The 144,179-nt window shown below is 42.5% G+C and overlaps 6 protein-coding genes across 13 annotated transcripts in view; 2 read left to right on the top strand and 4 right to left on the bottom strand.

Annotated features, from left to right (window-relative positions):
• Positions 1–7,833: 7,833 nt before the first annotated feature.
• LOC110528573 (protein-glutamine gamma-glutamyltransferase 2-like) lies at positions 7,834–18,528 on the bottom strand. Its single transcript, XM_090241981.1, has 13 exons — positions 18,133–18,528; positions 17,037–17,207; positions 15,814–16,065; positions 14,686–14,804; positions 14,099–14,227; positions 12,917–13,094; positions 12,502–12,637; positions 12,306–12,415; positions 11,895–12,137; positions 11,324–11,614; positions 10,094–10,257; positions 9,545–9,678; positions 7,834–8,614 (listed from the first exon to the last, which is right to left on the bottom strand). The coding sequence occupies exons 1-13, from the start codon at positions 18,140–18,142 to the stop codon at positions 8,437–8,439; spliced, it is 2,115 nt and encodes a 704-aa protein (XP_090098107.1). The 5' UTR covers positions 18,143–18,528; the 3' UTR covers positions 7,834–8,436.
• A 1,689-nt stretch (positions 18,529–20,217) lies between these two features.
• LOC110528572 (uncharacterized) lies at positions 20,218–24,852 on the bottom strand. The gene is made up of 4 exons (XM_021610704.3): positions 24,380–24,852; positions 23,981–24,111; positions 23,259–23,424; positions 20,218–21,224 (listed from the first exon to the last, which is right to left on the bottom strand). Exons 1-4 carry the CDS (start codon positions 24,684–24,686, stop codon positions 20,779–20,781), a joined length of 1,050 nt encoding a protein of 349 aa, XP_021466379.3. The 5' UTR covers positions 24,687–24,852; the 3' UTR covers positions 20,218–20,778.
• Positions 24,853–30,807: 5,955 nt separating this feature from the next.
• LOC110528569 (serine/threonine-protein phosphatase 4 regulatory subunit 1) lies at positions 30,808–57,981 on the bottom strand. 7 transcript variants are annotated; one of them, XM_036984175.2, is made up of 20 exons: positions 57,659–57,981; positions 55,237–55,281; positions 52,826–52,955; positions 52,084–52,190; positions 51,664–51,806; positions 51,210–51,356; positions 48,986–49,090; positions 48,480–48,545; positions 45,749–45,907; positions 45,413–45,537; positions 43,203–43,642; positions 42,179–42,540; positions 40,704–40,757; positions 39,611–39,796; positions 38,906–39,067; positions 37,794–37,894; positions 36,920–37,040; positions 35,178–35,312; positions 34,723–34,864; positions 30,808–33,082 (listed from the first exon to the last, which is right to left on the bottom strand). In XM_036984175.2, exons 1-20 carry the CDS (start codon positions 57,663–57,665, stop codon positions 32,937–32,939), a joined length of 2,883 nt encoding a protein of 960 aa, XP_036840070.2. In that variant the 5' UTR covers positions 57,666–57,981; the 3' UTR covers positions 30,808–32,936. The 7 variants fall into 7 exon arrangements, 5 of the variants coding, with proteins under 5 accessions (XP_036840070.2, XP_036840069.2, XP_090098103.1 ...); XM_036984174.2 differs by having other exon boundaries at positions 40,677–40,757; positions 57,659–57,979; XM_090241977.1 differs by having other exon boundaries at positions 40,677–40,757; positions 56,806–57,672.
• Positions 57,982–57,988: 7 nt separating this feature from the next.
• Positions 57,989–79,683, top strand: rab22a (RAB22A, member RAS oncogene family). 2 transcript variants are annotated; one of them, XM_090241980.1, is made up of 7 exons: positions 57,989–58,382; positions 60,081–60,160; positions 62,361–62,442; positions 69,550–69,621; positions 70,110–70,216; positions 71,830–71,939; positions 72,181–79,683. In XM_090241980.1, the coding sequence occupies exons 3-7, from the start codon at positions 62,371–62,373 to the stop codon at positions 72,279–72,281; spliced, it is 462 nt and encodes a 153-aa protein (XP_090098106.1). In that variant the 5' UTR covers positions 57,989–58,382; positions 60,081–60,160; positions 62,361–62,370; the 3' UTR covers positions 72,282–79,683. The 2 variants fall into 2 exon arrangements, with proteins under 2 accessions (XP_090098106.1, XP_021466378.2); XM_021610703.3 differs by lacking the exon at positions 57,989–58,382 and adding an exon at positions 58,999–59,572.
• A 777-nt stretch (positions 79,684–80,460) lies between these two features.
• LOC110528568 (vesicle-associated membrane protein-associated protein B) lies at positions 80,461–115,146 on the top strand. Its single transcript, XM_021610701.3, has 6 exons — positions 80,461–80,798; positions 91,546–91,698; positions 103,718–103,821; positions 107,689–107,769; positions 111,463–111,645; positions 112,841–115,146. Exons 1-6 carry the CDS (start codon positions 80,741–80,743, stop codon positions 112,997–112,999), a joined length of 738 nt encoding a protein of 245 aa, XP_021466376.1. The 5' UTR covers positions 80,461–80,740; the 3' UTR covers positions 113,000–115,146.
• Positions 115,147–125,093: 9,947 nt separating this feature from the next.
• Positions 125,094–144,179, bottom strand: part of apcdd1l (APC down-regulated 1 like) — a 28,322-nt gene continuing 9,236 nt past the window's right edge. Inside the window, exons 2-4 of the mRNA XM_021610700.3 lie at positions 131,820–131,997; positions 129,211–129,730; positions 125,094–127,188 (exon numbers count right to left, since the gene is read on the bottom strand). Coding sequence (XP_021466375.2) covers positions 126,406–127,188; positions 129,211–129,730; positions 131,820–131,997 — 1,481 coding nt within the window. The 3' untranslated portion in view covers positions 125,094–126,405. The remainder of the gene's footprint in view (positions 127,189–129,210; positions 129,731–131,819; positions 131,998–144,179) is intronic.

The following is a 144,179-nucleotide window of genomic DNA, read 5'->3' as shown; positions in this document are numbered from 1 at the left end:
ACACAGTAGGAAGAAAAATCTATTTCTTGAACTGCATTGTTGGTTAAGGGCTTGTAAGTAAGAATTTCACAGTTGTATTTGGTGCATATAAAGAATTTCACAGTTGTATTTGGTGCATAGAAAGCTTAAATTCTTGTTAATCTAACTGCACTGTCCAATTTACAGTAGCTATTACAATGAAATAATACCATGCTATTGTTTGAGGAGAGTGCACAGTTATAAACTTGAAAATGTATTAATAAACCAATTAGGCACATTTGGGCAGTCTTGATACAACATTTTGAACAGAAATACAATGGTTCATTGGATCAGTCTACAACTTTGCACATACACTGCTGCCATCTAGTGGCCAAAGTCTAATTTGCGCCTAGATTCCTCATATACTGGTCTTTCTCTTGCATATCAAAGATGATGGAACAAAACCACAAAAAAACATGTTTTTTCTTTGTATTATCTTTTACCAGATCTAATGTGTTATATTCTCCTACATTCATTTCACATTTCCACAAATGTCAAAGTGTTTCCTTTCAAATGGTATCAAGAATATGCATATCCTTTCTTCGGGTCCTGAGCTACAGGCAGTTAGATTTGGGTATGTCATTTAGATATGTAATTTCAAGCATCATTTTTTTTTTATTGGGAGAATGTCATATGGTCAGATGAAACCAAAATATAACTTTTTGGTAAAAACTCAACTCGTCGTGTTTGGAGGACAAAGAATGCTGAGTTGCATCCAAAGAACACCATACCTACTGTGAAGCATGGGGGTGGAAACATCATGCTTTGGGGCTGTTTTTCTGCAAAGGGACCAGGACGACTGATCCGTGTAAAGGAAAGAATGAATGGGGCCATGTATCATGAGATTTTGAGTGAAAACCTCCTTCCATCAGCAAGGGCATTGAAGATGAAACGTGGCTGGGTCTTTAAGCATGACAATGATTCCAAACACACCACCCGGGCAACAAAGGAGTGGCTTCGTAAGAAGCATTTCAGAAAACATTTGACCTCTGTCATTGCCAACAAAGGGTATATAACAAAGTATTGAGATAAACTTTTGTTATTGACCAAATATTCATTTTCCACCATAATTTGCAAATAAATTCATTGAAAATCCTACAATGTGATTTTCTGGATTTTGTTTTCTCATTTTGTCTGTCATAGTTGAAGTGTACCTATGATGAAAGTTACAGGCCTCTCTCATCTTTTTTAAGTGGGAGAACTTGCACAATTGGTGGCTGACTAAATACTTTTTTGCCCCACTGTATATATGTCTGGTCACCCCCAAAACCAATTCTTCCTTTGGCCGCCTCTACTTCCAGTTCTCTGCTGCCAATGACTGGAACGAACTACAAAAATCTCTTTAACTGGAAACACTTATCTCCCTCACTAGCTTTAAGCACCAGCTGTCAGAGCAGCTCACATATTACTGCACCTGTACATCTATAATTTAGCCCAAACAACTACCTCTTTCCCTACTGTATTTATTTATTTTGCTCTTTTGTACCCCATTATTTCTATCTCTACTTTGCACATTCTTCCACTGCAAATCAGCCATTCCCAATGTTTTACTTGCTATATTGTATTTACTTTGCCACCATGGCCTTTTTTTGCCTTTACCTCCCTTATCTCACCTCACTTGCTCACATTGTATGTAGACATATTTTTCTACTGTATTATTGACTGTATGTTTGTTTTACTCCATGTGTAACTCTGTGTTGTTGTATGTGTCGAACTGCTTTGCTTTATCTTGGCCAGGTCGCAATTGTAAATTAGAACTTTATTCAACCAGAATTTGCCCATCTGGTTGAATAAAGGTGAAAAAAAAGTAGAGTTATTAAAGTAACTATGATAAAGTAACTATGATAACAACAGAGAGTAGCAGCAGTGTAAAAGAGGTGAGGGGAGGGTGCAATGCAAAAAGTCTGGCTAGACATTTGATTAGGTGTTCAGAAGCCTCTTGGACCTCTTGCCGTGCGGTAGCAAAGAGAGCAGTCTATGACTAGGGTGGCAGGAGTCTTTCACATTTTTTAGGGCCTTCCTCTGACACTGCCTGGTATAATGGTCCTGGATGGCAGGAAGCTTGGCCCAATGATGTACTGGGCGGTTCACACTACCCTCTGTAGTGCCTTGCGGTCGGAGGCCGGGCAGTTGCCATACCAGGCAGTGATGCAACCAGACATGCTCTTAATGTTGCAGCTGTAGAACCTTTTGAGAATCTGAGGACCCATGCCAAATCTTTTCAGTCTCCTGAGGGGGGATAGGTTTTGTCGTGCCCTCTTCACGGCTGTCTTGGTGTGCTTGGACCATGTTAGTTTGTTGATGATGTGGACGCCAAGGAACTTCAAGCTCTCAACCTGATCCACTGCGATGAGAATGGGGGCGTGCTCGGTCCTCCTTTTCCTGTTGTCCACAATCATCTCCTTTGGCTTGATCACGTTGAGGGAGAAGTCGTTGTTCTGGCACCAAACGGCCAGGTCTCTGATCTCCTCCCTATCGGCTGTCTCATCGTTGTCGTTGATCAGGCCTACCACTGTTGTGTCATTGGCAAATTTAATGATGGTGTTAGAGTCCTGCCTGGCCATGCAGTCACGAGTAAACATGGAGTACAGGAGGGGACTGAGCACGCAGTCCTGAGGGGGCCTCGTGTTGAGGATCAGTGTGGCAGATGTGTTGTTACCTACCCTTTCCACCTAGGGGTGGCCCGTCAGGAAGTCCAGGATCCAGTTGCAGAGGGAGGTGTTTAGTCCCAAGATCCTTCGCTTATTGATGAGCTTTGAGGGCACTATGGCATTGAACACTGAGCTGTAGTAAATTAATAGCATTCTCACATAGGTGTTCCTTTTGTCCAGGTGTGAAAGGACATTGTGAAGTGCAATAGAGATTGCATCATCTGTGGATCTGTTGGGGTGATATGCAAATTTGTGTGGATCTAGGGTTTCTGGGATGATGGTGTTGATGTGAGCCATGACCATCCTTTCAAAGCACTTCATGGCTACAGATGTGAGTGCTACGGGACAGTAGTCATTTAAGCAGGTAACCTTAGTGTTCTTGGGCACAAGGACGATGGTGGTCTGCTTGAAACATGTTGGTATTACAGACTCAGACAGGGAGAGGTGAAAATGTCAGTGAAGACACTTGCCGGTTGGTCAGCACATGCCCGGAGTACAGGTCCTGGTAATCCGTCTGGCCCGGAAGCCTTGACCTGTATAAAGGTCTTACTCACATTGGCTGCGGAGAGTGAGATCACACAGTCATCCGGAACAGCTGATGCTCTCATGTATGTTTCAGTGTTACTTACCTCGAAGCCAGCATAGAAGTAATTTAGCTTGTCTGTTAGGCTCGTGTCACTGGGCAACTCTCGGCTTTGCGTCTCTTTGTAGTCTGTAATAGTTTGCAAGCCCTGCCACATCCGCTTCCTGAAAGCCGCAGCTCTACCCTTTAGCTCAGTGCGGATGTTGTCTTTAATCCATGGCTTCTCTTTGGGGTATGTACGTACAGTCACTGTGGGGACGAGGTCATTAATGCACTTAATGATGAAGCCAGTGACTGATGTGGTGTACTCCTCAATGCCATCAGAAGAATCCCAGAACATATTCCAGTTTGTGTTAGCATAACAGTCCTGTAGCTTGGTATCTGCTTCATCTGACCACTTTTTTATTGACCGAATCACTGGTGCTTCCTGCTTTAATTTTTGCTTGTAAGCAAGGATCAGGAGGATAGAATTATGATCAGATTTGCCAAATGGAGGGTGAGGGAAAGCTTTGTATGGGTCTCTGTGTGTGGAGTAAAGCTGGTCTAGAGGTTTTTTCCCTCTGGTTGCACATTTAACATGCTGATAGAAATTAGGTCAAACGGATTTAAGTTACCCTGCATTAAAGTCCCTGGCCACTATACACAACCTCTGGATGTGCGTTTTCCTGTTTGCTTACGGCGGTATACAGCTCATTGAGTGTGGTTTTAGTGCCATCACTGTTCTGTGGTGGTATGCAGACAGCTATGGAAAATACAGATGAAAACTCTCTGTGTCATTACATACAGCCAAGAAAAACGATTGGAAATTAGAGCGACGGTAACTCATCAGAACTTCCAGCATTACAACCAGGACTTCCCTGGAGCAGATCCTTTGTTTGCTCTCCCCAGAGAAATGTAACTTATTCCAGAGGCTGACCCAAGACAACGCCGGCGTAGGAGAGGTACTCGGGGTGGTATTCTGGTCCGACTTAGGAAGGGTGCATACCACCCACCGCTCCCGGAAATTTTACTCGCTAATGTCCAATCTCTGGAAAATAAAGTTGATGAGCTCAAGGCGAGAGTTGCTTTTCAGAGAGACACCAGGGATATTGTAACACACTCTGCTTCACAGAACCATGGCTCTCTCTTGAGATATACTGTCTAACTCTGTAAAGCCAGTTGGGTGCTCAGTACATCGCACCAACAGCAACAAACATGTCTCTGGGAAGCAGAAGGGTGGAGGTATGTTTTAAGACTAACAACTTATGGTGTAACTGTGATAACATACAGGAACTCAAGTCCTTCTGTTCACCCAACATAGAATATCTCACAATCAAATGCCGACTGTACTATCTCCAGAGAGTATTTTCGGCAATAATTACCAAGGCGGTCTATATCCCCCTCAAGCTGATACCACAACGGCCCTCAAAGAACTTCACTGGACTTTATGCAATCTGGAAACCACATATCCTGAGGCTGCATTTACAGTGGCTTGTGAAAGTATTCACCCCCCTTGGCATTTTTCCTATTTTGTTGCATTACAACCTGGAATTAAAATTGATTTTTTTGGAGGTTTGCATCATTTGATTTACACAACATGCCTACCACTTTGAAGATGCAAATGATTTTTTTATTGAGAAACAAACAACAAATAAGACAAAAAAACAGACAACTTGAGAGTGCATAACTATTCACCCCCCTAAAGTCAATACTTTGTTAGAGACACCTTTTGCAGAAATTACAGCTGCAATTCTCTTGAGATATGTCTCTATAAGCTTGGCACATCTAGCCACTGGGATTTTTGCCCATTCTTCAAGGCAAAACTGCTCCAGCTCCTTCAAGTTGTATGGGTTCTGCTTCTGTACAGCAATTTTTAAGTCAAACCACAGATTCTCAATTTGGATTGAGGTCTGGGCTTTGACTACACCATTCCAAGATATTTAAATGTTTCCCCTTAAACCACTCGAGGGTTGCTTTAGCAGTATGCTTAGGGTCATTGTCCTGCTGGACGGTGAACCTCTGTCCCAGTCTCAAATCTCTGGAAGACTGAAACAGGTTTCCCTCAAGAATTTCCCTGGATTTAGCCCCATCCATCATTCCTTCAATTCTGACCAGTTTCCCAGTCCCTGCCACCACCATGCTTCACTGTGGGGATGTTGTTCTCGGGGTGATGAGAGGTGTTGGGTTTGCGTCAGACATAGCTTTTCCCTTGATGGACAAAAAGCTACATTTTAGTCTCATATGACCAGAGTACCTTCTTCCATATGTTTGGGGAGTCTCCCACATGCCTTTTGGCGAACACCAAACGTGTTTGCTTATTCTTTTCTTTAAGCAATGGCTTTTTTTCTGGTTACTCTTCTGTAAAGCCCAGCTCTGTCGTGTGTACAGCTTAAAGTGGTCCTATGGACAGATACTCCAATCTCCGTTGTGGAGCTTTGCAGCTCCTTCAGGGTTATCTTTGGTCTCTTTGTTGCCTCTCTGATTAATAATGCCCTCTTTGCCTGGTTTGTGAGTTTTGGTGGGTGGCCCTCTCTTGGCATGTTTGTCTTCCGCTACTAGTACACAGCCCTCTCTCTCTCTCTCTCTTCTCATTCCTCTACTGGTACACAGCCCTCTCCCTCTCTTCTCCTTCCTCTACTGGTACACAGCCCTCTCCCTCTCTTCTCCTTCCTCTACTGGTACACAGCCCTCTCCCTCTCCTCTCCTTCCTCTACTGGTACACAGCCCTCTCTCTCTCTTCTCCTTCCTCTACTGGTACACAGCCCTCTCCCTCTCTCTTCTCCTCCTCCTTCCTCCTCAGGGCCTGTCACGTGTGTTTAGAAGCAGACCTGAACTGGGTGCAGTTTTTGGACGTTGCTGTGGATCACAACCTACAGAAGATCAAAGCTCTGATTCAAGGGTCCAGCTAGACGATGAGTGGCAGTGTGGGTACGTGTGTATGAGGTGAATGAAAACAAAGAGGTGTGTGAAGAGGACTGGGGGTCTTTTCTCTGACCCTGAGCTCAATGGACTGGGACTTTGTTGAATGTTACTGAAGTGTGTGTTCTTCCCTCTTGTGTACACACACACATGCTCTATATTATTTTAACAGCAGATATATTACATTACTGCAAGACAAATATTTGACAAACATACATTTTGTTTCATGAGTGTATGAATATTTACAGATTCATTTGGGCTTCATCACTTTTATTTTGTATTTTAGTGGCACATACAGTCAGATGCTTTGTATTTTAGTGGGACATACAGCCAGATGCTTTGGATTTTAGTGGCACATACAGTCAGATGCTTTGTATTTTAGTGGGACATTTTTATTGAATTAAAATTGTATTTATTTCACCTTTATTTAACCAGGTAAAACTACAACCTGACCAGTGTGACAAAAACAACACAGAGTTACACATGGGATAAACAAACGTACAGTCAATAATACAATAGAAAAATATGTGTACACTGCTTGCAAATTAAGTAAGGAGGTAAGGCAATAAATAGGCCAATAGTGGCAAAGTAATTACAATTTAGAAATTTACACGAGTGATATATGTGCAGATTAGGAAGTAAGTAGAAATACTGGTGTGCAAAAGAGCAGAAAAACAAAAAACAATTATGGGGACGCGTTAGGTAGCTGGTTGGATGGGCTATTTACATATTGGCTGTGTACAGCTGCAGCGATCGGTAAGCTGCTCTGACAACTGACGCTTAAAGTTAGTGAACTGGAAGGAAAGGCGGCCAAAGGAGGTGTTGGCTTTGGCGATGACCAGTGAAATATACCTGCTGGAGCACGTGCTACGGGTGGGTGTTGCTATGGTGACCAGTGAGCTGAGATAAGGCTGAGCTTTACCTAGAAAAGACTTATAGATGACCTGGAGCCAGTGGGTTTGGCGACGAATTTGTAGCGAGGACCAGCCAACGAGAGTATACAGGTCGCAGTGGTGGGTAGTATATGGGGCTTTTGTGACAAAACGGGTGGCACTGTGATATACTGTATCCAATTTGCTGAGTAGAGTGTTGGAGGCTATTTTGTAAATGACATCGCCAAAGTCAAGGATCGGTAGGATAGTCAGTTTTACTAGGGTATGTTTGGCAGCATGAAAGTCTTTGATGTGAAATAGGAAGCTGATTCTAGATTTAACTATGGATTGGAGATGCTTAATGTGAGTCTGGAAGGAGATTTTAAAGTCTAGCCAGACACCTAGGTATTTATAGTAGTCCACATATTCTAAGTCAGAACCGTCCAGAGTAGTGATGCTAGTCGGGTGGGCGGGTGCAGGCAGCGATCGGTTGAAGAGCATGCATTTAGTTTTACTAGCATTTAAGAGCAATTGGAGGCCACAGAAGGAGTGTTGTATTGCGTTGAAGCTCGTCTGGAGGTTTGTTAACACAGTGACCAAAGAAGGGCCAGATGTATACAGAATGGTGTCATCTGCGTAGAGGTGGATCAAAGAATCACCCGCAGCAAGAGCGACATCATTGATACAGTGCCTTGCGAAAGTATTCGGCCCCCTTGAACTTTGCGACCTTTTGCCACATTTCAGGCTTCAAACATAAATATATAAAATTGTATTTGTTTGTGAAGAATCAACAACAAGTGGGACACAATCATGAAGTGGAACGACATTTATTGGATATTTCAAACTTTTTTAACAAGTCAAAAACTGAAAAATTGGGCGTGCATACTCTAATTCCACCGGGCATTCCACTGATATCAAAACTCGTTCCTCTAGAAAGTGGAAAGCAACACATACTGACCAGCTCATGTTATAGACAGAAGCGTGCTACATGGCAGACCAATTCGAACTCATGTCTCGGCATATCCAGCCATTACATTATCTCAGCCAATCATGACTAGCGGGAAGGTTCCTGCCTTTTTCAGTGGCTAAACCAACTAGGCTGGTAATTTCACAATTTTATTCATATTTACGGATGGCATACATGTTTGTTATTAAGGTACATGAAAGTTCACATGTTCCAGAAGGCATTTCAGCCCCCCAAAAAACACATGTTGAGAAAAAAAAGCTGTGAAGTATTGACACGTGACATATATGAAATATTGATACATTTACTCTGACACGTCACGACCCACCATTAACAGGTCAGGCTCGCGACCCCTACTTTAAGAAAGGCTGATACAGGATATAACAGGAAAATATGGTATAAATTGATTAACTTATTTGAGTTATTAGAGTAATTCTCACGAGGGCTTTACTATCTACGGCAGTGGGGGGACAACACTGGTGACGGTTTGATGTAGACATTGCAGCTTGCCTTTATGTCCCTGAATTGATCACAGTTGAAGCCGGCCACTAGCTTCTTAGGACCGGGTCTGTATGGGGTGAAGGGAATCTTCACACATAGTCGTTGCCCTTGTTTTATCAAAGGCGTTCTGAGGAGACACGTGAAAAAAAATTAGACCTCAAGGAAGCTTTATAGATCTCTAAACTTCAACACACAAGGTAGTGTAAAATATTTCAGATGGAAAATCCCTAAGCTTTAACCACATGAACAGCCCATGAATGCATGTACTTTCTAGTTTAGCCAAGAGCTAAATAATCTCTGGACAGACTACGTAACATAAATTGTATTGAATCATCTGTCAAAAGACTGTGATGCCATAACTAACAAGGAACCGTAGTTCCGGTGCTTTGGTGTCCTCACTAGATATCTGGACATATCAGGATTGGGTGGAGGTGGTGCTGAAAGTGTGTGTGTGTGTGTGTGGGGGGGGGGGGGTTCAAGCAATGATTTCAGACAATGATTTCATTCTGAAAGTTTTCAGAAGGGGGGCTTGGCTGAGAGTTTCTGTTTAGGGGACTGGTGACTTCACTAGTATCATTAGTATCTTTGGTCAAACATTTTCCTCCGGAACCTAATCAAGCATCTTACACAATTACCTGAGATTTTAGGCCTGGGATTCTGAGATTAAGAGCTAAATTGCCAACTTGATGAGCAAAGATTCGGTTTGTCATAAAATCTGAATCCATCCCACTTGGCAAAAACTGGGTGCACATCCAGGATTCAAATCTGGACACATTTCACAGGGCACAGACGTCAGTTCAACGTCTAGTTCTGATTTACATTTGGTTGAGTTATCAACTAATGTGAATTAAAAACCAACAAAAAAGGTTAAAAGTTGACTTTTTGTAAATCCAATCAGTTTTCCATGTTGATTCAACATCATCACACTGATTTTTTGGGTTGAAATTGCATGGAAATAATGTTGATTCAACCAGTTTTTGCACAGTGGGATGGATTCAGGTTTTATGACAAACTGAAACCTTGCTAGTAAAGACATCAGAGAAATGTCAGGGCCTACCTGGCTTCCATTGTTTCAGTCAGCAAGCCACTGCCGGTCACTGTTATGAAGCAGTCTCTTAGACCTTCGGATAGAGGGTTCTCAAACACAACCTCTGCCATCATGTCACTATACTGCAATTCAGATCCAATGGCCTAAAAGAGAACACACATTCGAATAAAAGCATTTGCTAAATAGTATATTATATCGGAACTATCACACTGAATAAACCCCATCTCCAGTTTAATGGCTGTTACTGATATTGGCGTTGTATTTAATAGATCAACTGTTCAGATGACAATTTAACACTTTAGATTTTCATCTTCACAACACGTTTATTCACAGGTCAACCGTTAATATCCTTGCAAATTGCTATTCTCGCTACTAGTGTGTTTGCCACCTATAAATTAAAATGGTAACCCAAGAGTATGTAAAGACAATCGGGGCTTGTTCACTAATGACCCCAAAGAATGTCACTCAGAGAAAGAGCTGTTCTAAGTGGGTTTTTGGAGTGGCTTAAGGATCTGACAGACTGCGAAATGACAATGTTTGGGAATATGCAGTACTCACTTTGATGGTGAGCGAAGGGCTCTGTGACACAAAGTCTTTCTCTGTGATGTACACTGCCCCACTCTTGTCCTTGTCTGTGACCACAGCCGAAACCTTGATGCTGTTGCTCTCCCGCATTTTCTCACCATACACAGAGAAGGGGATGTGGATGGGTATAATCAGATCTGCCAACAGAGTCAATGCATTTGATTGTCAAGGTATCACAAATGCTAACATTCTGTGGTGTCCACAGTACAACAGTAGCAACCCTAACATTCTGTATCATCCTCAGTACAACGTTAGCAACCCTAACATTCTGTATCATCCTCCGTACAACGTTAGCAACCCTAACATTCTGTGTCATCCTCAGTACAACGTTAGCAACCCTAACATTCTGTATCATCCTCAGTACCACGTTAGCAACCCTAACATTCTGTATCATCCTCAGTACAACGTTAGCAACCCTAACATTCTGTAGCGTCCTCAGTACCACGTTAGCAACACTAACATTCTGTATCATCCTCAGTACCACGTTAGCAACCCTAACATTCTGTATCATCCTCAGTACAACATTAGCAACCCTAACATTCTGTATCATCCTCAGTACCACGTTAGCAACCCTAACATTCTGTATCATCCTCAGTACAACGTTAGCAACCCTAACATTCTGTATCATCCTCAGTACCACGTTAGCAACCCTAACATTCTGTATCATCCTCAGTACAACATTAGCAACCCTAACATTCTGTATCATCCTCAGTACAACGTTAGCAACCCTAACATTCTGTATCATCCTCAGTACAACGTTAGCAACCCTAACATTCTGTATCATCCTCAGTACCACGTTAGCAACCCTAACATTCTGTATCATCCTCAGTACCACGTTAGCAACCCTTACATTCTGTAGCGTCCTCAGTATAACATTTGCAACCTGACAGCCATAAGAGTAAGTGTCAGTCGATTTGCTACAACGCTATGGCAGCTATACATGAGACTTTACAGCTTTGTTAAATTGACCAGTTAAACTCTAACTATATGCACTCCTGAAACACAACACCATCATTGAGATTGATATATGTGTCATACCAAGGATGTTGACAAAGAATCATGAAGGTGAAGAGCTGCAATGTGATCTTGGTTTTGTTAAGTGTTTCAGTTCTCTTTGTTCTGTAATGGAAATGCCTCCCTGTGTGCACTACTGTGTTACTTAAACATTGTAGGTCTACTCATGGAAATACTTTTTCACTCTACCTTGGTTGGGAAGGAGCTTCTGTTCTTTCAATTCGGTCTGTATCTGGGAGGATGGGATCCCGTTGTATCTCATGGCCTGAACATTGACATTGATCACTAATTTCCGAGTCACACTGTCGTTGCTGTTCAGTACAAGCTTGAGCTCGATGTCTTTGCCGCTGATCGGCTTGGTCAGCTCCACGATCTTCATGGAAACGCCAGGTTTGTCGTCATGGATCCCATTTGAATTCTCTTCGGGTATGTTGACTCTTTTCACAGCTTGATTGTACACAGCCCTCTCCTTTTCCGTGCCTGTTTGAAATGTGACATTTTGGATGAGTACCTGGTGACTCAAGCAGTTGCTCTCACTCACCTGGGAGAATTATCGTGACAGGTGGACACAGCACCTTTCTGACTCATCTCTTTAAAAAGTACAGAACTTTTCCCCAGACAAACCGTAGTTCTCAAATATATAAAATACAGTTATACCCTTATGATAGGCATAACCCTTGTAACGCTGCATTATTTCTGAAATCAACTGATAACAGTTCAATCTTGATATAGTCAGACTCTCGGTTCATTCAATACCAACCCTCTGCATGTTTATAGTTGGCCGTGATGTCCACTCTCTTGTCGCTGCCCACTGCCTTGGTGCTGATGTTCTGGCCTACGGACACAGTGTCCGTGGAGATCTTTTTCTTGGAGCCGTCAGCGAACACCATCCAGGTTACACGGTCGGCGTTGACTTCGGCGAAGACAAAGGGCACATCGTATTTGAGGTCAACGTGACCCTGCAGTATGGCCTTGACTGGAGCAGGGCCGCAGCAGTAAACACCTGGGGGAGGGGAAGACAGCGTAATACAGGGAGTTCCCTTCATGTCTCCCAGACCCAGGACACAAACTCAGAACCATCTGCACAATAACACAACATACAGTACATACAACCTCCAGAAGTGTGTTATTATGTAAGATGGTGTGAGATGAGATGGAAGTTGGACCGTACCAGTGCTTTTCTCCTGGGGGGTGGGGTCCACAGCCTGCCAGCCATCGTATAAGGAGTCTGCTGAGAGATCGGGCCGTCTCATCCAAGCCTCCACCCACACATGGTAGTTCCTGAGCAGAAAAAACAGTCTTCAAAACTTCATGCTATTGGCATCACTCTTCATACTGTAGCCACAATGACCTCATGTTACACTTACCACACACTGTCGGGGCTCTGTTTGAGTCTGACTCCATCCTTGGAGAAGAATTCATCAATTGTCAGGTTTTTGTCGGTGTCGTGGGCTGACTGGAAGTTGGTAACCACTCGACATGGGATTCCCAAACACCTCAGTACTGACATGGAAATACATTTCAGGAATACTGGTTGACTAAAACAGCATGTTCAAAGCATACTGGTTAACTAAAATAAACACATCAAAGGCATTGACACCAGCCTCTCTCCTCTGGTCAGAGGTGAATCGGACACAAATGGTGGGTAATCTTGCCATCCCTCAAAAACCAATCACAGCCCTGGGTCTGAGTGCATGCAATAGTCAGTGCTATTTAAATAACATGGTATTGATTGATTGACTAAAATAATAATTGAAGGGAGATTGGACAGTGATAGCCTACCTGTGCACATTACAGCGGCGAACACCCAACACTGGCCATACTTGACTGGATTGCCACCATATTTGAGCCACCTCCTTAGTACCTCCACACTGCCGTTCCAGTGAGTGGGGGACACGCCACCATCGTATTGACCATCCCACCGCCCCATCAGGACACCTCCGTCATCGTTAGCGTTGATCTGGGCAAGGAAAATAATGTTACAATTAGATTCCAGAACTCTCATTTGGCTGAGTGAATGTGTTTTTGTACAATCTAAAATGTAGTTGCTTTCCTGGATCTAGATTGAGCATAGCCTTGGACTAAAAAGCATGTTCAGTGTGGAAAGTTACTTTTAGTCCAGGACTAGATTTAATCTGGGTCTGGGAAACCAGTCCTATATGTGTAACAACACCTTAATTAGTGGCACTGGACCCATTTATAGTGAACAGGGCCAGAAATAAACCAATGGATTTTCTTGTGCTGTTTAAACAGAACTATGAGCTGATGATGATTTAAAGAATGTCACTGTTACTAGTGGGGTTCAATAATGTTGTCTCTGTTACTAGTGGGGTTCAATAATGTTGTCACTGTTACTAGTGGGGTTCAATAATGTTGTCACGGTTACTAGTGGGGTTCAATAATGTTGTCACTGTTACTAGTGGGGTTCAATAATGTTGTCACTGTTACTAGTGGGGTTCAATAATGTTGCCACGGCTACTAGTGGAGTTCAATAATGTTGTCTCTGTTACTAGTGGGGTTCAATAATCTTGTCGCTGTTACTAGTGGGGTTCAATAATGTTGTCACTGTTACTGGTGTTGTTTAATAATGTTGTCACTTACTACTTTGGTTCAATAATGTTGTCACTGTTACTAGTGGGGTTTAATAATGTTGTCACTTACTACTTTGGTTCAATAATGTTGTCACGGTTACTAGTGGGGTTCATTAATGTCACTGTTACTAGTGAGGTTTAATAATGTTGTGACTGTTACTACTGGGGTTCAATAATGTTGTGACTGTTACTAGTGGGGTTCAATAATGATGTCACTGTTACTAGTGGGGTTCAATAATGTTGTCGCTGTTACTAGTGGGGTTCAATAATGATGCCACTGTTACTAGTGGGGTTCAATAATGTTGTCACTGTTACTAGTGGGGTTCAATAATGTTGTCACTGTTACTAGTGTGGGTCAGATCTCCAATCTTACCATGGCACTGACCACCCTACTGACATAGATGGGGTTGCAACGAGCAGAGAAGTCCTTGGCGGGGTCACTCAGACACTTGGAATTCACATCAAGCAGCTTCAGGCAAATGTCCACTATATCGTCTTCAAACTGGAGAAACAATACATTAGGGCAGGTTAGCTAGCAAGCCTACAACAATTTCTAAAATGTCTTGTCTATACTAACTTACAATTTAGTCACTTAACAGACGCTCTTATCCAGAGTGACTTACAGTATTGAGTGGATAAATGTTCGCATTGGTCTCCCGCGGTAATCGAAACCCACAACCCTTGAGTTGCAAGAGCCATGCTTTACCAATGGAGCCACACAGGACTCTAGCCAATCATGTAGACTAAGATAACGTGTGACACTTGGTCGGTTTCCTGGACAACAGATTAGTCCTGGACTTCTCCAGAGTAAAAATACTTTTGGATGGAGATTCTCCCATTGAGTTTGCTTTTTAGTTGAGGAATATATTTAATCTGTATCCAGGAAACAAACCCTATATGTTATGAGCAGCTAGCTAGTACTTTTCAACGGTACAATACTGTTTTGTTTGTTCTGTGTACCTGTCCGAAGTTCCACGCCATAGAGCTGATGTATTTGTCAGAACCTTTGTACACCAGGCCTTGTTCTCTCATCACATACTCCTGCCTCTCCTCCTCCTCAGGTAGATGCACCCAGTCCTCTACAGCCCGCAACAAAATACAGACGTTTTAAAACATCAATTATAAGAATTTGTTCCACTGACTTGAATGGTTAAATAAAGGATAAATAAAAAATACATTGTTATTTGTTATTATTAAATGAAAGGGTATCTGGACAATGTTTTAATTGCGAGTAACTTTAACATGTTATCATGCTGTTACTGTGTTATGACCACTGTCTCCCATGCTAGAATGTAGTGTTACCAAGCTGTGTTACCAGTATGTTACCAGGGTGTTACCAGGCTGTTACCAGTATGTTACCAGACTGTGTTATCAGGCTGTGTTACCAGAATGTTACGAAGCCGTTACCAAGCCTTGGTACCAAGCTGTGCTACCAGGCTGCACTACCAATCCATGCTAATAGGCTGTGCTACCAATCTGTGCTGCCAGGATGTGCTGCAAGGCTGTGCTACCAAGCTGTGCTACCAGGCTGTGTGACCAAACTGTGCTAATTGGCTGTGCTACCAATGAACTCATCACATGGTTTCAACAGCAATGCAACCATTTTGATATTAGAGAACAGCATTCATAACCACATATTGTCATTCATATAATGTGGCTCTGGATGTTGTGGCCCATTGTTTGTATCTGTGTGTCTATTATGTCCCAAAACAGTTATGAGGCGTCTTTCCAACCCATACAGAGACATGGGTTACAACAATCTCTGTAAAGTTAGCCATTTCCAGCTGTTAAACTGATAAGAACATTCAGGAATGCAGCATTTGACACCCTCTGGATACTGTATCAAATAATGACTGTGTGTTACCATGGCTGTATTGATGCATTCACCACATTTGTTGTCCTTTGTGTGATTAAAAATATTAATTTATCACAGTTCTTGTTAACATTTTTAGGAATGCTTTATATTCCATTCTAAAGTATAACATATGCTTTACCATACTCTCAAATCTCGTTCGCAGGAAGTGAATTAATTGTCCCAGAATTCCCCATGAGGGATAATGAAGTTGTTTTGAATTGAATTGTCTTTACCTTGGCACCAGGGATTAAACAGCAGAAGGAGCTTGCCCAGACTGCTGCCCACTGAGGCGGTGGCGCTGGTCTTTACAGACAGGCTGTACTCTCCCACTGGGGCGTCTGCTGGGCTGGTGATGTCCAGGGTGATTGAACCCGCCGGGAGCACTGAGCCCTGGTGAACCTTGACCTTCCAGGATGAACGCTTCCAACGGCCTTCAGGTAGCCCGAACACTGACCTGGTCCCCAGTGCCTCTGAAGGCTGGGGTCCTGGATGGAGAAGGGAGGATGTTGTGGGTTGTTTTCAGTAAGAATTAAATTGATGAAATCTTTCAGAAACAGTGATATACACTGGGAGTACTGGGAGTACAAAAAATTAGGAACACCTTCCTAATATTGAGTTGTCCCCATTTGCCCTCAGAACAGCCTCAATTCGTCGGGGCATGAACACTACATGGTGTCGAAAGCGTTCCTCAGGGATTCTGGTCCATGTTAACGCCAATGCTTCTCACTGTTGTGTCAAGTTAGCTGGATGTCTTTTGGGTGGTGAACCATTCTTGATACACATGGGAAACTGTTTAGTGTGAAAAACCCAGAAGCATTGCAGTTCTTGACACACTCAAACTGGTGCGCTTGGCACCTACTACCATTCCCTGTTCAAAGGCACTTAAATCTATTGTCTTACCCATTCACCCTCTGAATGGCACACATACACAATCCATGTCTCAGTTGTCTCAAGGCTTAAAAATCCTTCTTTAACCTGTCTCCTCCCTTTCATCTACACTGATTGAAGTGGATTCAATAAGGGATCATCACTTTCATCTGGATTCACCTGGTCAGTCTATGTCATGGAAAGAGCAGGTGTTCCTAATGTTTTGTACACTGTGTATTTGATTCAATATTTTCTGACAGCGTAACTTTGATGTCAGGAGTACAGTACATATACCTCCACTTGTACTGTATCTCAAATCCTGTCAGTGGTGCAATTCAGTCTTTATATAAGATTGAATTGACCCCAACTCAGCTATCTGCAACACATACAAGGATTTAATATCTTTATTACTGCATGTGTCTGTCTTGTCAAAGGGGACTAACATAGGGCCGGTTTCCCTGCCCTAGCCTAGATTCATCCTAGTGTGTTTTAGTCCAGGGCTAACATAAATTGTCTGGGAAACTAATACAAACAGCACTAATAAATAGCAGAGATAAATAAAGTTATTATATTTTCTATTCTAACTCACCTGTCTCCACCATCAGCTCCAGTAAGTCTGTTGTGGATCTGAAGGGGCCATGGAAGTCAAAGGTGACCAGGAAGGACTGGCCTCTCCTGACTATCAGTCTGTTCACTGAGATGTCATTGGTTTTGTGGGCTTTGTTGTTCTTCTCACAGTGGAGCTCTAATTTTCCAACGTCTTCAAGAAAGAAAGAAATTAATAAGTATATAGATACTTTATACATTTTTAATTTGAAACTGAATTATCCCAAAATTCAGATTTAAATTTTTTCCTGATAATACAACTTTTTTGTTTTCTAGTGTGGGTGTCTGTTTCTGCATTTGCCGTTGTATTTCCCAATGTTTGTTTGTCACATTTTTTCCTGACAGCAACATAGCAGAAACAGAACGTCAGTTGGGCTAGTTTAGACCACTGGATAGAGAAAACACTTGTGACCTTGCAAAAAAAATAAAAAATAGGTTAAAGACCATACATAGACTTAGAAATTAGAATGTAATATGTTCTCTATGTAAAAGACAGCCTTGGGCCAGTATGAAATGGTATGAGGAACCTATGACAATAATTCAAGTGAAATATGGCAGAAGATTAGTGATGAAAACAGCCCCTTAAAGGCAGGGAGAATCCCCCCCCCCCCCCAAAAAAAAAAAAGTAAGCCTGTATATTGCACAGGTAACACATTATAGTACTACAGTACACTACAGTATACCTGTATTCAAATACTGTATGTACAAAGACAGCAGCAGATCTTCAAGTCCAGCTGTAACATTTGCTGATCTGCCCCTATCTGTAAATGTTTATATAATTTGCTGACGTGTTATCTTTGCAATACACAACAGGCCAACTTTGCATATTTTCTCTAATGGCTCATAAATAATAAAAGCTGTCAGAAATCATATTAATTTAACAGAAGAACAAACAACAACAAGGATGATCTTCCTTTGTAAGAAAATGTTCCATTCTACAAGTCAAGTTACCCAATTACCCATTCACTCTACTAAATTACCCTCTGTCACTAAACATGACATAGGCTACCTTGACAATGCAATATCCACATTTTTCAGCATCTAAAAAATCTTGCAACGAGCAGTGTTAGTTGACTTACCAAAACCCATTGAAGCTGTATCTCATGTGGTTGTGTTGGTAAGTGGATTGAGTTGCTTGTTGTAGTACTGCAGTAGTGTAAGTAATGCAAGGATGCCAGGGCTTTTAAAGGGAGCCCAACCCAGGTCATAAGAATGTCTCAAAAATTACACTGAAAAATACACACCCTTTCACTAGAATGGTCTTTCTGATTCCTCCCCTGTGTATAGGTGAAAATAACTACTTTACATTTTTAGGCAAGTGATCATAATCTCTGTGCCTTTCAGACCTTAATGTCATTCCCCTTCCATGATTCTGGCTCAAATGGACATTTAGACCTTCTACTGGCCAAATTGGCAACTATTTCAGATCGAATCAGAGTGTATCTGTCAGTTGCACAGACTACAGCAGGTGTAAACAGTATAGTAAAATGCTTGCTTGCTTGCATGCTCTTCCTCAACGTTGCAGTAATACTATGTCATATAAAATAAATACACACAAGAAATGAAAAAAGGTACACAAGAATGAAGGAAATACACAGGAAAATATTGACAAGTAGAATATAATGACATGGATAACATATTGATATGGATAATATATTGATATGGATAATATATTGACATATAGAATACAATGACATGGATAATATATTGATATGGATAATATATTGATATGGATAATATATTGACATATAGAATACAATGACATGGATAATATATTGATATGGATAATATATTGACATATAGAATATAATGACATGGAGAATGTATTGATATGTATACAAAATAAAAAGTAGACACTATTGAAATCTATATACATCTTGATTTCTATGCAGGGCAAATGACACATCAAATATGAATACTCCCATCACTCCCCTGTATTCAGTGCATTTGGAAAGTATTCACTTTCTCCAGAGATGTTTGATCGGGTTCAAGTCCGGGCTCTGGCTCAGCCACTAAAGGACATTCAGACTTGTACCCGAAGCCACTCCTACGTTGTCTTGACTATGCGCTTATGGTTGTTGTCCTGTTGGAAGGTGAACCTCCGGCCAGGTCTGAGCGCTCTAGGAGCAGGTTTTCATCAACCATCACTCTATACTTTGCTCCGTTCATCTTTACCTTGATCCTGACTAGTCTCCCAGTCCCTACCGCTGAAAAACATCCCCACAGCATGATGCTGCCACCACCATGCTTCACCGTAGGGATGGTGCCAGGTTTCCTCCAGAAGTGACGCTTTGCATTCAGGCCAAAGAGTTCAATCTTGGTTTCATCACACCAGAAAATCTTGGCTTCGGTCTAGCCACTCTATCATAAAGGCCTGATTGGTGGAGAGCTCTGTGAGAGTGACCATCGGGTTCTTGGTCACCTCCTTGACCAAGGCCCTTCTACCTCGATTGGGCAGTTTGGCCGGGCGGCTAGTCTTGGTGGTTCCAAACTTCTTCCATTTAAGAATTATGGAGGCCACTGTGTTCTTGGGGACCTTCAATGATGCAGAAATGTTTTGGTACCCTTACCCAGATCTGTGCCTTGACACAATCCTGTCTCGGAGCTCTACGGACAATTCCTTCAACCTCATAGCTTGGTTTTTGCTCTGACATGCACTGTCAACTGTGGAACCATATATAGACGTGTTTGCCTTTCCAAATAATTTCCAATCAATTGAATTTACAACAGGTGGACTCAAATCAAGTTGGAAAAACATATCAAGGATGATCAATGGAAACAGGATGCACCTGAGTTCAATTTCGAGTCTCATAGCAAAGGGTCTGAATACTTATGTAAAAAAAGGTATTTCTGTTCTTAATTGGTTTTCGCTTTGGTATTGTGTCTAGGTTAGGGCTGACCCCATTTAGTTTAATTTTTTTTTTTTCTGTTTTTAATTTTCATTTGCAAAAAATTCTAAAAACCTGTTTTCACTTTGTCATATATGGGGTATTGTGTGTAGATTGATGTGAGAAAAAAATGATGTAATACATTTTTTAGAATAAACAGTAAAGTAATAAAATGTGGAAAGGTCAAGGGGTCTGAATACTTTCTGAAGGCACAGTATGCTGCCATGGTGCAACGGCAATGAATTTGTTTGATAGAACAGTTCACGACTACAATCATTTAAACGTTAAAGGTACTTTATTCCCCATTTAACAGTTGTCAACTCCCTTTGAATTGGCTTTTATCATACAGTATTTATATATTTAGTTTTTCTCTGGTTTCTACTTTCATTCACCAATAAGCAGTGTCACATTCTGTCGTCCAGGTTGCTCAAGACATCTTATTTCCCCATCTCTGACTAATGTGATTACACCTTTTAGCTGCACCTTTTTTTCACTGGTTTATCTTGATTATAAACGTCAGTTCATCTACTTTTCTGCTTCTTGATGATTTCATGAAGGCAGTTTTGCTGCTCGGAACCATTGCGAAAGTGCTTACTCAACGTCCGATGTGGGAGAGGTAGGCAAACTTCTGACTAAATGACTAAAGGGGGAAACATTGTCTGTTATCAGTTATCTGTTATAACACATCTGATTCAAATGATCCGACTGCTCATGCGATTCAATCCAGAGTAGTTAGGAACTGGTGTGTTAGTGCTGGGCTGGAATAAAATGCTGTGTACACGGCTCTCCAGGACCAGGCTCTTGGCCATCTGCCCTGTTCTTGACATGCAGCTCTGGTCACGCATCCCCCATCCACGCCCTCCTTGCCTGGGCCCTCATGGCCGTGTTCTGCGGCGGCCCCAGCTGCCTCACTTCCACCCTGCCCTCCACCCCACGGCTACAGCGACCCAGGTGGGCCATGTATCTCTGAGCGTGGGCACCGCGGTGCCAGGTGCGTAGCTGGGAGTCATGTTTCTGGTGGGCGAACAGCTCTGTCTCATCCAGGTGAGGCTTGAGGCGCACGCCCTGCGCACGCTCCTGCCAGTGGAAGAGGAAGAGCTGCCGGGTGCTCTTCCTCTGGCCCCAGCGCATGGCGGTTCTCAGAGCTGTCATGCCCTCAGCGTCCTCCAGTTGGTGTGGGGCGCCGCGCACCAGTAGCTCCTGGATGGACTGCAACTGGCCCTGGGCGGCTGACGCGTGGAGGGCCCCGCGCCCCAGGGGAGTCTGGCCCTTAACGTTGGCCCCTAGATAACAGGGTCAAGTTTGTTAGGCATACAGAAAGAAAACGGACTAAAACAACAAACTGGCTTGAATTTTGCTTTCTTCTGCCAAACGTTTTCTGTTGCATGGCCTAATTAACATAACCCAGATATTGCCAGCGTACCAGAAAAACCCTGTATCTCCAAAAAGTGAAATGTTCAGGAATTAAAAATAATAAATCATTTTTTTCAGACGTATTGTTATTTACTAATCGAAGTTCACAAGGCATTTTTTATTATTATTTATATTAGTCCTACAGAAATATTGTTTTCTTTCACAGAGCATGGAGGGGAATCAGGGGCGTCATGCACACACAAATCTGAGGGGGAACAAAGTATGTGAGGATGGCTGGGGGTGGTAATGGTAGCAAAATTACAAGATTATGTTATAATATTGTTTATGCAACGAATGGTTGTTTTATGCAATATTTGAGAGTTTTTAGATAGTTCTCATCTATGTCTGTGTAAACTGAGAGGAGCCTAAAAACCTACAGCTGGCATTCCAGAGATAAGATGTGGTCAGTGTAAGCCAGATAGCCTGGAAGAGTTTAGAACCATCCCTTATTTTTCTAATCATCCTGGAATCTGGGAAACTAAGCCAAGGTGGGGTTAAAACAACACCCCCGTGCAGATGACCACAGGTTAAACCCAAAGTGGCTTATGGTGCCCCCCAATCTGCAATCGAGGGGTGAAACCACCCATGACTAAGCATTCTTTGTGTCAGCTATATAAAGATCTCTGCATTTCTGTGAAGGTTAGGTTGCTCGGCCCAACAGTCAAGAGTGTTGGGTTGACTAGTCTCATTATTCCAATAATTAATCGATATTGAATGAAGACGATTGTTTGAAGAAATGACAGTCTCTCTCACTTGATTAGAATATTCCACGACTGTAGTCTGGAGGGGGGCTAGCTCCCTCGTTCATAAATTGGAGAGCTTAGCTTTTTCAAACACTTGAAACAGCTTTTTTCTGCAATCTACAGCCATAATCATTATGCCTAATTCCATGTAAAAAAAATAGCAACTCAATATATTTCTGCATATCTAAGCATAACTCTTGAGCTGGTGGTTCTTTCATTTTAATGAAGTAAATATGCTTTTCTGAATTTCTTCCTAAAATCTGGGTAAAAGATTGAAATGAATACGAGTCTTAGTCAGTACATTTAGTGCTTGCGTTTCTAATGTCTACCAACCTTGCCAGCAGGCATGCCAGCTAAGATAGTTACAGTACACAAGCCAGATAGGCTGAATTGGCTTCTTGGTAGTTGGGAGATCGGAAACCAATCTGTGCTAGTTAAAGCCAACTTCATAAAATTGCTAAGTGGCTAGTAGTATAACAGAGAGTCTTACATGTTTTTTAGTTAAATATCTGAGGGGGGGCCTCCCCGGGTGGCGCAGTGGCCAAGGGCCAAGGGTCTCTGTGCCATCAGAGACTCTGGGTTTGCGCCCAGGCTCTGTCGTAACCGGCCGCGACCGGGAGGTCCGTGGGTTGACGCACAATTGGCCTAGCGTCGTCCGGGTTAGGGAGGGCCTGGCTGGTAGGGATATCCTTGTCTCATCGCGCACCAGCGACTCCTGTGGCAGGCAGTGCGCGCTAACCTAGCTTCGTCCGGGTTAGGGAGGGCCTGGCCTTTAGGGATATCCTTGCACGGTGTTTCCTCCGACACATCGGTGCGGCTGGCTTCCGGGTTGGATGCGCGCTGTGTTAAGAAGCAGTGCGGCTTGGTTGGGTTGTGTATCGGAGGACGCATGACTTTCAACCTTCTACTAAAAACAATTGGATACCACGAAATTGGGGAGAAAAAGGAGTAAAACTTCAACAACAAAAAACAACAACAAAAAAATATATATCTGAGGGGGCACCTGCCCCTGTGCCCCCTATGGGCATCATGCCTCTATGAGGGATGTCTACATTCAATTTATGTCAAAATTATATTTATCAAAATCACCCCAAGTGAGATACAAGGTTTTTCCAGTGTGCCGGTGATATCCAGATGTTTTGCCTCTGCGGTGGTGGGTACCTTGTTGGAGCAGGAAGCGGACAGCGGGCATGTGTCCACGGTGGGCACTGATGAACAGAGCAGAGAAGAGACGGTGAGAGAGCCAGGAGGGAGCTCCACTCATAGAACTCATAGCACTGAGATGGGAGGAACGTGGCGGTGCTGGTTTGGACATCACACTCTTGAGCTACATGAAATAAAGAGAAAATAGTCATTTTTATGTGTGAAAAGTCGATGGAAATTTTCATCCTAAAAAAAGGGAAGAGTGAAGTAAATAAGGTCTACAGTTTGTAATAACAGCTGTGAGATGCAGTTTTGATGTGCAGTAATTACAGGCTAGCCACATTAGATCAAATAAGGAGGTGGATCTTTCAGCAAGTCTGGTAAAGAAATGCAGTATTGCTATTAGGTGATGATGGTTTTTAACCTTTATTTAACTAGGCAAGACAGTTAAGAACCAATTCTTATTTACAATGACGGCCTACCCCGACCAAACCCCTAACCCGGACGACGCTGGGTCAATTGTGCGCCGCCCTATGGGACTCCCAAACACGGCCAGTTGTGATATAGCCTGGAATCGAACCAGGGTCTGTAGTGACACCTCTTGCACTGTGCCTTAGACCACTGAACCACTCGGAAGCCTACTTTTTTTTTTACTATGATCAATAATGACCTGAGACATAGAGAGTCTCTGTGTAGGACTGCTGTAGACTATTCTAGGTTCTTCTTTCAAGCCACATCACCTTGAATACATCCCCAGTAGCTGCAGCTATCACAAGCTCAGACCATCCATCATAAGGCCAGATCATCAGGGTGACAGTAGTTCCAGGGATGATGTCATTACAGTGGATAGTGGTGTCATCACATAGGTCACCTGTTGGGTGGAGAGAGTATACATTAGGTCTGGTCAGAGAAGCACATCATTAGATAATTAGTCTGACTGGAAAACACCCTCAATAAAATGTTCACCATGACGGGCCTGTCACTGCTAGCCTACGTCTGAGATTTATAAGGTCCGTGATTCTAACTTCATTAAACCCAATAAAAATCTATGAATAAATATCTAATCAATGAATCAACAACATCTTTTAACATATGTCAACAGTTAAACCAGCATATGACATCAAAGGTATTTATTTTACCATTATCCAGGTAGCATACTCTCTGGAAGTCTGTGGGAATCCCAACCACTAATTCCATTGTGTTTTTTAGCTCTCTGATTCTCATATTGTGGTGGCAGTCGGGCACAACGAACATCTCTCCCGTTTCACGCAGCCTGACACCAAGACTGAACTTGACTTTCGTCAACGGGTCACGGTAAACTGCACTTTTGGGTCTCCGTACACTCTTCGAGTCGATGTCGCGGTTAATCATCGCACTTTTGGGTCTCGGTACCTGAAGTGAAATCCTCTTCGTTGTGGTGTAAAAATATGCCATTGGATTGCTCATGGAAACGCGCTCAATAATTTTTGCAGATTGCAAAGGGTTTAGAATTCTAAAAGAATGAATTAATGAATTCTCTTCAGTTTGGAATGTTGTCTGACTATTACTGTTGCTATGGTGATAGACGTTAGAGTCCCATTGTTGCGCTTTCGGCTCATGTGCGACAGTAACATACACACAGTTGAAAAAATGCCTATGTTTTTGACATGAAAGATATAATATGTTACTATTGCAATGATGATAAGACAACTAAAATGATTGTTCATTTTTTAAATTCTTGTTGCCAAATACTTTATACACAAACAAAAATTCCAAAATTCTATACCAAAATTACACATTTTTCTGATTGAATTTAATGATCTTATTAAAACATTAACCCTAGTGAACAACAACAAGAATAACATCTTCCTGAATCATTATAATAATATATTTTCAGAGTGAATACAATTGCACTAAAATTGTAAATGTTTTGTATTATTTTATTTATATTTTGTGTATTTTTGAGTATTTTCTTGTTAATACCTGTGTTATGTTTTGTTAGACATGTTTGATGTAGCAATGTAAGTTGATTTTTGAATTGTGAAAAAAAAATAAAAATACACACAGTTGAAAATATCTAATGTTTCATGATCAACTGATACTTAGTATCAGTTTAGTTATATTATCTTGGAAGTACCTGGTATATTATGGTCAAGAGGTAGGCCCACTTTTTAATGGATTTGCGACAGCAGTCCCACTTTAAATTCTGTACAACTTATTTCTGACTTTGTAACGTGATTGTCTCAGCAGTGACAATTGAAATCGGCTATATAGTCAGTGGTGAAATGGGGATATTTATGTGAGGGAGCAGAACAGTTTGATCTCATCATTTTCTCAATCGAAGCTTTACCCACCAGTGGTTTTGAGCCACACCTACTAAATAAAAATAATAGTAATAATCTGAAATATTTTTTGGTGTCACATATAGGTTTGCAAACAATGTAAAAAAGAATATATATATATATATATATATATATATTGAGTTAATAAAGCCACATACACACATACACCTCTTTCTGCTTTCTTGAGTAAATTTAAATAGGCATGTCCCTTAAGAACAAATTCTTATCAACAATGACTAGGAACAGTGTGTTAACTGCCTTGTTCAGGGGCAGAACACAGATTTTTATTAACTTGTCAGCTCAGGGATTCAATCAGCAACCTTTCGGCTTCTGGCCCAATGGTCTAACCACTAGGCTACCTCCCTAGTGGCTAGGCTACCTGCCTAGTGGTTAGAGCTAGAACGTTCAAGCCCATTTGGGTGCTGCCATAGATTTACAGTAGAAGTGCCTGTCAAAGAAGGCTGAAGGTCATTGGCTAAAGATAAAATTACATCAAATCACATTTTTTTCTACCGTAGCTTTGATTGGACTGATCATGTCAACATCATACTTTCAAAATCTTAGCAAGCAAGCTAGACAAGCAGTCATCATCATGAATCACGTTGACAATCTACTGGCAAATCCTTTTCCATGCTTATCATATGAAGAGAAATTAGAGATAAAACGTCTCTGTGCTCATTTGCCATAAACATTACACAACAAGTCGGAAATCACAAACTCAACTATGAGTGGTTTGGAAGGAAGCAGTGGCTAACTGCAAGGATCTCAAAGCAATCACTATTTGATTCCTCTGCCTGCTATTCAATGGAGAGTGTGTGTGTGGTCCAAGTCTGGGTTTAACCTCTTAGAGCTCTAGGGGCGCTATTTCATTTTTGGATAAAAAACGTTCCCGTTTTAAGCGCGATATTTTGTCACGAAAAGATGCTCGACTATGCATATTCTTGACAGTTTTGGAAAGAAAACACTCTGAAGTTTCAGAATCTGCAAAGATTTTGTCTGTAAGTGCCCCAGAACTCATTCTACAGGCGAAACCAAGATGATGCATCACCCAGGAATTAGCAGAATTTCTGAAGCTCTGTTTTCCATTCTCTCCTTATATGGCTGTGATTGCGCAAGGAATGAGCCTACACTTTCTGTCGTTCGCCCAAGGTCTTAGCAGCATTGTGACGTATTTGTAGGCATATCATTGGAAGATTGGCCATAAGAGACTACATTTTCCAGAGGTCCGCCCGGTGTCCTTTGTCTAAATTTGTGCGTAATCTTCAGGTGCAGGCATTTTCTCCTGGGATTCAGGAGAGAAAGCATGTTTCCAAGAACGATGTATCAATGAAGAGATATGTGAAAAACACCTTGAGGATTGATTCTAAACAACGTTTGCCATGTTTTCAGTCGATATTATGGAGTTAATTTGGAAAAAAGTTTGCGTTTTGAGGACTGAATTTATGGATTTTTTTTGGTAGCCAAATGTGATGTATAAAACGGAGCTATTTCTAATACACAAGGAATCTTTTTGGAAAAACTGAGCATCTGCTATCTAACTGAGAGTATCCTCATTGAAAACATCAGAAGTTCTTCAAAGGTAAATGATTTTATTTGAAGGCTTTTATGTTTTTGTTAATGTTGCGTGCTGGATGCTAACGCTAATGCTAACGCTAAATGCTAACGCGAAATGCTAACTCTAGCTAGCTACTTTTACACAAATGATTGTTTTCCTATGGTTGAGAAGCATATTTTGAAAATCTGAGATGACAGTGTTGTTTACAAAAGGCTAAGCTTGAGAGATGGCATATTTATTTCATTTCATTTGCGATTTTCATAAATAGTTAACGTTGTGTTATGCTAATGAGCTTGCTGATAGATTTACACAATCCTGGATACAGGGGTTTTTTCATAGCTAAACGTGACGCAGAAAACGGAGCGATTTGTCCTAAACAAATAATCTTTCAGGAAAAACTGAACATTTGCTATCTGAGAGTCTCCTCATTGAAAACATCTGAAGTTCTTCAAAGGTAAATGATTTTTTTGAATGCTTTTCTGTTTTTTTGTGTAAATGTTGCCAGCTGAATGCTAATGCTAAATGCTACGTTAGCCATCAATACTGTTACACAAATGCTTGTTTTGCAATGGTTGAGAAGCATATTTTGAAAATCTGAGATGACAGTGTTGTTAACAAAAGGCTAAGCTTGAGAGCTAGCATATTTATTTCATTTCATTTGCGATTTTCATGAATAGTTAACGTTGCGTTATGGTAATGAGCTTGAGTCTGTATTCACGAACCCGGATCCGGGATGGGGAGATCAGAAAGGTTAAGGATTTAAAACATCTGTCTGAAAGGGTCTCTAAACATGTGAATTGTACATCACATATAGACAACGCTGTTAAACTTAAACGTAGATCCCGCTCCGCTCGCGGATCCCTCCGCTTCCGTGGAACCGGACCGTGGATCGTCGCCGGAGGCTCCGGACTGTAGATCGTCGCCGAAGGAACCGGATCGTGGATCGTCGCCGGAGGAACCGGACCGTAGATCGTCACCGGGGACTCCAGACCGTGGATCGTCACCGGAGTTCCTGACCCTTGGATCATCGCCGGGGACTACGGACCGTAGATCATCGCAGATCATCCAGACTGTCGCTGGAGACTCCAGACCTTGGATCGTCTCTGGAGGATCTGGGCCATGGATCATCACTGGAGGCTACGGGCCATGGATCATCAATGGAGGCTCCGGGCCATGGATCATCACTGGAGGCTCCGGGCCATGGATCATCACTGGAGGCTTCGTGCCATGGATCATCACTGGAGGCTCCGGGCCATGCATCATCACTTACTGTCACGCCCTGACCTTAGAGATCCTTTTAATTCTCTATTTTGGTTAGGTCAGGGTGTGACTATTTCTTTGTTTGGCCTGGTATGGTTCCCAATCAGAGGCAGCTGTTTATTGTTGTCTCTGATTGAGGATCATACTTAGGCAGCCTTTTTCCCACCTTAGTTTGCTTATTTTCCACCATAATTTGCAAATAAATTCATTAAAAATCCTACAATGTGATTTTCTGGATTTCTTTCCCTCATTTTGTCTGTCATAGTTGAAGTGTACCTATGATGAAAATTACAGGCCTCTCTCATCTTTTTAAGTGGGAGAACTTGCACAATTGGTGGCTGACTAAATACTTTTTTGCCCCACTGTATATGGACGGAATTAATCGAACAAAAGGACCAATTGTGATGTTTATGGGACATATTGGAGTGCCAACAAAAGAAGCTCGTCAAAGGTAAGGCATGTTTTATATTTTATGTCTGCGTTTTGTGTAGCGCCTGCAGGGTTGAAATATGCTACCCTCTTTGTTTACTGTTGTGCTGTCATCAGATAATAGCTTCTTATGCTTTCGCCGAAAAGCTTTTTAAAAATCTGACATGTTGCCTGGATTCACAACGAGTGTAGCTTTAATTGAGTATCTTACATGTGTGATTTAATGACAGTTTGATTTTTATATCATTTATTTGAATTTGCTGCGCTGCATTTTCCCTGGTTATTGGCAGAGTGGGACGCAAGCGTCCCCTATACCATAAGAAGTTAAGTCAAACAGCAGTTACATCAGTCAAATACAGAGTAGCCAGTTTCTGCTCTGCTTGCTTTTACAACTTGGAGAAAAAGCACAACACACAGACAACAGCTGCCTCTGTTCGCAGGCCCTTTGGCGTCCGCACCGTCCTAAAGCACACCGATATTGTTTCAAAAAATGTATAACAGTGCAATGATAAAACTGGGGTGGTGGTACAAAAATGCAATATCAGAATGTGTGTGTGTGTGTGTGGGGGGGGGGGGGTCATGTCCCCCCATCCCCAGTGAAAGTTGCACCCCTGCATAAAACAGTCCCTCCCTCTACCACAATGGCATCAATTCTTCAACACTAACAAACTTCTAAACTTCTTCCACTATGCACCATCATATTTCTCTCCCCAAATAATAGCCTAAAATGTTTGTTATTCCTTATGAGTAAAAGTGTAGTAGTCTGAGTGTAGTTACTTGTGATGAAATATGTGATCTAAGTGCCCCACACACCAACGTAATAAGGTTGATATTTGAACTGAACACAAATATAAAACGCAACATGCAACAATTTTAAAGATGTTGCTGAGTTACAGTTCAAATAAGGGAATTAGTCAATTGAAATAAATTCATTAGGCCCTAATCTATGGATTTCACATGACTGGGCAGGGGCGCAGCCATGGGTGGGCCTGGGAGGGCATAGGCCGAACCACTGGGGAGCCAAACCCAGCCAATCAGAATGAGGACTTGATTGACAATGTGTATGGGAATGTTCTTAAACAAATTATAACCTGGGTGGTTCGAGCCCTGAATACTGATTGACTGACAGCCGTCACCATGAACTCCTGAAGCTGGTACAGGTACTCTCTCCTGTTCTCTGCATGGAGCAGCTGCCACAAGACAAGACAGAAGACAGAAAGCTTTAACACCACAGCAACAGATCCAAGTTATGGGTTGTTACACGAAAAGAGTGCCTTTTGTATTGCTTTGATATTTTCAGTAGAACTTGTGCACCGATATTGAATTTTTAAAAGCCTGTTATATTAAATGAAGTGCCCCTTAATATACACCAAATAGAGAATTAAAGAAATCACCTAAAAAATTATGCATTTTTACATGTCGCTCTGTGCACACTCTGTGACTTCTAGGAAGATTTGAATCCACATAACCTCAATGTTTCTCTAAGTTTCCACCATCATTGTAAAGCCCTAGTTATTTTGTTGCACTGTAAAGTCACCCATGGCTGCAACCCAGCCATGGGTGGGCCTGGTAGAGCATAGGCCCACCCACTTGGGAGCCAGGCTGACCCACTGAGGAGCGAAGCTCAGCCAATCAGAATGAGTTTTTCTCCACAAAAAGGCTCTATTACAAAGATAAATACACTTCACCCCCTCTGACGATCCTGCAGGGAAAGAAGCCGGATGTGGAGGCCCTGGGTTGGCATGGTTACACGTGGTCTGTGGATGTGAGGCTGGTTGGACGTACTGCCAAATTCTCCAAAATGACGTTATGGTAGAGGAATTAACATTGAATTATCAGCTCTGGTGGACATTCCTGCATGGCAATTGCACACTCCCTCAAAACTTGAGACATCTGTGGCATTCTGTTGTGTGACTAAACTGGATTAATTATCTTGACAAAGGATGAAATGCTCACTAACAGGGATGTAAACAAATGTGCACAAAATTTGAGAGAAATAAGCTTTTGGTGCGTATGACACATTTCTTGAATCTTTTATTTCAGCTCATAAATCATGAGACCAGCACTTTAAATGTTGCGTTTATATTATTGTTCAGTGTAAGTAGTCTGTCGGTAGTAATCAGAACATAGATTTTACTGACTATATTTCACCGCTTCGCTTTACGTTTTCAAACTTCAAGTGTCACACAAAATACTTTTAAAGAAGCAAGTAACAATTCTTCTTCATGGAAAAAAATAAATAAAAATCACCTAGCTGAGTTTTATATTTATCAAAAATTTGTGCTGCAGGTCTTTTGAACCTTTGTGACAATGATATGACACTCATTTGCACAATTCATTTGTTGGTTAAACAAGGTAGTTTGGAGACAGGCTACACATGTCTTGATTTTTCTGATTTATATTATAAATTTAATTACAGAATGCTAAAAATAACATTACATAAAAAATATTTTAAAGGAATTATTTGAATGTTACAAAGGTTGTGAAATGCAAAGTTCGGATATAAAATCTTTGAACAACGGTACATATTTGAAAAGGAAAATACATTTCAGAAAATGCATATATATTAACAGCTCTACCATAAAGAAAAAGAAGATGGGGAAAATTGCTGACAGATGTGATGCGTTAGGTAGTCTACAGCAGTGAACATTTCCATAAGATGGAAGACAGACTTGAGACGCACGCCCCACCGCAATCAGTTTAGGATCTCAAGTCGTGTTTATGGTCAACAATGGGTTGCCATGTGAACAGGTGAGAAGAAAAAAAAAAGGACGACAAAAGTGACAGCTCTCATTATATCCACATTCATGTCTCTACAGAAAACCCTAAAACTGGCCTTGGATCCCCTGGCTATACAGGTTAAGCTATACAATGCTTGGAAGTTATTTATTCTCCAACATACTTATTTCACTACTAATGAGATTTACTAGTCAGAGCGTCTTGGAACACAAACCCAGGCCACACAACCATTCCTATACTGTACAATTGATTGTGGTCAGTGCAGTGGTCTGACTGAAAAGCCAAAATGGGATTGGAATCCACAATGTTGAAGTGGATTTACATTTTTTTTAAATTAATTTAACCTTTGTTTAACTAGGCAAGTCAGTTAATTCTTATTTACAATGACGGACTACACGGTGGATAAGGGGGAGTGCTTCACAGGTCTTTATCAAACTATCAATCTGTTTTTCTGCTTCGTCTTTCTACAGGTTTACAACAAACTCTGTCACTTTATCATAAGCCCTTGAGTCGTGAACACCCCAAATAACCCCAAAACACAATTGAAGGGCTGCATCCAATATGGCACCCTGTTCCCTATACAGTGCACTTTTTTTGACCATAGCCCTATGGGCCCTGGTCAAAAGTAGTGCACTATAAAGGGAATAGGGTGCCATTTGGGGTAGAAAATTGACTGTCACCAGAGGTCCCGCTGACACCCGAGGTTTATTCAGGGGAGAGCAGCGTTACAGAATGTACAGATGCATTGTATATAGAAGAATCACAATTCTAGTGCGTCTATCTATACATTCCATTTCTATCTGTGATGTTCTAAAGCGCTGTACCTCATTCTATGAGCTAAATGCCCCTATGGCGAAACTGGCCTGAGTTATGTCCAATCAGAGGTATTTCATTGGTCTCTGGGAGACTTGGAACACATTATTGACATAGTAAACACACAGAGTGAAGATGCCACGAGTTCATTAACATATTTTTGTTTCGTGCCAAGTGGTGCGGTTGTTCCTTCTCCTAAGCAGTAGTGGTTATGGAGGTCATTGAAGACAAGATGAAAAGAGAGAGAGAAACCGTGATGAAACCAGAGGACCTGAGAGAACCAGCTGGATACAGATGGGTTGAGGTGACTCGACGACGGGACGCGAGCCGAGCCGCATGGTGGGTTGTTTTCCCACCTGGAATCCGATGCCATTTTGCGGTGGCTGTTTTAGCTTAGCGAGGTGCGGTTTTCAGATCGTGTGTGTGTGTGTGTGTGTGTGTGTGAGACAGAGAGAGAGCACATGACTGATTCTATGTATGTTTATGTATCAGTGCCTTTATTTCCTGCAGGCGAGTGTTCTGGTCAGGTCTGATGCTGGTGATAGTTATTGGCTGTGTGTTGGAGCAGGCCGGAAGGTTCTAGATTAAAGCAGAAGTGTCCATAAGCACCATGTCGGGGTCCAGGCTGGCGAAGAAGCGTACGTCTCTGTCCTTGTCCGCCTGCAGGGTCATCACCGTCTCCTCCAGCTCTTCTAAGTAGGCACTGCCCGGCTCTTTGAAGTACGCTGCAAGTACAAGTCAAGTCAGTATTTATTTAAAGTGCATTTTACATGGGTCACAACTATAGAAATATAATTACTAGAATGGGTGTCCCAATTCAAGTCAAGTCAGTATTTATTTAAAGTGCATTTTACATGGGTCACAACTATAGAAATATAATTACTAGAATGGGTGTCCCAATTCAAGTCAAGTCAGTATTTATTTAAAGTGCATTTTACATGGGTCACAACTATAGAAATATAATTACTAGAATGGGTGTCCCAATTCAAGTCAATGTGAGGCCCTAATGGGTGGACCGGTGGGCAGTACTTAACATAATTAAATATAAGAATGTAGGAAACTGGGGAAATATGGAGAACGATAGGGAACAATGAGGAAGAGAGGGCAAAACATTAACGACAAAATGAAGGGAGAAAATAGTCCACAGAAGAGAGAGGAAAAAAACAATATTCTAAGTGGTATGCTCGTTTGGATATCAGAAACATACGGCACAACACATTTTGGGAGGATCAAAAACAACAACATGCAATGGAGAGAGAAAATCTGTTGGAACTGGGAAAGACTCACTAACAGGAAGTCGCTCTGGGTAAGAGCTAAATGACGCAAATGTAAATGTACCAAGACCAGTCACCATTTATTATCATGTACTGTGATGGACTTGCCCATTGCTATTGCTCTATTCAATATAATTAGTAGTTATGCTCTTCTTCTGCTATTTATTCATTTCATGTGTATTGCATCATACGTCTATTTCTGTTTCTATTTAAGCAATAAAGGCACGAGGGGGTGTGGTATATGGCCAATATACCACGGCTAAGGACTGTTCTTAAGCATGACGCAACGCGGAGTGACTGGATACAGACCTTAGCCGTGGTATAATGGCCATATATCACAAACCCCAGAGCTGCCTTACTGCTATTATAAACTGGTTACCATGGTAATAAGAGCAGTAAAAATACATGTTTTGTCATACCCGTGGTATATGGTCTGATTACAGTACCACGGTTCAGCCAATCGGTAATCAGGGTTCGAACCACCCAGGTTATAATCTGTTTAAGAACATTCCCATACACATTATGTCAATCAAGCCCTCTGTTTGAAACACTTTGGAGGTTGCCTCATATCACTAACAGGAGATAGCTCACACCCTATTTTAACATGCTCCATGGCTTAGGACAAAAGGATGATTTAGCTCAGCTCATTTGCTAACAGGAAGAACTTTGCAGCTGTTTCTGATTAATAAACAATGTCATGCTGGTGGGTGGTAACATTTAAATAAAACCCAGCCCTGAAAAGAAATGTAGTCTGAAAAGAATTTGCACGTTATCTCATAGGAAAAGACATGGCATTGACACAGATTTCCGCAAATGTCCCACCTTGGATTTCCCACTTCAAGGCCAAATATATGACACTTTCACTAAAATGATGACCTATGGATGTAAATCATTTACAACACCATGGGTAAGCTCTGACCATCATCTTGCATCTCGAAAAAGTGGATTTCTGGTGTGGGCTTTTAAATGTGTGAGACATATTCCCTCTCGAAGACAAATTATGTTCTATTCCATTCTCGACTTTCTCAATAGCATAAAGCATCTCATGCATGAAACATATTCTTGGGTTGATAAGAGGGCCCAGTCTTTACCTTTCTCCATGACACTCTGCCGCAGTGCTTTGGCCACCAGCACGCGGACGTTGGCCACGGGGTCCAACGACAGGCTGAGGAGACTGGGGAGGAGGTGCTGGGCAAACTGGTCCATGGGCATACAGTCCTCCTCCACGATGGCCTGGGGAACACAGCGGAGAGTGAGTTAATAGAAAAACAGATTAAGATAGAAAGACAGATGGTAAGCAGGGCCGTTCGTGTTCATTAGGGAATGCAACAGAAAATGTTTCAAAAATCAGTTTCCCTTCTGTTTGGTGCCTAATGAACATGACCAAGCAGTCAGGCATTCAATTCTCACTTCCGCCTTCTTTCTGAATAGTTCTATGGCAAGCATGGCTGATGCAATTTCACACTAAACATTATTTTGAAGGCAGCAGCTATTGGGATTAGTGTTTGTAAGGATTTATTTTCAGAAATACTATGCGTGTCCTGACCTGGCAAATGAAGGCAAAGGCCTGGCGGCCCACCCATTTTGGACAGTGGCAGAAGCGGATGATGAGCTCGTTGCTGAAGTTCAGGCCCAGCTCGTGGGCTCCACAAGCATACATCTTCTGTAAGATCTCCACCACCTGGGACAGACAAGATGATATTTGATGACATTTCCACAATATGAGGTCGAAATAACAGTATGAAATTGTGTATGAGCCGTTTGATGAAAATGCCTGGAATTTCAGCCTGCTCAGGAAGGATGGCTCTTTTGACCCACAGCATGACGTCACAATGTGATCTGATCATAATAAACCAATGGCTGTTCATCTGGGTAATGGGGTGGGCTGGAGATCATCCTATCAGGGCTGTGTATGTAAATACAATACATGACCAAAAGTATGTGGACACCAGCTCGTCGAACGTCTTATTCCAAAATCATCAGCATTAACATGGAGGTGGTCCCCCCTTTGCTGTTATAACAGCCTCCACTCTTCTGGGAAGGCTTTCCACTTGATGGTGGAACATTGTTGCGGAGACTTCATTGTCATGCTGAAACAGGAAAAGGCCCCCAAACTGTTGTCACAAAATCTCCTAGAAATTCCTTGAATGTTGTAGCATTAAGATTTTGAATGTTGCGACTGAGGACAGATTATTACACGCTACAACACTCGGCGGTGTGACCTACCACTTCGCGGCTGAGCCGGTGTTGACGCTAGACGTTTCCACTCCACATAACAGCATTTACAGTTGATCGGGACAAACTGACTTGTAGGAAATGTGGCATCCTATGACGGTGCCACGTTGAATGTCACTGAGCCTTTCAGTAAGGCCATTCTACTGCCAATGTTTGTCTATGGAGATTGCATGGCTGTGTGCTGAAATGGTGTGGCTGAAATAGCCAAATCCACTCATTTGAAGTGGTGTCCACATACTTTTGTATATATAGTGTATGTGGGATGCTGGGCTGAAGGGAGATGTAGTTTTCATGAAGCAAATATTCAAACTAGTTCAGCGCATAAACGTGGTAATTAAATACAATGACCACAATCCATTGCGCCTGTTCTTCCTGGCTCGGACAGAGCCCGCACAATAGACTGCATGAGAGGAATGTACACAACATGACGAGAGGGATAGAGACAGTACGTGAAGTAGCTCTACCCGACTGATAGTTATTGGAGCTGGATATAAGCAGTCTTGAAATTATGCCACGTCTTCTTTAAAGAACTAGTCAAATGGTTTTGTCAGACAGCTCTGCAGCATACTTAGGCAGCTACCAGCTAGCCACTAGCCTAGCTAAGTAGGAGGACTAAAAGACTGTTGAGTATGGGAAGCACAGAGATACCGTTAGATGGTTGGCTGGCTACTATCGCCTGAGCAGAGATGAGATGATCAAATAAAAAGAAGTAATATACACAACTGAAATATTTTGTTATTTCATAGTCATTTCCTGTTTTTCTATTGATGTCTACCTAATGTGGACCTGACACAGACAATGGAATATTTTCAGCCATTTGTGAGGCAAACCATGTTTGAGTGCTTCCCATTCTTAAGAAAGGCAGGTCACTGCATGAAGATGAGATGACTGTCACTTCCACAGAAGTTTGTCACAATACAGACATGCGCACACGAGCACACCTCATATCATCGAGGACAATATGAGCACTTGAGGCTGTCAAACAATAATAAAGAAAACATTGTTACATCATTTCACCCCCCCATAAAATTCAAGTACAAATGGCATGCCTACCAGCTGGTAAGAGATCCACCGGACCTCTGACACTTTGTCTGAGCAGAGGGTCAGTGCTATTTGTCTGAGGTAGTTATACACATCGTCGTGGCTGTACAACTCCATGATCAAGATCAGCTGCCTGTGGACACACACATGAAGACGTTCTGTTCAACACACACTGGCTCTTCAGGGGGGGGGGGGTCATCCTAAAAATAAACATTTTCTTTCTCTGATATCTTCACTCCATAAAGAAGTCCAACAATACTTCTATATACATTGGGAGAGCAGAGTAAATAAAACCAAGAGGGTGACTGCTTTTGTGACAGCATGGAGCGCCATGTTTACCTGAGTGACAGTCTGTTTGTGCCATCTTGCCAAGTCCCTGTCACTCATTGGTGTGTTTGGCTTGATGGAGTAGACAAGAGCACAAATAGATACGGGGCCAGGACCTGAATCCACAAACTGTCTCAGAGTAGGAGTGCTGATCTAGGATCTGTCCATATAATCTTATTACGATCTAAAAGGCAAAACTGGTTCTAGTTCAGCACTCCTACGCCGAGATACTGAGGATACGGGCCCAATGTCAGTGATTTACTGCCATATGCCGTCCTGCTCAGGAGCATCATTCATTGGCTGATCCACCCTGCTGACCTGGATGAAACCCTGTGATCATTGGAAGGCCCATCCAAGTGGAATACTAAAATTGTGCATGACATCACAGTCTGGGGGCAAGTGCGCCCTCTATTGGGAGAAATCTGGAGGCCTCGATCCTAGATGAATGAGAAAGACTAGCCCTGATCTAAATGAATGGGAGACTCACCCGGCCAGCTGGTATCTAAATGAATGGGAAACTCACCCGGCCAGCTGGTATCTAAATGAATGGGAAACTCACTCGGCCAGCTGGTATCTGAACCTCCAGTTGCGGCTGTTGTCCGTCACCATGAACTCCTGAAGCTGGTACAGGTACTCTCTCCTGTTCTCTGCATGGAGCAGCTGCCACAAGACAAGACAGAAGACAGAAAGCTTTAGCACCACAGCAACAGATCCAAGTTATGGGTCGTTCCACGAAAAGAGTGCCTTTTGTATTGCTTTGATATTTTTGGTAGAAATTGTGCACCGATATTGAATTTTAAAAGCCTGTTCAATTAAAGTGCCCCTTAATATAGAACAAATAGAGAATTCAAGAAGTCAAAATGTTTACATAAATAAAGACTTACTAAAGTAAGTCCCATGTCGCTCTGTGCACCCTCTGTGACTTCTGGGAAGATTTCAATCCACATAACCCCAAGTTTAAACCACCATTGTAAAGCCCTAGTTATTGTGTTGCTTTGACAAAGTCATTTGTGAAGATTACTAAGATGAAATCATCAACCCTGTTATGTACAACCCAGTTACTTTATTCAACACTTACTTGAGATGGGAAAATGAGTTCATTATGACAGAATGCTAAAATTGGGTGAAACCAAAAGTTACGCGTCTCAAAAGGCACCGAATTGGTGGAAACACCCTCATCATGTTTCCCCAAAGTTACCATTATTCATCATTACAAAACCCCTGGACAACAAATTATCATTTATTAGTGACGCAAGGCACAAGTATTAAAAGAAGTGGAGACAAACGAAATAAGAGTAAAAGGAGTCAACCTGTAAACTAAACATGTTGTTATTGAGAAAGAGAAATTGGTTCTATGACAACCATATGAACTCAGTACACAGGTCAAGTCAGTCAGACATCCACATTTAAAATCCACTCTAGATTTACCATGTGATACGTATTATGGTAGCCTAAGTTCCAGTCTGTTTGTGCTCTTATGACAACTCCTTGTCAATGTTTGGCTTGACAATGAGCAATGGAGTTGGTAAGAAGAGCACGAACAGATCTGCGACCAGGCTAGTAAAAGAGCACAGCAGGTGGACCAAATGTTTTCATATTAATGTGTAGCCTATGTAGATGGCCGATTTAGAATCGCTACACAGTTGCTCGTTACACGTATGGTGGTCTCACCTTGAGGAAGTCATAGAGGTGTTTGAGCACGCCGATGCGCACCTCGTCCAGGTCCTTAAGGAAGCCGTTGAAGATGGGCACCAGGTCGGCCGCCGTCAGCTGGTCCCCCAGGATCAGGGCCAGATCGTGGATGGAGAACGCCAGCGTCCGGCGCACTTTCCACTGTAGGGGTAATGAGTACAGCCAGGGGGTTAGCTTGGCTCGTCACAAAACAAAACATTTCCATGTTAGAGAGAATTAGGAGGAGTAAAGTCAACATGACCTTTGTCAGGTCAGAGGTGGTAATTGAGAGTAGAGTAGAGCCACTGCTACTTCAGCACACTCTCTCCTCTCGACCGCTGTCCCATTTAATTTGTCCAGAAATAAGCAAACATTTGAGGTAACTGAGGTTCCGTACAGCCTCCAAGTCAAAATGACAAGCTGTATTGCTTTTGGTTGCAAACTAACACGCCAATATTACGTCATGAGACCTGTGACCAAGCAGTCACTGGACTGGCCATTAGCATAGCAACGTGCATAGGATTTCAAACACAAATGTAACGGTTGTTTTCTGACGTGTCCATCTCCAGTGATGAGATGATGTCAATACATAGTGTGTTGTTCACTTTTCGTTCCAAACCAAGCTCTTATCATTGAAGACCCCGACTTTTCTCTGTCGTGTTCTTGGGCACACAACGGAAAACTTTTGAATCCAAAAGCACCCACCTGTACGTCGGTGGCGAGGGTCTCGTACGTGTCCTTTAGGCAGTGCCAGTTCTGTCGGCCCAGGGTGAGGGCCACGCCAGGTAGGCTGAACGCACAGTGCTTGGCGATCTCAGTGTCCACCGTCTGGGCCTGCGCCGGGTCCGTCATGGAAAGATACTGGTCCAACAGCTGCTGGGGAATCACATTCTGGAGGAGGGGGGGGCAAGAGTGGTTCAAACTTGTTACTATCATAGCCATGGCAGCAGCACTCAGTAGAAGGGACAAGAGGAGCTGGTTTCCCCAGACACGGACGAAAGCCCGATTCACATTCAACAGCTGAGACGAGAATGGACTGCTTTACGTGTTCGTGATCTGAATGGTGTAGTTTCAGAACGTCTCATGTCGGATGCTGGAGTTTCCAAAATTCCACACGTCAAATCTTAGCGAAAGACTAGATGTGTCCGTTTAGCCAATACGATAACAGTGCGCTAACCTTCCGTGTTTAGCCAGCCAAGGTTACAGCCAGATATCCATTTCTGTGGGGATAGCTGCAGTTAGCTAGCCTGGCTTGCTAATATTTCGTTGTCAAGTCACAAAGTGAGCTGGTGAGCTAGCCAGTGGCTGCATGTATTTCATGAAACTTGTTTGCTAAATACCTTGCTACAAGTAGCTAGCAACTTTGTAGCAAAGTTTCAGCACTGTGCTCAACCTTTTGTATTTAAATTCCCCAGTCAGCTGTTTTACAACATAAAATTCCAATTATATCTTGTTTTGTCTCGTCTTTCCTTTTGTTGGCTGCTGGATCTGTACCAGGCTTAAGCCCGTCCTGGACTCAAAGGCACCATCAATGGAGATATGCATTTTAGACCAGGACTAGACCAGGACTAGGCTGAATCTGGTTCTGGAACACTGGCCCTAGATCTTGTCAATCGCAATTCCTTGGACACTGGATCATTTTACTATTCTCAGACAAAACAAATTCAAGATGTACCTCAGACTTGACTGGAACATAAATGTCCCTCTATGTGCACAGTAAGGTTTATTAGAAATTCAGAAATTCAGTGTTTGACAGAACTGACTAACTGACCTGGACCTTGGACTTCTCCTCACACACCTGGTTGAAAGCAGAGTCCTCTTTCCCCTCCAGGCTCTCCATCAGCTCTGGCTCCTGACCAACAACAGGAGTAGATACATAGACAAATATACCAGTCAGCTAGCACAGACAAATATACCAGTCAGCTAGCACAGACAAATATACCAGTCAGCTAGCACAGACAAATATACCAGTCAGCTAGCACAGACAAATATACCAGTCAGCTCGCACAGACAAATATACCAGTCAGCTCGCACAGACAAACATACCAGTCAGCTAGCACAGGCAAATATACCAGTCAGCTAGCACAGACAAATATACCAGTCAGCTAGCACAGACAAATATACCAGTCAGCTAGCACAGACAAATATACCAGTCAGCTAGCACAGACAAATATACCAGTCAGCTAGCACAGACAAACATACCAGTCAGCTAGCACAGACAAATATACCAGTCAGCTAGCAGACAAATATACCAGTCAGCTAGCACAGACAAATATACCAGTCAGCTAGCACAGACAAATATACCAGGCAGCTAGCACTGGCAAATATACCAGTCAGCTAGCAGACAAATATACCAGTCAGCTAGCACAGACAAATATACCAGTCAGCTAGCACAGACAAATATACCAGTCAGCTAGCACAGGCAAATATACCAGTCAGCTAGCACAGACAAATATACCAGTCAGCTAGCACAGGCAAATATACCAGTCAGCTAGCAGACAAATATACCAGTCAGCTAGCACAGACAAATATACCAGTCAGCTAGCACAGACAAATATACCAGTCAGCTAGCACAGACAAACATACCAGTCAGCTAGCACAGACAAATATACCAGTCAGCTAGCACAGACAAATATACCAGTCAGCTAGCACAGACAAATATACCAGTCAGCTAGCACAGACAAATATACCAGTCAGCTAGCACAGGCAAATATACCAGTCAGCTAGCACAGGCAAATATACCAGTCAGCTAGCACAGGCAAATATACCAGTCAGCTAGCACAGGCAAATATACCAGTCAGCTAGCACAGGCAAATATACCAGTCAGCTAGCACAGGCAAATATACCAGTCAGCTAGCACAGACAAATATACCAGTCTGAGGTCCGATTTGACACACTTAACTCTATCTGAGAAGTAGTTGGTGAACCAGGCGAGGCAGTCATTAGAGAAACCAAGGCTGTTGTGTCTGCTGATAAGAATACAGTGATTGACAGAGTCGAAAGCCTTGGCTAGGTCGATGAAGACGGCTGCACAGTACTGTTTTTTAATCGATGGTAGTTATGATATCGTTTAGGACCTTGAGTGTGACCTTGAGTGTAGCTCGGAAACCGGATTGCATAGCGGAGAAGGTACAGTGCGATTCAGGATGGTCGATGATCTGTTTGTTCACTAGGCTTTTGTGTCAAAGTTCAATATATTCTCATTAACAGTGTCAAAGTTCCATTTAGTCTCTCAGTGTCAAAAAGCAATTAATCAAAGTAATTTTGACTCACCACGCTGTTGTGGTCCGAGTCATCCCGTACTAGGACAGGCGAGTTGGGGGGTGACTCATAAGGCTCTGGCTCCTTCTCAGTCTCAGCTTCTGCCTCTTTCTGCTCCTCTGTGGGTGCTGGGTCCTTGGCCTGCTGGGTTGGTGGCTCAGGTGTCTGTGTCTCCTCTGTGGTCACTCTGTTCTGGGAGGACTCCTCATCTGGTTCTCCACCCTCTGGTGTCTGGCTTTCTGACTCGCCCTCCTCCTCAGACTGGCTCTCTGACTGACCCTCCTCCTCAGACTGGCTCTTTGACTCGCCCTCCTCCTCAGACTGGCTCTCCAGCTGGGCAGCCTTTAGGGCGGCTGAGAGCACCTGTACTTGGGCTGAGGGACACATGCGGGGAAAGACACACACACACACACACACACACAGTTGTAATGTGACATAAAGAAGGTGCCGGAGCTCCAAGTCTAGGACCAAAAAGCCCCTCAACAGCTTTTACCCCAAAGCCATAAGATTACTGAACAATTAATAAAATCGCCACCAATTAATAAAAATGTTGTACACTGATGCTACTCGCTGTTTATTATCTCTGCGTAGTCACTACACCCCCACCTACATGTACAAATGACCTCAACTAACCTGTACCACCGCACACTGACTCGGTACCGGTGCCCCCTGTATATAGCCTCGTTGTTGTTTTTCTTATTGTGTACTTTTTCTTATTACTTTTTCTTTTAGTCTACTTGGTAAATATAAATCTTAACTCTTCTTGAACTGCACTGTTGGTTAAGGGCTTTCACAGTAAAGTCTACACTTGTTGTATACGGCACATGTGACAAATAAAGTTTGATTTGATTTGAATACACAGGTCACGCTCAAACTCCTAAATGTCCAGACTATTAAGTTCACTGTGTGTTAAATAATGTTGTGAAGGTTGGATGATATCCAGCGCATTGTGTCACCATAAAACACAACTTGTCCAAAACCAATTTCTTTACTTAATTAACAACCTTTGACGAGACATGTTTCCCTCAATCCTCACCTTGTACATCAGGGTCGTCCATGTGGGGCTGGAGGCAGTCCAATACCTTCTGGATCTGAGAGCAGGTGGCTGGATCCAGACTGGACACCACCACCTCCTCCTCCTTTTCTCCCTCTGTCCGAGTCCGAGGACCCTGGCCCTTCAGCATCTCCAGCTCCTGGCTGATATCCACTAACGGAGGCCTCCAGTAGAGGAAAGAGTTAAAATTCTGGTCTGTTTGTTCCGTCTCCTTGTTTTTATTATTTGTGGGAGGAAGGTTGTTGTTGTTGCGTGCCTGGCCTGCGTGTTGGTTTTGGGGATGAGTGTGTGTGGAGTCGCTGCCGCTGTTCCCCCTGGACATGGATTCTAGGAATGGGGTGGAGCGGCCATCTTGGTTAATGGGTGTGTGTGAGGGTCTCACTGTGGGGCCGTTGGAGGACTCTATGCAGAGGGGGGAATTGCTGCAACAGAGAACCAACAAATATCAGAGAGCCCCATTATCTCCCTCTAACTATATCAACATCATTTATTCCAAATGCATTTGTTTTTAAATAATCACAACACAACTTTAATTCAAACCCATTTAACACTAGTCATTTTGACTGCTCATGAATTGTATTAATTTATTACTCCATTTTTTTTCTCATGCAGGCCTCTGTCCTCGACTTTTCCAAAATAAGTCTATATAACACACTGTCGTTGTTAGAATCTTAATATCAGGTACTGGAGTTACAACCAGTTGAATGAGGTAATGTCATTCATTGAATGGTTTTCCCCCATTGCTTCTCCTTCTCCCAACAGTAGGGCCTGCTCCGCTCCTCCTTCTCCCAACAGTAGGGCCTGCTCCTTTCTTCCTCCTTCTCCCAACAGTAGGGCCTGCTCCTTTCTTCCTCCTTCTCCCAACAGTAGGGCCTGCTCCTTTCTTCCTCCTTCTCCCAACAGTAGGGCCTGCTCCTTTCTTCCTCCTTCTCCCAACAGTAGGGCCTGCTCCGCTCCTCCCAACAGTAGGGCCTGCTCCACTCCTCCCAACAGTAGGGCCTGCTCCACTCCTCCCAACAGTAGGGCCTGCTCCACTCCTCCCAACAGTTGAAAGTGTAGTGCCCAGCTGATAATCACCCCGATAATGAAACTGAACCGAAACTAATTTCACAAATATAACAGATGAAATAAATTAAGTAAAGTATGTTGGGGAGAAAGGGGGAGAATGGGTGAGTTGATGAGCGGTTGATGAGCGGTCTTATCAGTCTACTCTGGCCTACAGGGAATAGGCTAGACAGTGAGAGCGTGTGTAAATGTACATGCTGAACTGCTTTCAATATCTGGGAAGATATCCACATGAGGCAGCAGGTGAGAGAGTGTGGGAGAATGTGGTGATGAGGCTTATGGAACCTTATGCTGGCAAGGGGACGAATGTCACAATGGACAATTTCTTCACTTCACTGCCATTGGCAAATAAATTGGCTTGTAAAGAAAACAAGTCTGGTCGCACCATGAACAAAGTGAAACAGGAGCTCTCTCCCGCTGCGCAAAATTCAGCACCTACACAGCCATGGTGGAGTACAAGAGTGCTGAAGAATGTCAAGAAGATGGGAACAAAAAGAGAACCGTAGACTGTTACGCACTACAACCAAACAAAGGTATGCCAAAGTGTCAAGCAAGTGAACGTTACCAAATATGTGTCAACTGTTAGGACAAGGAATAACAGCTGCTAAAACTCTCAACCATTGTTATTCTACCTTCCGGAATGCATATAATGCCCTCCCCCGCCCTCCATTCAGCAAATCAGACCACGATTCCATCTTGCTCCTCCCCTCCTATTGGCAGAAACTCAAACAGGAAGCACCTGGGGTGAGGACTATTCAACGGTGGTCTGACCAATCGGAAATCACGCTTCAAGATTGTTTTGATCACTGGGATATGTTCAGTGTAGCTTCAGAATATAATAGACACATACAGTGAATTAATAAACAGCTAAATGAAATCCAACTGATGCCATCGCTTGAAGATGCACACAAGATGATATTAATTGACTGATGTCCTATCGACACTTACATTCATTATAATTATAATAAAATCACAACACTCAAAACTCTAAATTCAAAAGTGAAAACAAGAAAAGGCTAATGGTTCATTTTACTAGTATGGTACATTTCAAATAGTGTTTTTTTGGACCCAGAGTGGTGCGGTGACAATGTGTGTGTTTTGCTGTTGGTTTGTGTTTGTGTCCTAACCTGTCAGAGGGACACGTGGGGACCTCCAGCAGCGTGCCGTCCTCTTTGAAGTAGAGGCCCATGCTGGAAGGATTGGCAAAGGTGGAGATGAAGCGTCCCAAAGACTGGAAGGCAGCCTGGCGCACCTGGAGGGTCAAGAGAGCATGTTGACCACGTCATTAAATACAACAACGTAGTAACACACATAATAATATATGCATCTCTATGATGTTCACCGTCAATCTATCATCACTGTTATTATTGTAATACGTGGTCATTCATGCGGAAAAACATCTCATACAAACAACACCAGAATAGAATGAGGTTTATACTGTGTGTGTGTGTGTAGTCTCTTACCCAGCGAGACTGGTCACTGATGAGGCTACTGAAAAGGGGGGACAGTTTAGTGCGTCGCACCTCAGGGGAGGTGGAGTTGGAGACGATCATGAAGCAGTCGGCGCACGCCTTCCGGATGCCCCACAGGCTGTCAGAGCACAGGTCAAAGAACTTGGACATCTGGGCAGTGACAGAAGATAATCATTACAAGGGATTTATTCATTAGTGGAGATCGTTGCAAACTGTAGAAAAACATTTTTCAATGAAAAACGAGAATATCTTATTAGACAAAGGTAGGTTGCACTTAAGGAAACCACAAATATCATGGATATATGGAGGATTAAATGTCCTGACCTAGTGAGATATACATGGTGGAGGCTCCATTAGGCTAGTCACCTTGACTACTTTCTTATGTCATTCTCGCTGGCACCAAAAGTTTGAAAAGTGTTGATACGGGACAGAATGCAGTAGGACCATAAAATAATTGGCATATACATAGATCATCAAGGACAACAACCACCCGAGCCACTGCCTGTTCACCCCGCTATCATCCAGAAGGCGAGGTCAGTACAGGTGCATTAAAGCAGGGACCGAGAGACTGAAAAACAGCTTCTATCTCAAGGCCATCAGACTGTTAAACAGCCACCACTAACATTGAGTGGCTGCTGCCAACACACTGACTCAACTCCGGCCACTTTTATAATGGGAATTGATGGAAATTGATGTAAAATATATCACTAGCCACTTTAAACAATGCTACTTAATATAATGTTTACATACCCTACATTACTCATCTCATATGTATATGTATATACTGTACCCTATATCATGTACTGCATCTTTATGTAATACATGCATCACTAGCCACTTTAAAACTATGCCACTTTGTTTACATACCCTACATTACTCATCTCATATGTATATACTGTACTCGATACCATCTACTGCATCTTGCCTATGCCGTTCTGTACCATCACTCATTCATATATTTTTATGTACATATTATTTACACTTGTGCGTATAAGGTAGTAGTTTTGGAATTGTTAGGTTAGATTACTCGTTGGTTATTACTGCATTGTCAGAACTAGAAGCACAAGCATTTCGCTACACTCGCATTAACACCTGCTAACCATGTGTATGTGACAAATACATTTGATTTGATTACATTACTCTTACATAATGTCCACGTGGGCGAGGATATTGGAAACTTGTGACAGAGTGTGCAAAGCTGTCATCAAGGCAAAAGGTGGTTTCTTAGAAGAATCTCAAATATATTTTGATTTGTTTAACACTTTTTGGTTACTACAGGATTCCACGTGTTATTTCATAGTTTTGATGTCTTCACTATTATTCTACAATGTAGAAAATAGTAAAAGTAAAGAAAAACCCTTGAATGAGTAGGTGTCCAAACTTTTGACTGGTACTGTGCTTCTACACCTGCATTACTTTCTGTTTGGGGTTTTAGGCTGGGATTCTGTACAGCACTCTGTGAGCTGTGGGCTTTATAAATACAGTGCCTTGCGAAAGTATTCGGCCCCCTTGAACTCTGCGACCTTTTGCCACATTTCAGGCTTCAAACATAAAGATATAAAACTGTATTTTTTTGTGAAGAATCAACAACAAGTGGGACACAATCATGAAGTGGAACAACATTTATTGGATATTTCAAACTTTTTTAACAAATCAAAAACTGAAAAATTGGGCGTGCAAAATTACAACAACAACAATCAGTCATAAATTGCACAAATCTGGCCTTTATGGAAGAGTGGCAAGAAGAAAGCCATTTCTTAAAGATATCCATAAAAAGTGTTGTTTAAAGTTTGCCACAAGCCACCTGGGAGACACACCAAACATGTGGAAGAAGGTGCTCTGGTCAGATGAAACCAAAATGTAACTTTTTGGCAACAATGCAAAATGTTATGTTTGGCATAAAAGCAACACAGCTCATCACCCTGAACACACCATCCCCACTGTCAAACATGGTGGTGGCAGCATCATGGTTTGGGCCCGCTTTTCTTCAGCAGGGACAGGGAAGATGGTTAAAATTGATGGGAAGATGGATGGAGCCAAATACAGGACCATTCTGGAAGAAAACCTGATGGAGTCTGCAAAAGACCTGAGACTGGGACGGAGATTTGTCTTCCAACAAGACAATGATCCAAAACATAAAGCAAAATCTACAATGGAATGGTTCAATAATAAACATATCCAGGTGTTAGAATGGCCAAGTCAAAGTCCAGACCTGAATCCAATCGAGAATCTGTGGAAAGAACTGAAAACTGCTGTTCACAAATGCTCTCCATCCAACCTCACTGAGCTCGAGCTGTTTTGCAAGGAGGAATGGGAAAAAAATTCAGTCTCTCGATGTGCAAAACTGATAGAGACATACCCCAAGCGACTTACAGCTGTAATCGCAGCAAAAGATGGCGCTACAAAGTATTAACTTAAGGGGGCTGAATAATTTTGCACGCCCAATTTTTCAGTTTTTGATTTGTTAAAAAAGTTTGAAATATCCAATAAATGTCGTTCCACTTCATGATTGTGTCCCACTTGTTGTTGATTCTTCACAAAAAAAATACAGTTTTATATCTTTATGTTTGAAGCCTGAAATGTGGCAAAAGGTCGCAAAGTTCAAGGGGGCCGAATACTTTCGCAAGGCACTGTACATTTATTTGATTGATTGACAGATTGATAGATTGATACTCTATTTTTGAGTGTGAGGATGAAATAAAGCAACATCCTAGTGACTCACCAGTAGTTTCTCTGTGGCATCCCGGCCCACAATGGAACAGAACTCTCCGAAATTGGCTGCACACACCTGAAGGAAAACAGTGTCAAAAACCTGTTCAAACTGGCTTGTTCAGTAAAACTGGAGAAAAAAAACAACAAAAAACCTTTATTCCAAAACGTATTTACCCATGTCGGCCTTATAGACTTAATACGGTTGGTTCTGAATAATAAGGGGCAACATTGGGACACACCAAGGCACATTACAGTCATTACAAGCTCAGGAAAATCTCCAAAATAAATACCCCTCCCCAACTGGCACTAAGTTCCCAAGGGGATTGCAATTCCAAACAGATAGTTTAGGCCGTCATACTGAATCACAAAACACACTGCATTCATTCAGTTTGTGAACATTTTGGAAGATTCAAGATGGGAAACACAATACTTGAGCGACTACCATAAACAGTGTGTCATGTTTATTGTCAAAACTGCGCTCTAGTTGGATCCGGAGAACTGTGTGTTTGAGTTTACCTTGCGGACTTGGAAGAGCCTGGCGTCGCTGCACAACTCACAGAAACGCTGCAACAGCTGCTCCACGGTCTCTTTGCTCAGCATGGTTACCAGCTTACACATGATCTACAGAGCAGGGAGAGAGGATCACAATCAATGTAATTCTAACGGAATCCACAGGGGCTCCAGAGTACAGATTTGGGATCAGCTTCCCCTCCCCCAATCTTAAAAAATGTTTGCTGGGGAAAATGCTAAACTGACCCAAGATCTGCGTCTAGGGGCACCCTTACACCTCCACATGGATCAGAGCACAAAGGAAGCACAGTGCTTGATTCTCAAACAGCACTGTTGGACTTGGTGGAGGATTCAGCTGGGCATTCCACACAGCCTTACCATTCCACAGCTAACCGTATTAGAGAAAGCATCATCAAGGTTACAAAAATAAACCCTTTTTATAAACACAGTACTGGTGGTAGTGACCTTGCATTTATGCTGACTTGTCTACCCACTGCAAATTCCTCTGAAGCTGCATCTCATATTGACTTCAATATTGTGGCTAGGGTCCACTAACAACCATCCTCATTATTCCCATCCAGGGATCAGTCTGAGCCGATATCCTCATTATTCCCATCCAGGGATCAGTCTTAGCCAATATCCTCATTATTCCCATCCAGGGATCAGTCTTAGCCGATATCATCTTTGTCTGACGTGTTTTTGGTAGAATGCCTCAGAACCACTACTCTTGCATCTGTGTCCTGTATGTCTCTGTGATCTATACAGTGCTTTCGGGAAGTATTCAGACCCCTTGCCTTTTTCCCCCACATTTTGTTACGTTACAGCTTTATTCTAAAAATGATTTTATTGTTTTTTTTTCACAATAGCAAAGCAAATGTTTGTTTTTTTGTGCATATTTATTCAAAATGAAACCCATAAATATCACATAAGTATTCAGATCATTTACTCTGTACTTTGTTGAAGCCCCTTTCGGAGTGATTACAGCCTCAAGTCTTCTGGGGTATGACGCCACAAGCTTGGCACACCTGTATGTGAGTTTCTCCCATTGTTCTCTGCAGATCCTCTCAAGCTCTGTCATGTTGGATGGGGTGCGTCGCTGCACAGCTATTTTCAGGTCTCTCCAGAGATGTTTGATGGGGTTAAAATCAGAGATCTGGCTGGGCCACTCAAAGACATTCAGAGACTTGTCCCAAAGCCACTCCTGCGTTGTCTTGGCTGTGCTTAGGGTCGTTGTCCTGTTGGAAGGTGAACCTTCGCCCCCAGTCTGAGGTTCTGAGTGCTCTGGAGCAGGTTTTTATCAAGGATCTCTCTGTACTTTGTTCCATTCATTTTTCCCTCGATCCTGACAAGTCTCCCAGTCCCTACCACTGAAAAACACCCCCACAGCATGATGTTTCCACCACCATGCATCACCGTAGAGATGGTGCCAGGTTTCCTCCAGACATGCCGCTTGGCATTCAGGCCAAAGAGTTCAATCTCGGTTTTGTTTGACCAGAGAATCTTGTTTCTCATGGTCTGAGGGTCCTTTAGGCAAACTCCAAGCGGGCTGTCATGTGCCTTTTACTGAGGAGTGGCTTCGGTCTGGCCACTCTACCGTAAAGGTCTGATTGTTGGAGTGCTGCAGAGATGGTTGTCCTTCTGGAAGTTTCTCCAATCTCCACAGAGGAACTCTGGCACTCTGTCAGAGTGACCATCAGGTTCTTGGTCACCTCCCTGACCAAGGCCCTTCTTCCCCAATTGCTCAGTTTGGCCAGGTGGCCAGCTCTAGGAAGAGTATTGGTGGTTCCAAACTTCTTCCATTTAACAATGATGGAGGCCATTTTGTTCTTGGGGACCTTCAATGCTGCAGGTATTTTTTGGTACCCTTCCCCAGATTTGTCAATCGATACAATCCTGCCTCGGAGCTCTACGGACAATTGTTTTGACCTCATGGCTTGGTTTTTGCTCTGACATCCACTGTCAACTGTGGGACCTTATATAGACAGGTGTGTGCCTTTCCAAATCATGTACAATCAATTTAATTTACCACATGTGTACTCCAATCAAGTTGTTGAAACATCTCAGGGTCTGAATACTTATGTAAATAAGGTATCTGTTTTCATTTAGTCATTATGGGGTATTGTGTGTAGATTGATGAGGCTTTAAAAAAAAATCAATTTTAGAATAAGGCTGAAACGTAACTAAATGTGAGCTTGAATCATCAATAAACCCAAAGCCAAAGTCATATTACCGCGACGGCCTCTATCTTGTAGTCGTCGTCGCTGCTGGGCTCGGTGAGGTCCAGTAGAACAGGACACACCTTGGTCTCCATGTCGCCTTTGCAGATGAGGCCCTGCTCTAACAGCACCAACAGGGCCGCCTGACTGGTCTTCCTGACCTGGGGAAAAATACCATCTCTGTAAGTACTGACGGCTTTACTTCAAAATATGCTATACAATATATAGTGTTTACTTAGCCTGGAAATGCACACTGATTGTGCGCTGCACGTGTTCTGTTCAGTTCACTATGGTAGCCTTTTTTCCTAGAATGTGTTTAATGTATTACGAGCTCGTTGAATTTCCAATAACAATTAACATTTACAATTCATAGGCACAAATGACAAGCAAGGGGTGTCAGTAATCACAATTGCTTAAGATAATGTCACGGTTTTGTTGTGGTCTGTTGGGAGTCCTATGTGTTCCTACCTGGTTATTGGGGTCTGTGAGATAATGAACCACGATGGGCACCAGATATCTGGAGAAGGCTGCTGGGAAGTTGGGCTGGCTCTCGTGTAGGAACATTGCGATGTTGGGCACCTGCTCCATCAGCTCAGCGCGCACTGTGGGCTCTGAGGACACACACAAAGAGGACGCAGACACACACATAGGGAGATGGTCACAAACATGCGTACAAAAACAAGTTCTAACAAAACAATACATTTTTATTTGGGGTTAATTGCATGTAAAAGTTAGTCAATTAATTTACTCAATTTTACTCCAGTGGATCGTTAACCTTCCATGTCCAATTCAAGTGACAGGAATTAAAAATGGAATTGACCCCAACATCACAAACAATTGACAGATTTGTCAAATAATATGAGACAGATAAAAACAAACAACATCTACCTCCATCTTCAGACATTCGGGCAACTGTCTCCATGACACTGATAAAGTCATTCTCATTGTCACTGAACTCTCGAAGCACATCAAGCAACCCGCGTGCCACGATCTGCCTAGAAAGCAACACAAGCCCCAAGTTAGTGCCTGTGCCAACATCTAGCCCAAGTAGCACAACACAGCGCTACCGGCCCGTAGCTGACGAGAAAATTACACACATGCACTTGGAAATCACCCCAATGAGGACTTGTACTCAACAAGCAGACCATGAAAAATTAATTCCCATGAGTGGAGTTCAACTGGGGGGCAATGGAGGTGTTTGGAGAGGTGATGTGCATGCTAACGTCTTTAAAACCACTGAGGGCATCAGGCAGGCTTTTATCGTTGATTGAGCAGAAAGCAAGAAGAGACCAAATCAGAAAATAATAGGTCAAACCATGCCTGTCCTAACAATCGTGGCGCCTCGTGAGTTCATGTCTTGAAGCACAGGGTGAAAAGACCTGGTAGTATGGAATGCCCAGCCTACACTCAACCCATTCACTGATGCCCAACATTTGTTATATTACAGCCATGCCATGCCATGAGCCCAGGTTTGGCGAATTCACAAGAACCAGAACTTTTAAATCCACAATGTGTACTGTGGTCATACATTGGAAAAAAACAAATGGCAGTCATCATGAGCATCACATTATGTCTAAACTTTTGCTTCCCTGTGCCATGTTTGCAAGTGCATCATCATTTTCGTTCCTACCTGTTGAAGACATTTTCGCTGAAAGCGTATTTCTCTAGTCTCCCCAAGGGGGTGAGATTGTCCCGCCCTGCATCCAGAAAAGCTGTGATCCGAATCCCGTCGCACTCTGATCCGTAGTCATCAAACCCAACTTTCCGGGAAAGAAAAAAAAATGACAACTTCACAAACATGTTTGGTTCACGCTGAGGTGAGTGAGTGTGGAGACAAGGTACGGTGCAGTACGGGAAAGTGACTTTTTCCACTTTGTTACATTTCAGCCTTATTCTAAAATTGATTAAATAAAATGTTTTTCTCATCAAACTACACACAATACCCCATAACGACAAAGCAAAAACAGGTTTTTAGAATTTTTTGCAAATGTATGATATCTTATTTACATAAGTATTCAGACCCTTTGCAAAGAGACTCGAAATTAAGCTCAGGTGCGTCCTGTTTCCATTGATCATCCTTGAGATGATTCTACAACTTAATTGGAGTTCACCTGTGGTAAATTCAATTGATTGGACATGATTTGGAAAAGGCACACACCTGTCTATATAAAAGGTCCCACAGTTGATAGCGCATGTCAGAGCAAAAAACAAGCCATGAGGTTGAAGGAATTGTTCGTGGAGCTCCCACACAGGATTGTGTCGAGGCACAACGCTGGGGAAGGATACCCAAAAAACATTTCTGCAACATTGAAGGTCCCCAAGAACACAGCAGCCTCCATCATTCTTAAATGGAAGAGAACCACCAAGACTCTTCCTAGAACTGGCCACCCGGCCAAACGGAGCAATCGGGGGAGAAGGGCCTTGGTCAGGAAGGTGACCAAGAACCCGATGACCACTGACAGAGCTCCAGAGTTCCTCTGTGGAGATTGGAGAACCTTCCAGAAGGACAACCATCTCTGCAGCCCTCCACCAATCATTCCTTTATGGTAGAGTGGCCAGACCGAAGCAACTCCTCGGTAAAAGGCACATGACAGCCCGCTTGGAGTTTGCCTAAAACAAGATTCTCTGGTCTGATGAAACCTAGATTGAAGTCTTTGGCCTGAATGCCAAGCGTCACGTCTGGAGGAAACCTGGCACCATCCCTACGGGGGAAGCATGGTGGTGGCAGCATGCTGTGGGGATGTTTGTCAGCTGCAGGCCCTGGAAGACTAGTCAGGATCGAGGGAAAGATGAAGAGAACAAAGTACAGAGGGATCCTTGATGAAAACCTGCTCCAGAGCACTCAGGACCTCAGACTGGGGCAAAGGTTCACCCTCCAACAGGACAACAACCCTAATGACACAGCCAAGACAACGCAGGAGTGGCTTCGGGACAAGTCTCTGAATGTCTTTTGAGTGGTCCAGCCAGAACCCAGATTTGAACCCGATCAAAGATCTCTGGAGAGACCTGAAAATAGCTGTGCAGCGACGCTCCCCATCCAACCTGACAGAGCATGAGAGGATCTGCAGTGAAAAATGGGAGAAACTACCAAATACAGGTATGCCAAGCTTGTAGCATCATAACCAAGAAGAATCTCAGCTGTAATCGCTGTCAAATGTGCTTTAACAAAATATTGAGTAAATGATCTGAATACTTATGTAAATGTGATATTTCCAGGTTATTTTTTTATACATTTGCAAAAAAATTCTAAAAAACTGTTTTTGCTTCATCATTATGGGGTTTTGTGTGTTGATAGATGTTTTTTAAATGTATGTCATCAATTTTAGAATAAGGCTGTAATGTAACAACATGTGGAAAAAGTCAAGGGGTCTGAATACTTTCCGAATGCACTGCAAGTAAGCACTTTCACCTGGACAAGGAACCACTGCTGTCAGATTAGGCTCAGTGTTAGAATTATAATGTTGATATAAGTGTGCTTTGGGTTAACCCTGGCGCAAGTAGTAAGACACCACATTTAACCTCAATATACATAGTAAGCAAAGTGAAAAAGTGACAGCTATTGCACTGCCTGTATCAGTTACAAAATGAGTAGCCTATGACAAGAGGGATAGTGGGATATTGGTAATAATAGCTTGCCTGAACCCAGAGGGGGCGGGATCTGACACAAAGTTAGGGGGTAGCCTAGCGGTAAAGAGCGTTGGGCCAGTAACCGAAAGGTCGCTGGTTTGAATCCCCGAGCTGACTAAGTGAAGAAAACAATGTTGATGTGCCCTTGAGCAAGGCACTTAACCGTAATTGTTCCTGTAAGTGGCTGTGGATAACAGCATCTGCTAAATGACTACAATGTCAATGTAAAATGTAACAGCCTTACATTTCATGTGGACCAACACGGTCAACCAGAAACTACAGGCTTCCCTCACCACACTTTGGAAGGTGTCAGTAAAATCCTGCATTGTATGTGCCTCAGTAAATCTTTCTACATGAACTTCACAAGAATTCAACATGGCATTTGAAACATATTGGTGAGGGGGAAATACTCACAGTCATCCAAATCATCATGGCTATCTTCAAAATATAAAGACAGACCTGCAAAATGGAATGGCGATGAGGACAGATTTTACAAACATAAAATCATTAATACCGTCAGCCAAATGCTAGCTATACAACGACCTGGGGATTAGCAAATACATCAACTGTTACTATGTTACGTAAGAGAGAAAAGGGGCAAGCTAGCAAAAAAAATTGCAGTCATTCAATCTTGTCTGTAACAGTTGACATAATGGGAAAATTCGGAGTACAACGCATTTCTCATCCTTGGATTGAGGTATGTTTTCCACGCCATATCGTGCACCAGAAGATTTGAGGCTGTAATCACTCCCAAAGCTGCTTCAACAAAGTACAAAGTATTTTTTTTATACATTTCTAAAACCCTGGTTTTGCTTTGTCATGGGTTGTTTGTAGATTATGAGGAAAAAAATCAAATGTAATCCATTTTAGAATAAGGCTGTAATGTAGGAAATGGGAGGGGAAAAGTCAAGGGGTCTGAATACTATCCGAAAGCACTGTACTTTTATAATTTTTAAAAAAAACTGGTACCCAGCTACATTCAGACTGGTCTTGTGAGTGTCCTGGAGCTAAACAACCAATATGTACACTACCTTTCAAAAGATGATCATAAAATTGATCAGAAATACAGTGTAGACATTGTTAATGTTGTAAATGACTATTGTAGCTGGAAACGGCAACAACAAAACATTTATGTAATATCTACAAGAGGCCCATTATCAGCAACCATCACTCCTGTTTTCCAATGGCATGTTGTGTTAGCTAACCCAAGTTTATCATTTTAAAGAGCTAATTGATCATTAGAAAACCATTTAGCAATTATGTTAGCACAGCTGAAAACGGTTGTTCTGATTAAAGAAGGAATACAACTGTCTTTCTTTAGACTAGTTGAGTATCTGGAGCATCAGCATTTGTGAGTTCGATTACAGGCTCAAAATGGCCAGAAACAAAGACCTTTGATCTGAAACTCGTTAGTCTATTCTTGTTCTGGCCTGTGTGACATAGGATGTCAAATCTGAAAACACTTGAACCCTACGTCACAGCCACTGAGTTCCCTGCAATCCTTACATCGTAACTCAGCAGGAGAGACTGGTTTCATCACTGTAGCACATTCAGAGCTTGATTTATAGCCATTTGTCTAAAATAATTCAGATTTTAAACAAGATTAAAGGTGAGATCCTAATGAGTTTAGGAAGCCAAACTATAGCTCTGTGATATGTTCACAGTGATGGGGGCAGATGTTTTGAACAAGAGAGACCTTTAGAAAATATGCACATTTTCTCTAACACTAAGCATACAAATATGTATTTTACAGTTAAGGTAAAATATTAGTCATTTTATAGTTTGATTAAACAATATTTACAAAGCATAAGTAATTTCAAGCCGTATTCATACAGTTTTGTTGAATTGGAAAAATATTTCATGGTTTCATAATTATCTTATTTGTACTGTGTACTTGAGCTTGTATCCTCAAGTGACTACATGTCAGCAATTGTATAACTATAAATAATTACATTTGAGATTACATTTTTAATACAACCTCACATTTGTTTTGAGCCAACTTCGCTGTCGGACAGAGAGGGGCACCTGGATCACAGCTGGGAGGCAGCCAGGTTCCAAATCATATTCAAGGGCGTGATTAATCGGACCCCTCAATACACACAGGAATGCTGTCTGACCCTAGTACAGCTGTAAACAAGCGGTTCGGATCTGCTGGCTAGTGGGGCATTTAGCCTAATCCAGTGGTAACAAGTAAAACCAAGAGAGCAGTGGCCAGCCAATGTTAATAAAACCCAGAACTAGGAAATGTTCCTCCAACTCAAAAACAAACCTTTCCCATAACAATTTAACGCATGCTGTTTCAGCCAATGAAAATAACTAACTAACATGAGCCACGTACCTAATTTGCGCTAGTACTGGAAAGTTATATACGGTTGCCAAATCACAAGGTAGCTTGCTTGCTGCATACCATTGTTTTAAGATGGATTTGGAATGCCAAGATATCGATGTAGAGGCTAGCAAGCTAGCTAGCAAGATACAGTAGTTTAGGCATGAAAGCAAGTCGACCTGACATATTTAACTAACATGACATTTTAAATTGACCTAACACACAATACATTATAGCTACAACCCATACCTAGAAACATGTGCAGTGTTCGTGTTGTCAACAAGCAGATATAAAACACTAGAACTTGCTAGCTAAGATATCCCTTTCGCTTGAAAACACAGCTTGCTGCCCATGTAACGATAGCTAGCTATCCTTATTGCTTGAAAACACACAAATCTAGAAATTGTGTCAATGTAGGCTACTTTTCACAAGACACCCTAAACAGTATTTGGACAAACACGATTTCGTTAAAGTCTCGAATAAACGTTATTATCATAGCTAGCCACATACCTGCCATCTTGATTATATGCTCGGTGATCGATTGTTTGGGCTGTCACCATAGAGATTGATAGAGGCCTCTAGTGGCCAGAATACTATCGTAGCAGGGGCAATGCCCGTGAGGGCTTCCACCATTTTAACAAAGACAGTATAGCTGCAGTCCAAACAACATTTTTTTTTGTTTATCTCCTCTGCCCTCACACTAGCCACTTTGATTGCCATCTTAAGTGAAGGTCCAATTCACTAACGTTATCCCCTCACCCTCGTTTTAGCTCAAGGGAGCGAGTGAAGAACTTTGATCACTTGTGGGGTTGATATGACCCACAATTCAATGCAAATTGTAGTCACGAGTCATACTCCGGAGGCCACACAGTGTGAAAATGAATCAACACGGACATGTCAGACAAAATTATGACACTAGCTTGCTAAAAAAAAATGTATATGACATAGATTTTTGCGTTGGCAAATTGGCTTAGTCTTGTAGTGAGAAGCCTATAAACCGTAGCTAGCTTCATAAACATATTTTGGGGAATTCTGAAATGTATTGGAATAAATTACCAAACTATAAAACTAGCTAGCCAGCTATGAGTAACTGTAGCTAGCTACTTGACTGCTAACTAGCTAGGTACATTAATAGCTTTAGGTTGGTTGTTTTTAAGCTCAATTTCAAGATTTCCACCAAGGATGTTGCCTCTCCGATCATCACTCTCCCTCGCTTGGGCAAGGGACATTTAAGGTAAAACATTTTATTTATTTAACTTTCATATAACTCGGAGAGTCAGTTAAGAACACATTTTTATTTACAATGACTGCCTACCGGGGAACAGTGGGTTAACTGCCTTGTTCAGGGGCAGAACATTTTTAATTTTTTTTTACCTTGTCAGCTTTGGGATTTGATTGAACAGCCTTTCAATTACTGGCCCAACGCTCTAACCACTAGGCTACCTGCCGCCCCGGGTGTGACGATGTAAAATGTTATTTAAGGGTTTAGGGTCGAGGATTGTCTACTTTGAATTTGGACTGCAGCCTTTGAAGATAGGCTAAAACTACTTCTCCAATAGAAATCCCCAATCACACTTGTAGGCAATGGCATGGCAATATTGGCTTGCTAACAGTGCGCATGTGCAGGCTGTCAAATCAAAGTCACTCCTTCGATACAAAGTAATTTCACAAGGTTGGAGTAATAAGCCTTTCAACTACTTAAGACATTGGCCAAATCTAGGTTTTGCCAATAGATTTTAAGAAAATGAACAACTAAGGTATCATTTTTCACTTCTCAAACCCCAGCCTTGTCTGTTTGGCAAGCGTTTCTGGAAATATCGCGATGTTGCGCCTCTGGGTTTAGAAACTCCACAGCTGGCCAGTTTGTCACAGTTACGAAGACGAGTCACCTATCTATCTCTATGGCTTACAATCAACGTAGCCAATACTACTTCCTGAAAGTACTTCCTGATTTTGTTTTTCAAGTTTAAAATAATAATAATGTAAACAATAATGTAGTTAAATATGTAGGAGATATACGTTGGTATTATTGAAACGAACATAAAGAGAGCGTGTTGGCTACATACATTTCTAAACTAAAAATAACTACGGAGTGTCACGTGACACGACATTGGACCGTAGTTCAAGATGGAGTCTGCGCCTTATTTTGTAGCTTTCCACCTACAGTAATCATAATATGGCAAATTATATTAGTGATTTTTAAAGTTCTGAGTTTGAGAAGGTCATTTTTTCTTTGCTTCTCGTCCATCTGTTTGGGATTTGAATATAGGTCTTTGATGAAAAGAGAGGTTATTTGCTAAAAATCTTGTCAACTGAAACATCTAGCTAGGTAGCGATCGGTTAAGTGGTTGGAATGTTCATAAACGTTCTATTAATTCGGAGATCGATATGACGCTGAGAGAGTTAAAGGTTTGCCTTCTTGGGGTAAGACAATCTGATTTGTATTCATCTAACTATCTGTTAATTCAGATTGCAGTATGTCAAGTGACAGACGCCACAGCAATGCTGCTAAACGTTTTCTGCACCGCACTACCTAATATGTAGCTGGCTGAACTCCCCTCCATGGCGAAGCAAGTTTCTGATGAACTCCACCAACGGAGTGGGGCAGAGACCAGTTCGTCAGAAACTCCCTTGGCCGTGGAGTTTAGTCAGTTAGCTAATATTTAAATGACATGACTCTATTTTACTCATCAGTAATAGATTAGTCGTCCAGGCTAACGTTGATAAACATTACATGTGTATGTATTGCACAAGTGTTGCGAAATATTTGCATCATAGTAGTAGGAATATTTCTTCTTCTTGAACCAATGGGGTATTCTCTTCACATATTGATGTTATCCTGAGATGAGTTAATGGTCTGTGTGGTCTTGGCAGTAACCGAGTATGGATGAATTCTAACATTCACTAAACTCCTTCCCTTGTGATTCTTCAGGACACTGGGGTTGGAAAGTCAAGCATTGTTTGGAGGTTTGTGGAGGACAACTTTGACCCCAACATTAATCCAACTATTGGGTAAGTGTTATAGTCCTTCACCCACTAAATATTCTGGAAAGATGATTTCCTATCCTACAAGGTCCAACTGAAATTTGACTTACTCTTTTAAACCCAACCGCTCCGGAAAAAATAAACACATACAGTACATACACAGGTTTTGAAGAGGTGGGGGGGGGGGGGGGGGGGGCTGCCACACTGGGTGCCCAGTGAGCTGTTGTGGGAAGTTAAGTGCAATGGCATGTAGGATTTGATTCCAGCAACCCTCTGGTTGCCAGCTCACTTCCCGCCAGATTTTTCCAGCGGATCCGGGATTTGAACTGGCAACTCTCCGGTTGCTGGCTCGTATCTCTAACCTGCCCCTTACTGTACTGCCTGCCAATGCATTGAGTAATACATTTAGAAAAATGCATGCACATATTGGGATTTACTGGGAGTGATGTCATCCCAGTCTAATTCATTTATAGCCTGGCCCCAGATCTGTTTCTGCTATCATGTCAACTCATGACAGTGAGAGGCAAGGAGTTGACATGATCGCACAAACAGATCTGGGACCAGGCTAATCATTTTATCACAAGCTAATCAATGTATCACTTCTGTACTTATTTTTGTAATGTGGTAAAAGGGTGAGCCTTATTGTACACTCAACAAAAATATAAATGCAACAATTTCAACGATCTTACTGATTTACAGTTCATAAGGAAATCATTCAATTGAAATAAATAAATCAAGGCCCTAATCTATGGATTACACATAACTGGGAATACTCATATGCATCTGTTGGTCACAGATATCTTTAAAAAAAGATAGGGGTGTGGATCAGAAAACCAGTTAGTATCAGGTGTGACCATCGTTTACCTCGTGCAGCATGACACATTTCCTTCGCATAGAGTTTATCAGGCTGTTGATTGTGGCCTGTGGAATGTTGTCCCACTCCTCTTCAATGGATGTGCAAAGTTGCTGGATATTGGTGGAAACTGGAACACTGTCAAACACTTCGATCCAGAGCATCCCAAACATGTTCAACGTGTATTATCATGCGAAACATGAGGTGATGACGGCGGATGAATTGCACGACAATGGGCCTCAGGATCTCATCACGGTATCTCTGTGCATTCAAATCGCCATCGATAAAATGCAATTGTGTTCGTTGCTCATAGCTTACGCCTGCCCATACCATAACCCCACCGCCAACCATACCTCTCGCCCACACAACGCTATACATGCTGTCTGCCATCTGCCCCATATAGTTGAAACCAGGATTCATCCTTGAAGAGCACAGTTCTCCAGCGTGCCAGTGACCCTTCGAAGGTGAGCTTTTGCCCACTAAAGTTGGTTACGACGCTGAACTGCAGTCAGGTCATGACCTTGGTGAGGATGATGAGCACACAGATGAGCTTCCCTGAGGCGGTTTCTGACAGTTTGTGCAGAAATTATTACATTGTGCAATCCCACAGTTTCATCAGTTGTCTGGGTGGCTGGTCTCCGATGATCCCGCAGGTGAAGAAGCCGGATGTGGAGGTCCTGAGCTGTCGTGGTTACACGTGGTCTGCGGTTATGAGGCTGGTAGGACGTACTGCCAAATTCTTTAAAATTATGTCGGAGGTGGCTTATGGTAGAGAAATGGACATTACATTCTCTGGCAGCATCTGTGGTGGACATTCCTGCAGTCAGCATGCCAATTGCACACTCAACTTGAGACATCTGTGGCATTGTGTTGTATGGTGCACTTGTGTAATGATCATGCTGTTTAATCAGCTTCTTGATATACCACACTGGTCAGGTGGATGGATTATCTTGACAAACGAGAAATGCTCACTAACAGGGATGTAAACAAATTTGTGCATAACATTTGCGAGAAATAAGCTTCTTGTGCATATGTACAATTTTATTTCAGCTCATGAAACATGGCATCAACACTTTACATGTTGCATTTTATATTTTTGTTCAGTGTAATAAACTAGTGGTTCCCAACTCCGGTCCCCGAGTACCCCCAACAGTACAAATTTTGAATGTAGCCCCGGACAAGAACTCCTTATTCAACTTGTCAACTTATCATCAGGCCCTCTTGAGTTGAATCAGGTACTGTATATTTGTCTGGGGCTACAACATGTGCTGTTGGGGGAAGTCAAGGACTGGAGTTGGGAAACACTGTATTAAACCATGTTAACATTATTTTGAAATGTGACTCGCATTGTATGGTTGTATTTTTGTTTTCCAGGGCATCCTTCATGACAAAGACGGTGCAGTATCAAAATGAGCTTCACAAATTTCTCATCTGGGACACTGCAGGGCAAGAGAGAGTTAGTAATCTTCTATCTTTTACAATATATTTTTCTCCAGAGGAAGTGGTCACTGTTAGACATAGGCCTTGTTTGAATAAAAATGCATCCTTCATTCCTCACTTCATTGAGGTAGCTTAATTACTGATCTCACATGATAGGTAAAATCAACATATTGGAAGTATCGCTCTCACTGACCTATCCAATCAGATAAGAGATTACATAAGGAAGGAAAGAACACATTTGTAAGGAATTTGACTAGGGCCATAGAGGTCTATGTTAGGGCTCCCGAGTGGCACATCGGTGCAATAGGCAACACAGTCCCTGATTAGAATCCAGGCTGAATCACATCCGGCCATGATTGGGAGTCGCATAGGGCAGCGCACAATCGGCCCAGCGTCGTCCGGGGTAGGCCGTCATTGTAAATAAGAATTTGTTATTAACTGACTTGCCTAGTTAAATAAAAAAAAAATAAAAAAAATATATATATATGTATGTATGTATGTATGTATGTATGTATGTATGTATGTGTGTATGTATGTGTATATATGTATATATATATATATATATATATATATATATATATATATATATGTGTTGAAGGCACATACTCCAAGTGCAGTATGTCATTGTACCTGATAGGGGGCGATATTTAGCTTACATTTAGCTGCCCCCAACAAAACATCAGCTTCTCTTTCCTCTCTCACTCTCTACCACAGCAAAGTTTTACTTTTAGCTATTAGTGAAGGGGGGGGGGGGGGGGGGGGGCATTGATACTGTTTCATATTTCAATATTGTTTTTGGAGGGTATTATATAGATATTTTGACTCCAGGTATCGATTTGTAAAGTTGCGTTTTGTCGACTAGCGCTAGTCGGCTGTACCTGTGCCAAAACTCTGGTATTTTTCATCCTCGAGCTTGTTCTCTATCTTCTTTTTAAATAGTAAGTCGCTACCATATTTTTCAGTACTTTTATTTTCATGACTGATCAAAACTAATTTTCTCATGGCTCTCTCTTGTCCCTCTGCAGCAGACATATAGTGAGCTATATGTTTGGAACATCAAATCGCAATATCGAGTTGCAATACATATCATATCGACACCGAAGTATCAAGATAATACAGGATCGTGAGGTCCCTGGTAATTCCCAGCTCTATCATCTATGTGTACTGTGTCATTGGAGCGCACTCCACATTATGCTAAATCATGCCTTCAAAGGAACAGTCAAGACGAGTGGCTCATCAGCAGTCATAACGTGAGAGGCGAAAGTCTAGGGGCCACTCGCAACATGATCTGCTGTGATGTTAAATCTGGAATGCCTTGTAGCCCACACAGACGGACGACTGAAATAGATTATCTTTCAAAAGGTGCACCACATGAGTAATAGAACACAGTGTAGAAACGTATCATACATGTACACTAATATACAACAACTCTGTTGAATACAGTTCTGGAACCAGGTTAATATACAACAACTCTGTTGAATACAGTTCTGGAACCAGGTTAATATACAACAACTCTGTTGAATACAGATCTAGAACCAGGTTAATATACAACAACTCTGTTGAATACAGATCTAGAACCAGGTTAATATACAACAACTCTGTTGAATACAGATCTAGAACCAGGTTAATATACAACAACTCTGTTGAATACAGTTCTAGAACCAGGTTAATATACAACAACTCTGTTGAATCCAGATCTAGAACCAGGTTAATATACAACAACTCTGTTGAATCCAGATCTAGAACCAGGTTAATATACAACAACTCTGTTGAATCCAGATCTAGAACCAGGTTAATATACAACAACTCTGTTGAATACAGTTCTGGAACCAGGTTAATATACAACAACTCTGTTGAATACAGTTCTAGAACCAGGTTAATATACAACAACTCTGTTGAATACAGTTCTAGAACCAGGTTAATATACAACAACTCTGTTGAATACAGTTCTAGAACCAGGTTAATATACAACAACTCTGTTGAATACAGATCTAGAACCAGGTTAATATACAACAACTCTGTTGAATACAGTTCTGGAACCAGGTTAATATACAACAACTCTGTTGAATACAGTTCTAGAACCAGGTTAATATACAACAACTAGTCTGGCTCCGGATGGGTTTGTGCCATATAGCCAACTTTTTATGGTCGTTATCGTAACAAACATGATGTTTGGCATACCTGTTTACGGTGGTGAGATAATGGTCTGTTCCTCTGTGTTGTCTTCTAGAGAGGGGTGGTGAGATAATGGTCTGTTCCTCTGTGTGGTGTTCTAGAGAGGGGTGGTGAGATAATGGTCTGTTCCTCTGTGTTGTGTTCTAGAGAGGGGTGGTGAGATAATGGTCTGTTCTAGACTTCGACCGATTTAATCTGAATGGCCGATTTTAATTATAACAATCGGAAATCGGTAATTTTGGACACAGATTTGGCCAATTTTTTAAAATATTTTTTATGTATTTTTCACCTTTATTTATCCTGTATTTAACTAGGCAAGTCAGTTAAGAACACATTCTTATCTTCAATGACGGCCTAGGAATGGTGGGTTAACTGCCTTGTTCATGGGCAGAATGACAGATTTTTCCTTGTCAGCTCGGGGATTCAATCTTGCAACCTTACAGTTAACTAGTCCAATGCTCTAACCACCTGATTACATTGCACTCCACGAGTGCATATAATCGATGCGGTGCGTATTCGCGAAAAAGGACTGTCTTGCTCCAATGTGTACCTAACCATAAACATCAATGCCTTTCTTAAAATCAATACACAAGTATATATTTTTAAACCTGCATATTTAGTTAATATTGCCTGCTAACCTGTCTCGTTGCAAACTCTGTGAAGACTATTTCTTCCTAACAAAGACAGCCAACTTTGCCAAACGGGGGATGATTTTAAAAAAGCACTATCGTTGCACGACTGTACCTAACCATAAACACCAATGTCTTCCTTAAAATCAATACACAGTAGTATATATTTTTAAAAAGGCATATTTAGCTAAAAGAAATCCAGGTTAGCAGGCAATATTAACCAGGTGAAATTGTGTCACTTCTCTTGCGTTCATTGCATGCAGAGTCAGTGTATATGCAACAGTTTGGACCGCCTAATTTGCCAGAATTTTACGTAATTATGACATAACATTGAAGGTTGTGCAATGTAACAGGAATATTTAGACTTATGGATGCCACCCGTTAGATAAAATACGGAACGGTTCCTTATTTCACTGAAAGAATAAACGTCTTGTTTTCGAGATGATAGTTTCCGGATTCGACCATATTAATGACCAAAGGCTCGTATTTCTGTGTGTTATTATGTTACAATGAAGTCTATGATTTGATAGAGCAGTCTGACTGAGCGATGGTAGGCACCAGCACAGCAGGCTCGTAAGCATTCATTCAAACAGCACTTTCGTGGGTTTTGCCAGCAGCTCGTCGCTGTGCTTCAAGCATTGAGCTGTTTATGACTTCAAGTTTATGACATCAACTCCCGAGATTAGGCTGGTGTAACGATGTGATGTGAAATGGCAAGCTAGTTAGCGGGGTGCGCACTAATAGCGTCACTCGCTCTGAGACTTGGAGTGGTTGTTCCCCTTGCTCTGTGGAGAGATGGGTAACGCTGCTTCGAGGGTGGCTGTTGTCGATGTGTTCCTAGTTCGAGCCCAGGTAGGGGCGAGGAGAAGGACGGAAGCTATACTGTTACACTGGCAATACTAAAGTGACTATTGGATGTTGTTATAGGCAAAGGTATATGAAATACAAATCGTATAGAGAGAAATTGTCCTATAATTCCTATAATAACTACGACCTAAAACTTCTTACTTGGGAATATTGAAGACTTCTGTTAAAAGGAACCACCAGCTTTCATATGTTCTCATGCTTTTTTACATGGCACATATTGCACTTTTACTTTCTTCTCCAACACTTTGTTTTTGCATTATTTAAGCCAAATTGAACGTTTCATTTTTATTTGAGGCTAAATTGATTTTATTGATGTATTATATTAAGTTAAAATAAGTGTTCAGTATTGTTGTAATTGTCATTATTACAAATACATTTTTTTTTTTAAATCGGCCGATTTTAATCGATATTGTTTTTTTTTTTTGGACCTCCAATAATCGGTATCGCCGTTGAAAAATCATAATCGGCCGACCTCTAGTCTGTTCCTCTGTGTTGTGTTCTAGAGAGGGGTGGCGAGATAACGGTCTGTTCCTCTGTGTTGTCTTCTAGAGAGGGGTGGTGAGATAATGGTCTGTTCCTCTGTGTTGTCTTCTAGAGAGGGGTGGCGAGATAATGGTCTGTTCCTCTGTGTTGTCTTCTAGAGAGGGGTGGTGAGATAATGGTCTGTTCCTCTGTGTTGTCTTCTAGAGAGGGGTGGTGAGATAAAACAGGGTTTTTTCTTCTGTTCTTTAAACTTGTCTGAGTGCTTGGCCTGAAACAACGCTTACATTTGATTTTCCCTTAAGATAAGACACTTTCTCTGCCTGCTCCCTGGTTCCAACTGATCCACAGCCACTCTCCCTGCCAGCTCTCCTGCTCTCTCTCTCTCTCTCTCTCTCTCTCTGCATAGGTATATTCAGGGTAGTGGTAAAGCCCACACCATATTGCTGAGGCGTTCAGATCTACTCCGAGGGTAGAGCCAAAAGGAAGGGGTAGGGAACGATTTGGGACTCTCTCGCACACACTCACTCCGTCTCTCCCAGTGTTCCAAGGCTGTGAGCGAGAAGATGGGAACATTTCTGGCCTGCTTCACTGTTGTCTTCCTTCATTGTAAATCTGCAGCTGCCTTGTTTCGAAGCTGATCGCCTCTGGAGGAGTTGTGGTCATCAGAACCAGTTTGTGTAATTAACAGTATTGGAGTTCGGTTGAGAGATTTAGTAGAAGCTGGTGGAATGAGAGAGAGCTGTGATGATGCACCCTCTGATGGCCTGACGGGTGCATCATCTTAGCTGTGCTTGTCAACACCCCTGTTCAGAGATCTCCAATCTCACCATGCTGCTGCACAGAGAAGAAGCTGGGTCTCCCCTTTGCTCTCTGCATGGACGGGCACCTTTCATTGGGTGCTAGGCTCATAATTTCAGTAATTCATCTACACACGTTTAGCAAAATAAGGGCGTTTTTTTTTTTTTTTTTTTTTTTACAGCTCTGGTGTGGTCGGATGTCTGGGCCCGTATCAACAAAGCCTCTCGAAGTAGGCAGTTTCACCTTTTTCTATCATAATGAAATAACATTATATGGACAGGTTGGGATCTGATCCTAGATCAGCACTCCTACTTTGAGATGTGTTGTGGATTCTAGCCCTCACTGTGAAAATGTTCTCTGGATACACTTTGTGGAAGGGGACCACACAAGACTGGCTGTACTGCGTCTAGCTACACATCGCTAGCCAGTCAGACAGGCAGCATCCCTTTCCGCCATCTGCCAAGTATCCCAAGTTGGACTCCCTCCGGTAGTCTCGGGGCCAGTAACAACTATAATTGCAAGGAATGTGTGCTTTTCCTGAGGTAACCGTGTCATTCCAAGCTGGGATAGTTTATTCCTTTTTATCGTAAAGGAAAATGAGAATTGACCCAGGTCGTGCCAAGTTAATGTTTGACTGGGATCACTCCTGTTTGTTTTAAAGCTAATCTCTTTATTTCATTAGCTAATAGATTACATGCCTGTTATTCCTTTCATGGTTAAATATGCTAATTATGTTAGAAAATTTGTGTGGTAGATTATCCTAAGATGTAGGAGGATCTAGCCTAAATGGTAGCCTAATTTATGACAGGTGTGTTACCTTCCACTTGTTTGTTGCAGATGGTCTGAATACCATTCATTGTTACTTCTCAGTATACGTGATAACAATCATACCAAATCAAACATGCTGCATGCCTTTTCAACAATATCAAAATACTTGTGTTCACATCATTTGAAAGAGTTGATTGTGAATGAAGATACTTTTCTGCGGGTAATTTAGGCTGTAGCCTGCACATTTTAGAGATATTGGATTTGGTATTTGGATAAGAATGCTTAGGTTCGCATTTGGTGACAGCAGCTATTTAAATGAAACCAAAGCTGTCTCTCCTCGTCCAATAGTTAGGTGAACTATCCTTTTTAAGCTTGACAACAGGTTTAAAAACAGTCATCGCAGAGACCTTTTGCGTTTACCCATCCAGTGTAAGGAAAGCTCTGAAATATGCATTTGATTTAGAGTTCTATGAACACAGGCATATGCTAATTGCGTTGGCATTTTCAAGCCAGAACTCATAAGCTTTTGGAAAATATTATACCAGAAGAAATGGAGAACTGGCAAACATCAGGCAACCCCCCCCCCCCCCAACAATGGAATGGGAAACGCTGTAAACTCAGCTTGTTTTTATTATACAGGGATTTGTGATCTGCTGGGTGAAGACCAAATGTATAGTTCTCCATTAATATTAAATGGCTAACTGCCTTTGACACATTGTGCTCCTCTTTATCCTGATGCTTACCACATGTGAGCCCTCGGTGGAAAGGCTTGCCATACTTCCCATGTAACGAAAGCCACTTGGCATATAGGCTTGGAACAGAATTCCTTTTGGGTTTTTCAAGAAGGTCCATCGTTTCTCTTTGCTTTAGTTTCACCCCTCCATTTTGAGTTGGATGTTTTATCTCATGACACGTTCAGGTAAAAGGGAAAGTGAAGTAAGTTATGTAACGTTGACGAAATGTAACCGTATACGGCTTAATAAAGATTGGGTAGTTTGACTGTGTAATGTTTTGGAAAACGGGCGGTAGAACGGATTGCAGTGCTATTTTGGTAGCCTTTGATTTTCTCATGGATGTCCTAAATAAACAATTACGTGCGATCTAGATACACAATCCTTGAAGATGAGCCAAAAATGTCTGTGACTGTTTCTTTAAAGCATAGCATCTCTTAGGATAAGTCATGTACTCTTACTTTAATTATGATCTACACTACCACAAATGCATACATGGCCCCTTGACCTCACTGTAACAGTGCAACCGGTTTGGCTGTAGATAAATCCCTGTTGAAAGCTTTAGAAAACCAACTATCTTCTCTGTCCAGAGGGACAGCCTCTTTATCTGAAGAATGGCTGCAGTCCATTACTCACCGTCCTCTTTCTCCACTTCTCTCTGCTTTCCCATAGTTCCGTGCGTTGGCGCCAATGTACTACAGAGGCTCTGCGGCAGCCATCATTGTTTATGACATCACTAAAGAGGTAAAGTTTTCCCTCTGGTAACATACTGTGATATGACATTTGTTTAGTTGGTTTTTTCCCTCAAATGTTTAAAAGGACACTGTACTACTCTTTTCCTGTGATGTAAATTTGCTAAATTATATTTTTTACCACAGAAAAAAAGTCTCTAAATAGATTGACCTTTTGCAAAACACAGGTATCCATGCACATAATTCTGCTGTCAACTGTAGGCAACTATGGGGGCCCACTGGTCACTGAGTCCAATGTAGGCATGTTCAGTAAACATCTGATACTGGCCACTCTCACATTCCATGTGGAGAGAGGCACACCCATTTGTCTGCATATCATGTTTACATCGCCTATGTTTCATGACTGTTTAAACCACATACTCCCACACAGTCATGCGTTGCATAACATTTTCTCAAACTCTTACAATATAAGATGTTTACTAGGCCTATATACTGTATACTATAAAGTTAGTAAGAATGGCTCGAACCGCTGTTTCTCAGGACTCGTTCCAGACGTTAAAGAACTGGGTGAAGGAGCTTCGTCAGCACGGCCCGCCCAACATCGTGGTAGCCATCGCTGGCAACAAGTGTGACCTATCCGATGCCAGGTAAATACATCCCTCATGTCCCCCAGGAAGACATGGTTGTGTCCCAAATGGCACCATATTCCATATATAGTGCACTACTTTGGACCATGGTCCTGGTCAAAAGTAGTGCACTATATAGGGAATAGGGTGTCATTTGAGACACAGACACTGGTTTATTGTTACAAATCAGCAGCATGGTTTCCATACTCTCATTTTACCAGACGAATCGCTGAATTGTTGACACGAGATTTGCTTGTGCTACATTTTCTAATGAAAGTTAAAGGACTCGTCCACGCTTTGTTTGTGCAAGGGACGTCATCGGCCGAGCGTGTATCTTGAATCTTTCGGCTCCAACAATTTGAACGTACCGAGGAACGGTAACAAGCGGCCGATACAGCTCTCTGCTGGAGGATACACTTCTCCCAGTTTATCTAATGTCACCCAAACATGCTGGCTTTAGGTGAGAGGACATTAACTACTAGAGTAGCTTAATTTGCATTGAAGCAAGGGAGAGAACTGATGCTTGAAAATCGATGAATTTTTTTTCCATCTACCATCCATTAGTATTAGTCTTAATTGACAATCTAAGCAGTTGTTAGACATGACTGTACATGGAAATGATATACAGCACAGGTCTGGTTGAAAAAGAGAAACATGGATATGCTATTGTTTGCAGTCGGGAGTGGACTCTGGAGCGTACGATGCTTGTTCGCCTCCATGTAGTCCATTGTAATAAAATGAGCATTAGCTGGATTGAATGACAGAACAGTAGCACTGGGGGAAGAAGTCTAGCAGAGATGAGCACTGTGATACTGGTGGGGTGGTGCCACCTTGGGTCCCATTCTCTGTTCATCTCCCTGTTGGGTTCGTCTCATGTTTGAAGGGGTGTGTCCTCGTGCCTCCTCTTTCTCATCTGCACTGATGTGAAACAACTGGACAGGCTGACGTGAATTCTTGGCTCATGTCTCCCCAGTATTGAGCTGCACCCATAAAAATCCCCATCCCTAAAAAGCTGTCTGATTAAGCTAGAGATATTTGTTTTTGCATTGGATGTATCTCAAGAGTGTGCAAAGCTGTCATCAAGGCATTGGGTGGCTATTTTGAAGAATCTCAAATAAAAAATCAATTTTGATTTGTTTAACACTTTTGTTGGTTACTACATGCCTCCATATGTGTTATTTCATAGTTTTGATGTCTACAATGTAGGAAATAGTAAAAATAAAGAAAAACCCTTGAATGAGTAGATGTGTCCAAACTTTTGACTGGTAGTGTATATCAAACCTTTTTTAATGTACTCAGAGGACCTTTATTAGCATATTTATTAGCATACGTTTTAAATGTTTCCTGGTCTTTCTTATATCTCTCAGATAAAGGACAGAGACTTCAGAACAAATTTCCATTCTATTTTTTTGGGGGACCATCTGTCATTCCATGCGTTCGTATGGGCTAATAGCAGCAAGACACAAAAAAATAATTTGTATATAGTTTTTTGATACTTCGAGTGGTCTTGAAATTCTAAATCAAATAGATAAATGATCCTTGGTATGATCTTCTTAAAACAATTGCACATAGCTTAGTAGAACCCCCTTCCCCGTCTGTTACTGGTTAAGACTTGAACACACCCGTCTTTATAGGGAGGTCTCAGAGAAGGATGCCAAGGACTACGCTGACTCCATCCACGCCATCTTTGTGGAGACCAGCGCCAAGAACGCCATTAACATCAATGAGGTCTTTATAGAGATAAGTAAGTGTGGTTTTTTTTTCACTAGCTTTTGGAGGCATCCAATCTTTTAGGCCAAATATATGCTTTATGGTATACCATGTTTATTACTAGTGGTGTACAATGGCTGAAATTGTCCTTGTTTATTTAAGTGTATCAAACAATATTGTGTGAGCTTCTGCTGATGTTCCTATTTTAACCAATGGTTTATGGGTGTAACTTTTGTTTTTTTTGTCCCTCTTGCACATTTTGTTCCCGCCTGCAGGTCAACGGATCCCTGTCCTAGATGCAGGGGGAGGGGCTGCAGGGAATGGCTTCAAACTGCGCCGGCGGCCCTCAGAGACCCGGACCCGGACCTGCTGCTGATGCTGCCAGTGATTCCTGACCGTAGTCCCCACATTGACCCTTGACCCCTGACCCTTCTCTGCTTGCAGCCTCCATAATCCCCCCCTAACCACAGACCTGCGTCACAGAGACCTGGGAGCTGTAAATTCCACTCCTCCATCAGGAAACCCTGATTACTACCGCCATTGAATCCTGCATCAAATGCTACACTGTAAAGAGAGAGCAGCCGAGCAAATTACAGTTCACTAGGATATATGACCATATCTCATCGTTCTATGCGGCTAACTTTGGCTTAGTTATTGTGAAGCTGTAGTCTTGTGTTTTTAATGCCTATCTGGAGCCCAAAAGGTTCAAATTAAGTCCACAGCCTTTAAAGGCACTGTATTTGTCTTGCAGCATTTACAGTGATGTGACCTCTGCAGAAGTCAGGGCATTTATTATTCTTGCTCTTAACCAAGCAGCACAGAGCTGTTGTGAAGGAAGTTGTCAAGGCAGTGAGTTTTGTGTTTATGCAGGACCTCCCACCCTCTCCTACCATCAACCAATCATGTCACTGCAGAGTTATACGGAGCACTCTGTTTTGTTACAAAATTTGAGATGCGCACAGCGATGTGGTGTGGAGCTGAATTGTGTCACGCCATCCATACGGTGCATCCGACTACATTTTTGGATTAAGCATAAATTGGATCTCAGTATTTAGCCTTTAGGTTTGCCAAGTAGGTCTATGGCAGCTATTCTTTAGGATTGCCAAGTAGGTCTATAGCAGCTATTCTTTAGGTTCGCCAAGTAAGTCTATGGCAGCTATCCTTTAGGTTCGCCAAGTAGGTCTATGGCAGCTATCCTTTAGGATTGCCAAGTAGGTCTATGGCAGCTATCCTTTAGGATCGCCAAGTAGATCTATGGCAGCTATCCTTTAGGTTTGCCAAGTAGGTCTATTGCAGCTATCCTTTAGGATCGCCAAGTAGATCTATGGCAGCTATTCTTTAGGATCGCCAAGTAGATATATGGCAGCTATCCTTTAGGATCGCCAAGTAGGTCTATGGCAGCTATCCTTTAGGTTCGCCAAGTAGGTCTATGGCAGCTATCCTTTAGGTTCGCCAAGTAGGTCTATGGCAGCTATCCTTTAGGATCGCCAAGTAGGTCTATGGCAGTCTCACCCCCCTCCTTGCTGTGTTCACTTCATCCTCCCGTTTTCCAGATCTGTGGCTCGTCCAAGCCTATGGCACCAGATTCCTATGTGGCTCTGGTCAAAAGTAGTGCACCTTATACACCGAGTGTACAAAACATTAAGAACACCTTCCTAATATTGAGTTGTCAGCCTCGTTTCGTTGGGGCATGGACTCTACAAGGTGTCGAAAGCGTTTCACAGGGATGCTGGCCCATGTTGACTTCAATGCTTCCCACAGTTGTGTCAAGTTGGCTGGATGTCCTTTGGGTGGTGGACAGTTCTTGATACACATGGGAAACTGTTGAGCGTGAAAAATCCAGCAGCGTTGCAGTTCTTGACACAAACCAGTGCGCCTGGTACCTACTACCATACCCTGTTCAAGCCACTTCAATCTTTTCTCTTGCCCATTCGCCCTCAATGGCACACCACAGGAGGTTGGTGGCACCTTAATTTAAGAAGAACAGGATTGTGGTAATGAGCGGAGTCAGTGGAATGGTCACATGTACATTAAACACATGGTCTCCAGGTCTTTGATGCCATTTTCCCCTCAGCAGCCTCCACTGTGGCACACATAGACAATCCATGTCTCAAGGCTTAAAAATCCTTCTTAAACCTGTCTCCTCCCCTTCATCGACACTGATTGAAGTGGATTTAACAGGTGACATCAATAAGGGATCACCTGGTCATTCTCTGTCGTGGAAAGAGCAGGTATTCCTAAGGATTTGTCCACTCAGTTTAGAGAAATGGGGTGCCATCTGAGAGGAATCCTACATCTGTCCTGTCCTTGAAGCTTTTCTGCGTGAATTGTCCCCGAGTGGTCCAAAGCCACAGCAGTTGCTATGGTTTCCCCAAGTTGTAAGAGCTCCCCTCCCGGCTTTTTTTTTTATATGTCTTGTAATACTTCTGAAAAGTTTACTCAGATTTTATTTCCGTTCTTATCTTGTAAACCTCTACACGGGTCATGGCATCATTGGATCTGCAGCATGCAGTGCTTCTTCTCTTGGAACAACCACATTATCTATTTTCCAACAGGAGACTAAATTAATGTTCTACACGAATGTTCTATTTGTTAAATTGTGCTTGTGTAAAATAAGTCATTGTTCGATTTTATTTTTCTTCCCAAATTTAAGAAGAAACATCCCCAACTCTAACTCTTGTGAACCAGGTAGATGAGTCAGGTGCATGATGGGAAGTGTAGTTGTGTAGTCTGTTACATTTTAAGGACCTTCACACAGTGCTTTGCAGCACAGGGCCAAGGCAGGTGTTTGCCAAACCGTTTGAGAAACAGTAATGAAAATCCCTAATGGGGGTAATGTGCTATTTTTCTGTCATATTGTTTCTCCATTACAATTTCAGTGCTCATCAATATCGTTGTGTCTCTCAGTGACTGCTTTAGCCTTGACACTTTGGAGGGAAAATGGGTTTGATAAAGGGGATTTTAACTTGGCTGGTTGATGGTTACCACCGAAAAGGAGTCATTTTATTGCTGTCTTCTACATTGAGGCCTCGTCTCTTAGAGGGCCAGGCTGTTTGAGTGCTGACAAGACTGGCAGGCAGTCAGCAAGTGTGCGGTTATAACTGCTAACGTTTTCCACTTTAATAGTTGATAGTTGGGGCGGCAGGGTAGCCTAGTGGTTAGAGCGTTGGACTAGTAACCGGAAGGTTGCAAGTTCAAACCCCCCGAGCTGACAAGGTACAAATCTGTCGTTCTGCCCCTGAACAGGCAGTTAACCCACTGTTTCTAGGCCGGTAAAACATGTTTTATTTTTTTTATTTAGCCAATCGCTGAAATTCTGTAAATATATTTCCCTGGAGTGCTTGGAGTATACTGCCAGCCCTTTTACAGTGTTCATTGCGTTTCAATGTTTTTGAAATGGCATTTTAACTGTTTGTGTTAGTTGGCAACCCCCGTCCGTCTGCGATCTCTCACTGTTTTTTTTTGTTATGACAGTTTTACAGGAGAGTGATTTTGTGAGGTCCTGCCAATTCTTTAATTGTCCCATAAAAATAAAAAAAATCATCTTTCTTTTCTCATTCCTTTACAGAATAAGCACTGGCTCGCACATCCAACATAGTTTTACTACCTGGCCAGAGATAAAAAAGGACCATATCTGGAAACTGGACTTGTTCTAAGAAGAACAAGTCGACAATCTTTAGATCTTTCTAAAGAAAAGGTTTCCCGCAGAGAACCAGGCACAGCTTTCCATTGACATGCTGACCCGCTGATGAACCGTGCTCTCTTTTCAATTCCAAATGATGTGCTCTACTCCGGGGACCTGTTTCATTCGTTCCCCTTGCTCCTTCTTTCTGCTGCTGGCTGCCTTCACTACGCTGGGAAGCAAGCAATTAAGGAAAGCTTGAATATGGTGTGCATCTGGAACACCTTGTCCCAAAATACAAAGAGAAGCAATGAAGGAGCACTGAGCAATGTGTTCACTCTGTCTTAAATTGCTCCTTTGTGTAGTACAGTAATGTAAAGTCTCACATTTTAGTTCCTGACCTATTGCCATTTGACAGGCAATTTAGGGATAATGCCTAGCATAGAGCGATCCATGTAGTTGTTCCCCTTTCCTTTTCATTTCCTCCTAGTGTCTTTCTCTCTTGCCGAAAACACGTGAATGGGCCACATTTAACACCAGTTGAGGACTGGCCAGCCTGCCTCTAGCTGTAGACTGGCCAGGCTGCCTCTAGCTGTAGACTGGCCAGGCTGCCTCTAGCTGTAGACTGGCCAGGCTGCCTCTAGCTGTAGACTGGCCAGGCTGCCTCTAGCTGTAGACTGGCCAGGCTGCCTCTAGCTGTAGACTGGCCAGGCTGCCTCTAGCTGTAGACTGGCCAGCCTGCCTCTAGCTGTAGACTGGCCAGCCTGCCTCTAGCTGTAGACTGGCCAGCCTGCCTCTAGCTGTAGACTGGCCAGCCTGCCTCTAGCTGTAGACTGGCGTCTGAATTGTCTGTCCTTTCTCGTAATGTGTGCATTTGTTCACTTCCTTTCATTGATTTAAAGGAAACGACTGGTTTAAGAAATATGATGGAAAAACTCTGTGTTCAGTGGACACCAATCTAACCCAATGCTTTTAAATGAGCGGGGAGGAATACACAATTGCACACTGTTTAAGGGATAGGAGGGATAATTGTGTTTCAGGGTGGGTCTCTTGAGGTGAAGTTGTCTTAAAGGGGCTTTTGTCCTTTCCATTATAATCAGTGTTGATGGGGGAGGTGTGTTAATAGCAGGGTTGACTGTAATGTTCTTCAGGATTAATTTTTTTTTGACAACCATGTCAGTGCAATAATTGTCTTTATGGCAAGGGTTACTAAAATGTGACAAGAATTTTTAGGTATCGAGAAGATCTAGTTTCAAGTTTTGTCACATGCACAAGTACAGTGAAATGCTTGACTTGCACGCTCTACCCAACAGTGCAGTAATCAATATCAAAATAGTATAACTCATTTTTTGTGTGTGTATATACTGAACAAAAAATATAAACGCAACAATTTTACTGAGTTACAGTTCATAAGGAAATCAGTCAATTGAAATAAATGTATTAGGCCCTAGTCTATGGATTTCACATAACTGCTTAGGGACACAGCCATGGGTGAGCTTGGGAGGGCATAGGCCCACCCACTTGGGAACCAGGTCCAGCCAATCGGAATTAGTTTTTATTTTCCCCCACAAAAGTGCTTTATTGTAGACAGCAATACTCCTCAGTCGATCCCACACGTGAAGAAGCCGGATGTGGAGGACCTGGGCCGACGTGGTAACACGTGGTCTGTGGTTGTGAGGCCGGTTGGACGTACTGCCAAATTCTCTAAAATGGAGGCAGCATATGGTACTGAAATTAACATTAAATTCTCTGGCAACAGCTCTGGTGTATATCCCCGCAGTCAGCATGCCAATTGCAAGCTCCCTCAATTTGAGACATCTGTGGTTGTGACAAAACATTGTGTTGTGACAAAACTGCACATTTTATTGGCCTTTTGTCCCCAGAACAAGTTGCACTTGTGTAATGATAATGCTGTTTAATCAGCTTCTTGATATGCACACCTGTCAGGTGGATGGATTATTTTAGTAAATGAGAAATGCTCACTAACAGGAATGTAGACCAATTTCTGCACAAAATTTGAGATACACACTAAAAGTTTATATGGAAAATCTGGGATCTTTTATTTCAGCCCATGAAACATGGGACCAACACTTTACATGTTACGTTTATATTTTTGTTCAGTGTAATTAAGAAACCACATGGCCAGGGGCTGATGAGTCTGTTTGTCTGAGCCTTGATACACCAGTATCTTCTACTCAGTCACCGCCTGGCATGTATGTCCTGGATGGCTGGGAGCTCACCCACAATGATGAGGTGGAACTGTCCGTACCACCCTCTGTAGGGCCTTCCGGTCGAGGGCGTTGTAGTTGCTATATCAGACGGTGATACAACCAGTCAGGATGTTCTCGGTGGTGTAGCTGTAAAAGTTCCTAAGGATCTGATGGGCCATGCCAAATCATTTCAGCCTCCAGAGGCAGAAGAGGCACTGCTGTGCCTTCTTTACGACTATGCTGTTGTAGGAGGACAATGATATGTCTTCAGTGATGTAGACACAGAGGAACTTGAAGCTCTTGACCCTCTTCACTGCAGCCCCGTTGGTGGGGCCCCTCTTTCCTCAATTCCAAGATCAGCTCATTGGTCTTGCTGACATTTAGGGAGAGGCTGTTGTGCTGACCTCTTCCCTGTAGGGTTTCCCAAATGCGGTCCTCGGTACCCCAAGGGGTGCAAGTTTCGTTTTTTGCCCTAGCACTGCATAGCTGATTAGTTGATTATTTTAATAATTAAGTTTTGATCATTTCAATCAGCTGTGTAGTGTTAGGGAAAAAAACAGAATGTATACCCCTTGGAGTCTCGAGGACCGAGTTTGGGAAGCGCTGCTGTAGGCTGTCTCATCGTCATTGGTGATCAGGCAGACCACCGTTGTGTCGTTAGCAAACATGATGATGGAGTTGGAGGCGAGCTATGAGTATAGGAGGGGGCTAAGCACACACAGTTTGGGGGGCCCCTGTGTTGAGGGTCAGCTTGTTGACTGTGTTGTTGCCTACCCTCACAGCCTGATGTCGGATCTGTCAGGAAGTCCAGGATCCAGTTGCATAGGGAGGTGTTCAGTCCCAGGGTCCTGAGCTTGGTGACGAGCTATAACATGCTTACCTGTTACTTTTAGTGATTGATTAAGTTTTGAGATTCTGAGCATCAATTATTCAAAAGGCCTTTAAAAATACAATGTTTATGGTTGTGGCGTTTTTTAAGTGTTCCTCAATGATTTCCACTTGAAATGATATCGTAGTTAGCCAGGACAGTGCATTTATTACAAAGGGAAATGTATTTCTGGTACTTTACAACTGCACTTTCAGATGAACTATTTGTGTACCTTTTTTAGGTATATTATTGCTGATTTATTTTGCCGCCATTTTTCTGCAGCAAACCTATCTGAAAAAATATGAACCAGACAAGTCCCAATACGTCTTGTACTGTTTGTTTTTGAGTAAATCATTTTCTTTCATAGCCTTTTATAATGGCATTGCATCATATGCCTTTTGTATTCCAGCAATCATTATTTTACAGAGTATGACTTTTTATTTTGCTCTCTATCTTTTGTAGAAGATGAGGCAGCTTCTTCTCTGTGACATTTTTAAAATGTAATTTCAATAACACACATCACAGTTGCATTACTCACATTTGTTCTAATGCTTAACAGTTGGAAATGTATATATTTGTAACATAAATAACAGTAATGTCTAGGTGTACTCATTTATGTCTGGTGTGTGACAAGATAGTTACTGAATTTGGCATTGGAGTGCTAAGGGCCTATTATAGAAAGACAACCAGTTGCATGAATAATTTTTGGGAAAAATACCAACAGTCTTAGGCTGGTCCTGAGAGATTTTGCAGCAACACATTATGTGAATTGTCTTATTCGATGTAGATGCCACCAAACATGCACACAAATCAATGACTATTTTAAAAAATCAATGACTATTTAGCCTGTAAGATTGAATATAATGTATGTTACATTGTCGGAGATGCTAGACCAGGCATAGATCCACACATGTATAGTACCTCCACCACTACTTTGTCATATTTAGCTTTCATACTTGTCATAATGACTAAACAATAACCCAAAAAAAGAGGCTGAAACATGTTAGCATTGTTTTGTTGAATGTCTAAAAGGGAATTGTCAAGCAGTTTACTAATAAATAAAAACATATTGAAGGAATTTGTGTGTGAGTGGGATACTGTCTGCTGGGCTGGGCCGTGAATACCTCTGGTCCAGGGTGTTGGTGCACATTCCTCTTCTAAGTTAAGAGGTACAGGTACAACCTGGACCAGAGGTACCTTGGAGGCTGTGTGCTTATGTGAGTCAGGGAGATAAAGTGGTGTTATGTAATTGGTCCTCTTGTGCCAGTGGCAGTTAGCCTTCTGGTTATTTATATATATATATATATATATATATATATATATATATGTGTGTGTGTGTATATATTTAATACATGACTCTTCAGGCATGTGTATCACTGGGATAGGATTCCATGCTGCACTTTGAATAGTGCTGAGGATGCTGAACAACCTCTCAACACGCCAACACTGGGGTCAATCATGTTAGTTATTTCAAGTAAACCTGTGTGTCACATGCATGTTCATAAAGGGACATTGTGAAGGGTGATAGGTGAATAGGTGCACCATAGGGCAGAGTATTGGGACTGGCACTTTTCCTACTTTTGCAGATATGGTTTACAGAAACAAATGTATATCCTTTTATTGGGTAAATACTTTATCAAAGTGATTTTATTGTTGTCAATTTGCACTTGCCTGAAACTGTACAGGATTAACAGGAATGCCATTATAGGTCGTTAGAAATGCATGATGTATGGCATTAATTATAAGAGGCCATAACACTGTGATAACATGATACATAAGAAGGTCCTGAGAAAGATTGATGACCATGAGACACCTGTCCCTCCCTCCCTCCCAGGTTTAGGTGTCCCAACTCCCAAGCTTTGCCCGGACTCCGTCTCGCATCACCTCTTCACTCCTCGTTGAGTGGCTATGCAGGGGCTGTGACGTTGCACAAAGCCTCTCTCTCACTCCTTTCTTGCTGCATCACAACCGCCGCTAGTAGCTCCCTGGCTATTTGCACTGACCGGGGGACAGGATAATCGCATAGCTAATTAGCATAATAATAACTCTAAAGATAACACTAGCTAACATCACCACAACAGGAGTAATATACGGAAACGATTTACATTGAGCTATCCCCTTGGAACCGCTGGGTCATGGCCAGACAAGATCAGGTCCTGCTCTTGGAGCCACAGCACGAACTGAAATTCCGAGGTAAGATACTACTGAGGAGGGGAGGGCCCAACTCTGAAGGGAGGGGGGGGAGCCATTTTTGTGAGTGGGGTAGTTAGTAACAGGCCCATTTAATAAGGAGGGGGCACACCATATGCCCATTAATTTGTAAAATAATAGTGAGCTAGGGAGGAGAATAATTTCAAACGACTGGTTGGCATATGTTCTGGCAGCGTGAACATTAACCTGTGCTTGCTAGCTAGCTAGCTATTCCTGCAGCTCCCTGACAAGTCTTTACTGCTAATAATGTCGAGTTGACCTTCTAGTAAGGTAACTAGTTAGCTGGTAGCTAGCCTAGTAACGTCAGTTAGTGCATTATGTTGCAGGTGCGTTGTGCAATATCGTTCCAGTAATTTAGTGCTGTGCTAGCTGTGTTTCAAGCACAATGTCAAAATACAATTACTGGTTGAATCGCAGCTATTATCGTTCATGCCCGACGACAATCATGTCAGTGTAATTTATGAGTTAACAATGAATAGCAGCTGATTGTCCCAACATGCATGTTGAAAGCATCATGATAGGTAGCTAACGTTAACTAATTTGTCTAGTTTGCTAGTTACTGTAATTAGCTTGCGGTTAGTCTAACCGCTAGCAAGATGGAACTGGGCATGAAATACTAGCTAACGTTAGCTATATTGCTATCTGGCGGTTCTTCTCATCAATTGGCAAGTGTTGTTCATGACCAGGTGTGGAAAGCAGCAATGTGGGTCAGGATACCATATGGACACTTTGTACTGGGCATCCTAAGAATTACAATGTGTCCAGTTAGTTAAATATTAATTTATTGACTCCACTCAATAGGCTACGTTCCCTGAAGCATTATCACAATGTGACTCTAGACCATTTTTGAGATACAAAATAACAAATAGCCTTTCATCTGTGTTTGTTGAATTATATATATAGGGTCTTTCCACAGTAATTTGAGATTCCCTATTGCCTTGTCAAGCCGATATAATCCATTGCTTAAAGGTGCAATATGCAGACATTGCTCTGCCATTTCCTGGTTGCTAAAATTCTAGTACCTCGCCGAATTTCAGCTTGTGACAAAACAAGCAACATATAGTGTAGAGAATCATTGTACCATATAAACCGCTGTGAAATATATTTTCAATCACCAAAAATATTGTATTTTCAGCTGTTCTAAAGCTGGTTTACAAAAATGAAAGTAAGCGATGCAAAAACTAAACTTAAGAAAGGGTAACATAAATAGAGCACAAAGAACAGATCTTCTTAGACTTGCTTTCAATGAGAATGGCAGATCTTTAACTCACATTTCTATGTGAATTTGGTTGGGTCCCAGAAAAAGTTAAAGCAGCTTTAAACTGCACTGCTTGTTGTGAAGGTAGCCATTTTGTTTGTCTTGGCTCATTGCAAACAAACTGAGCCCACTAATTGATAACTAGGAGAAATAGGTTTACCTCAAGGAAATCCCAAGCCACACAGACCAGTACAGGGGTTCCCAAACTGGGGTTAATGGGCCCCTGGAGATCTGCATGGGGCTTTCAGGGTATTCAGCAAAGTGACAGAAATAACTAAAATGTCAAGACTTCTGTTAGGTAAAATCACAATCAGGTATTCTCTCATATAAGCCTGATATTGTTATTTTTGTTATTTACGGGGCCTCAACATGAACAAGTTGGGGAACCCAGTGTTAGCATGCCTACAAAGTCATTGTCAATATAGAGCAGGAATGGGCAACTGGTGCCCCTTTTTGTAGGTCCGTGGATCAATTTCCCCCAAAATGTATATTATTTGTATTTTTCAAGGGGAGATATTCTACTAGAATAGGTGCAATTCTGAAATTTGGTTCTGCATCAGCACTTTTTCTCTCATTATGTTATCTCGTTATGAGATGAGTAATGCAACTTATGTAAACATTTATTCAAGTGGCATTGTTAAAGTGACTAGTGATCCATTTATTAAAGTGGCCAGTGATTTCAAGTCTGTATGTAGGCAGCAGCCTCTCTGTGTTAGTGATGGCTGTTAAACAGTCTGATGGCCTTGAGATAGAAGCTGTTTTTCAGTCTCTTGGTACCAGCTTTGATGCATGCACCTGTACTGACCTCACCTTCTGGATGGTAGCAGGGTGAACAGGCAGTGTCTCGGGTGGTGGTTGTCCTTGAAGATCTTTTTGGCTTTCCTGTGACATCGGGTGCTGTAGGTGTCCTGGAGGGCAGGTAGTTTGCCCCCGGTGATGCGTTGTGCAGGAGGGTCTTGCGGTTGTGGGCGGTGCAGTTGCATCAACAAAGCAGAGTGGGTGGACACCCTACACTATGTTACCATGAAATTATGGCCATGTTTCGAGAACATTGCAACACATCTGAGCTAAACTATTGAAGCAGTTTTGAATGTCTATTAGTAGTGATATTGTACTTATAGCCAAGTGGGGAGTAGTCGGAGGTTTGTAAACCAGTCATTTGCCATTGTTTGGTAACACCTAAATTACTAATTAAAGTCTTTGACTGGACAGATAATCAAATCACCTAACCTCTTAGACTAAAATTGCCCATTGAAAAGCAGGCCTGTGTTGACAACAAATCCAGCTGTGTTCCTTTCGGGTTATTTTATTAATCTCCTTATTCTTTATTAGTATCAATTTGGAACCGCACACTCAAGGTACACAGTCTTGCTCTTTCTCAATAACAAACCTTTCAGACGACACAACAGCATTAAATATTTTCTTCACAACTCTCTTTTTGTGGCTGTATTTTTTTTCTGCCAGTTGGAAAGCTGTTGTAGATAAGGTATAGGCTACAGTAGTTAGCTGCATGAGTCGTTTCATTGAACGATGTTTCACCAGTGGTGAGGGTTTAAAATTCGCCTCTTGTCTTGGCTCAGTGTGTGAAGGGAAGTGTCAGTTGCTGTGGACATTTGCGGGGCTGAAACCTTATCTTAGTCTATGTGCTAATTCACACTACGAGGCAGCTCACTTCCACATTTCCATCCACAATGCACCTTTGTTTCCCTCAAACACAAGGGTTTCCTCTATACCAGCTAGTAGGGCTGGGAATTGCCAGGGACCTCACAATACGATATTATCACAATACTTAAGTGCCAATATGATATGTATTGCGATTCTCACGATTCTATATGTATTGCAATTCAATACTGCGATTTGATATTCCAAACATACAGTGGGGCAAAAAAGTATTTAGTCAGCCACCAATTGTGCAAGTTCTCCCACTTAAAAAGATGAGAGAGGCCTGTAATTTTCATCATAGGTACACTTCAACTATGACAGACAAAATGAGGAAAAAAATCCAGAAAATCACATTGTAGGATTTTTAATGAATTTATTTGCAAATTATAGTGGAAAATAAGTAAACAAGCCCCTAAAAAGTGCTTAAGACTTCAGCCACCCAAGTCATAGAGGGTGCACCAAGTGTGGAACTAACAGGGCTCTGAACAGCTTCTACCCCCAAGCCATAAGACTGCTAAATTGTTAGTCCGGGTAGCTGTTTGGTTAACTTTTTAACCACCTACATTGACAATTTCTGTGCTAACTTTTTTAACTCGTCACAAACGTTGCTGCTACTGTTTATCACCTGTCCTGTTGCCTAGTTACTTCATTCCTAGTTGCATGTACAGTGCCTTTAGAAAGTATTCATAACATTTTGTTGTGTTGGAGCCTGAATTCAAAATGTAGGGTGTTAACCCATACAATTATTTAATTCAATGTTAATAAATTAAATAAAAAGTCCAAACCCTATGTCTTTACCATAAATGGTTCACAATACTATTCACTCAGATAATTTAGCATGATTAAAGTGAATAGAATTTTGTTATGGCCACAGTAAAGTGGTTGCTGCTCAATAGAACTATCACTGCTCCACGGGCAGAATGGCACTAGCTTTGAATGTCAACTGACAAGCTAGCTAGTGGCTGCAGGGGGTTTTTCTAAATTAATACATCTGCAGAATACAAAAACAAAATTGGGTCTATATATTTATTAATTTACAAAGCTAACAGACTGAGTTTCAATGTATATCTTCCCCGAAGACAATCTGTTCCCTTTATAATGCCATGGAAACACCCCCTCAACGTTGATTGATTGGGGTTAGAGGAATAGAAAGCCACAGATTTGCTGATTAAAAATCACGAGGCCATCAAGTTGATTTTGATTCGTCCAAACTGTGGAAACAGATCCAAGTGTTACCACCTCCCAACGGCGAAAAATGGAAGATACAACCAAGAGTTGGGCGGTTTAAACTAGCAATGGTCACAACAAACTAACATTCTTATTTAATCAACGCTGTTAAGTACAAGCATATTAAGGTTATACTATTGTAGAGAATCTAGTGATTTGTTGACTCTGATTTATAATGGCATAGGGCAAATAAGTACATTTATACACTACTGACAACTGATCATTTAGTAGCATCCTCTTGAATTGACCCTTTTTTCACTACATTCTAGAGCAGTGAGGGAATGCCCTTCAAAATAGCCCCCCCCCCTCATTTTTTTTCTCAGCCATCTACACACAATACCCCATAATCACATTTTTGCACATTTATTGAAAAATGAACTACAGAAGTATTTACACCTGAGTCAATAATTTGTAGAAGCACCTTTTGGAGGCGATTACAGCTTTGAGTCACCTTGGGTATGTCTGTATCAGCTTTGCACATCTGGATTTGGGCTTTTTTTCCCCATTCTTGCTTGCACAATGTTTCAAGCTCTGTTAAGTTCGATGGGAGTGGCAGTGAATAGCAATCTTCAAGTCTTTCCACAGATTGCCAATGGGATTTAAGTCCGGGCTTTGGCTTGGCCTCGTACCCATGCACATCGATTCAGTACTGGTACCCAGGGTATATACCAAAGTCATTGTTACTCATTGTGTATTTATTATTACTTTTAATAATACATGTTATTACTTTTCTATTATTTCTCTATTTTCTCTCTCTGCATTATTGGTAAGGTAAGTGAGCATTTCACTCTTAGTCTACACCTGTTGTTTATGAAGCATGAGACTAATAATATTTCATTTGATCAAATTTGATTTTATACTGATATAATACACCATTAAAATCTTACCTTAACATTAGAATTAGGCATACTCCACAATACTGACAATTGATCAGCTCCTAGAGAAATATTACCACCTATGGCGGCAAATATTTAGCTGGCTTATTATGCTTACCCAATAGTAATGCACTAAATGACAGATTGGGCACGTCATTGTGCACATGTTGTTACACATCATGAAATACAGTGCATTCGGAAAGTATTCAGACCCCTTGATTTTTCCACATTTTGTTACATTACAGCCTTATTCTAAAATGGATTAAATTACTTTTTTTGCCTCAATCAACACACAATACCCCATAATGACAAAGCGAAAACAGATTTTTATACATTTTTGCAAATGTATTAAAAAATAAAAATGAATTGAGCTCAGGTGCATCCTGTTCTCGTTGACCATCCCTGAGATGTTTCTACAACTTGATTGAAGTCCACTTGTGGTAAATTCAATTGATTGGACATGATTTGGAAAGGCACACACCTGACTATATAAGGTCCCACAGGTGACAGTGCATGTCAGATCAAAAACCAAGCCATGAGGTCAAAGGAATTGTCCGTAGAGCTCCAAGACAGGATTGTGTTAAGGCACAGATCTGAGGAAGTGTACCAAAACATTTCTGCAGCATTGAAGGTCCCCAAGAACACAGTGGCCTCCATCATTCTTAAATGAAAGAAGTTTGGAACCACCAAGACTGTTCCGAGAGCTGGCCGCCCCGCCAAACTGAACAATCGGCGAAGGGCCTTGGTCAGAGAGGTGACCAAGAACCCGATGGTCATTCTGACAGAGCTCCAGAGTTCCTCTGTTTACAAAAAACTGTTTTTGCTTTATCATTATGGGGTATTGTGTGTAGATTGATGAGGGGAAAAAAACAACATTTTAATACATTTTAGAATAAGGCTGTAATGTAACAATGTGGAAAAGGTCAAGGGGTCTGAATATGCAAACATTGCAGTATTGGCAAAATAGATTTCAATTGATTAAACATTAAATTGATTTCATTATGATTGAAATATATGGGCCCATGTAGCCTATATCTTTTAATGCAGTCATCTCAGTTTTATTTTATTAAAGCATATGTTTATCCTTCACGTATTTGTAACAATTGCAAAGACTTTGGCAACTTTGTATTTGTAGTCAACCTTCATTCTGAAGAAGTCACAGAGACGATAAGATCTTAAAGTGATGCGGAAGGGCAAACAAGCATCTAACAACGCACTTAGCTGTTCTGTGATTGGTCTGAGGCAGTTGGTAAATAACGAACGCTTTCAAGTGCAACTTCAGTAACAATGGTTTTTGGGAAACCGCTTGGAGATTTAACGATGCTTCTAATGATGAACTTAAGCTTAAAGATGCTTTTGGGAAACCAGGCCATGGTTGGTTGCAGGGACTTGAGGCTAGTAGTGTTCCTTCCATTCCCCTGGTGCCTCATGTCTTCTTGTTCTTCAAGGACAGCCATTAGCCTACCTTGACTAGACAATTAGAGATTATTAGAAGCAAATTGAAGGTAATTGGAGCCCTCAGTGATTCAAGGTATTCCACACAGTTTTGACCAAATGAAATAAACCTGTAAAAATATAGGCCTTACGGCCCTCCCGAGTGGCGCTTAGGTCTAAGCACGCAGTGCTTGAGGCGTCACTACAGACCCGGGTTCGATCCCAGGCTGTGTCACAGCCGGCCGTGACCGGGAGATTCATGAGGTGGCACACAATTGGCCCAGCGTCGTCCGGGTTATTATTTACCAACTGCCTCAGACCAATCACAGGGTTTGGCTGGCCAGGATGTCCCATCGTGCTCAAGCAACTCCTTGTGGTGGGTCTGGGCGTCTGCAAGCTGATTCCGGTCGCCAGCTAGACAGTATTTCCTCATTGGTGCAGCTGGCTTCCAGGTTATGCGAGCATTGTGTCAAGAAGCAGTGCGGCTAGGCGGGGTCCTGTTTCAGAGCACGCTCTCAACCTTCGCCTCACCCGAATCCGTACGGGAGTTGCAGCGATGGGACAAGACTGTAATTTTGGGAATCACGAAATTGGGGAGAAAAAGGGTTGAAAGTAAAAAATATATATAAATTTAAAAAAATTATACAAATATATTTGCACCACACCTGGTTGGTTGACCCTCACAGCCAGCTACGTCCTTCCCAATTCTCCTCCCCAGTAGTTTCCTATTTCCTCCAAACCCTGCTTTCCTTTAGATATGTCTACTAGGCCCAGGCTGTTGTATACGTTTAGGCTTCTTTTCTTATTGATAGGCCTAATAGGTTAAAAATACCAAATTATTGTCCCTGTGGCACTGAAGTCATTTATTTCCAGTTCCTCTAGAACAGGGTTTCTTAAACTTGGTCCTTGGGACCCCAAGTGGTGCACGTTTAGTTTTTTGCACTACTACTACACAGCAGATTCAAACAATAAACGAATCATCAAGCTTTGATCATTTGAATCAGCTGTGTAGTGTTTGGGCAAAAAACAAGAGGTTCACCCCTTGGGGTCACTGAGGACCGAGTTTGGGAAACGCTGCTCTAAGAAGGTCTATGCCTTCTCCTCTTAGATGTTTTGTGAGCTGAACCTAGTAGGCTAAACTATACGTTTAATCTAGGCTGTCAGTTTAAAGGCCACTTTTTCTATAGTTCTGTAGAATGAGAGCCATTAGTGACAGTAATACTGGTAGCCAATCCTTTCTTGGAAGTGAAAGAAAACCTGCCCTCATATTAAGCCCACTGGTGTTTTCAAATAAAACATGTTTAACAAAGACTTGATTCACTACAACCGAGCAATTAATGGAACTGCACCTGGATATAGGGCCCAACGATATATGCTTTCATCTCATCTTCTAAATGGCATGATATTATTATATTTCTAAATTAGCCATGGCCTTAATTGCATCAGCTGCTCTACTTATTCAAAATGAGTAATAACAGCTAGTTTTCAGTTTTCCCCTGACCTCCCAAATTGCTATTTGCTGAGAAGCTATTTGTTTCTTTGTTTGACCATTTTAATTAAAAACAATTGTTACCCAGAAATGATTTGATATTGAGATGGACCTTTTAATAAAACCATTTTTTTATTTTTTACATTTTTGTACCTTTATTTACCTGTGGTAAATTAAATTGACTGTACATGATTTGGAAAGGGACATTTATTTATTTTATCTTTATTCAACTAGGCAAGTCAGTTAAGAACAAAATTCTTATTTTCAATGACGGCCTAGGAACAGTGGGTTAAACTGCCTCTTCAGGGGCAGAACGACAGATGTCAGCTCGGGGGTTTGAACTTGCAACCTTCCGGTTACTAGTCCAACGCTCTAACCACTAGGCTACCCTGCCGCCCCAAGTTTTGCTTTTATAAAAAAAAAAAATATGGAACTCGCAAAAAAAAAAAACGGTCATCTTCATATGTGTTGTAGCGTAGTCTGTTGTTACATCATTTGAGGTGTTTGTGTTGTGCCCACCATCGATTGAGACACAGCATACTCTTGAATACAGGGTGGGTGTCATGTAAGTATGTGAGTAAAATATTTTTTTTAACTTCCAAACGGTACCACAAAGATGGTTGGAGGTCTTACACATCAGAGAATATTGATTTAAGTGGGATTATCCATTGTTATAAATTAGACTGTTAATACTCCATAAGAACCCTATTGAAATAATAAATATAGATCATGGAATAGATATTCCCATTCAATTTGACATTCGACCGTGGATGGACCGACGGCCATGTTTCCGGTAGTAATTGTAAGTTAAAGTTTCAATTAAATGTATATGTCAATGGTGTACCAGCTAAATTGCAGTGGTCTGAAAGGTTAGGCCCATTCTATGAATTATATATGATTGAAATGACAGCCACCCTGTATTCAGGAGAATGCTGTGTCTCAACCGATGGCTGGCACAACACAAACACCTAAGATGATATGAAAGAGTCTAAGCTACAGTACAACATTTGTGAAAATGAGAAAAATCTGAGTTTACGCGTTTTTAGATCATTAACATTAAAGGTTAAAAAATGACGTTTTTTATTATTCTTTTTTTTTTCAAGAAATCACAGAATAGTTTGACAACCCTGTTTGTAAGCTATAAAATGATATCAAATTCAACCGTTTGTCTCTTTCAGTGATGACGACATGGTGGGGTAGGCAAAATGGGTCAACTTTGAGAACCTCCTGAGTGTTTTGGCATTCATGTCCAAAAACTCCCTTTCTAACCACTTCTACCACGGGAAAAACACGTATGGAAGGTTTCATTCAAATCAAAAAAGGGTGCAGTCAAAGGGATTTAAATCAGATGGAACGACCCCAGACTGAGGTTAGTAGAGGCAACTGTATTATGGTTCAGGCTATAACCAAGTCTGGGGTTCTATTTTGGTGTTGGCATCTGACCTAATGTGTCAACGTCCATACACCTCAGACGCATGTGGATGAAGCCTTGCTCCAGATGATAATTTGACGGTATCAATTAGGCCTACTGCCCTTTCAGTGAATAGGCCTACACGTCTGTATGTGGGTCATTAACTAATACAGTTCATAGATGTCCCCACTCAAAAGCATAGCTCAAAAGTAGGCCTCCTAAACCTTGGATTAGTATTCAGACTTGTTGTCCTTAGGATGTGTTCCTCTATGTTACGTAATGTGCATCGCCTTAAGCCTGATTTTTGTATTGTAACATCCCTCTCTTTCTTCAAACCATTTCCTCATTCTGAAATGGCGATCCGGCACATGACAGACCTCCCTCCGCACATGCCTTTTGATGTGCTGATTCAGTAACATTCATTTGATTAGCTCACCATGTTTTCTCTACGGTTTGCACAGCTTTCACATGCATTAGTCTGTCTGCTTGTGGCAATTTTGTACACTTCTGTCAGCGTTACCGACCATCAATCCCAGTGTTATGGAATGTGATAGCCTTGTGATTGGAACCCCAGGTGATATAGAATGTGATAGCCTTGTGATTGGAACCCCAGGGGGTATGGAATGTGATAGCCTGGTGATTGGAACCACAGGGGGTATGGAATGTGATAGCCTTGTGATTGGAACCACAGGGGGTATTGAATGTGATAACCTTGTGATTGGAACCCCAGGTGATATAGAATGTTATAGTCTGGTGATTGGAACCACAGGGGGTATGGAATGTGATAGCCTGGTGATTAGAACCCCAGGTGTCTGTAACCTGCCTGGCGGTCTTCAGCATAGGTTTTAAAAGTAGACTAACTGATTTGTCGCTAAGCCCGTCTCTCATTGTCTCAAAGCAAGTAGTTGTGAATCATGACCCCTTTGGGCATATCCAGATTTGTATTGTGTTGTTGTTGTTAATCAGGAAGTTGCCCAACTGTGTACAATGATGTCATTATTGAATCTACCTTTTTAAAGGGCCAATCGGCAATTGAAACAATAACAAAGTTCATCCCTTCCTCTGGTAAACAGCTTATATTTTGGGTTCTGATGACAGTGTATCTATGCTCATGAGGCATTAATTAATATGTTATTTTCTTCAAGAATCAATGGGTACATCATTAATTTAAGTCCAAACATTTATGTAGCAACTGCAGATTGTCCCTTTTAGGCCCACCTCTGTAAAGCCTGTTGTCTTTGAAGTCGCCTATTGTCGGTCTAAATCCCAGTATATATTTAGGTTTGATTCAAAAAAACAAATAATAATAAAAAGATGGAGTCTCCAGCTTCTCAAACCCTTTTCCTTTTTGGGACCTTGTTCTCCCTCTACAGGTCCCTTCTCGGATGTGGTCAACACCACCCTAAAGCTCGCCAACCCTACAGACAGGAATGTGTGCTTCAAAGTCAAGACGACGGCCCCGCGCCGTTACTGCGTCCGGCCGAACAGCGGCGTCCTCGACGCCGGCACCTCAATCAACGTCTCAGGTAGGCCTAAGGATCATATTGTGTATCTCGTCGCAAAATTCCAGAAACTTTCCCAATGTTCCCAGGTTTTTCCTTGTTGGAGGAATTGAGTGTGGATTGCAGTCTCTCCTTCTCCATAGACTGTTTTCAATGTAAGGAAACAAATATGCATCTTAGAGACTGCTGCTCCATGAGCACTGGTCACTTTAATAATGTTTACAGTGTATTTGGAAACTATTCATTCCCCTTTTTCCACATTTTGTTACGTTACAGCCTTATTCTAAAATGTATTAAATAAAACCTCAATCTACACACCATTGCCCATAATGACAAAGTGAAAACAGGTTTTGCAAATGTATTAAAAAAATGTAACTGATACCTTATTTATATAATTATTCAGACCCTTTACTATAAGACTTGAAATGTAGCTGTTTCCATTTATCATCCTTGAGATGTTTCTACAATTTCATTGGTCTCCACCTGTGGTAAATTCAATTGATTGGACATTATTTGAAAAGGCACACACTTGTGTCCCACAGTTGAAAGTGCATGTCAGAGCAAAAACCATGAGGTCGAAGGAATTGTCCGTAGAGCTCCAAGACAGGATTCTGTCGATGCACAGATCTGGGGAAGGGTAACAAAACATTTCTACAACATTGAAGGTCCCCAAGAACACAGTGGCCTTCATCATTTTTAAATGGAAGAAGTTTGGATCCACCAAGACTCTTCCTAAAGCTGCCCGCCCAGTAAAACTGAGCAATTGGGGAAGAAGGGCCTTGACCAAGAACCCGATGGTCACTCTGACAGCTCCAGCGTTCCTCTGTGGAGAGAACCTTCCAGGAGGACAACCACCTCTGCAGCACTCCATCAATCGGGCCTTAATGGTAGAGTGGCCAGACGGAAGCCACTGCTCAGTAAAACGCACATGACAGCCCGCTGCCAAAAGGCACCTAAAGGACTGACCATTAGTCAATTTTAGAATAAGGCTGTAATATAACAAAATGTGGAAAAAGTCCAGGGGTCTGAATACTTTCCGAATGAACTGTTCATACCGTTTTACACACTTCATATGTATATACTATACAGTCATGGCCAAATGTTTTGAGAATGACACAAATATTAATTTTCAAAGTCTGCTGCCTCAGTTTGTATGATTGCAATTTGCATATACTCCAGAATGTTATGAAGAGTGATCAGATTAATTGCAATTCATTGCAAAGTCCCCTCTTTGCCATGCAAATGGCAAAATGAGTCCCCAAAAAACATTTCCATTGCATTTCAGCCCTGCCACAAAAGGACCAGCTGACATCATGTCAGTGATTCTCTCGTTAACACAGGTGTGAGTGTTGACGAGGACAAGGCTGGAGATCAGTCTGTCATGCTGATTGAGTTCGAATAACAGACTGGAAGCTTCAAAAGCAGGATGGTGCTTGGAATCATTGTTCTTCCTCTGTCAATCATGGTTACCTGCAAGGAAACATGTGTCGTCATCATTGATTTGCACAAAAAGGGCTTCACAGGCAAGGATATTGCTGCCAGTAAGATTGCACCTAAATCAACCATTCATCGGATCATCAAGAACTTCAAAGAGAGCGGTTCAATTGTTGTGAAGAAGGCTTCAGGGTGCCCAAGAAAGTCCAGCAAGCGCCAGGACCATCTCCTAAAGTTGATTCAGCTGCGGGATCGGGGCGCCACCAGTACAGAGCTTGCTCAGGAATGGCAGCAGGCAGGTGTGAGTGCATCTGCACGCACAGTGAGGCGAAGATTTTTGGAGGATGGCCTGGTGTCAAGAAAGGCAGCAAAGAAGCCGCTTCTCTCCAGGAAAAACATCAGGGACAGACAGATATTCTGCAAAAGGTACAGGAATTGGACTGCTGAGGACTGGAGTTAAGTAATTTTCTCTGATGAATCCCCTTTCTGATTGTTTGGGACATCTGGAAAAAACCTTGTCCGGAGAAGACAGGGTGATGCCTACCATCAGTCCTGTGTCATGCCAACAGTAAATCATCCTGAGACCATTCATGTGTGGGGTTGCTTCTCAACCAAGGGAGTGGGCTCACTCACCTTTTCCAGCATGATGGAGCACCTTGCCATAAGATAAAAAATGATAACTAAGTGGCTCGGGGAACAAAACATCAATATTTTGGGTCCATGGCCAGGAAACTCCCCAGACCTTAATCCCATTGAGAACTTGTGGTCAATCCTCAAGAGGCGGGTGGACAAACAAAAACCCACAAATTCTGACAAACTCCAAGCATTGGTCCTGAGGTCCTGAAAAAGAAGGGTTAACACTGCAAATATTGCCTCTTTGCATCAACTTCATGCAATTGTCAATAAAATCCTTTGACACTTATGAAATGCTTGTAATTGTACTTCAGTATTCCATAGTAACATCTGACAAAAGTATCTAAAGACACTGAGGCAGCAGACTTTGTGAAAATTAATATTTGTGTCATTCTCAAAACCTTTGGCCACGACTGTATTCTAGTCCCGCATAATCCTATATAACTACTGCTGTACAAACCTTTTCTAGTCATATACTGTCTATACTCACCATCATATACACTGAACAAAAATATAAACGCAACCTGTAAAGTGTTTGTCCCATTTTCATGAGCTGAAATAAATTATCCCAGAAATGTTCCATACACACAAAAAGCCTATTTCTCTCAGATGTTGTGCACAAATTTGATTACATCCTGGTTAGTGAGCAGTTCTCCTTTGCCAAGATAATCCATCCACCTGACAGGTGTGGCATATCAATAAGCTGATTAAACAGCATAATCATTACAGAGGTGCACCTTGTGCTGGGGACAATAAATGGCCACTAAAATATACGGTATTGTCACACAACACAATACCACAGATGTCTCAAGTTTTGAGGAAGTGTGCAATTGGCATACTGACTGCAATAATGTCCACCAGATCTGTTGCCAGATAATTTAATATTAATTTCTCTACCAAAAGCCACCTCCAATGTCATTTTAGAGAATTTGGCAGTACGTCCAACCGGCCTCACAACCGCAGACCACATCTGGGCGAGCGGTTTGCTGATGTCAATGTTGTAAACATGGTGGGGTTATGGTATGTGCAGGCATAAGCTACAGATAACGAGCACAATTGCATTTTATCTATGGCAATTTGAATGCACAAAGATTTCTTGCTGAGATCCTGAGGCCCAATGTCGTTACATTCATTATATTTTTGTTCAGTATGCAGTACACGTCAAAAGTTTGGAAACACCTACTCATTCAAGAGTTTATATTTATTGATACTATTTTCTACATTGTAGTCTAATAGTGAAGACATCAAAACTATGAAATAACACATATGGAACCATGTAGTAACCAAAAAAGTTTTAAACAAATCAAAATTGATTTAAGATTCTTCAAAGTAGCCACCCTTGCGCTGATGACATCTTTGAACACTCTTGGCATTCTCTCAACCAGCTTCACCTGGAAGGCTTTTCCAACAGTCTTGACAGAGTAATTCCCACATATGCTGAGCACTTGTTGGCTGCTTTTCCTTCACTTTGCGGTCCAACTCATCCCAAACCATCTCAATTGGGTTGAGGTCGGGTGATTGTGGAGATCAGGTCATCTGATGTAGCACTTCTTCCTTCTTTGTCAAATAGCCATTACACAGCCTGGAGATTGTTGTCTGGAGATTGTTGAAAAACAAATGAAAGTCCCACTTAGCGCAAACCAGATGGGATGGCGTATCGCTGCAGAATGCTGTGGTAGCCATGCTGGTTATGTGTGCCTTGAATTCTAAATAAATCACAGACAGTTTCACTAGCAAGGCACCATCACACCTCCTCCATGCTTCACGGTGGGAACTACACATGCAGAGATCATCCGTTCAACTACTCTGCGTCTCACAAAGACACAGCGGTTGGAACCAAAAATCAAAAAATTTGGACTCATCAGACCAAAGGACAGATTTCCACCGGTCTAATGTACATTGCTTGGGCCAAGAAACACGAGCAATATCTTTTTTTTATTTTAATTTATTTCACTTTTATTTAACCAGGTAGGTCAGTTGAGAACAAGTTCTCATTTACAACTGCACCTGGCCAAGATGAAGCAAAGCAGTGGGACACAAACAACACAGTTACACATGGGATAAACAAACATACAGTCAATAACACAATAGCAAAATCTATATACAGTGTGTGCAAATGTAGTAAGATCAGGGAGGTAAGGCAATAAATAGGCCATAGTGGCAAAATATTTACAGTTTAGCAATTAAACACTGGTCTGATAGATGTGCAGAAGATTAATGTGCAAGTAGAGACACTGGGGTGCAAAGGAGCAAAGAAATAAATAACAATATGGGGATGAGATAGTTGGGTGTGCTATTTACAGATGGGCTGTGTACAGGTGCAATGATTGGTAAGCTGCTCTGACAGCTGATGCTAAATTTAGTGAGGGCGATATAAGACTCCAGCTTTAGTGGTTTTTGAAATTTGTTCCAGTCATCGGCAGCAGAGAACTGGAAGGAAAGGCAGCCAAAGGAGGAGTTGGCTCTGTGGATGACCTGTGACATATACCTGCTGGAGCGCGTGCTACGGGTGGGTGCTGCTATGGTGACCAGTGAGCTGAGATAAGGCGGAGCTTTACCTAGCAAAGATTTATAGATGACCTGGAGCCAGTGGGTTTGGCGACGAACATGAAGTGAGGGCCAGCCAACAAGAGCATACAGGTCGCAGTGGTGAGTAGGAAATGGGGCTTTGGTGACAAAACAGATGGCACTGGGAAAGACTACATCCAATTTGCTGAGTAGAGTGTTGGAGGCTATTTTGTAAATGACATCGTCGAAGTCAAGGATTGGTAGGATAGTCAGTTTTACGGGGGTATGTTTGACAGCATGAGTGAATGATGCTTTGTTGCGAAATAGGAAGCCGAGAATTAATTTTGGATTGGAGATGCTTAATGTGAGTCTGGAAGGAGAGTTTACAGTCTAGCCAGACACTTACGTATTTGTAGTTGCCCACATATTCTAAGTAAGAACCGTCCAGAGTAGTGATGCCAGTCATTTGTGAGATACCAAGGCTGTTGAGTCTGCTGATAAGAATGCGGTGATTGACAGAGTCGAAATCCTTGGCCAGGTTGATGAAGACGGCTGCACAGTATTGTCTTTTATCAACGGTAGTTATGATATTGTTTAGGACCTTGAGCGTGGCTGAGCTCGGAAACCAGATTGCATAGCGGAGAAGGTACGGTGGGATTCAAAATGGTCAGGGATCTGTTTGTTAACTTGGCTTTCGAAGACTTTAGAAAGGCAGGGTAGGATAGATATAGGTCTGTAGCAGTTTGCGTCTGGAGTGTCTCCCCCATTGATGAGAGGGATGACCGCGGCAGCTTTCCAATCTTTAGGGATCTCAGACGATACGAAAGAGAGTTTGAACAGGCTAGTAATAGGGGTTGCAACAATTGTGGCGGATAATTTTAGAAAGAGAGGGTCCAGATTGTCTAGCCCAGCTGATTTGTAGGGGTCCAGATTTTGCAGCTCTTTCAGAACATCAGCTATCTGGATTTGGGTGAAGGAGAAATGGGGGAAGCTTGGGCAAGTTGCTGTGGGGGGTGCAGAGCTGTTGACCGGGTAGGGGTAGCCAGGTAGAGAGCATGGCCATCCATAGAAAAATGCTTATTAAAATTCTCGATTATCGTAGATGTATCAGTGGTGACAGTGTTTCCTAGCCTCAGTGCAGTGGGCAGCTGGGAGGAGGTGCTCTTATTCTCCATGGACTTTAGTGTCCCAGAACCTTTTGGAGTTTGTGCTACAGGATGGTGTCCTTTAGCAAGGGATTGGTAAAATGGGGATACTTAGTAGTGGTTTCTTTGTGGCAATTCGATCATGAAGGCCTGATTCACACAGTCTCCTCTGAACACTTGATGTTGAGATGTGTCTGTTACTTGAACTCTTTAAAGCATTTTTTTGGGCTGCAATTTCTGAGGCTGGTAACTATAATGAACTGATCCTCTGCAGCAGAGGTAACTATGGGGGTCTTCCTTTCCTGTTGCGGTCCTCATGAGAGCCAGTTTCATCATAGCGCTTGATGGTTTTTGTGGCTGCACTTGAAGAAACCTTCAAAGTTCTTGACCATTTTTCAGACTGACTGACCTTCATGTCTTAAAGTAATGAAGGACTGTCGTTTCTCTTTCCTCATTTGAGCTGTTCTTGCCATAATATGGACTTGGTATTTTACCAAATAGGGCCATCTTCTGTATACCACCCCTACCTTTTCACAACACAACTGATTGTCTCAAACGCATTAAGAAGGAAAGCAATTCCGCAAATTCACTTTTAACAAGGCACACGTGTTAATTGAAATGCATACCAGGTGACTACCTCATGAGGCTGGTTGAGAGAATGCAAAGAGTGTGCAAAGCTGTCATCAAAGCAAAGGGTGGCTACTTTGAAGAATCTCAAATATAAATATATTTTGATTTGTTTAACAATTTGTTTGGTTACTACATGATTCAATATGTGTTATTTCATCGTTTTGATGTCTTCACTATTATTCTACAATGTAGAAAATATTGAGCATGTAACAGACCATTTACATTTTTGGGGCAAGTGACCACGACCTTTGGGAAAGTAAAACATTAACTGGACTTGCCTGATGGGCAGGTGCCTTTAAGAGCTTAATGGCAACCCCTGCAGTAATATACATTCTCTTCACCACATCAAGCCCACTAATAACAGGCAGTTAACCCACTGTTCCTAGGCCGTCATTGAAAATAAGAGTTTGTTCTTAACTGACTTGCCTAGTTAAGTAAAGGTAAAAAAATAAATAAACAGCTAGACAGTAGGAGAGCATGGAAAAACGACGGATTGAGAAATGCTTTTGGGCAGATTGTGACAGCGAGGCAATATAACCCATTTTCAGTGTGGCCCTCCGGACCACCTCGGTGAAGACCAAAATTGTGACAATCCTGCACCTCTTAGAATCAAATCATTGGAGCAATGATGTGTACAGGAGGTATTTATGTAAAGTAGTATTTTGTCAAATCAGTTGAGAAGTCCAGGCAGTTCCGCAGAATAGTATGCTTTCTGTTGGCTTGAGATGGGGTTCTCTCTCTGCCCCCCTTGGACCAACAGCTGTGTTCTCACCCCGGGACTGCTCTTTGAGGGAGACAGGACCTGGCTAGAGTCCACTAACATGGCTATTTGCTGCCACCAGCTCCATTTTCACTGGCTGGATTCAGTTTCAGGCCACACTTCGAGTCACCAAGGGAATCTGTAGTGGGCGACAAAGAACCCCGGGTTCAGACAGCCACAGCCCTTCTCCTCCAACAGAGGCTTTTCTCTCTAATTGTAAACAGATTAGCACAAAAGGCAATGTGGAAATTCACTTTGCCTAGACCGAAAGGGAACACTTTGCCAAAGTATATCTAAAATCCCTAATGTGTCATTTGCAGGCTCAGTTGGAGACACACACTGTGCTTTTAAAGCTTAGGTTAACCCTCACAAAACGTTATATGTTAAACGCACACCACAGAGATGCTCAACTTGATTGGTATTGTGCTGCTGTTTTATGATAAAATATTAGTGATTGGGGGATCGATACAGTTACATATTGTAACATGGTTTCAGCACTTTCTATTTCCAACTCATTTTCTGTTTTCTCATGTCTCTCTCTTGCCCCTCTGCAACAGACATATAGTGAGCAATATGTTTGTAACATCAAATCGCAATACAATCGCAGTATCGAATCGCAATACACATAGAATCGTGAGAATTGCAATACATATTGTATCGGCACCTAAGTATCGTGCTAATATCGTATCGTGAGGTCCCTGGCAATTCCCAGCCCTAGAAACTGTAGAGCTCTCGAAAGCACCGAGAGGGGCCTTGTGTCAACAAATTGAAGTAGTTTTAAGCCCTCAAGACATTTCAACATTCTATAGAAAAAGCTTAGGCAATTCCTTTCCTTATGGCTGGCCAATGTTTTGCCAACTTTTTCCTCAGGACACATTATTGGTCCACATTATTGGTCCACATTATTGTTGTGAGAGATCCAATCTCCCGATCAAGATGTAGATCAGTATCTAGAGTGATGAAGTTGCTTAATGAATCATCTCACTCCATTTGGATGGGACATTACTTGAAGGAAGAAATATCCACAACTCTAATGCTCACCAGCGGTTCATTGAGACGGTGTGTCTCAAGAAACCACTAAGGAACATTACAGAGTTTTGGATATTTCTTCTTGAACTGCATATGAATTATTGGTGATTTTCTGGATTTTTTTTTTCTCATTTTGTCTGTCATAGTTGAAGTGTACCTATGATGAAAATTACAGGCCTCTCTCATCTTTTTTAGTCGGAGAACTTGCACAATTGGTGGCTGACTAAATACTTTTTTGCCCCACTGTATATACTAATCTCTGCTGGAATGCTGGAAGTAGTCTATAGGTCTAACCATACAATCCTATCACTATAGCTTTCAGAGTGCTTGGGGCCCTTTTTCTCTGTCAATCACTATAGCTTTCAGAGTGCTTGGGGCCCTTTTTCTCTGTCAATCACTATAGCTTTCAGAGTGCTTGGGGCCCTTTTTTCTCTGTCTATCCCTATAGCTTTCAGAGTGCTTGGGGCCCTTTTTTCTCTGTCTATCCCTATAGCTTTCAGAGTGCTTGGGGCCCTTGTTCTCTCAGTCGTAGCTTGTGGTATTTAGCAGTAGTCATGGCCTCCCTCGGTCTTTCCTTTGTGAATGGATCCACTAGCAGACTTTGAGGTTGATATGGATAATAATTCCATAGTTTAGTCCCCAGGGAGCCAATCATTTAAGCACTCCCAACTCTCCCTCTTCTAATAGCTATATTTAATCAACAACCAGTAAGGAAAAAGAGCAAATAATTTTCTGTTTTTACTACAATTAACTTCTCTGAATATTAGGAACGTTATCCCCCATATGAAGGTGTCCATAATATATCACAGGATAAAAAGGAGCTGTCAGGACTGGTTTAGTTATGTCATTCAAAGCGTGTGAGTTTTTAAAAATATTTTTTGACAAATTTGGGACTTATTTTAGGTTATTTAATGACCCTCCAAGAACGTACATGTTTTCCTTCCCTTTGGACCCAGGGTGGATTGCTGCGCAAATTGGGTCTGACTGCAACAGGATGTCAATCTGTTTCAGTCGTCTGTTTTTGGTTTGCAATATTGAACTTGCTTGATTGCCGTAATGGCATACAAGAACACTTGTGAAGTTTTTTGTACTCCGGAGAGAATTGGCATGTGCCATATACGAGAGCCGTCCTAGTTCGCCACATCTGAGAGCGCTAGCACTGGCTTTGAAATGAAGAGGTCATTTGTTTTGAATGAAAGTTAGCCATAGCTCCCCCGAAATCATTCCCACAGTCGGCATTGATGTTAAACGCGCAGCCCCTTTGAGTCCAAACGCGCTCCTCTTAAAACAGTAATGAATATGAGGAAAAAGATTACCCATCAATACCCATTTTATTCCCTGCCAGAGCAGTTGAGACGCCAACATAAGAAAGTGATCATTGTAAATCATTTGAACAGCTTGAAAATACCTTTTGGTCATTGGGATGACATCAAATAACTCTTGATTGGATGATGTGAAGAGACGATGGGTAAAATCATTTTCAGACACACCTGTTTTTTATTAGGGCAATTTGTAATGTTAAAGTGAAAAACATTGAAGCTGTTAGAAAAATTGCCATCAGTGGGGAGTTATGTAGATCCGTCAATGTTTTGCAGTCATGGTAACATGAATATATCGCATCCCCAAATGGCACCCTATTCCCTTTATAGTGCACTACTTTTGACCAGAGCCTTTATGCGCTATAACAGGAATAGGGTACCACATCGTTTATCGTTTGAATACTTGTTAATAAATCTCCTTCAAATCAGAGTACTTCAACTGAAACACAGAATTAGGAGAATGTGCTGACAAAAGCACGCATTTTATTAAAGTTGAAGGTAGTTTCGCGAGTGATTGCTAACTAGCGTTAGCGCAATGAATGGTAGTTTGTGTAAGTCTGATCCCATGGACTACCAGTCATTACGCTAACGCAAGTTAGCAACTTCAATCAAACTGCACGCATAGACATCCAACTGACAAAATCTCACACTATCCCTATAACGCTCGTTGACCTTGAACATGCACATTTTCAACAGTCATATTCTTTTCACAACTTTGCTATTGTCTGGTAAGGGATCATATACAGTGCCTTGCGAAAGTATTCGGCCCCCTTGAACTTTGCGACCTTTTGCCACATTTCAGGCTTCAAACATAAAGATATAAAACTGTATTTTTTTGTGAAGAATCAACAACAAGTGGGACACAATCATGAAGTGGAACGACATTCATTGGATATTTCAAACTTTTTTAACAAATCAAAAACTGAAAAATTGGGCTTGCAAAATTATTCAGCCCCTTTACTTTCAGTGCAGCAAACTCTCTCCATAAGTTCAGTGAGGATCTCTGAATGATCCAATGTTGACCTAAATGACTAATGATGATAAATACAATCCACCTGTGTGTAATCAAGTCTCCGTATAAATGCACCTGCACTGTGATAGTCTCAGAGGTCCGTTAAAAGCTCAGAGAACATCATGAAGAACAGGTAACACACCAGGCAGGTCCGAGATACTGTTGTGAAGAAGTTTAAAGCCGGATTTGGATACAAAAAGATTTCCCAAGCTTTAAACATCCCAAGGAGCACTGTGCAAGCGATAATATTGAAATGGAAGGAGTATCAGACCACTGCAAATCTACCAAGACCTGGCCGTCCCTCTAAACTTTCAGCTCATACAAGGAGAAGACTGATCAGAGATGCAGCCAAGAGGCCCATGATCACTCTGGATGAACTGCAGAGATCTACAGCTGAGGTGGGAGACTCTGTCCATAGGACAACAATCAGTCGTATATTGCACAAATCTGGCCTTTATGGAAGAGTGGCAAGAAGAAAGCCATTTCTTAAAGATATCCATAAAAAGTGTAGTTTAAAGTTTGACACAAGCCACCTGGGAGACACACCAAACATGTGGAAGAAGGTGCTCTGGTCAGATGAAACCAAAATTGAACTTTTTGGCAACAATGCAAAATGTTATGTTTGGCGTAAAAGCAACACAGCTGAACACACCATCCCCACTGTCAAACATGGTGGTGGCAGCATCATGGTTTGGGCCTGCTTTTCTTCAGCAGGGACAGGGAAGATGGTTAAAATTTATGGGAAGATGGATGGAGCCAAATACAGGACCATTCTGGAAGAAAACCTGATGGAGTCTGCAAAAGACCTGAGACTGGGACGGAGATTTGTCTTCCAACAAGACAATGATCCAAAACATAAAGCAAAATCTACAATGGAATGGTTCAAAAATAAACATATCTAGGTGTTAGAATGGCCAAGTCAAAGTCCAGACCTGAATCCAATCGAGAATCTGTGGAAAGAACTGAAAACTGCTGTTCACAAATGCTCTCCATCCAACCTCACTGAGCTCGAGCTGTTTTGCAAGGAGGAATGGGAAAAAAATTCAGTCTCTCGATGTGCAAAACTGATAGAGACATACCCCAAGCGACTTACAGCTGTAATCGCAGCAAAAGGTGGCGCTACAAAGTATTAACTTAAGGGGGCTGAATAATTTTGCACGCCCAATTTTTCAGTTTTTGATTTGTTAAAAAAGTTTGAAATATCCAATAAATGTCGTTCCACTTCATGATTGTGTCCCACTTGTTGTTGATTCTTCACAAAAAAATACAGTTTTATATCTTTATGTTTGAAGCCTGAAATGTGGCAAAAGGTCGCAAAGTTCAAGGGGGCCGAATACTTTCGCAAGGCACTGTATAAGCACCACTCCGCTATAGAGACTCTCTGCTGTCCCAAAAGCTCATAGACCTAGGGCAAACAATTGCAAAACATTTTGAAATGCAAAATGAAAATCAGGGTTTCTTAATGGATAGGTCCAAGCAGGCCCCTCCTCTTTCAGGTTTCTTCAGTTTTGTGCCTAAGGAACACAATTCTGTATGTATATTTATGTTTCTTTCTGCTGTGCCCTTCTCCCAGTGATGCTGCAGCCTTTCGACTACGACCCCAACGAGAAAAGCAAACACAAGTTCATGGTGCAGTCCATGCTGGCCCCCCCCGAAATGACAGACATGGAGGGAGTGGTGAGTGTGTCCTGTCACCGTCCTCTCTCTGTCTCTCTCTCTCTGTCTCTCTCTGTCTCTCTCTCTCACTCACTCACACACACACACACACACACACACACACACACACACACACACACACACACACACACACACACACACACACACACACACACACACACACACGCAGACTAAAGAAGAAATTGCACCAATATGGAAATATGGGCCGTTAATTATAGCATAGATATTTTTACCTATTTTCTGCTGATATGACTAGTATATTGTACATACCTGACAATCATCTGCCAATACCAACATGACGAATATATTGTGCTTACCTGACAATCATCTGCCAATACCAACATGACAAATATATTGTGCTTACCTGACAATTATCTGACAATACCAACATGACGAATATATTGTACATTTCTAACAATTATCTGACAATACCAATATGACTGATATCCCCACGTCTCAAGTTGACCACCATCATTCCTGTTTCCAAGAACTCTTAAGGCTTCATGCCAAAATGACTACCACCCTGCAGCACTCACATCTGTAATCATGAAGTGCTTTGAAAGGCCGGTCATGGCACACATCAACTACATTATCCCAGACACGCTAGACCCACTCCAATTTGCATACCGCCCCATCAGAACCATAGACAATGCAATCTGAATTGCTCTCCACACTGCCCTCTCCCACCTGGACAAGAGGAATACCTGTGAGAATGCTGTTCCTCGACTACAGCTCAGCGTTCAGCACCATAGTGCCCTCCAAGCTTGTCACCAAGCTCAGGACCCTGGGACTGAATACGTCCCTCTGCAACTGTATCCTGGACTTCCTGACAGGCCGGTAGGCAACAACACATCCGTCACGCTGACCCTCAACACGGGGGCCCTCCAGGGGTGGGTGCTTAGCCCCCTCCTGTATTTCCTGTTTACCCACGTCTGCGTGGCTAAGCACGACTCCAACACCATCATCAAGTTTGCTGACGACACGACGGTGGTGGGATCACCAACAGCGATGAGACAGCCTACAGAGAGGAGGTCAGAGAACTGGCAGCATGGTGCCAGGACAACAACCTCTCACTCAACGTCAGCAAGACAAAGGCACAGACGTCAATTCAACGTCTATTCCACGTTGGTTCAACATATTTTAATTGAAATGACGTGGGAAAAAAACATTGATTCAACCAGTGCGTGCCCAGTGGGAAGCTCATCGTGAACATCAGGAAATAGGGGTGGGTGCACACCCCCATCCACATCAACTGGGCTGCAGTGAAGAGGGTCAAGAGCTTCAAGTTCCTCTGTGTCCACATCACTGAGGACTTATCATGGTTCTCTCACACCGGTACAGTCGTAAAGAAGGCACGTCAACCCCCTTTTTCTCCCTCAGGAGGCTGAAATGATTTGGCACGGACCCTCAGATCCTGCTGCGCCATCGAGAGCATCCTGACTGGTTGTATCACTGTCTGGTATGGCAACTGCACCGCCCTCGACCAGAGGGCCCTATAGAGGGTGGTAGGATGGGCCAGCGCATAACTGGGGGTGAGCCGCCAGCCATCCAGGACATACACGCCAGGCGGTATCTGAGAAAGGCACGAGAAATTGCCAAAGTCTCCAGCCCCCCGACATGGACTGTTCTCCATGCTCCCATCCGGCAGGCGCAACCAGTGCATCAAGACTCAGACAAATAGACACCAAAATAGACTCCTAAACAGCTTCAATCCCCCGACCATAAGAGTGTTAAATGGCTAACAACTACTGCTCCCTCTCCACACAGACTCTCCACACTGACTCTGTGCCCATCTACCCACTCATACACAACCTACACTGCTGCTAAAATGATTATTGATTAGATGTATTACTCCATTACGCTGCTGTCCATTGATTGCCATTACCAATTCCATTACCGATAGTATTGATCTATTTATTCTGCTACTGGTCACTAGTACTCCTGTTTACATGTATCACTACCGGTCCAAAGTTTTAAAACACCTACTCATTCAAGGGTTTTTCTTTATTTTTACTATTTTCTACATTGTATAATAATATTGAAGACATCAAAACTATGAAATAGCACATATGGAATCATGTAGTAACCAAAAAAGTGTTAAACAAATCATCAAATATTTTATATTTTATATTCTTCAAATAGCCACCCTTTGCCTTGATGACAGCTTTGCACACTCTTGGCATTCTCTCAACCAGCTTCATGAGGTAGTCACTCGGAATGCATTTCAATTCAAAGTGAATTTGTGGAATTTGTTTCTTTCTTAATGCATTTGAGCCAATCAGTTGTGTTGTGACATGGTAGGGGTGGTATACAGAAGATACCCCTATTTGGTAAAATACCAAGTTCATATTGTGGCAAGAACAGTTCGAATAAGCAAAGAGAAACACTTTTTTAACACTTTTTTTGGTTACTACATGATTCCATATGTGTTATTTCATAGTTTTGATGTCTTCACTATTATTCTACAATGTAGAAAATAGTTTAAAAAAAATAAAGAAAAACCCATCAGTAGGTGTCCTAAAACTTCTAACTGCTAATGTATATTACCACTAGTATATATTACCATACGTATTTATATATTCCTTCTACCAGTCACTTTTCAGTCATGTTTACATGTATATCCTACTACCAGTCACTTTTTATGTGTAAACACCCCACTCCAGTACCCCTGCACATTGATTCAGGTACTGACACTGACCTGTATATACTTGCATTTGCGTGTGTCTTTACCTCACATTGTAGTTTTTTAATATATATATATATACTATTTTCAGTTTTTTATTTAATTGTCATATTTATTTAGATTTTTTAAGTAAATATCTGCAGTCAACTTGGGCACTCGGTTATGAAATAAAGCAGATTGCGTTCTTCAATTTATGTGTTTGATTATTTTTCATTATGAAGCTTACCAGTAGTTCCCTGAATCAGCAGAGCCATCACCTTGTTTGTTTCCAAGCGCACAACGACGAGAGACCCGAGCCTCGTGAGCAGGGTTGGGGATCAATTCCATTTCAGTTCCTGTCAATTCAGGAAGTTAACCCAAATTCCAATTCCAGATTTTCCTCATTGAAAGGCATTGGAATTAAAGTTTGGAATTCATTGTACTTCCTGAATTGACTGGAATTTAAATGGACTTGACCCCACCCTGTTCGTGAGCCACTCTCACTGTTGTGCAGCATGCAATGATCTGGAAACACTTCACAACTAAATATTTTCCAGACTGATATCTTAACTATTAAGTTAACTGTGTCTAAATTGCAGTTGTGCATTTGGTCTGCTAACTTAGTAGCTAGTTATCCAAGTGGTAATCTTTGTGCAAAATCAAGCTTTTCTTGATAACAGCAGAGAATTCCAACCTGGATCAAGATCCTTTCTGTGTAAGATTAGTTTTGTGCAGAAAACTGTGAGTAGCATTTTCTTGTTACATGTGTAAGTTTATGAGCTGGGATGTCTGTCCTGTATAAAATGTTTGCATGTGCTCATTAGCAATTTGCTAACAATCCCCAGTGTAATTCTTATATGTACGCGTTAGCATTGCTAACCTTTGGATTACAGAGACTCAGTGGGGTCTTTTGCGTTTTTTTTAAATAGCAACCTTATGTTCAGTGCCTGTAATACCGCATACTCCGGGATGACACAAAGACAGTATGAAAATATGGATACCGCCCAAACCTAGTGAAAAACAAAACACTGCCGAGTCTGAAGCCTCTTGATTGTGACAGAACAGAAAGGTTTGATAAACACTTCACACAAGTGGATGAGGAAGACAATGGGGGAACAAATCTCACTGCCGGTAAACCACTGTCCAGTTTGCTTTCCCCGGTCTTGGGCTCACGTTGGCTGTGGTCTCTCCCTCTCTCTCTGCAGTGGAAGGAGGCAAAGCCAGAAGAGCTGATGGACTCCAAACTGAGGTGTGTCTTTGAGCTGCCGGCGGAGAACGAGAAAACGGTGGGTTCATAGTCTCTTATTACTTCTCTCTTGCAATATTTATATAGTTGCCTCCCAAAAAAATGTCAGCCTACTATAAAATACATAATTCAACTACTGAGCCGTATTGTATGCTCAAATAAATGGGGAATTTATATTATTTTATACTAATTTGTCAGAGAAATTGATTTTGTTAAACTAGTTTTTTCTCAAAAAGGTAGGGGTCAAAATGATTGACACCCCTGTTTCCAATACCTCAACCTTTGCAAGGATAACAGCACTGAGCCTTTTTCTGAAATGTTTTATTAGTTGTAGAACATATTGGGAGGGGGATCTTAACCATTCCAGACCCTCTGTGCGTATGGACTGCCCTCTCCAATACAAAACTACCGGGGGGGGGGGGGGGGGTTTGGGACCAACTTTTTATTTAGTTTTCAGGAGAGGGGTTATTGGTACAGGTGTAAGTCATAATCATTCAGATATGTTCATAATTCACACACAAAAAAAAAACACTCAGAGAAATGCATACAAAGTTAACCCTAACACATTCTCCCCCTCAGTCTCCTTCCACCCTCCCCACCCTGAAACCATGTTTCCCACCCAGCAACCGAGGTTGCTTGTCAGTCCCCCCTCCCACCCATCCATCTCCTGAGACTCCCCCCATAACATCCAGAGATTCTAATAGTAACTATATCCACTGGTTAAATGGGAGAGAGAGAGCGAGTGAGAACCAATATTTTGTCAGTAATAATTTTGAAATTAATTTTGTAACTTTGTCCCAGAATCATTTAACAGCATGACACTCCCACATCATATGACGGAATGTGCCTTACTGATTTAGGGGACATAGTGAACAATCGGGAGTTGGGGATCATTTCAGCCTAAAATATTTAATTGCCGTTAAATACAGTCTGTGAACAAACTTAAAATGTAAAGTACCATTAAAAAGTTTGGACTATGTTGTAGAATAATTGTGAAGACGTCAAAACTATGAAATAACACAAATGGAATCATGAAGTAAGCTAAAAAGTGTTAAAAAAAATCTAAATATATTTTAGAAGTAGCCACCCTTTGCCTTGATGACAGCGTTGCACACTCTTGCCATTCTCTCAACCAGATTTTTTTCAACTGCATATTTACCATCTTCTGTCATCTTCCCTCTTCCTTGTTTTTCTCACACACACGCACTTTTTCTTTCCCTGTCGCTCCGTCTCATCTGTTACACGTCTCTAAAACTCAAGTGATTTAGTAGAGAAAATCCCTGTGGAGAAAATCCCTGTCATCAGGAGTCGAGGCAGAGCTCCCCTTGTCTTGCCATAGCCCCAGCCATAGCCCCAGCCATAGCCCCAGCCATAGCCCCAGCCCCAGCCATAGCCCCAGCCATAACCCCAGCCCCAGCCATAGCCCCAGCCATAGCCCCAGCCATAGCCCCAGTCATAACCCCAGCCCCAGCCATAGCCCCAGCCCCAGCCATAGCCCCAGCCATAGCCCCAGCCATCAGCCATAGCCCCAGTCATAACCCCAGCCCCAGCCCCAGCCATAGCCCCAGCCATAGCCCCAGCCATAACCCCAGCCCCAGCCATAGCCCCAGCCCCAGCCATAACCCCAGCCATAACCCCAGCCCCAGCCATAGCCCCAGTCATAGCCCCAGCCATAGCCCCAGCCATAACCCCAGCCATAGCCCCAGCCATAGCCCCAGCCATAGCCCCAGCCATAACCCCAGCCATAGCCCCAGCCATAACCCCAGCCATAGCCCCAGCCATAACCCCAGCCATAGCCCCAGCCATAGCCCCAGCCATAACCCCAGCCATAACCCCAGCCCCAGCCATAGCCCCAGCCATAACCCCAGCCATAACCCCAGCCATAACCCCAGCCCCAGTCATAGCCCCAGCCATAGCCCCAGCCATAACCCCAGCCATAGCCCCAGCCATAGCCCCAGCCATAACCCCAGCCATAGCCCCAGCCATAACCCCAGCCATAGCCCCAGCCATAACCCCAGCCATAGCCCCAGCCATAGCCCCAGCCATAACCCCAGCCATAACCCCAGCCCCAGCCATAGCCCCAGCCATAACCCCAGCCATAACCCCAGCCCCAGCCATAGCCCCAGCCATAACCCCAGCCCCAGCCATAACCCCAGCCATAACCCCAGCCCCAGCCATAACCCCAGCCATAACCCCAGCCATAACCCCAGCCCCAGCCATAGCCCCAGCCATAACCCCAGCCCCAGCCATAACCCCAGCCATAACCCCAGCCATAGCCCCAGCCATAGCCCCAGCCATAACCCCAGCCCCAGCCATAACACCAGCCATAGCCCCAGCCATAACCCCAGCCCCAGCCATAGCCCCAGCCATAGCCCCAGCCATAACCCCAGCCATAACCCCAGCCATAACCCCAGCCCCAGCCATAACCCCAGCCATAGCCCCAGCCCCAGCCATAACCCCAGCCATAGCACCAGCCCCAGCCATAACCCCAGCCCCAGCCATAGCCCCAGCCATAACCCCAGCCCCAGCCATAACCCCAGACATAGCCCCAGGCATAGCACCAGCCCCAGGCATAGCACCAGCCTTAGCCCCAGCCATAACCCCAGCCTTAGCCCCAGCCATAGCCCCAGCCTTAGCCCCAGCCATAGCACCAGCCATAGCCATAACCCCAGCCATAGCCCCAGCCATAACCATAACCCCAGCCATAACCATAGCCCCAGCCATAACCCCAGCCATAACCATAGCCCCAGCCATAACCATAGCCCCAGCCATAACCCCAGCCATAGCCCCAGCCATAGCCCCAGCCATAACCATAACCCCAGTCGTAACTATAGCCCCAGCCATAGCCCCAGTCATAGCCCCAGCCATAACCATAGCCCTAGTCATAACCATAGCCCCAGCCATAGCCCCAGCCATAACCATAGCCCCAGCCATAACCCCAGCCTTAGCCATAGCCCCAGCCATAACCCCAGCCTTAGCCATAGCCCCAGCCATAACCCCAGCCTTAGCCATAGCCCCAGCCATAACCCCAGCCATAACCATAGCCCCATCCATAACCATAGCCCCATCCATAACCATAGCCCCAGCCTTAGCCATAGCCCCAGTCGTAACCATAGCCCCATCCATAACCATAGCCCCAGCCATAACCCCAGCCTTAGCCATAGCCCCAGTCGTAACCATAGTTCCCTGGGCCACACTCTCACTTTTCACACAGTTTATTATTGTTGCAATTACTCTGCAAAGCACACACAGATGGTAGAAGATCACTTCCCCCGGGATGAGCAGAAAATATGAGCCCCATGAACAAAGCCACAGGGAAAATGGGCCGTTGTTGTTTTTGTTAATTATGATCAGCGAGATATATGGCTGGAAGCAACAGCATCGTCGGGCCACGTAGTTGGGAGTGAAAATGGAAACCAGCTTTTGCATCTCTTTTTGGAAGTATTGGGATTGCGGGAGTGTGTGTGTGTCTGTGTGTGTGTCTGTGTGTGTGTCTGTGTGTGTGTCTGTGTGTGTGTGTGTGTTTGACTGCACTCGCCTGCCTCTCTCTTAGTGTACGACATGACTGCAATCACAACCAGCCAGGCATGCAGCAGAACAAGTCACCAACATTCACTTTCTCCATATTGATTCCTTATTGTGACATTACCTTTGAGGTATGTTTCTGCATATGTACCAAGATGTTGTAATAAACCTAAGCCCTCTCTCCCTCTTCCCGCCTCTTCACCCACAGCACCAAGACCCGGATGCCAACAAGATGATGTCGTCCAACCTGCTCAAGTCAGAGTCCTCCACACTGTCCATGAAGTCCATGAGCTCCACCCTGGACGACGGCGAGGTCAAGAAGGTCATGGAGGAGTGTAAGAGGTTGCAGACGGAGGCACAGCGGCTACGGGAAGAGAACAAGCAGATCAGGGTGAGAACCAAGGAGATGTCTGGGATTCAATCAAGGACTCAGTCAATGGCTATATACTGATGGACAAAACATTAAGAACAGTGCTCTTTCCATGGCATAGCCTGACCAGGTGAAAGCTATGATCCCTTGTTGATGTCACTTGTTAAATCCACTTCAATCAGTGTAGATGAAAGGGAGGAGACGGGTTAAAGAATGATTTTTAAGTCTTGAGACAACTGAGACATGGATTGTGTATGTGTGCCATTCAGAAGGTGAATGGGCAAGGCAAAAGATTGAAGTGCCTTTGAACGGGGTATAGCCCCAGTCATAGCCAGTAGGCGTACCGGTTTGTGTCAAGAACTGCAACGCTGCTGGGTTTGGAATGGTTCACTACCCAAAGGATATTCATTATCCAGCCAACTTAACACAACTGTGGGAAGCATTGGAGTCAACATGGGCCAACATCCCTGTGGAATGCTTTCGACACCTTGTAGTGTCCATATCCTGTCAATTTGAGGCTGTTCTTAAGGCAAAAGGGAGTGCAACTGAAGGTGTTCCTAATGTTTTATACACTCAGTGTAAATCATTCATTTTAAATTCAGAAAATGGATGTAGCAGCCCCAGATTTCCCCTTTAAAGAGCAGCACGCCACCCGCCACAGATTTCCCCTTTCAAGAGCAGTACGCCACCCGCTGGCCTGCCACCTCCCCTTTAAGTAGTGCCAGAGGCGGAATTGCTTTTGGCCACTCCCATCCCTGGATCCAGATAACACTAACAGAGCCCGCCCACCCGCTGTTGGGAAATGAAGTGTGTTAAAAGCTGGTGCCTGGTGGAGTCCTGAGGGGGTTTAGATGATTTACACATCCCCTTTGAATGAATGGACGACATTACCTATCTTTGACTGAATAAATGACATTACCTATCTTTGACTGAATAAATGACATTACCTATCTTTGACTGAGGGATGTGGATAATACTGATGGTAATTTCCCCCCCCCCTTCTCTCTATTTCACCATATCTATCCCTCTCCCCCCTCTATCTCTTTCCTTTCCTCTCATATCTATCCCTCTCTCTTTCTCCTCTCTCCATATCTATCCATCTCCCCTCTCTATCCCCCTCTTTTTCTCTCTTTCTCTATCTGTTCACCCTCTCTCTCTGTTCCTATTTCATCTTTCTCCTTCTCTCACTCTCTTTTGGTTTCACCACCCCCTCCAGGAAGACGATGGCCTGCGGATGAGGAAGAGCAATGTGTTGTCCTCCTCCCAGCACTCCTCCCACTCCATGGTGAAGGAGGAGGGGCTGAGCCTGCGCACAGTAGCCCTCATCGTGCTCTTCTTCGTGGTCGGAGTCATCATCGGCAAGTTGGTCTTGTAAGAGCAAGCGGCGAGCGAGAGACGGCCAACCGCATGCTTTCGGGGGATTGAAACAAACGGATTTGGGATTTTTTTTAATTCAGAAATGCCATATCAATGGGGTAGTTTTGAATCGTTCATTTATGTACAAATAAAAAAAGATACAAATCAAAATTCCATGTTGTGAACAAACCAACGAGAGAAAAAACAACAACTTGTTACAGGATCTCTTTAATCATAACATAATCATTCTGGCCTACGCCACAGATACAGTAGGAGGGAGTCAAATGCAGATCATTGATAGTCATTGACGTAAAGGATTTTCTAAACACCGGGGGGGGGGCTTGCGATTGAGTCAGTTTGCGTTGTGTGAATGAATGTTTTCACGGATTGTCATTTATCTTCACAAGTGGCCACAGGCCGTAGGCATACTCTGTGTAGTGAATCCATAGTAACCCTGGATTAAAGTAAAACCAGGTGGGCAGCACTCTTTTTGTCTCACCTCGTTTACAACATGATTGACAGGGAGGCTTCAGGAAGTAGATGGGATTATGCACAGGGCTACTGTCAACCAAACTGACTCTTCCAATCAGAGGCTTTGTATAGACCGTCTCCTCTGTGATTGGGGAACATCCTTAATCGACACAACAACCCCCTCCTCCGTCTCCCCATTCTCTGTTTTTCCAAGCTAGAACATTTCCCCCCTTTTGATCATAAATACCTAAGTTGGCAGTATATTCTTGATTGCATGCGTCCACTAAAGAGCATTGCATTTTATGGGACATTTTACATTTAATTGAATTGCTTTCATCATTGTGATGTTTCTTTTCAGCCTTAGATTTTCTCAACTTCAACCTTCAGATTTTTTTTTCCCCCTTTTCATTTTTTTTCATTTTTTTCGTTTTTGTGCTAAAGTTTTTTTGTTTTTTAGGGTTTGAGGTATTATTAAAAAATGTATGCAGCTAAATGAACTCCGGATGGGTTGGGACTGAGTCACTGAATAGCCTACTTACTTTGTGACTGTTATTAGCACGTTATTCTAGAAGGAAAGAAGGGAGAGAGGGAATGAGGAAAGGTACTTGTAGAAGTGAGTTTTGTTGAGGTTTTGTCGGTTTTCTTTTTTCTTCTCCAAGCTGTACATTTGTTGATCTGTCAGGCAGAACTGTCATTTAAATGGTTTATGCAGTCCGTTCACCATGCTGTGACTGTCCACGTAACTCTTAAAGAACATTTCTCCAACTGTATGGTCATTGGCTTCATTCACCCCACTACGGTCAGCATCGATAGTTTTGGATCTTTGTCTGTTTGTTTCACCGTTATAGTTATCACTGCACTCATGTTCATTTTAATGCACTATATTCTCAAGAATGTTTTTTTTTCCCAGTATCTATTAATGTAACTGTTTTGTTAGTTGACGTGTCTCTGCATTTAACTCACAAGAAAACTAAAACATACTAAACTATATACTGAAGGGACCATTCTGCCTTTTGTGTTTGTCCCTACTGTTTTTGATTGCTTTGTCCTTAATGGGATTCATGTCAAAAATGCAATACACTCAATTTCTTTCATCTCACTGTCGCAGATTATGGATAACAAAAAATAACTTGCAGATGGAAGTATGGATTTGAGGAAAGAGCGAGGGAGAGAGTAACCTACTGTATCTACGTGTGACTGAGAGTAACCTACTGTATCTACGTGTGACTGAGAGTAACCTATTGTATCTACGTGTGACTGAGCATAACCTCCTGTATCTACGTGTGACTGAGAGTAACCTCCTGTATCGACGTGTGACTGAGAGTAACCTCCTGTATCTACGTGTGACTGAGCGTAACCTCCTGTATCTATGTGTGTGTGAAGCATGACTGGGGGAGGGCAGAGGGCAGAACAGGGCAGAACAGGTCTGAGCTGAACTACTCTGTCCCAATGGTTGTGAAAACACTAAAATTGACCTGTCTACCATCGTGCTCCATGTAAGCAGTCTACCATCGTGCTCCATGTAAGCAGTCTACCATCGTGCTCCATGTAAGCAGTCGGCAACTGTTTTGTATGTATATAAATAAATCTAAGAAAAATTCCTATTCCTAGTCAAGTAGTCAGTCTATGGTGTTAAACCTTGATGGACTATGTAGCATCTTAATAATTTAAATGAATAAAGACCCTACCTAATTCTGTGTGAAGTCATTTCCTCTTTGTTCAACAAACCGGTCCGGAAAACAATTACATTTTTCATCCTCTGACTGAGAAAGCCGACAGCCTTGTTGACCGGTTTCATCTACTTTACAAAGTGTCAAGCTGTAAAAAGCTCACCACAGTGTCCAAGCTCATCACCGTGTCCGAGGGAAGAGGGACTTAGTTGGATGTCACTACTTTCACATGTCTAGATTAAATAATGGAGAGGGAAATGTCAGCATCTGAAATTAGCATTCCCCTCACAGCCAATACATCTCCACTGACATCTGCTGCTACATTAGCTATAGATGGTTTGCTTTATTTGGCTGTGGTTCTTGCAATGTTTTTTTTTTTTAATGTTGAAAACGATGTTTCCTTCTGGTAATTAGCTTTCAATGTGTCGTGGTGTTAAATGAGAAGTTGTTTTATTCATGTTATTGTATCTTTAACACCCTGTAAATGTTCTGTCAGCACTTCAGGTTTTGGATTGACCTCCTGAGGTGCACCTGAAGTCAGTAGGAACTGTGGTGTTTTAAGTTGGTGGGGCCTAGGTACTGTACATCTAGAGGCACTGTTGTGGAAATGACCCCATATTCATTTACATTTTTCGATTCAGCTAGGGAATTGTCATTTCCAAGAAAAATAGCAATGGAATGTTCTCAAAACTGTGATAATGATAATCGACCCTATACGACGCACCTGAAAACGGGTCAACTCAGAAATACCCTATGCATTGACACCGTGTGTTGACGTGTGCCAATTTTCCATCGAGAATGTTTATAATACACTTAAGGAAGGAGGAATTTACACCAGAAGACTTGTCATGGAGATTTATGAGGAAATGGATGGTTTCCAATCATTCTCTTCACAGCCTTTACAGACCGATAGTCTGGTGGATGAAACTCTACAGATGTTTTTTACTCCAGTGACCACAGGAAAACCACATTAGATGTTACGTGTTTGAGTTTTGGCCCTTGACTGGATTGGTTCCAATTGTGTCTGTAGTGTACATACAAGGCCTTCAGAAAGTATTCATACACCTTGACCTATTCTACATTTTGTTGTGTTACAGACTAAATTCAAAATAGTCAATATATATTTTTTGTATCTCTCATCCATCTACACACAATACGTGTGACTGAGCATAACCTACTGTATTATTGACAAAGTCAAAACAAGTTTGTGGAATTTTTTGCAAATGTATTGAAAATGAAGTGGAGAAATATCTAATTTACATAAGTATTTACACCCCTTTCCTATGACACTCCAAATTGAGCTCAGGTGTTTCCAATTTCCTTTGATCGTCCTGGATGTTGCTACAACGTGATTGGAGTCCACCTGTGGCCAATTCAATTATTTGGACATGATTTAAAGAAACACACCTGTCTATATAAGGTCCCTACAGTTGGTGTGCACGTTCGAGCAGAAACTATACCATGAAGTACAATAAACTGTCTTGCTGAGAATTGTGTTGAGGCATATATATGGGGATGGTTATAAAAAAATTATAGAGTGTGGAAATTGTAAAAATATGGAACTACCGAGACTACCTAGAGCTTGCGTCCGACCAAATTGAGCAACCGGGAAAGAAGGATAATGGTCAGGGTGGTGACCAAGAACCCAATGACCACTCTGACAGAACTTCCTTGGCCGAGAACCTGCCTGGTGGACAACAGTCTCTACAGCACTTCACCAATCTGGGCTTTATGGGAGAGTGGCCAGACGGAAGACACTCCTGAGAAAAAGGTACATGACAGCACGCCTGGAGTTTTCAAAAAGGCACATGGACGATTCGGAGCAGAAGGCAAAAGACTGTGGTCTGATAAGACAAAAGGGTAGCTCTTTGGTCTAAATGCAAAGTGCCATGTTTGTAGGAAACCAGGCACAGCTCATCACCCATCTAACACAATCCCTACCGTGAAGCATGGTGGTGGCAGCATCATGCTATGGGGATGCTTTTCAGCAGCAGGAACTGGGAGACAAGTAAAGATAAGAGGGACCAATGAATGGAACCAAAAATAGGCAAATCCTTGATGAGAACCTGCTTCAAAGTGTAAATAACCTTAGACTGTGGTGACAATTTACCTTCCTACAGGACAATGACCCCAACCATACAGCCAAAGCAATGCTGGGATGGCTTCAGAATAAGAATGTGAAAGTCTTTGAGTGGCCCGGCAAAAGCCCAGACTTGAATCCAATTGAAAATCTGTGGAAGGACTTGAAGATTGCTGTTCACCACCACTCCCATCTAATTACCCCCTCAACCGTAAGGCTCTCCAGAGGGTGGTGAGGTCTGCACAACGCATCACCGGGGGCAAACTACCTGCCCTCCAGGACACCTACACCACCCGATGTCACAGGAAGGCCATAAAGATCATCAAGGACATCAACCACCCGAGCCACTGCCTGTTCACCCCGCTATCATCCAGAAGGCGAGGTCAGTACAGGTGCATCAAAGCTGGGACCGAGAGACTGAAAAACAGCTTCTATCTCAAGGCCATCAGACTGTTAAACAGCCACCACTAACATTGAGTGGCTACTGCCAACACACTGACACTGACTCAACTCCAGCCACTTTAATAATGGGAATTGATGGGAAATGATGTAAATATATCACTAGCCACTTTAAACAATGCTACCTTATATAATGTTACTTACCCTACATTATTCATCTCATATGCATACGTATATACTGTACTCTATATCATCGACTGTATCCTTATGTAATACATGTATCACTAGCCACTTTAACTATGCCACTTTGTTTACATACTCATCTCATATGTATATACTGTACTCGATACCATCTACTGTATCTTGCCTATGCTGCTCTGTACCATCACTCATTCATATATCCTTATGTACATATTCTTTATCCCCTTACACTGTGTACAAGACAGTAGTTTTGGAATTGTTAGTTAGATTACTTGTTGGTTATTACTGCATTGTCGGAACTAGAAGCACAAGCATTTCGCTACACTCGCATTAACATCTGCTAACCATGTGTATGTGACAAATAAAATTTGATTTGATTTAATCTACAGGGAAGAACGGAAGAAATCCCCAAATCCAGATGTGCAAAGCTGATACAGACGTACCCAAGACAACGCAAAGCTGTACTCGCTGCCAAAAGTACTTCTATAAAGCATTGATTCGGGTATTTTCATATTTATGTAAATTAGATATTTCTGTATTTAATTTTAAATAAATGTGCAAACATTTCTAAAAACATGTTTTTACTTTGTCATTATGGGGTATTGGTGAACAAATTAATATTGAATCAAATTTGAATTCAGTAACACAACAAAATGTGTAATAAGTCAAGGGGTATGAATACTTTCTGAAGGCACTAGCTATTTGAATGCTGGCAGACTCTGACAAAGTGAGTTCCAGAAAGTGCCTGTCTATGGCTACGTTGCCTTCTAGGCCTGAATTCATTCAATCCTAAATTAGGTTGTGCTGATGTTTGAACCCATATCAGCAAATGTCACTTTACGTAGCTAGCCGACTCAATTTATATTCAAATCAATGTCTGTCACAGGAGAGATTGTGCAGATGTAACTGTCCTCCTAGAAACAGAATCCACTGTAGGATGAGACATTGTGAAGGTGTCACAGGTCAGGACTGTATTCACTTGTGCTCCAGTTTAAATGTTGTCCTCCCCCTTTTGATAGAGGGTTGTGACTTTAATCCAACAACTGTCAAGTCAAATCAAATTTGATTGGTCACATACACGTGTTTAGCAGATGTTATTGCGGGTGTAGTGAAATGCTTGTGCTTCTTGCTCCGACAGTGCAGTAATATTTAACAATTACACAACATATACCCAATAGACAGAAATCTAGTAAAGGAATGGAATTAAGAATATAAAAATATATGGATGAGCAATGTCAGAGCGGCATAGAATAAGATACAGTAGAATAGTATAGGATGCAGTATATACATATGATTTGGGTAATGCAAGATATGTAAACATTATTAGTGACTAGTGACTAGTGTTCCATTTATTATGGCCAGTGATTTCAAGTCTATGTATATGGGCAGCAGCTTCTAATGTGCTAGTGTCTAGCTCAATCACCTCTTTATTTTAATGAATCTGGTACTCATTGAGGTATTTTCAATAAAACGGAGGTCTGGCTGAGTTTCCAAGTTAAAAAAAAACAAATAAAACATGAACTGTCCAAGTGCACTACATTAAACTATGCATCAAGCACACTTATTCACCATCAAATAGTCTTCTTGGTGTTAACTGTATGCCATAATTAGCATTGGCAATGTGCGGACCATTGTTTGTAACTTGTTCAAGTACATGGGGAAAACAATCCACCTTCCTGCTTCTAACAGTTTGAGCAACAAGTAACAAGCAAACAACCAGCGTATGTTTAGATTTTATTTGTTGTCCTTTGCAGACATAAGTGTAACCCCGAACATTTTTAATGGCCCTCAAGCCAGAAATATTTGTCTGACGAGGAAGCCGATTGCATGCAACCCATTTCAACCTGTAAATATGCAAAGTCCATGTTACAGTTTTGATACACGGGACCATTACTGTCTAAATGGGATTTGAAAGCAGGAGTATGCCAGATCTGTTGGAGTCATGACAACTAGCACTCACTGCGTCTTTTTTAGGGGGAGGGAGAACAATAACTGCTGAAGCTTTTCCAGTAACATTGTGATGGCTCTTCGAAGCAGATGTGATTTAGAGCGTTGCCAATAGAAACAGTAGCTGTTTTAGGGTACCTTCAATCCACAAAGTTGTATCTTGTTTCTCAATGGGAAACAGCATAACTGGCTGTTGACTAGTGGGACCTAATAGGTTGGTTCAAAGTAAACTTAATGAGGATTTCTCCACCATTTTTCCAGATTAACATTAGGTCATGATATACATACAGGCCCTTGTTCCTGGCAGCTGATGAGGCACCAGTACAGTACCCATAATGCAGCAGATCTGTGGTCGTACACAGCACGTCATTTGTTTCGACAAGGAAAGAAGTTAACATTTTATAATAGCGATGCATTCTCAGAGCCAGAGAAGCTGAAGTGCAGCTGATGTTTTTAACTCATATACGCACAAAAAAATAATGGGATTTTCTTAACAGCTTGAAATGAGAGCAAAAGTGTGAGAGAGGAAGTCTATTGAATTCATGGGTACAAACAGTGATGTAAAGTTTTTCACCAGTTTGGCTTTGTGGCGAGGGTTAATGTGTGGGCTCTGCTGCGTATGAAGGGGTAAAGGTGGCCATCCATATCCATACGATGAGGTGAGATGCTCCAAAAACAATTTCAGCACGTTGGCCCTTGTCCATTTTCTCTGTAGTCTACAGTCGTGGCATCCTGACTGATGGCAGCCCATTCTTGCAAAATCAATGCTTGTAGTTTGTCAGAATTTGTGGGTTTTTGTTTGTCCACCCACTTCTTGAGGATTGACCACAAGTTCTCAATGGGATTAAGGTCTGGGGAGTTTCCTGGCCATGGACCCAAAATATTGATGTTTGGTTCCAGAAGCCACTTATCTATCACTTTGGCCTTATGGCAAGGTGCTCCATCGTGCTGGAAAAGGCATTGTTCGTCACCTAACTGTTCCTGGATGTTTGAGAGAAGTTGCTCCCGGAGGATGTGTTGGTACCATTCTTTATTCATGGCTGTGTTCTTAGGCAAAATTGTGAGGGAGCCCACTCCCTTGGCTGAGAAGCAACCCCACACATGAATGGTCTCAGGATGTTTCACTGTTGGCATGACACAGGACTGATGGTAGCGCTCACCATGTCTTCTCCGGACAAGCTTTTTTCCAGATGCTCCAAACAATCAGAAAGGGGATTCACCAGAGAAAATGACTTCACCACAGTCCTCAGCAGTCCAATTCCTGTACCTTTTGCAGAATATCTGTCTGTCCCTGATGTTTTTCCTGGAGAGAAGTAGCTTCTTTGCTGCCAGGCCATCCTTGACACCAGGCCATCCTCCAAAAGTCTTCACCTCACTGTGCGTGCAGATGCACTCACACCTGCCTGCTGCCATTCCTGAACAAACTCTGTACGGGTGGCGCCCCGATCCCGCAGCTGAATCAACTTTAGGAGACGGTCCTGGCGCTTGCTGGACATTCTTGGGCGCCCTGAAGCATTCTTCACAACAATTGAACCGCTCTCCTTGAAGTTCTTGATGATCCGATAAATGGTTGATTTAGGTGCAATATCCTTGCCTGTGAAGCCCTTTTTGTGCAAAGCAATGATGACGGCACGTGTTTCCTTGCAGGTAACCATGATTGACAGAGGAAGAACAATGATTCCAAGCACCACCCTCCTTTTGAAGCTTCCAGTCTGTTATTCGAACTCAATCAGCATGACAGTGTGATCTCCAGCCTTGTCCTCGTCAACACTCACACCTGTGTTAACGAGAGAATCACTGACATGATGTCAGTTGGTCCTTTTATGTCAGGGCTGAAATGCAGTTCAAATGTTTTTGGGGGATTCAGTTCATTTGCATGGAAAAGAGGGGATGTTGCAATGAATTGCAATTCATCTGATCACTCTTCATAACATTCTGGAGTATATGCACATTTCCATCATACAAACTGAGGCAGCAGACTTTGTGAAACATAGTATTTGTGTCATTCTCAAAACTTTTGGCCACGACTGTACATTCTTAAGACTGGATCAAGTGTTCTCTCACAGGGCATTAGTAAGACAAACCCACCGAAATGTCAGAGGTTTGGAAACCCTGTTTCGCTGAAAGGAAACCTTTCTCAGCATGTTTGGCTTGCCTTCTTTCTAGTTATTTTACGGTGCATTCTTTTCCTGCACGAAGTATGACACTTTTTGGAGACCCCACTTCAGAATCCAGACTTTCCCTCAGTTGGTGAAGCTCTCCAGATAATTGAATGTCTGAGCACATATTTAGATTAGCATTGTGCATCAGGTACAATGGTACTACAATGGTTTGGTTCTGATTTTGCTAACAGAACTCACTGGCTAAACGTTCGTCCAAAGTCAACTGCTAAACGAACAGCCCATTCAATTAACTCCACAGCCAAATTGGCACACAACAACGCATGTCCCTGGAAGGAGTCGCTTTCACCAAATAGGGAGCAGTAAAAAGCACTTTTATAATTTATTTTTAACGGATGCCTTTAACGAGCCACTGGCTTGATTGCAAACAGGTTACCCTGTAATTCGCCCTTGCCTGACGCTCAGCTTTTATGGCGCGCAACAGAAACCGCAAACAGACTATAAAAAGCGGTCGTTCCCCAGCCTTCCTCAGTCATCACTGCCCTCCTCCTAGCCATCCTGGAACATAACCATGGTGGATCAATGTGTTGTTATTGGCCCAGTTGTGGAACATGGATTTAGTAGGCTTTAGAGTCCATTAAATGACAATCCTGCACATTAGTGTTCTGATAAATGCCAGTCATTTTCCGTCTTTTTTTCTCTCCCTCTTGGTTTTTCGTTAGATTTTCAACCCAAGCCTGGAGTACACTTGCTCAAACCCGAACGATGACCTCATGGGTCTAGCAGCCACCATCACTATTATGAGAGGAGTTAATCTGAACAGTATGTTGCCTTTGAAAGTGACTCATATGGATCTTCTCCTCTTGGGCTTTTTATGACTGCACCACCGAAGCCCAGCTTCAACCTTTCGTCTGTTCTTTCACAGAACAACCTCAGTCTTTTCCTATTTTATTACGCCAATGCAGACTTAAAAATAATAGAAATGGTCAACTACCAATCCAAAATGATAATCATCACTGTAACATGCTGACCAGATCGCTCGCGTGCAGGTGAAGAAGCCGCATGTGGAGTTCCTGGGCTGGAGTGGCTACACGGGGTCTGTGGTTCTGAGGCCAGTTGGGCATACTGCCATATTCTCTAAAATTGAATGATGAATATTCAATTCTCTGGCAACTGCTCTGATGGACATTCCTGCAGTCAGCATGCCAATTGCACACTCCCTCAAAACTTGAGACATCTGTGGCATTGTGTTGTGTGACAAAACTGCACATTTTAGAGTGGCCTTTTATAGGTGTACAGTGCCTTGCGAAAGTATTCGGCCCCCTTGAACTTTGCGAACTTTTGCCACATTTCAGGCTTCAAACATAAAGATATAAAACTGTATTTTTTTGTGAAGAATCAACAACAAGTGGGACACACTCATGAAGTGAAACGACATTTATTGGATATTTAAAACTTTTTTAACAAATCAAAAACTGAAAAATTGGGCGTGCAAAATTATTCAGCCCCCTTAAATTAATACTTTGTAGCGCCACCTTTTGCTGCGATTACAGCTGTAAGTCGCTTGGGGTATGTCTCTATCAGTTTTGCACATCGAGAGACTGAATTTTTTTCCCATTCCTCCTTGCAAAACAGCTCGAGCTCAGTGAGGTTGGATGGAGAGCATTTGTGAACAGCAGTTTTCAGTTCTTTCCACAGATTCTCGATTGGATTCAGGTATGGACTTTGACTTGGCCATTCTAACACCTGGATATGTTTATTTTGAACCATTCCATTGTAGATTTTGCTTTATGTTTTGGATCATTGTCTTTTTGGAAGACAAATCTCCGTCCCAGTCTCAGTTCTTTTGCAGACTCCATCAGGTTTTCTTCCAGAATGGTCCTGTATTTGGCTCCATCCATCTTCCCATCAATTTTAACCATATTCCCTGTCCCTGCTGAAGAAAAGCAGGCCCAAACCATGATGCTGCCACCACCATGTTTGACAGTGGGGATGGTGTGTTCAGTGTGATGAGCTGTGTTGCTTTTACACCAAACATAACGTTTTGCATTGTTGCCAAAAAGTTCAATTTTGGTTTCATCTGACCAGAGCACCTTCTTCCACATGTTTGGTGTGTCTCCCAGGTGTCTTGTGGCAAACTTTAAACAACACTTTTTATGGATATCTTTAAGAAATGGCTTTCTTCTTGCCACTCTTCCATAAAGGCCAGATTTGTGCAATATACGACTGATTGTTGTCCTATGGACAGAGTCTCCCACCTCAGCTGTAGATCTCTGCAGTTCATCCAGAGTGATCATGGGCCTCTTGGCTGCATCTCTGATCAGTCTTCTCCTTGTATGAGCTGAAAGTTTAGAGGGACGGCCAGGTCTTGGTAGATTTGCAGTGGTCTGATACTCCTTCCATTTCAATATTATCGCTTGCACAGTGCTCCTTGGGATGTTTAAAGCTTGGGAAATCTTTTTGTATCCAAATCCGGCTTTAAACTTCTTCACAACAGTATCTCGGACCTGCCTGGTGTGTTCCTTGTTCTTCATGATGCTCTCTGCGCTTTTAACGGACCTCTGAGACTATCACAGTGCAGGTGCATTTATACGGAGACTTGATTACACACAGGTGGATTGTATTTATCATCATTAGCCATTTAGGTCAACATTGGATCATTCAGAGATCCTCACTGAACTTCTGGAGAGAGTTTGCTGCACTGAAAGTAAAGGGGCTGAATAATTTTGCACGCCCAATTTTTCACTTTTTGATTTGTTAAAAAAGTTTGAAATATCCAATAAATGTCGTTCCACTTCATGATTGTGTCCCACTTGTTGTTGATTCTTCACAAAAAAATACAGTTTTATATATTTATGTTTGAAGCCTGAAATGTAGCAAAAGGTTGCAAAGTTCAAGGGGGCCGAATACTTTCGCAAGGCACTGTACCTGTGTAATGATCATGCTTTTTAAATCAGCTTCTTGATATGTCGAACCTGTCAGAGAGATGGATTTTCTTGACAAAGGAGAAATACTCACTAACAGGGATCTAAACAAATTTGTGCACAACATTTGAGTGAAATACACTATTTGTGCCTATGGAACATTACTGGTACGTTTTATTTCAGCTCATGAAACATGGGACCAACACTTTACATGTTGTGTTTATATTTTTGTTCAGTATAAGTCATACATTTGTAATGCTTATAATTGTTTATAAAGGTCTACAAATAATGAAATACTTAATTGTTTATACATGATTTATTGTTAATTCATGACAGTTATTATAGTGTTACCCAAGTTTCCTGTCTATTACAAATGATCTTCTAGCTAAAAAATGATCTACAATATTTCAAAATTGCAATAATTGTAATTTTGCTGAGTAGGGTACATTGTGTTACAGGCTGGCTATAACATGCATCCAACCAGATATTACTCTGTGTTTTACTCAGGGAGTTATGCTCCAGAAATTGGAGCTGGATAGCAATGCTTCATGTGTGAGCCATATGCCAGTTAGTTCTCACATTGCAGCACTCATGTCCAGCATCTTGGCTTTCAAACTTGGACCATTGTTTGGAAAGCCTGTTAGATTGAAGAATCCAGCATTTACCTTAGTACTGAAGTGACTATTTTGCCTTAAGGATGAGTTTTTCACACTCAGTTCTTAAATATTCTTAATTATTCTTATGATTCATTATTATTCATGTCAAAATCATTATTAATTTTACAGCCAATGATAGAATAATGATAGAAATTATTTCTCAAGCAGCTGGTTAGTAAATCAAGATGATAGATTTTGTGAAGATATACAAAAGATGAGAAAGAAGCAGGACAGACTGTACATAACATATAAAAACACACAGACAATGCAATAATTGCAGCAGATCTTCCCTTTTAATATAACAATTAATTTAACAATGACAATAAGTATGGTTTGTAGGATAGAATTGTAAACTAGTGTCCACTTGTCAGCTGGGGGTTTCCTCCAATCGAAAATGAACACATTAGATTAGGACCTGTTGATGTGACACACATTTGCGTTTCCTCTTTGGTATCCAGTTCCTGATTTACACAATCTGAAGTCCATTTGAATGTCGGTTGCTTGTGCATTGAATTTATTGGTCGGTATTGTCCTTTGTTTTGTTCGAAAATATACTGCCTTATGTAATTTGAAGGGAAAATACATCTTTAGAGAAAGGAGCTCTTATGGGCCTTAAGCATTTGCCAAAAGGCATCTCTGGTTTAAAAGAAAACAAAGTGATACACGTACTGTATATAATATGATAGATATGCAACTTGTATAGACAGTCAGTGTATGTACAGTTTTCGTGTACGTATTGTTCACTGGAATACCATTCAAATGACAGTTGTTGACACTTGTTGAATGTTCGTCAGTTTCCTTTTACACAATGTCAAGGGCATCAACACTGCTGATGTCATTGTCGTAGGATTGACTTATTCAGGTTGCTGAACATAGAGTACCATCCTTTACAAATCATTCTCTCCTGAAAAGCCATCTTTTATTTGGTCTGCCGTTATCTTGATACATGGTTCTTCCTCATACACTGTGAACAGTTCCTCCATCGTACCAAAGCAACAGTAAAGATACCAGCACTAGGACAAAGCTTGGCTGCCATGGTAGGTTCTTGGCTCCACTAGCTGCTAGCTTGAGCTGGTTGGTGTGAAGATACGACGTGGGGGTGTCCTCCTCGCCACAATGCACCATGGGGGCCTGGTAAGACGTGGGCCTCTTCTGGGGACGGTCGGGGCTGGAGCCATCCGTCGGCCTCTCCCCTATGAACAGCAGAGGGCGCCGTCGATAGTCCATCTCCGTCTTGAACAGCTCGTACTCCTTGTGTGGCAGCTTGATTCCCAAGACGGTACACCCATCCGTGGGGGTCACGTCTTGCTCCACCCCCACCTCCCAGCCCCCCACCTTCCCGCAGCTTCCTGGCCGGGTCTCGTTGAGCACCCTGGCCGTGGCCCCCTCAAGGATGGTGACACTGACCCGGGTCACCTTGAAGACAAACTCGGTGCCTCCCGCCACTTTGGCCGAGGGGTCTCCCTGAGCATAGTGGCCCGAGGCCTGTAGGGTGAAGGTCGGCTGGCTGCAGGAGGGGTCCGAGTAGTGGTGGTAGAAGCCTTCCCAGGAGTGCTCATCTGGGCGGAAGGTGAAGTCTCGGGTGAGGAAGAGGACGGCAGGCCGGGCTTCACAGCGTTGGCTCACCCAGCGGCCATGCAGAGATGGAGGGGCCGACGCAGGGATATGGGGCAACACCGGGGGGCGTTGTTCTGAGGCCCGGAAGACCAGGGCGCACGCCGGGCAGGGGTGGATGTGGTGCTGGTGGAAATAGATATGGAATAGTAATGGTTAGGATTATACAATATAACTGTCATCCAAAATGGCACGCTACTTAATATGAAGCCATGTATTGACCAGACCTACTAAATACTGTAGTATGAAGCCATGTATTGACCAGACCTACTAAATACTGTAGTATGAAGCCATGTATTGACCAGACATACTAAATAGTATGCTCGTTTGGATATTGGGACACAGTTTTATGCTTGAGTTAGTTAGTTTATCACCATGGAAGGCATTCAGCATCAGATGAAGAATGGATGGAGAGAATGACTACATTCCTTTATAATGTCCTGAGACACCGTTTAATTAAAATCCCTGCCTTGATCTACAGTCGTGGCCAAAAGTTTTGAGAATGACACAAATATTAATTTTCACAAAGTTTGCTGCTTCAGTGTCTTTAGACATTTTTGTCAGATGTTAACATGGAATACTGAAGTATAATTACAAGTGTCAAAGGATTTTATTGACAATTATATGAAATTGATGCAAAGAGTCAATATTTGCACTGTTGACCCTTCTTTTTCAAGACCTCTGCAATCCGCCCTGGCATGCTGTCAAAAAACTTCTGGGCCTCATCCTGACTGATGGCAGCCCATTCTTGGATAATCAATGCTTGGAGTTTGTCAGAATTTGTGGGTTTTTGTTTGTCCACCCGCCTCTTGAGGATTGACCGTAAATTCTCAATGGGATTAAGGTCTGGGGAGTTTCCTGGCCATGGACCCAAAATATCGATGTTTTGTTCCCCGAGCCACTTAGTTATCACTTTGGCCTTATGGCAAGGTGCTCCATCATGCTGGAAAGGCATTGTTAGTCACCAAACTGTTCCCGGATGGTTGGAAGAAGTTGCTCTTGGAGGATGTGTTGGTACCATTCTTTATTCATGGCTGTGTTCTTCGGCAAAATTGTGAGTGAGCCCTGAGAAGCAACCCCACACATGAATGGTCTCAGGATGCTTTACTGTTGGCATGACACAGGACTGATGGTAGCGCTCACCATGTCTTCTTCATCCATGCTTTTTTCCGGATGCTCCAAACAATCGGAAAGGGGATTCATCAAAGAAAATTACTTTACCCCAGTCCTCAGCAGTCCAATCCCTATACCTTTTGCAGAATATCAGTGTCCCTATTTTTTCCTGAAGAGAAGTAGCTTCTTTGCTGCCCTTCTTGACACCAGGCCTTCCTCCAAAAGTATTATCCTCACTGTGTGTGCAGATGCACTCACACCTGCCTGCTGCCATTCCTGAGCAAGCTCTGTACTGGTGGCGCCCCGATCCCGTAGCTGAATCAACTTTAGGAGTTGGTCCTGGCGCTTGCTGGACTTTCTTGAAGCCTTCTTCACAACAATTGAACCGCTCTCCTTGAAGTTCTTGATGGTCCAATAAATGGTTGATTTAGGTGCAATCTTACGGGCACCAATATCCTTGCCTGTGAAGTGCTTTTTGTGAAAAGCAATAATGACGGCACGTGTTTCCTTGCAGGTAACCATGATTGACAGAGGAAGAACAATGATTCCAAGCACCACCCTCCTTTTGAAGCTTCCAGTCTGTTATTCGAACTCAATCAGCATGACAGTGTGATCTCCAGCCTTGTCCTTGTCAACACTCACACCTGTGTTAACGAGAGAATCACTGACATGATGTCAGCTGGTCCTTTTGTGGCAGGGCTGAAATTCAGTGGAATTGTTTTTTGGGGACTCAGTTCATTTGCATGGCAAAGAGGGACTTTGCAAGGAATTGCAATCCATTCTGAAAACGTTTGGCCACGACTGTACATGTACAGGATAGTTACTTTTTAAAAATGTATTGGGGGGGTGATCAGCTTTAATATTACAGATAGATTGTAGATTCCATCAATGTAATTGTCTGCATCATTTCCAATTCCCCATATATTTTTTTTGTAAACAGTATATATAAATATATTTTCCTTTATTATTATTCCCTAACCCTACCACCCCCTCCCCTAACTGTACAGTATCTTAATGGAGTGTTCATAGTTTCACCATAGCGTTCTGCAATGGTTGCTGGTAACCCGTTGGTCGATAGTACGTCCTCTTTGTCCAGTCCGTGTGCACGTCCCCAAAGAAGAGCTCCTGAACCAGACCTCCATGGGGCTTATGCTGGGTCTCCACTCTCACCAAGCCCAGTTCCATCATCGAGAACCCCAGGGCACCCAGACAGGCCCTCCCTGCCTGGGCGTTATACAGCTCATACAGGTGCCCGGGCACCATGCCGCCCAGGGTGAGGCCCACACACACAGAGGGTAGACGGGCGGCCGGCCTGTGCATAGCGCCTTGGCTGTGGATGACGATGCCCACTTTGTGAAGGTGGTGCTCTGTCTCGGTGGCACCCCGGGTGATCCAGGACGCCTGGCGTAGACGGAGCTTGCCCCGTACCACCAGAGAGTAGGTGGGATCCTCGCACCCGCTGTCAGTGTAATAGTGCTGCAGTGCCTTGAACAGGTGGCTCGGGTAGAAGGTGTAGGACCGGGTCAGAAACTCAGGACCAGGCCGAACTTCACATCTACACAGGATGAAGAGATTGAAATAAAATTATTGAATGAAACGATGGATGTACTGTATGGGTGAATAAAATGATGGCTGGGTAGATGGATGAATGAATTACTAAAATTATGGATGGATGCATGGATTAATTAATTACTAAAATGGTGGATGGATGAATGAATTACCAAAATGATGGATGGATGGATGAATGAATGAATGAATGAATGACTAAAAAGATAGATGGATGAATTAATTACTAAAATGATAGATGGATGGATACATGATTGATATATCAATTCACTATATGGAATTGTTGCGCAAACAATGATGTCTGAATCACCTGGGAGGACACCAAGACCGAGCAGCACCTTCACAAATCCAAAGAAGGCCTATAGATGAGCTTCCCTGTTTATCATTACATTTGGTTAACCAGGACATGTTACATGACTTGAAGCCAGTGTTGGGGAGTAGTGAACTACATGTAGTTCAACTAGTAATTTAAATTTTTGCAGTAGCTTGGTGGTACTTGAACTAAATTCAACTCTAGATAGTGTTTTCAGTAGTTAATTACTGTTTTACCATGTAGTGGTTTAGATAACTACTGGAACTACACACTACTGTTTTACCATGTAGTGGTGTAGCTAACTACTGGAACTACACATGACTTTTTTTGCAAAAAGAAGAGAAAACATGGGTGAAGTAGGAAAGAATTTCCTTTCTTTTTCAGCATCAGACCTGCCTAATTCTCACTTTAAATTTTTTTTTGTATTTAATATGCCTAATTACACCTTCTGTTAATAACATCTGTCTGCAGAGTTATGTGTTCTTGCAATTTGTAGTCTATACGGAAGTCCAGAGAGGACATATGAATAAAAAAAATGGTTCCCTCATTATGTCGAGATCACGACTTGTCTATCTTATGAGATGTTTTGTCGAGATCACAAAATAATTTTCTCGTTATCAAACGATAATCAAAAGTAGCATGCATAATCCATTAATTTGATAGAGCGCCCTGTGTCCCAGGCTCTGTGCTGCCCCCAAAACCACAGCCAATCGCATGCAAGGAACAACGCAGCTAACTTGGCTAGTCTTGTGAGCTAGCAGGTTAGCTAGGTAGTGTTGTTAGCTAGCTGACTACTGTAGCTAGCTAGCTTGTTATCTATGCTTGTTGTTAGCTTGCATAACTGGTATGTGTATAATTTAAATGTATATATTTAAATGTATATATTTAAATGTACAGAGTGAATGAGCTCCATTCCTGACAGGCTGATCAGATTCAATAGCAGCCTCAGAGGCTGATAAATCAGGTTGCTGCCTTGTAGGCCGTATGTAAGGCACGTTGCAGACAGCCTGCAAGGCAGCATACTGGCTTATCGGCCTCTGAGGCTGCTATTGAATCTGATCAGCCTGTCAGGAATGGAGCTCATTCACTCTGTACATTTAAATATTATCCATAAAACATTTTAAGTGTCCCTTACAATTATACACATACCAGTTATGCAAGCTAACAACAAGCATAGATAACAAGCTAACAAGACCTAGCTAACTATCTAGCTCGCTCACTCGCAAGACTAGCCAAGTGGTCTTGTGGGTGGCACACAGGTGGGAGACAGGGTTGCCTGTCAGCCATCGTTCAGGGCTTAAATGCCCACCAACTCTTAGCTCAAGGTAAAGGACATTTAGCATGCTAACATTCTCTACTTATAAACTGATAATGAATTCCAACTAGCATGATGTTAGCATGAAATGTATCATCCCATAGTCGTGATCATGAGATAAATAAATTGTGATCTCGACATAAAGCAGGATTTTTATATTCATTTCCTGTCTGGACTTCCGTAAGTCTATGACATTTCTGATTTAGATATGATAATGTATCACCAAGTAGTTTGGATGTAGTGAACTACTTTTTTAAAGTAACTTTAGTTAAGTAGATTATATTTTTCTTAAGGGTAGCTTAAAGTTTAGCTTAACTTCTTCCAGTGTGAAGGAATTGGTAGCTTGATAAACTATATTTTCAGAGTAGCTTCCCCAACATTGTCTGAACCTGATATTTTAGAAAAAAGTGAATATTCAAAGCATTTCTTTGAACAATGCAGAGAACTTGCCTGGTTGACACCCAGTTGCCCTCCAGTTTTGGGGGAATGTCGGCTGTGATTCTGACGCCATCCTGCAAGTGGCGATACTGACACTGTGGCTCCCATTCCAGGCTGGTTGTATGGTTGGAGGAAAATCCTAAGGGGGCTGTGGGTACCTCCCATAGCTTGCTCCCTGACACAAGCACAGCTAGAACCAAGAAAACAAGAACACTCCCGGTTATCACTATTTCAATCACTATTTCAATCATTCAGATCTCAAACATAACATCAACGATCCACCGAGTACTGTTCATTACACGAAACAGAAACACAAAATTATATGCTTGGAAGATGATTATCAACCTCATCCATCACAAATCGGGGGTGACACACAGAACAATTAATAGCCAATGGAAATTATTCACTCCCTGAGTTTTTAAGGTCAAGGCCGGACTGGCCATCTGGCATTTCGTGCAAATGCCAGATAGGCATTTTCAGCCCATTGGGCCCATCTAACTTGGCTTATAAAGTAGGCCAATAGGAAAACACAGTCGGTGTGTTGGAAATGCCAATTTCTGGTTCTTGTCCGCCCCTGTTTCAGCTGCGAACAAGATTCGGGTTGACTGGAAGCAGTTGAAGGGTTCACATTTCTGTAATTTTCCATGTAATGATATGTGATGGGCTCCATTATAGGCCATATATTGATTTGAATCAGACCCTGGCCACATGCACCAAGAGGATAGCTTCTAGGGTTAGCTTGTCACCTCAATCAGCCAACAGTTGGCCTCTAACTCCAACTGACACACACACACACACACACACACACACACACACACACACACACACACACACACACACACACACACACATATCCCCCAAACTACAAAATGTTTGAGTGTGTGTGTGTGTGTGTGTGTGTGTGTGTGTGTGTGTGTGTGTGTGTGTGTGTGTGTGTGTGTGTGTGATAAAGAACTACATCCAATGGCTGCAACTAAGGACATTAAATTAGATGAATTAGGCCCTTCTTTGGCACTTTTTAATTACTTTCCCAATGTTGATATAATCGTAGCTCGACCGAGAACAACAAACATTAGCATGGTGCATTGATTCAGACCAAAAGCAGTACATTTTTCTCTAATTTATCAGCATAAGGGATCTGACGCATGCACATCTGCAATCTCTCTCTATATTTCTGTTGACTGCTACTGTATACCCACATATTGTTATGTACTTGTTTATGTGTATAGACTGGCTTTTGATGGGGCAAGGCCCACATCCATTTAATTTCAGCAGAGACCAAGACAACCGTGCCCTAGTAAATTTTTGATTGAACCCAAATGCCTTGAGTGTGAGGAGATGGACCGGGATCCAGCAGGAGGATGGCTATTTGATAGAGAGACACTATGGCTCCGGTTTCAATCTCCCCAGTTAAATGTTGAAACAGCAAGGGGACGAGTCTCCACAGACACCCATTTGTTCTCCCTCACCCACCCTGCTCTCCCTTACACACCCTGCTCTCCCTCACCCACCCTGCTCTCCCTCACCCCCCTGCTCTCCCTCACCCACCCTGTTCTCCCTCACCCACCCTGCTCTCCCTCACCCCCTGCTCTCCCTCACCCACCCTGCTCTCCCTCACCCCCTGCTCTCCCTCACCCACCCTGTTCTCCCTCACCCACCCTGCTCTCCCTCACCCCCCTGCTCTCCCTCACCCACCCTGTTCTCCCTCACCCACCCTGCTCTCCCTCACCCACCTTGCTCTCACTCACCCCCCCTGTTCTCCCTCACCCCCCTGCTCTCCCTCACCCCCCTGCTCTCCCTCACCCACCCTGTTCTCCCTCACCCACCCTGCTCTCCCTCACCCCCTGCTCTCCCTCACCCACCCTGCTCTCCCTCACCCCCTGCTCTCCCTCACCCACCCTGTTCTCCCTCACCCACCCTGCTCTCCCTCACCCCCCTGCTCTCCCTCACCCACCCTGTTCTCCCTCACCCACCCTGCTCTCCCTCACCCACCTTGCTCTCCCTCACCCCCCCTGTTCTCCCTCACCCCCCTGCTCTCCCTCACCCACCCTGCTCTCCCTCACCCCCCTGCTCTCCCTCACCCACCCTGCTCTCCCTCACCCACCTTGCTCTCCCTCACCCACCCTGTTCTCCCTCACCCCCCTGCTCTCCCTCACCCACCCTGCTCTCCCTCACCCACCCTGCTCTCCCTCCCTCACCCACCCTGCTCTCCCTCCCTCACCCACCCTGCTCTCCCTCACCCCCCTGCTCTCCCTCACCCACCCTGCTCTCCCTCACCCACCCTGCTCTCCCTCCCTCACCCACCCTGTTCTCCCTCACCCCCCTGCTCTCCCTCACCCACCCTGCTCTCCCTCACCCACCCTGCTCTCCCTCCCTCACCCACCCTGCTCTCCCTCTCTTTCTTCTTCTATGTCTCCTTTTTATCTGTGTTTTTATTTCCGTTGCTTAGACCTTCAACTCTCTTTTTCTTTCTCTGTCTCTCTCTCTCTCTCTTTCTCTCTCTTTCTCTCTCGCTCTCGGTCTCTCTGTCTTTCTCTCTCTATCTCTTTCTGTCTCCCTCTCTCTCTGTCTTTACCTCTTTCTCTGTCCCTGTGTTGTGTCTGTTCTCCCTCCATTACAAAGCACATATCGATTTTAATCAGACCCTGGCCACATGCACCTAGGCGATAGCTTCTAGGGTTGGCTTGTCACTTCAATCAGTCAGTCTCTGTGTCTTCAATCAGCCCATCTCTGTCTTCAATCCGCCTGTCTCTTAGTCTGTCCCCTCAGGACCGGGGGTTGGTGGGCTTCGTCATGGCCCCGTGGACAGCTTTACGGATGTTATCTGGGTCGGCTCCGGGAAGCTCGTCCCCCATCCCATGTTTGTCTCTGATACAGCTCACAGCTCACTTTGCTCCCCGACCTTCTGCTGTTTGCGAGGGGACGTCACCAGTTGAGGCCGAGGTTGAAGTGGGAGTTGGTTGTGGAAGTGTCAGTGTGAAGGCTCTGGCTCGAAAGCATCTGGTTAAATTACATTGCACTCATGTATAGCTCATCAAGGGTTTAGGGGGACGAGGAGAGAGGGCCGCCCGAGTCGCCCCAAGGCATCCTACTAGATTTTTTGTCTACTTCTTAAAGTCAGCCTGGGGATGTTTGTTCTTTAGATGTTGGAATGGTTTCTGCGTGCCGTTGCAGCTGCCTTATAAGCACTGTCTGACACTCACTCAGACACTCTCTCTACTCAGCACCATGTTCTGTTTGGGTGGTTTGTGGAGGCACTACCCAGATTTGTCTAGAGGCACTTTTTTTAATTGAGATTAAAGTCAATTTGTTAATATACAAAATAATTGTCCAAAGCAGAAAAACATGTTTGCAATTTTCCAAAAGATGTATTGATTTATTCTCCGTGTCTCTGTTATTGGTTAAGCGTCAAAGTGACGCATTTTGTTCCCGAGAGAGGGATTTGCTGAAATACGAATCATGATTAATTCATTTGTTCCTCTTTGGTCATTTGACAGGTCTGTTTCGCATTAGTAGAGAAAATGTGAATTGCCAAACAGTTACTCACCAAACGCCAATGAATGCACAAGCCTTATGTGATATGACTATGAAGAATCTTTTAGGGTGCGATATTTGGGCCGTTTTGCCAGAGTTTTCTATGGAGTTGTCATTCCGTTTCTCTCCTTCCATGGATCTCATGCCAATTGGACATATGGTTGCATTTAACAAAATACTATCATAGCTTGACTTTAGACTTAGTGTTACAAGGCAACCTAGTAGTTTTCCGTAATCTATTGTTAGAGTAATTCTATAATTATCACTGATTATTCACCAGTGGCCATTTTGTTATTCAATCAGCAACCTTACCACTTAGTTTGCTATGAAGGAATGGGGACAATTGTAACCCCTTTTAATTTGGAGCTATGGATGCAAGGACTGATAGTCCATGAGATGAATATTAAAGTAATAAACATGTTTTGAAACCATACAACGTTTGGGTTATGATCTGAGACTATTCGAAACCATACATCGTTTGGGTTATGATCTGAGACTATTTGAAACCATACATCGTTTGGGTTATGATCTGAGATTATTTGAAACCATACATCGTTTGGGTTATGATCTGAGATTATTGGACTTCTAATGTCATGAGGTATTTATAACTTATATTCCTTAGGAATTTATGGCTATATAGAATTATCTTATAAGTCCCAAAAAATAGATGTACCAATCCCAGATTTTCCCTTTAGTTTAAACAGCTGTACATAATGCAGATTGTACCTTAAAGGGCCAATCTGCAATTGCTACATTCATTATTATACTTTTAAACGTATGACATACCCATTGATTCTTGAAGAATATAACTTAAAGATGCCTCATTAGTGTAGTTCAACTATCGTACCCCTTCATCACCCAAAATATAAGCTTGTTTTACTCCTTTGTTAGTAAACATTGTAATTGTAAACAGACCATGCATAGCCTCAAAAACATGGTTAAAACTATAATTTAGATTCCGGATGTTCACTCTTTGTATCCAAAGCTCTGAGGTCCATGAATTTGAGAACGTTTACATTTCTGCAGCCTCATCCAATTGCTGTAATTTCTGGCTGACCACCAGAGTAAGGTCGCTCAGACGTTACACGCGTCAACCAATGGCTGCATGCCACGTCATGGACTGTGTCATCGACTGACAGATTGCTATAACATATGCTGTGGTTAGATGATACTTAAAGCTGCAATATGTCACTTTTTTGGGGGGTGAATCAACCAAATTCACATAGAACTGTGAGTTATAGATCAGTCATTCTCATTGAAAGCAAGTCTAAGAGTTCTATGCTTCCCGTTCTCAAGTTTCATCTTTGCGTCTTTTTCTTTGGGTTTTGTACACCAGCTTCAAACAGCGGAAAATACAATATTTGTTGTTATGGGAAGTATATTTCACAGCGGTTCAGATGGTACAGTGATTCTCTACACTATGACTGCCTGTTTTGTCACGCAAACTGAAATTAGACAAACTATTAGAATTTTAGCAACCAGGAAATATGGTGGAGAGATTTCTGCACATTCCACCTTTAAAATACCTATCTGGGCATTGTAAGATCTGGCATGCGTCAGCAACACCTGGGAAGAGGGACGCGCCCAAAGACTTGTCTACAAAAGACTTGTACACAGTCCTGTCTGTAACCTATGGAGGGTGCCACTGTACTGCCGCTAAGCCTCTGCTCATCAATGGCCTCACCTGCAGTGTGACCCGTATGTGGTTACAGTTAGACCCACCAGGGGGCAGTGCAGTGAATCGTGTGTGGTCTAACCCCCAGGATGCATCCTAAATGACATCCTATTTCCTTTATTTGAACAGGGCTCATTAGTCAAAAGTAGTGCAGTTTAAAAGGAAGAGGGCTCAATTTGGGACACCGGCCCGGCCCTACCACTGCCATCCGGACAGACATGCATGTCTGAACCCTTGCCAAAGTCATCTACCTGCCTGGATATTCCATCGCAGGATCTTTCACACACACACACCGCAGACATTGATTTATAGAAGGGATGCCATTTATGATGGACCTCCGGGCTCCTATTTGTTTGTTTGTGTTTGTGATTAGGGTTTGGCAGCTCGCGCTCCTCCACCTCATGTCTCCTCCACTGCTGGAGGAAAAGAGCCTCTCCACCTCATGTCTCCTCCACTGCTGGAGGAAAAGAGCCTCTCCATATCATGTCTCCACTGCTGGAGGAAAAGAGCCTCTCCATATCATGTCTCCTCCACTGCTGGAGGAAAAGAGCCTCTCCATATCATGTCTCCTCCACTGCTGGAGGAAAAGAGCCTCTCCATATCATGTCTCCTCCACTGCTGGAGGAAAAGAGCCTCTCCATATCATGTCTCCTTCACTGCTGGAGGAAAAGAGCCTCTCCATATCATGTCTCCTTCACTGCTGGAGGAAAAGAGCCTCTCCATATCATGTCTCCTTCACTGCTGGAGGAAAAGAGCCTCTCCATATCATGTCTCCTTCACTGCTGGAGGAAAAGAGCCTCTCCATATCATGTCTCCTCCACTGCTGGAGGAAAAGAGCCTCTCCATATCATGTCTCCTTCACTGCTGGAGGAAAAGAGCCTCTCCATATCATGTCTCCTTCACTGCTGGAGGAAAAGAGCCTCTCCATATCATGTCTCCTTCACTGCTGGAGGAAAAGAGCCTCTCCATATCATGTCTCCTCCACTGCTGGAGGAAAAGAGCCTCTCCATATCATGTCTCCTTCACTGCTGGAGGAAAAGAGCCTCTCCATATCATGTCTCCTCCACTGCTGGAGGAAAAGAGCCTCTCCATATCATGTCTCCTTCACTGCTGGAGGAAAAGAGCCTCTCCATATCATGTCTCCACTGCTGGAGGAAAAGAGCCTCTCCATATCATGTCTCCTCCACTGCTGGTGAAACAGTGAAATGAAAAGTGAAAAGACTATAGATAAATAATGGAAAAGTAAAACACGTAATATTAAAAGTATAATTTCCACCGAGCAAAAATTATTTTTTGTGTACCTCTCTATTTGGAACTGCAATGCACACACGAGGATCCAGGCAGTCAGTAAGCCAACCAGTCAGTCAGCTAATCAGCCAGTCAGTCCGCCAATCAGCCAGCCAGTCAGCCAGTCGGCTAATCAGCCAGCCAGCCAGCCAGTCAGCTAATCAGCCAGTCAGCCAGTCGGTCAGTCAGCTAATCAGCCAGCCAGCCAGTCAGCTAATCAGCCAGCCAGCCAGCCAGCCAGCCAGTCAGTCAGCTAATCAGCCAGCCAGCCAGTCAGCCAGCTAATCAGCCAGCCAGTCAGTCAGTCAGCTAATCAGCCAGCCAGTCAGTCAGCTAATCAGCCAGCCAGCCAGTCGGTCAGCTAATCAACCAGCCAGCCAGTCAGACTCGACTGCGTCCCAGAGCCTGTGGCTACTGTTCTGTAGTTTGCCTCTCTCTCTTCTTCTCTCTCTTCTTCTCTCTCTTCTTCTCTCTCTTCTTCTCTCACTGCTCCAATGCTTGATGACAAAACCCTGAATGACTCCATACACTGCTACATGGCTATTGTGTGGAGTGAACACATGCCATGCCCATCTCCTCCTGGTTAGCTCTCCCTTGATGAAAAAGCCATGTTTATGCCTCATGTCTTTTGGATGGATTTCAGATTCTTTCTTTTTTCTCTCTTGCTTTCGTGGTTTATTTTCATTTTTTTGCGTGTGTGTCCAGGCCTGATGAGGTGCAGTTGGTCGGAAGGAGAAGAAGGAAAGCTTCTTCATCTGGTGTAATGAGCCTCCCAGTTTCGTGATTACTGGGGGGAGTGTGTGTGTGTGTGTGTGTGTGTGTGTCTCATAATTTTTTTTAAACAATTAAATATACTTTTAGATAAACTAAAATGGATACGAGATATATAAATGGATGTGAGATATATTAAAAATAATGTATTTCAAAATAAATAATATTTAATACATTTTAAATACATTCCAACATATCTTACGGAATGCATTTCGAATGTATATACAGTGGGGCAAAAAAGTATTTAGTCAGCCACCAATTGTGCAAGTTCTCCCACTTAAAAAGATGAGAGAGGCCTGTAATTGTCAGCATAGGTACATTTCAACTATGACAGACAAAATGAGAAAACAAAATCCAGAAAATCACATTGTAGGATTTTTAATGAATTTATTTGCAAATTATGGTGGAAAATAAGTATTTGGTCACCTACAAACAAGCAAGATTTCTGGCTCTCACAGACCTGTAACTTCTTCTTTAAGAGGCTCCTCTGTCCTCCACTCGTTACCTGTATTAATGGCACCTGTTTGAACTTGTTATCAGTATAAAATACACCTGTCCACAACCTCAAACAGTCACACTCCAAACTCCACTATGGCCAAGACCAAAGAGCTGTCAAAGGACACCAGAAACAAAATTGTAGACCTGCACCAGGCTGGGAAGACTGAATCTGCAATAGGTAAGCAGCTTGGTTTGAAGAAATCAACTGTGGGAGCAATTATTAGGAAATGGAAGACATACAAGACCAATGATAATCTCCCTCGATCTGGGGCTCCACGCAAGATCTCACCCCATGGGGTCAAAATGATCACATGAACGGTGAGTAAAAATCCCAGAACCACACGGGGGGACCTAGTGAATGACCTGCAGAGAGCTGGGACCAAAGTAACAAAGCCTACCATCAGTAACACACTATGCCGCCAGGGACTCAAATCCTGCAGTGCCAGACGTGTCCCCCTGCTTAAGCCAGTACATGGCCAGGCCCGTCTAAAGTTTGCTAGGGAGCATTTGGATGATCCAGAATAAGATTGGGAGAATGTCATATGGTCAGATGAAACCAAAATATAACTTTTTGTTAAAAACTCAACTCGTCGTGTTTGGAGGACAAAGAATGCTGAGTTGCATCCAAAGAACACCATACCTACTGTGAAGCATGGGGGTGGAAACATCATGCTTTGGGGCTGTTTTTCTGCAAAAGGACCAGGACGACTGATCCGTGTAAAGGAAAGAATAAATGGGGCCATGTATCGTGATATTTTGAGTGAAAACCTCCTTCCATCAGCAAGGGCATTGAAGATGAAACGTGGCTGGGTCTTTCAACATGACAATGATTCCAAACACACTGCCCGGGCAACGAAGGAGTGGCTTGGTAAGAAGCATTTCAAGGTCCTGGAGTGGCCTAGCCAGTCTCCAGATCTCAACCCCATAGAAAATCTTTGGAGGGAGTTGAAAGGCTGTGTTGCCCAGCAACAGCCCCAAAACATCACTGCTCTAGAGGAGATCTGCATGGAGGAATGGGCCAAAATACCAGCAACAGTGTGTGAAAACCTTGTGAAGACTTACAGAAAACGTTTGACCTCTGTCATTGCCAACAAATGGTATATAACAAAGTATTAAGATTAACTTTTGTTATTGACCAAATACTTATTTTCCACCATAATTTGCTAAGGAATTCATAAAAAATCCTACAATGTGATTTTCTGGATTTTTTTGTCATTTTGTCTGTCATAGTTGAAGTGTACCTGTGATGAAAATTACAGGCCTCTCTCATCTTTTTAAGTGGGAGAACTTGCACAATTGGTGACTGACTAAATACTTTTTTGCCCCACTTTATACCACAATATACAGTACCAGTCAGAAGTTTGGACACATACTCATTTAAGGGTCTTTCTTTATTTGTACTATTATTGTAGAATTATTGTAGGATAATAGTGAAGACATGAAAACTATGGAATAACACATGGAATAACACATATGGAATCATGTAGTAACCAAAAAAGTGTTAAACAATTCAAAGTATATTTTATATTTGAGATTCTTCAAAGTAACCACCCTTTGCCTTGACAACAGCTTTGCACATTCTTGGCATTCTCTCAACCAGCTTCATGAGGTAGTCACTTGGAATGCACTTCAATTAGGTGTGCCTTGTTAAAAGTTAATTTGTGGAATCTCTTTCCTTCTTAATGCATTTGAGACAATTAGTTGTGTTGTGACAAGGTAGGAGTGGTATACAGAAGATAGCCCAATTTGGTAAAAGACCAAGTCCTTATTATGGCAAGAAATGATAGTCCATCATTACTTTGAGACATGAAGGTCAGTCATTCTGGAAAATTTCAAGAACTTTGAAAGTTTCTTCAAGTGCCATCGCAAAAACCATCAAGCACTATGATGAAACTGTCTCTCATGAGGACCGCCACAGGAAAAAAGACCCAGTGTTACCTCTGCTGCAGTAGGTGTCCACACTTTTGACTGGCACTGTACAGTATGCTAAATGCATCTGAAAATGTATGTACACCCTGTTCACTTCTACAGACAGTGAGTCAGGTGACTGTGGCTTGCTGTATAAAGCAGGCCGAGTTTGAGTTTGAGTTTATTTTTATTTTACGTTAATCAACGTTTCAGTAAAAGTACCGGTTTTAGCCAGCCGGCTAATTTTCAACCACAGTCCCTGGGCAGGTTATTAAATTAAATTACAATATAGACAATCATTGAGCAGTGAGCACATGCAGAGCAACATAGGACAAGCAACACATAGCATGCAGACAGAGCAACATAGGACAAGCAACACATAGCATGCAGACAGAGCAACATAGGACAAGCAACACATAGCATGTAGACAGAGCAACATAGGACAAGCAACACATAGCATGCAGACAAATCAACATAGGACAACAACACATAGCATGCAGACAGAACAACATAGGACAACATATAACATGGAAAGAGACAACACACAGCTAGGGATTATGTTCACAAGTCTGATTGGCCTTTAGCCATGTCTTCATGTTTTTTTGTGAAGGTGTGATAGGTGGTGTAGTTGTGTGTGTCTAATGGCAGTGTGTTCCAGACATGGCACGCTCTCACAGAGAAAGCAGATTGACTAAAGGTGCTTTTCCTTAAGGGAACTATACAGTCACATCTCATGGAAGACCTTGTGGATCTGCTGCCATATGTTTGGGTTTTCTGTTTAACAAAAGTACTGAGTGGAGGGGGAGCCAGGCCATTTAGAATTTTGAATCTTGCACAAGATTTTTCCATCTCAGGAGCTCATGTTTTCTGACGATGTAACAGTAATGATGGCTATTGGGCTTCCTATCAAGCACTTTGCGAGCCTGCTTGTAGACAGACTGAATGTTTTTTTTTTCATGTTGTACAGCAAGCTTAGGCCCAACTAGTCAAGCAGTATGTTAAGTGGTGGAGTACCATAGATTTGAAGTACAGTTTTGCTACCTCTATAGTCAAAGAATTTCGTATGAATCGGAAATTAGCTAGGTTGAAGCATTAGCTAGGTTGAAGCATTAGCTAGGTTGAAGCATTAGCTAGGTTGAATCATTAGCTAGGTTGAAGCATTAGCTAGGTTGAATCATTAGCTAGGTTGAAGCATTAGCTAGGTTGAAGCATTAGCTAGGTTGAATCATTAGCTAAGTTGAAGCATTAGCTAGGTTGAAGCATTAGCTAGGTTGAAGCATTGAAGCATTCAGTTGCTGTTCAATTAAACATTAGAATGGACAAAACAAGTGACCTAAGCGACTTTGAGCATGGTATACTGATGGCAGAGTCAGGATTTGCCCTAAGCCTGGTGTTAACGGTACAGGCTTCTGGCAGTGGTGTAATGGTGTGGGGAATGTTTACCCGGCACACATCAGGTCACTTGATACCAAGTGAGCAACATTTCCATGCCCCCAAAAAAGTCTGTCTGTTCTGGATGCAAAGGGGTGTCCGGCCCGGTAGTAGATGGATGTACCTTATAAACTAACCACTGAGAAGAAAAAAATGATGGGATGCATGCTTCAGTGTGTGTGGGCGTCCGTCACCGTGTGAGTGGTACAGTGCAGATACAATCTGTCCTGCAGGTTGAGTTGGCTCCAGAGACTGTGCTGTGTTGGCTTCCACAGCAAGGATCAGGGATATGGAGTGCTTTCAGAAAGTATTCATACCCCTTATTCCACATTGTGTTGTGTTACAGCCTGAATTCAAAATGTATTAAATATATTTATTTTCTCACCCATCTACACACAATACCCGATAATGGCAAAGTGAAAACATGTTTGTAGGTTTTTAATTTACATAAGTATCCATACCCCTTTGCTATGACACTCCAAATTGAGCTCAGGTGTATCCAATTTCTTTGCAATAGATTTTGTTGTAGGCAGAATGCATCGGAGTAGGATTCTATTGCATTGACATGCACGACTCAGCCCGTATTCTACACAGACTGGTGCGGCATAAACAATTAGAGATGCAGTAGGCTTATATGCAAATATACCATTGCCATATATGGATCAGTGCCATTTACATTGAACTGGACTGTGTTTACAGCATGAGCGGTAGTGAGTAGATGTGCTTGTTTTGAGATCAAAGCGAGAGCTGCACAAAATATGTACATTTCTAAACATCTTTGAAAAGCGAGTCAGGTAAATAGTTTTTGTCTTAAAGGAGTAGTGTTGTATTTTGAGACAGGCTTTAATAAGCTAAGTGGTCAATAGGCAGAGGATAGGATAATGTGTCTGATTCTCTGTAATAATGGTATGGGAATAATAATGTATTTTATTTTGTAAAGTTGTTTCTTGCATTAAACAACACAACAACATTTTTCAATCATTTCCTTGGCTGATAAACAGGTTAATGTCAAGCCTTGCATATTTTTTTCAAAAGTTTCATGGAATGTAGGCTTACATTGAACACCACACATTGGCAGCTACTGTAGGCTGAATGATAGAACAGCTATTTCCATGTTAAGATGTTATGGGATAAATTTTCTCCATTGATTTTGATGGTAGGCCACTCTGGTAGGCCTACATTATGACCAAATAGCCTCAGTAGCCTACTTGGTCACTGTTAAAATGTTACAGTTAGGCAAAAAAGTATTTAGTCAGCCACCAATTGTG

The sequence above is a fragment of the Oncorhynchus mykiss genome, chromosome 7 (genome assembly GCF_057628025.1).
Source record: "Oncorhynchus mykiss isolate SJ-2025 chromosome 7, ASM5762802v1, whole genome shotgun sequence".
NCBI lineage: Eukaryota > Metazoa > Chordata > Actinopteri > Salmoniformes > Salmonidae > Oncorhynchus > Oncorhynchus mykiss.
The sequence above is the reverse complement of the archived record's forward strand: the minus strand, read 5'-3'. Positions and strand labels throughout refer to the sequence as shown.

What these genes read in the sequence shown, in the direction of transcription:
- LOC110528573 (XM_090241981.1), bottom strand. An exon ending in CGCCGCTGTAATGTGCACAG is followed by an intron (nt 12,638 to 12,916) that starts GTAGGCTATCAC and finishes TTTCCATGTCAG; the next exon opens with TACTGAGGTGTTTGGGAATC. An exon ending in CCCCCAGGAGAAAAGCACTG is followed by an intron (nt 12,138 to 12,305) that starts GTACGGTCCAAC and finishes CCCCTCCCCCAG; the next exon opens with GTGTTTACTGCTGCGGCCCT.
- LOC110528572 (XM_021610704.3), bottom strand. Translation starts at nt 24,686, where the DNA reads ATGAGCAATCCAATGGCATATTTTTACACCACAACGAAGAGGATTTCA. An exon ending in AGTATGCTACCTGGATAATG is followed by an intron (nt 24,112 to 24,379) that starts GTAAAATAAATA and finishes TCCACCCAACAG; the next exon opens with GTGACCTATGTGATGACACC. An exon ending in CCGCTTCCTGCTCCAACAAG is followed by an intron (nt 21,225 to 23,258) that starts GTACCCACCACC and finishes CCTGTTATCTAG; the next exon opens with GGGCCAACGTTAAGGGCCAG.
- LOC110528569 (XM_036984174.2), bottom strand. An exon ending in GGCTCTTCCAAGTCCGCAAG is followed by an intron (nt 48,546 to 48,985) that starts GTAAACTCAAAC and finishes GTTTTCCTTCAG; the next exon opens with GTGTGTGCAGCCAATTTCGG. An exon ending in CCCTCGCCACCGACGTACAG is followed by an intron (nt 39,068 to 39,610) that starts GTGGGTGCTTTT and finishes TTACCCCTACAG; the next exon opens with TGGAAAGTGCGCCGGACGCT.
- rab22a (XM_021610703.3), top strand. Translation starts at nt 59,537, where the DNA reads ATGACGCTGAGAGAGTTAAAGGTTTGCCTTCTTGGG. An exon ending in AACATTAATCCAACTATTGG is followed by an intron (nt 60,161 to 62,360) that starts GTAAGTGTTATA and finishes TTTGTTTTCCAG; the next exon opens with GGCATCCTTCATGACAAAGA. An exon ending in ACACTGCAGGGCAAGAGAGA is followed by an intron (nt 62,443 to 69,549) that starts GTTAGTAATCTT and finishes GCTTTCCCATAG; the next exon opens with TTCCGTGCGTTGGCGCCAAT.
- LOC110528568 (XM_021610701.3), top strand. Translation starts at nt 80,741, where the DNA reads ATGGCCAGACAAGATCAGGTCCTGCTCTTGGAGCCACAGCACGAACTG. An exon ending in CACCTCAATCAACGTCTCAG is followed by an intron (nt 91,699 to 103,717) that starts GTAGGCCTAAGG and finishes CCCTTCTCCCAG; the next exon opens with TGATGCTGCAGCCTTTCGAC. An exon ending in CGGCGGAGAACGAGAAAACG is followed by an intron (nt 107,770 to 111,462) that starts GTGGGTTCATAG and finishes CTTCACCCACAG; the next exon opens with CACCAAGACCCGGATGCCAA.